Source organism: Ursus maritimus, unplaced genomic scaffold (assembly GCF_017311325.1).
Source record: "Ursus maritimus isolate PB19 unplaced genomic scaffold, ASM1731132v1 scaffold_25, whole genome shotgun sequence".
In the NCBI taxonomy this organism is placed as follows: Eukaryota; Metazoa; Chordata; class Mammalia; order Carnivora; family Ursidae; genus Ursus; species Ursus maritimus.
In genome coordinates, this window is record NW_024425008.1 from 40,226,849 (window position 1) to 40,371,027 (window position 144,179).

General features: G+C 37.6%; 4 protein-coding genes, 2 non-coding genes and 1 pseudogene across 13 annotated transcripts in view; 3 read left to right on the forward strand and 4 right to left on the reverse strand.

Annotated features, from left to right (window-relative positions):
- ERO1A (endoplasmic reticulum oxidoreductase 1 alpha) overlaps positions 1–17,880 on the reverse strand; it is a 48,127-nt gene extending 30,247 nt beyond the window's left edge. The window contains exons 1-4 of one of the 2 annotated variants that reach the window (XM_040641839.1): positions 17,686–17,880; positions 8,455–8,574; positions 7,424–7,507; positions 3,034–3,072 (exon numbers count right to left, since the gene is read on the reverse strand). In XM_040641839.1, the coding sequence (XP_040497773.1) occupies positions 3,034–3,072; positions 7,424–7,507; positions 8,455–8,574; positions 17,686–17,799 (357 nt within the window). In that variant the 5' untranslated portion in view covers positions 17,800–17,880. Of the gene's footprint in view, positions 1–3,033; positions 3,073–7,423; positions 7,508–8,454; positions 8,575–14,148; positions 14,833–17,685 lie in introns of those variants that run through there. The other variant, XM_008701616.2, reaches the window with a different exon arrangement.
- Positions 17,881–27,485: 9,605 nt separating this feature from the next.
- PSMC6 (proteasome 26S subunit, ATPase 6) lies at positions 27,486–47,570 on the forward strand. 2 transcript variants are annotated; one of them, XM_008701627.2, is made up of 14 exons: positions 27,486–27,624; positions 28,629–28,708; positions 28,802–28,841; positions 29,105–29,157; positions 31,582–31,649; positions 32,118–32,232; positions 34,478–34,565; positions 36,133–36,194; positions 36,280–36,403; positions 36,779–36,840; positions 38,670–38,790; positions 38,931–39,011; positions 42,522–42,593; positions 47,065–47,570. In XM_008701627.2, exons 1-14 carry the CDS (start codon positions 27,498–27,500, stop codon positions 47,181–47,183), a joined length of 1,212 nt encoding a protein of 403 aa, XP_008699849.1. In that variant the 5' UTR covers positions 27,486–27,497; the 3' UTR covers positions 47,184–47,570. The 2 variants fall into 2 exon arrangements, with proteins under 2 accessions (XP_008699849.1, XP_040497774.1); XM_040641840.1 differs by lacking the exon at positions 28,629–28,708 and having other exon boundaries at positions 27,520–27,624.
- A 1,878-nt stretch (positions 47,571–49,448) lies between these two features.
- On the forward strand, positions 49,449–93,098 carry STYX (serine/threonine/tyrosine interacting protein). Of its 3 annotated transcripts, XM_008701636.2 has the most exons (11): positions 49,449–49,840; positions 63,874–63,906; positions 65,502–65,555; positions 68,856–68,953; positions 73,351–73,411; positions 73,835–73,871; positions 74,272–74,311; positions 74,403–74,453; positions 76,155–76,227; positions 85,419–85,512; positions 89,460–93,098. In XM_008701636.2, the coding sequence occupies exons 1-11, from the start codon at positions 49,784–49,786 to the stop codon at positions 89,531–89,533; spliced, it is 672 nt and encodes a 223-aa protein (XP_008699858.1). In that variant the 5' UTR covers positions 49,449–49,783; the 3' UTR covers positions 89,534–93,098. The 3 variants fall into 3 exon arrangements, with proteins under 3 accessions (XP_008699858.1, XP_008699868.1, XP_008699874.1); XM_008701646.2 differs by lacking the exon at positions 74,403–74,453; XM_008701652.2 differs by lacking the exons at positions 85,419–85,512; positions 89,460–93,098 and adding an exon at positions 83,235–83,311.
- Positions 93,099–94,860: 1,762 nt separating this feature from the next.
- GNPNAT1 (glucosamine-phosphate N-acetyltransferase 1) lies at positions 94,861–108,136 on the reverse strand. Of its 4 annotated transcripts, none has more exons than XM_040641842.1 (7): positions 107,984–108,132; positions 104,034–104,215; positions 102,408–102,575; positions 100,867–100,929; positions 99,083–99,210; positions 97,853–97,914; positions 94,861–96,096 (listed from the first exon to the last, which is right to left on the reverse strand). In XM_040641842.1, the coding sequence occupies exons 3-7, from the start codon at positions 102,559–102,561 to the stop codon at positions 95,949–95,951; spliced, it is 555 nt and encodes a 184-aa protein (XP_040497776.1). In that variant the 5' UTR covers positions 102,562–102,575; positions 104,034–104,215; positions 107,984–108,132; the 3' UTR covers positions 94,861–95,948. The 4 variants fall into 4 exon arrangements, with proteins under 4 accessions (XP_040497776.1, XP_008699887.1, XP_040497777.1 ...); XM_008701665.2 differs by having other exon boundaries at positions 107,929–108,119; XM_040641843.1 differs by lacking the exon at positions 104,034–104,215 and having other exon boundaries at positions 107,984–108,136.
- A 15,725-nt stretch (positions 108,137–123,861) lies between these two features.
- LOC121105283 lies at positions 123,862–123,930 on the reverse strand. Its single transcript, XR_005837752.1, has one exon. It is a non-coding gene; the product is annotated as a small nucleolar RNA U2-30 (small nucleolar RNA).
- Positions 123,931–124,124: 194 nt separating this feature from the next.
- Positions 124,125–124,203, reverse strand: LOC121105284. The gene has a single exon (XR_005837753.1). It is a non-coding gene; the product is annotated as a small nucleolar RNA U2-19 (small nucleolar RNA).
- A 9,472-nt stretch (positions 124,204–133,675) lies between these two features.
- On the forward strand, positions 133,676–136,075 carry LOC103674486 (annotated as a pseudogene).
- Positions 136,076–144,179: the final 8,104 nt, after the last annotated feature.

The window sequence follows — 144,179 nt, forward strand, 5'->3', positions numbered from 1 at the left end:
TATCTTATCAGCAGGTATTTTATCGCCCAGCATATTTTCCTTGAAAAATCATTTATTTACATCTAGAAAAGGTCAGAAAAAGAAGCACAAGTTATTATTGGTCATCTAGGTGTTAAAGTAAGAACTATTTAGTGTACATATATCTCAAATAGAGGAGACAAGAGAGGAAGCTAGAAATACAAAGCATTTGGTCAATCAAATCTATCTTAGCTTATTTTAATGCAACTACTAATATTTTATTTTAAATATTTAAAACTCAGGACAAATGATAAGCTTATTTTAACCCAATTATTAATATTTTATTTTAAATATTTAAAACTCAGGACAAATGTTAAGTCATTCAGGACGCCAGAACAACAGGCATAAACCACTTCTGCCTCAGGCAAACCTTGGCTTATGGTCTCTTGATATACCGTTACTGTCTAAGTGCTTTGGATTTTACTCCAAGAGAGATGGAGCACATGAGAGGATTTTCAACAGAGGAGAGATACAACTTCATTTCGTTAAAAAAAAAAAAAAATCACTCTCTGGGCACCTAGGTGGCTCACTTGGCTAAGCATCTGCCTTCGGCTCAGGTCATGATCTCAGGATCCTGGGATAAAAAGCCCTGCATCAGGTTCCTTGCTCAGCGTAGAGTCTGCCTCTCCCTCTCCCTTGCCCCTCTCCCAGCTTGTGCTCGTGCTCTCTCTTTCTCTCGATCTATCTCAAATAAATAAATAAAATCTTTTTAAAAAAATCACTCTCAGGGTGCCTGGGTGGCACAGCAGTTAGGCGTCTGCCTTCAGCTCAGGGCGTGATCCTGGCGTTATGGGATCGAGCCCCACATCAGGCTCCTCCGCTATGAGCCTGCTTCTTCCTCTCCCACTCCCCTTGCTTGTGTTCCCTCTCTCGCTGGCTGTCTCTATCTCTGTCGAATAAATAAATAAAATCTTTAAAACAAAAAATCACTCTGGCTGCTGTTTTTTTTTTTTTTTAGATTTTATTTATTTATTTGACACAGAGAGAGAGTGCACAAGCAGGGGGAGGGGCAGAGGAAGAAGGAGAAGCAGGCTCCCTGATGTGGGGCTTGATCCCAGGACCCCAGGATCATGACCTGAGCTGAATGCAGCTGCTTAACCAACTGAGCCACTCAGGTGTCCCTGCTGTCTTTAGAAGAGACAACAGATAAGCAAGGGCAGAAGTAGGCATGCCATTGAAGAGGCTACTATAACAATCCAGGCAAAAAGTGATTATGGCTCCAAATATGGCACTAGCAATAAATATTGTAAGATTCTGGGTATATTTTAAAAGTCTGTAATTGCAAAGTGAATTTGGCCTAGAAAAAGGCCTTGAAACAATAACAACCCAGGAACAACTAGCACCCCGTAGGGCCCAGATTATAATCTCTAAACACCATTTCCCACTAAAAGAACTAGGACTCCTTAGGGGGAAAAAAAGCCTGGAACAAGAAAGGTACAAAATTAACCTAGAAGATCTTTTCATAATAGAAAGCAAAAAGTCTACTAAGACTACTGGGATCATCTTAAAAGGCCATAGTCACTAACCTGAAGGAGTTCCTAGTAGCCAAAGACAGAACAACTCAACCATCAAAAGGAATCATAAAAAATGACTACAATAGAGTCCAATACATAAAATATGTCAAAACTCGTTAAGTTCAAAATAACACTTAAAAATAAAAACCTTATTAGGCATCGTTGGCGGTGCTGGGTACCAAACTCATAATTATCCTGAAAAACTGGTAAACAAAGGAAAAGAATGAAGCATTTATCCTGTCTGTCCTGTATAAACTGTATTTCAGGGCAACCAAATAGTTGACAAGAAAAGATCTTTATAGAATAATAACAGATAATAAGTATAGAAAGAATGATATAATTAGAATATCAGCATTTCCAAAACCCTAATGAAAGAATGCAACTAGGTAATAATTATCAAAGTTGCTAAAACTTTCAAGGAAAAACCTAGTAGGGAACTTTATATTGGATGTATAATGAACCTAATGATCGATCTTAACATCGTAAGACAAAAAGAAAACCAGACATTATGTGTCTTCTGATATGCTGTAACAGTAAATACACAGCAACGCTAATCAATACATATCAGAAAATGAATCTGAAAAGCTGTAATACATAACTGCCAGTTGACAGAAAATAATGTGTTGAATGATGGGATTGGTTCATGAATTGTGACACATGGATCACACTAACGTAAGATACTAATTATAGAGAAAAATAGTGTGCCGTTTATGGGAACTCTGTATTAGCATCACAATTTTTCTGTAAATCTAAAAGGATTATAAAATCAAAACTGATCCAAAAAGAGAGAAAGAGACATAAGAGACACATGAACCAAATGCAATGTGTGAAATACGCCGGAATCCTGTTTCAAACAAACTATGAAGACACTTAGGAAAAACGAGTGGAGAAATCTGAACCCTGACTGTGGTTATATTTTTTCAAAGTATCTTTTGTCTTAGAAATGTCTATGAAATATTTGTAAACAAAAAGACTTATCTGAGAATGGCTTTAAAATAATTGGGAAAATGGAGCACAAGGTACAGACGAAACGAGACTGATAACAGACTAATAATGGCTGAAGCTGGGTGATGGGTTTTTTCCTTTTTTATTTATCCCTCATGCTTTCCATAATAGAAGGTTGAACAAAAGGAAAAAATAAAGAATTGGAGCCACTGAGTACAAATGACCCTCCAGGGGTATCACTGGGAAGGAGAGCAAGACGCGGAGACACATCTGGCCGGGGAAATGAGTTTTACGAGTTTTTTGTTAAGATACTAGACACATTTGGGGGCGCCTGGGTGGCTCAGTCATTAAGCGTCTGCCTTCAGCTCAGGGCGTGATCCCGGCGTTATGGGATCAAGCCCCACATCAGGCTCCTCCGCTATGAGCCTGCTTCTTCCTCTCCCACTCCCCTGCTTGTGTTCCCTCTCTTGCTGGCTGTCTCTCTGTCACATAAATAAATAAAAGCTTAAAAAAAAAAAAAAAGATACTAGACACATTAGTAGGTATGTGCACATACCTTGTAGCTTGCAGATTTAATTCCATCAGGAACTTCATCCTGAAAAAGAAAAAAAAATGCTTTTATCAGACATTTAGTCTATCTTCTGAAAAAAAATTAAGTTTCTCTAATTTATGGGATTATTTTTATTTTTTTAAGTTTATTTTATTTATTTAAGTAATCTCTACACTCGTCGTGGTGCTCGAACTCATGGCCCAAGATCAAGAGTCACATCTCTTCCAACTGAGCCAGCCAGGCGCCCTATGAGATTATTTTTAAATTGAGAATAGTTAGGCAGTTTTTATATTACTTCTTAAAAGCAAATAAAACCCCAACAACAGGGGCGCCTGGGTGGCAGAGCGGTTAAGCGTCTGCCTTCGGCTCAGGGCATGATCCCAGCGTTATGGGATCAAGCCCCACATCAGGCTCCTCCGCTGGAAGCCTGCTTCTTCCTCTCCCACTCCCCCTGCTTGTGTTCCCTCTCTTGCTGGCTGTCTCTATCTCTGTTGAATAAATAAATAAAATCTTTAAAAAAAAAAAAACCCAACAACAAATTATTGTATAGGTTGCCAATCACATATTTTATTACTTACATAATAGCATGGAAATGTAAAAATAGTCACTGCTTTTGATGCTCAAACTGTCCCACACTGGCCACCAGGGGGTCCACAAAGTGATCTCTACACCCAATGTGGGGCTTGAACTCACAACCTGGAACCTCTCTATAAACTGAAAGCCGATTATTTATTACCTTTACAATGGGTCAGAACAACATTCTTTCCCCTCCGTTACTAATTGGCCAATGTGAAAATGAGTAACAACATCTAGTGTTAGTCCGTGAATAAGAAATGAGCACTCTGGTGGTTAAATCATTTTGGAGATCAGTTCAGCAAATGTATCAACAAAATTAAAAAGGTACACATCTTTTGGGCTAGCAATTCCACCAGGATTTTCACTTACTAAAATAACTGGACAGATGTTCAAAGACCATAAAGCAGTAATAAATATTGTAAAGGTGTCAATTCTGCCGAAATTAGTTTATGAATTTGGCATGATACAAAAAAAATTAGAAACCATCTAAATATCTGGTCTTAGAAAAAGAATTATACACTGAGCTAGTTCAAAGTCTGGAAAGTTACACAATACAAGGATTGTCTCTGTGTCGGTCCTTCCCTTTCAGCAGGTATAATCTATTTCAGAAATATACTTAGCACTGTAATGGGGCCCAGCAGTTTAAAGAGTACTTACATGCTTATGTCTATTCACAGCATCACTTTGAGGACAGACAGGTCCTATAGTTCATAAGTGGCCAACACACGACTAAAAAACAGTGTCATTTTCCTCTGAAAAGAACTAGGGCTCCTTAAAAAATAGTTGATTCCAAGACTGGAACAAGAAATATACAAGGTGGGGCACCTGGGTGGCTCAGTTGGTTAAGCGGCTGCCTTTGGCTCAGGTCATGATCCCAGGGTCCTGGGATCAAGCCCCGCATTGGGCTCCCTGCTCAACAGAGTCGGCTTCTCCTTCTCCTTTTGCCCCTACTCCTTGCTTGTGTGCTCTCTCTCTCTCTCAAATAAATAAAATCTTAAAAAAGAAGGAAAGAAAAGAAAAAAAATTTTTTTTTAAAGATTTTATTTATTTATTCGACAGAGATAGAGACAGCCAGCGAGAGAGGGAACACAAGCAGGGGGAGTGGGAGAGGAAGAAGCAGGCTCATAGCGGAGGAGCCTGATGTGGGGCTCGATCCCATAACGCCGGGATCACGCCCTGAGCCGAAGGCGGACGCTTAACGACTGCGCCACCCAGGCGCCCCAGAAAAGAAAAATTTTTTAAAAAAAGATGAGATTCAAATTTTCAATAATTGTAAAACCACTTGCCTATTCTGACCAATGTTAATAATGGCCCATTTAACGTATAAGTGTAATTAAATGCCTTTATTAAGTATCTGCCATACTTTTAGCATGTTTAATAAGTCATACATAAGGACGCTGTTGAAGCGTCTGCCTTCAGCTCAGGTCATGATCCCAGGGTCCTGGGACTGAGCCCGTGTCAGGCTCCCTGCTCAGTGAGAAGCCTGCTTCTCCCTCTCCCACTCCCCCTGCTTGTGTTCCTTCTCTTGCTGTGTCTCTTTCTCAAATAAATAAATAAAATCTTTTAATTTTTTAATTTTTTTTAATGATTTTATTTATTTATTCGACAGAGATAGAGACAGCCAGCGAGAGAGGGAACACAAGCAGGGGGAGTGGGAGAGGAAGAAGCAGGCTCCGAGGAGAGGAGCCTGATGTGGGGCTCGATCCCATAACGCCGGGATCACGCCCTGAGCCGAAGGCAGACGCTTAACCGCTGTGCCACCCAGGCGCCCCTAAATAAAATCTTTAAAAAAAATAAAATAAAATAAGTCATACATAAGTTATTGGTAAACTCAAATTTCCACAACTAATGTTTCCTATTACTAAATATAAATGCTAGAACTTAGGAAATAAAATGAAACGGTTTAACCGATGATATCACTTTAATGATATTTTCATAACAGAGGTGGTTTCACAAGTTAATGCTTGAATTTTCAAAAAGTTTTATCTGTGAGGATGAGTATAATTAAAGACCTGATTCTCATGTATCTAATGATAAAATACCCATAAATAATATTTTTCTATTTGCTTTAATTTCATATGCTGGATAGGTCTATATAGCAATATTTACACATATAAAAATAAACCACTCAAAATTATAGCACCACTTCATACCCATTAGGATGGCTATTATCCAGAAAACAGAAAAGAACAAGTGTTAGTGAGGATACAGAGACATTGGAAGCTTTGGGCATTGCTGGTGGGAATGTAAAATGGTACAGCCACTGTGAAGACAGCATAATGTTTCCCCAACACTAAACAGAGAACCACCATATGATCCAGTAATTCTAATTCCGGGTGGGTATACACCCAGAACTGAAGAACTGAATGAGGCATGCAAGCCGACACTTGTGCTCCATATCCAGAGCAGCATTCTGCACAACGGCCAAAAGACGGGAATAACCCAAAAGCTAATCAACGGGAGACTGGATAAATGAAACGCAGACTCACATACGATGCAATATTATTCAGCCTTAAAAGGGAATGAAACTCAAATACGTGCTACTATGGATAAACTCTGAAAACATGTTAAGTGAAACAAGCCAGACACGAAAGGACAAATCTTGTAAGAATCCCCCTTACACGAGGTACCTAGAATAATCAAATTCATAGAGAAAGAAAGCAGAATAGCAGTCACCGGGGGCGAGAGGGAGGGTGGAACGGGGAGTTTCTGTTTAATGAACGTGCAGCTTCCGTCTGTGATCAGGAAAAAGTTCTACAACTGGATGGTTTGATGGTTGCACAACAAAGTGTACTTGATGCCAATAAACTGTACACTGAAAAATCGTTAAAATGGCAAATTTTATGTTATGCGTATTTTACCACAATAAAAAAGTAAAATAGAAATATATGCTTTTAAAGGGGAAAAAAAGGCTTTGTTGAAAGTGTAAAATTCTGTTTTCAGAGTAAAATTCTTCAAATTTTAATGTTCTGAGAATTTTTTTTTTTTAAGATTGATTTATTTGTCAGAGAGAGAGAGAGCACGCACAAGCAGGGGGAGCGGGAGGCAGAGAGAGAAGCAGACTCTGTTTAGCAGGGAGCCTGATGCGGGGCTCGATCCCGGGATCCCAGGATCATGACCTGAGCCGAAGGCAGCCGCTTAACCAGCTAAGCCATCCAGGAGTCCTGTTCTGAAAATTCTTAATTAAAACCAGGTGTTTTGTCCAAACCCTCCCCACGGAAGGAAAACACTACACCCATGAGAAAAGGAGGGATTTTGTTTCCACTTTGATTTCATGGCATTATACTATAAACACAACTTTGGGTAAGACATAAGAAGAAAAACAAACATCAAGCCAAAGAACAATTAATCTCACTAGCAAATCAAAGGATTATATTTATCACAAAATTTAAATTCTATTATTATAAAAGCAGGATAATTCAAAATAGGTTTTATATTAGTAAGCTTAGGTTTTGTTTTAAAGATTTATTTATTTATTTATTTATTTATTTATTTATTTATTTATTTGAGGGAGAGAGAAAGTGTGGTGGGGGAGAAGGAGAGAGAGAATCTCCAGTAGACTCCCTGATGAGCACAGAGCCTGATGCAGGACTCGATCCCAGGATCCTGAGATCCCGACCTAAGCAGAAACCAAGAGTTGGATGCTTAGCCGACTGAGCCACCCAGGCACCCAAGTTTACATTTTTAATCTGTAAATATCAAACAATGTTATATTTAACCTAAGGATTGAAATGTTATTTTAGTTGCATTGCCCCTTTTTAAAAATTGCAATTATTTGAAAAAAGATGTAACAGGTCTTAAATGTATACATGGTTCTTACCGACTGACAAGGCTTGACAGCACAGTCTCTTCTCCCACACTGGCTGATGTCATTCCAGAAAGGACATGGCCTCTTCAGGTTTACCTATAGAATAACAGAAAAGGTTATAAAAGTAAGAATCTTGAGATTATTACTGACAGGCGTTGAATTAGGATGCTATAACCTGGTCATGCTATTAGCTGCAATTCTTCTTTTTCTTCCACTTCCCAGCTGCCAAGTTCCAGTGATTGTATCAATGTGTTAGCTTGTGTACGTAAATTGGTGGACTTGGGTCAGAAAGACACAGACAGCTACTAAAGTGTCCCTGAACAGAAGGTGACTAGGGGCCAAAGTAGCCCATATCACCACCACTCACATGATAGTCTTTCTAAGCAGTAACAGGCATTTGTGAACTCAGATGAGAACTACACACTCCAATGATCAGATTTTCTAAACTTTTTCTGCAGATCTCTCAAGTGACTAGTTAAAATAATATAGGTCAGAATAAAGTCATGCTGGGGCGCCTGGGTGGCACAGCGGTTAAGCGTCTGCCTTCAGCTCAGGGCGTGATCCCGGCGTTATGGGATCGAGCCCCACATCAGGCTCCTCCACTATGAGCCTGCTTCTTCCTCTCCCACTCCCCCTGCTTGTGTTCCCTCTCTCGCTGGCTGTCTCTATCTCTGTCAAATAAATAAATAAAATCTTAAAAAAAAAAAAAAAGAATAAAGTCATGCTGCTCAAAAAATTTAATTATTTTAATTAAGTGGAGTCATACAGTATTTTAGAAAAGTATGAATCAGCAATTTTGATAACAATATAATAGTTTCTGTTCTGACTTCAATTTAACCAACAAGTTTCTAACTCCAGAGTGCAAAACTGAGTTGTTGAAATTAAAAGTATCCAAAGGATAGTTTCAGAACCACATTGTTCACTCTTGCGAACTGAATTGTAAATAATGGCCACAATATTGATGCTCAACAATTCCTAAGAAAATGTAGTTATCCATTTAAACTGTAAGTATTCTTGTACAAAAAAATTAAAAATAAAAATACCTTGTAATATCTAAAGTAGTCGCTTTCAAGAAGCTTTTGTAGTCTTGGGAAGAGCCTGTAGTTATTAAATCTATCGATGGTTTCAACGTCACAGGTACAATCATCCAAGTAACCACTAACCTGTTAAAAAGAAAAGGAAATAATACATAAAATACCGTAGGCACACCAGGGTTCTTCTTCCTCAAGAGGTTATGATTCAACCAACTCTCATCATCCCTCCTCCTCCAATTTTCAGAGATGGGGTATGACAGTAATCTAATAATGCTATTGCTCTTACTGTATACCTAGCGGAATGCAGTGGCTGCTGTTTGTAGGGGGTACTGAGCTCATCATCACACGTATGTGGGCATATACACATGCAAAGAGTTGGTCCCCTGCAGCCACTCTCTAACCCCACCCCAGGCCTGACCAGGAGTAGGCATCTAACCCAAACCAGGCCATGGTCCCTGCTCCAGGAATCTGGAATTGAGAATAAGAAGAGATGTCTCTCCCTGCATGTAGACCACCAAACAAGTAAACTTGGACTATATTCCACCATGTGAGCCGAGGAGCACATAAGCCAGTCCGAAAATTTTTAAAAGATACACAGTGAAGCAGAGACAGGAGATAGAGAACACATGCTACATGGATTCCCTGGGGGTTTCCAGCACCTACTTCTCCCCATCTTTCTTGAAGCCCCACTTGCATTCCCATTCTTGGCTTTCCTGAGACTCATATTCCTAAGATTCAATTGTCTTTGTCTTTCCTTTTGTTTTTTTTTTTTAAAGGTTTTATTTATTTATCTGACAGAGAGAGAGACAGCCAGCCAGAGAGGGAACACAAGCATGGGGAGTGGGAGAGGAAGAAGCAGGCTCATAGCAGAGGAGCCTGATGTGGGGCTCGATCCCAGAACGCCGGGATCACGCCCTGAGCCGAAGGCAGATGCTTAACGACTGAGCCACCCAAGCGCCCCTGTCTTTCCTTTTAGTTTCCAACAGGATGTATAGTCTGGAGACAAGCTTAGTGAAAGTATAAAAACAAGTGATACTACTGTATTTATAAGAGAAACAATAATTCATTATAAGGATCTAACAACTCTCAAATATTAGGCCATGCTAATTTGTCTAGGTTAGAAACAGTGCCTATACAAATCACTTGTATCGGCAGCAGAGAGATAGCAAATTGACCATAAAGCCAATTCTGACCTTCAAATGCTTAAAACTAACGTCTTAACTGTAATTACAATCATACAATGTTATCAGAAGTGAAACTAAAAGTCTTAGATGTTTATTTGGGGCCAGGAAAATACCTCGCAGAACTACTTACACATTGCTAACATTGTAACATCATAAGTAACAAATACATCATGATTTAATAAGAGTAACTAGATTTTTTTTTTTTTTTTTAAATACAGGGCATGCTGCAGAAAAGAGATCCTTATCATAATTTGGTCTGAATATCTGCATTACAAACTACTTTGAATTACATTTTAGGGAGACTTATTATCGAAAAAAAAATTTTTAATCTACTGATAAGTAAGCAAATAATGCTTTATTGAAATACCAAATGTAGGTGCCTTCCCTTTGGAATACATAAAATCCTGCACTATCTTTTAATTTTAAAACATCACAAAACAGGGGCGCCTGGGTGGCACAGTGGTTGGGCGTCTGCCTTCGGCTCAAGGAGTGATCCCGGCGTTATGGGATCGAGCCCACACCAGGCTCCTCCGCTATGAGCCTGCTTCTTCCTCTCCCACTCCCCCTGCTTGTGTTCCCTCTCTCGCTGGCTGTCTCTATCTCTGTCAAATAAATAAATAAAATCTTTAAAAAAAAAAAATCACAAAACAGTAATGCAAAGTTTTCACCTAAGAGTGAACATGTTTGCACGATAACAGATAACACTTTGGATGATGACAGCAATATTTAAGAGCTAAGATTTTACATAATTTACCTAGTCTTCTTTTTTTGGACTAACTCGGGTACTAGAAATCTCATCTACATATTTTGTTACTGTAATAACTACTTTCATTTCATATGCAAATTTGTCCTTGTTTCCTGCTAAAAATTCTCTGAGCATACAATAACCTTCGGCTTCTAATTTGGGGTAATAACAAAACAAAAAGTGCTTCTAACCTAGATGATTTGATTTTTCGCACCTCTTTCTTTCAAGCATTAAAAACAGAACTTCTAAGGACGTAAAATAGCTACTGTTTTTTCCCCTTGGATACAAATTATTATACAAAGGAATAACAGGCACAAAGACTGCAAAGGCCAAAGGGACACATGCCAAATAGAAACATTAGGTCACAAAAAGAAACAAGCACACACACACACACACACACAAAATAAGAGAAAGGGTCTGAAGCTTACTTTCCCCCTTAAGTAATTCATTTTTAAAAAATGTGTCCACCTTTTCCTTTTCAAAGATTTTATTTATTTATTTGAGAGAGAGAGAGAGCACAGAGGGAGAGGGAGAAGCAGACTCCCCGCTTAGCAGAGAGCCCGAAGCAGGACTCCATCCCAGGACCCTGAGATCATGACCTGAGCTGAAGGCAGATGCTTAGCCGACTGAGCCACCCAGGTGCCCCTTAAGTAATTCATTTTTAAGGTAAAAATCTGTTTTTGAAATTCCAGCTCAGGCATCACCTCCTTTGGAAAGCTACCCCTGGGGTACCACTCAACCCCTGCTGCCTTAACTGTCCCTATGTGCTCCCATGACACCCCACATACTCCTACATACAAATTACCTCACGTATTGGATTTATCTATTTCACTTCCTCCCTCTAGAGTTTAAAATTCTTGAGAGCAAAATCATGTTTGTTCATTTTGTATTCCTAGTCCTTAGCATTGTACTTCTAGAAAGCACACAGTAGGTGCTCGATATTTATTTGTGGAGTGGATGTATGAATGAATGTTTCCACGAAGGCTGTCCTCGCTCACTGGCACTCACTGGAGCCCAGCACCAGTCTCACGATGACTATGGACTACCATGTCACATACGGTGGTGCTCGGTGCTCTAGACCACACGAGCCCAAGCGGCAGGAATGCACTCAGAGCACTGAAGGCGAGCAGCAAAGGTAAACAACCCACTGTGCGCAACATTTTACCGATCTATACCTTAACCACAAAGGAAGCTAGAAGAAGCCCCAAACCATAAAGGAATACAAGACGCACAGAGCAGAAATGGCTTATTGCCCAAAGACCTCAAAGAGAGAAGATAGGACAATGGCAGATTTAAAAATCCTCTGACCTTTACCTTAGAAATTGAGTAGGAGGTATTTCCAACTACTACAAAAGGTAGCAGGGCCGTAAGGAGGTGGAGCAGGGGTGGAGGAGTTTTCAGTAGATGGAGAGGGCCCAGCAAAGGAGAGACAGGAAGATACTCAGAAATGCAAGCCACGTGACCGTTCAGCTAAGCCTGCCAATAGGCAAAAACCCAATCCCTGGAAAGAGTCTGGCAGGTATGATGCCACACCCAGTTCTAGAAACTAGAGAACCATCCATGTTACCAGAATAGAGTCTCTGGGAAAGACAAAGGAAGAAATCCAGTGAACAGACCCAGAGAAGAATCTTGGAAACAAAGCAACGTCCTAGTACCTAAACTAAGACCAAAAGATGAGTGCTGATCTGGAACAAGGATGACTCGACACTAATGCAGCTTTGGGATGTGCTAAGGCTGCTGAAATAATTGCCACACGATCTCCTAAACTGCAACGGAATTCTGACCCGACCATAGGAATCTGAATGTTTTGTTTACTGCACCTCCCCCACTCCCTGCCACACACATACACAAAGCCACTGATGCATGCTGAACTTGGAAGCCTCGGTGCTCTAGGCCTCAGGTGGCAATCAGCCTTGAATAGGGGGCCAAACTAATAGGGGGCAAGTAGAAGGCCCTTGCTGAGGGACAGTAGATATAAGGACCAGGGTAGGCCTCACATAACATCACCCAGTTTAAAATCCTAGTCTCTAAAGATCTGAAAAGCCTTTGAAGGCCTTCTGCGGCAACCTCCCAAGCACACAGCAGTGCCCTCCCACACACTCTCAAGGAGGCAGTGCGTAACAATAGTCAGCACCAAGGCCCTGGGGTCAGGCCTTCTCGGGGTTGAATCCCATATCTGCTACTTATTAGTGATTGATCTTACCCAAGTTTTTTTTAACCTCTTTAAGCCTCAGTTTCCTATGTCAACACAAAACGGCAATACTAATAGCTCCCATCTCTAAGAGCTGATATCAAAATGAAATGACAGAATAAATGGCCAGTAAATGTTAGTCAGTATTCTTACCCTACCGCTATTTAAATGCTTCTAGTGAGAGGGATCTTACTATTCCCCAACCCACAACATTTTTTTTTTTGAGAGAGAGAGTGAGTGTGTGCGCACGCGCGCACGGTGAGTCAGGGGTGGGAGCCTGGGCGGAGAGGCAGAGGGAAAGAGAATCTTAAGCAGGCTCTATGTACGCCTAGTGCAGAGCCTGATGTGGGGCTTGATCCCACGACCCTGAGATCATGACAGGAGCCAAAATCAAGAGTCAGATGCTTAACCGACTGAGCCTCCCAGGCACCCTTACATTTTTTTAGTAAGAAAAAAAAAACCCATCCAGTTTGCAGCTAAAATTTTCCAAAAATTTGACATCTCTGGCCCCAATGGAACACAGTACTTGGTACCCAACAGTGAGCTGCAGAGGTAGTCTCAAATACTTTCTCCGCAGACTCTGACTGGTTTGGACCAAATACCAAAATATAAAAATGCAAGAGAAAAGAAAATAACACAGGCCTGCTTGTTCACTGTTTTCTGGTTAAAGGTATCCTTTAGTTTATAATGAAAGACAAAACAAAACAAAAACACTTTCTAGTTTCCTTATGTGCCAACGACTTCTAGTCCTAACATAGACTATCGTTTTTTTCCTGAAGCACTGTGAGAATATATTCTTCATACTTGTATGAAATATGAAATACCTTTTAGAAGTGTTCAAAGTGTGCTTTTTTTTTTTTTACAAGACCTTTAGTTGTATTTACTTTTATAGTAGTTTGTGACCATCAAAAAGAACATGAAAACTATTCATTGAAAGAGTTGAGTGAGACACCTCTGTTAATGAAAGCATGGAAACTCCAAAGATTCTATACTGGGTAGCTGGCACCATTCTGAGGACATGGAAAGCTACAAGCTACTTCTGCCTTAAAGCCTTAGTCTTTAGAACTTTAAATTGTTGTTGTGACCGTAAGTGTAGCAAACAATGTGAAACGTGCTTTGTTCCACATTCTTTGTTCAAAAAGGCCTGGAATGTAGGAAGTACTCAGAGTCAATGGATATCTCTCCAGTATAACCTGTTTCAAAGATTCCTCTGACTAAGTTTTAATCCTGGCTTATTTCCACCTACCACGCAACGTACTACCGAGTGTCTCTTCCATGGTTCAGCGACTCTGACTAACAAATAAAAACTACTTTCTAAGTTGACCCAAACAAGACATTAGACAGGTAAATCTGCTAAAATACACGTATGCAGAGTGCATCTATAAAATGAAAATAATCAATTCTGAAATAGCCATTTTGGATTATCTGAGCTACTAGCGTTTCATTAGCCTGATATTTACTGCGCTCAAGTAAGCGGGTCTGAGTGTTATCAGCACTAGCATGTTAACGATAAAACATTCTGACTACATGGGAGTTTACAGACTTGTTTCTAATTAATTTAAATGGAAAAAATGTGTCCATACCGACTCCATATCTGGGCTTCAATATTTCTCCTGGGGTTAAAATGCATCCTGGGAGTCCATGAATTGGGATTAAAGTTCTGTTACATTCATTCTCTCTAATGGTACATAATGGGGAGAAGGAAATTTGAAACTCTGTCAAAAGCAAAAACAAACAAACAAAAAACTAAACAAAAAAAGGAAAATAAGAAAGTCTGAAGAGTCTCCATTTACTTCAAGCCCATACCTATTATTACAACAAATAATACAACTATTATTTTGGTTTAAAGAAAGGGCAGGTCATGACATGGGGTTCTTTACACAGACTATATAGACTTGCACACCAAAAGGGAAAAAAGGCCAATTTTCTGCATAAAAAAATTTTTTTAAATTTTAAACAAAATGATAAAAAGAAATGGGGAGCTGTATATAAGGAAGATTGATAAGTCCCTAGAAATTTATCATTTATTTGCAGCAACTAACACTGAAGCACTGTTATTTATTGGAAATAACTTACAACATACAGTGAAAACAGTTTTAGTAGGATTTGATGTCAACAGGCATATGCAGTAATTGACTAACTTGAAAGATTCATTTGGAGCCATCAACCCATCTGAAAGATCAATTCCAAAAAAACATGCAAATAGCTCGCTAAGCAGAGTAACTGAAAGAATATACTCCTGCTAGCACAGTGCTCACATCCTGTACTGTAACTTACCTAAATACTTGCAGAGCACCAATTACGTACTAGGCTCAGTACTCTGGAGTATCAAGAAATGGAACTAAATTTTTATATTTTTAGTTTATTTCTTGATCTCTCAAAATGTATTCACCATAGGCCTCAGTAAATGCTTATTGAATTTAATCTGATTATTTATAGAGCTTTGTACAGTTTACTTCAACAACTTTCTAAGGCCAAATAACCACATGCTGCTTTAGCTTAATTTAGAGTTGGTATTCTGTTAACAGAACCCCTACTACCAGGCACCCATGCAAGAGTGTGAGGGGGGCTGATGACGTGGTAATTCAAGGCAGAAGTGCTAAGGGAGATTGCAACACGGAGAGAAAGACTATTAACAAAGCAGACTTCACAGAACTTTGCTGCTAATTCGGTACTGCAAAGAGAATGAGATTTTAACTTGTATTTCTAAACTTTAGGTCGAAAGTTAGTATTGCTAGACACTAAATCAAAAACTTTTTTTTTTAAGGTTTTATTTTTTAAGTAACCTCTCTACCCAACATGGGGCTCGAATTTACAATCCCGAGATCAAGAGTGGCATGCTCTACTGCCCAAGCCAGCCAGATGTCCTACTAACTTGTTTTTTAAAATGCTTAGGATTGGGGCGTCTGGGTGGCTCAGTAGGTTAAGCATAGGGTCATCATCCTGGAATCCTGGGCTCGAGCCCCCCACATCGCCAGGAGCCTGCTTCTCCCCCTCCCTCTGCCACTTCCCCTGCTTGTGATCTCTCGCTCTGTCAAAGAAAAAATAATAAAATCTTAAAAAAAAAAAAATGCTTAGGATCTCTGCATCTCCCCAGGCTCCAACGAACCTTATTCACTAAATTGAAAGTTCTTAAAGGCAGCAGTCACACCATAATTATTTCTGTATTCCAAACATTCAGGTCAATGCACACAGTGTTTATAAATGTTTATTGAATGAATAATTTCAACAATTAATCTCCCTTAATCTTTTCTTCCACCATTTTCTCCCTTTATTTCTGTCTCTCTCATCTCTGTACATGTCTATGTCAATATGCTTGTCTCCAATTTTCATGTCTATTCATCACTTGTCCCTTCTCCTCCTTACCCCCATCTCTTCCGTTAGGGACCATAACAGAACGAAAATGTATTTTTGTTTCAATCTATTGAATTGAAACTGATGGTCTCTGTTCTTAAATTGATTTAAATAGACCATTTAAAATTTTTCTTTAAAGTGTTTTTTACCTTGTGACCCTCAATTTATTATTTATTATTTTTTAAAGTTGATTCTGAAAAGAAAAACAGCCACTCTTGTTCTAAAAGGGAAAGAAAGGGACCTAACAGATTTTTGTGTTGGGGGAATATTCAAATCTTGAAAATATTATAAGGGTGGGGGAGCTTAAATACTAATCAGAAGAAAAAAATATAAAAAATTAAAACTCCCCAATTTTAATCAGATAGCTAAAAAGGTTGGGGGGGCAGTGAAAGTTGAAAAGCTCAATATGTACTACTATTTCATTAGCTAAAAATTTAAAATGTAGTTGAAAATGTTATATTGGACATCTTCTTTCAACACTTATTTTAAAATCTTTCACCTCGACTTACTTGTAAATGTTTACACTTTGTGTTATGTTGTATTTGTAAACTGAAGAAAAATGACCCTTCTTCCTTTTAAGTACTTGATTGTGTGCAGTTTGCAATCCCTGAAGGTAAAGGAGCTTTTCAATCTTAGTTGTAAAGCATCAATTTCCTTTCAACCTCTCCTACTAGTGCCCAGATAACACCTCAACTCACAAATCACTCAGCAAATCAACAAAATGCAAGAATATAAAAGCAGTGAAAGAGACAGTTTTCCCCCATAATATTGATTTACTTATTTTTTCCTCCCATAATATTTAAAGGTGTTTCTTTACTCTGTGAAACAGTAGCATTGCCCCTACACATATAAAATGTTATTTATGATAATAGTACAATCCACTTAAAAGGAAAAGTTTGGATGCCTATCCTCAATTTTGTATAAAATGTAATTTTTATCAACAGAAGCCAACTAAAACGTGACTTTAAGAGTAATGATACTAAAATACAGAATACTGTAGATCCAAAAACCTCTAAATTTCTTTGAATTTTTTTTCTCAAGGAACCCACATCTCATACTAAAAAGAGAAAATGATCACAATAAGCTCGTAAATAAACTTGTGCACTAAGGAGTAAGGTTCATCCTCCCAATTCGGCCCAGCCAAATGGGCGTCACGTTACGAGAACCTCATCACATTTAGGAAAAAGAAAGGACACACAAGGCGAAGAGCCACAGGGCAAGCCGCGGCCCCAAAGACACAAGGCAGTGGGGCTTAGACACAGAAAAACCACATGATGCCCTTCTCGTGCCTGACAACGAGATCCGAGAGGCCCCCCTACAAAAGCATGTCCTGCCCAGGAAGGAGAGCGAAGGCACCCACCATTGGCACAACGTACACAGTTCCAGGTCAAGTTAGAAGTTAGGAAGACCCAAGTTCTGCTAAAATAACACATATTGAGTGTGCGTGCACACTGTGCACGCCCTTCCCGGGCAGGGAAGACCAACAAAGATGCATAAACCAACTCGGTAAAAACATAACAGCGTGCACCCACTCCTCTCACCGCACACGGGATCCGAAGAGCGGCTGTGTTGGGACCGGTCCACACCACGCCAGGCGAGCTGCAGAGGACTCAGCCCGGCAAGAGAGCAGAAGCTCTGGGGGCTCGTCTGGGAGGGCGGAGACTCAGAGGTACTCCTAGCCCCTCACCTGCGGGGCGCGCGAGACGGAGCGCAGGGGGGACGCGGGAAGCACCGGGAGCGGCAGCACCGCCGCGCACAGCACTCACCTGGCAGAAGCACCTCTGCGCCGCCGTCTCAGGGGGCTGCTGCCCACCGTGACCCGAGCCGAGCAGCCACACGGCCCCCACGAGGCCGATCAGGAAGCCCCAGCGGCGGTCCATAGCCGCTCTGGCCGCTCGTCGGGCGGCGCCTCGCGGTCCCAGCACTCGGGCGCAGGCCGCGCGTCCGCAGATGAAGCCCGCGCGGGCCGGCCCCCGGCGGCGCCCCACCTCCGGGCCGCCTCCCAGGCCCGCCCTCGGCTCTCCCGCCTCTCAGCGGCCGCCACCTCCCGGCGGAGCCTGCGGACGTGCCTAGGCGCCCGCAGCGGCCGCCCGGGGCCTCGGGTCGGCTTCCTTCCCCGAGCGTGAGGCTGACGCACGAACCCGCTTCCCGGTTGGGCCCCGCCCGGCGCGCCGCGTCCGTCCCCAGCCCCCCTACGCCGGGCGCCTCGTGCCGCGCTCGGGTGCGGCCGCCCCAGCCCCCGCGCGGGAGTCGGGGGTCCTTCCCGCTGCGAGAGCGAGCGAAACCGGAGGGGTTTGGGTCTCCCGGCAGGGCCCGGCCCCACCCCGCGCACTCCCCGCCAATCCTCCGGTATCTCGCGGCGAGGAAGGCGAACCGTACGAATTAACGCGTCCACAGTGTCCCTGGCAGTCTTAAAGCTGAAAGGGACGTGAGTGACCATCTGGACCAGGGCTGCATAGGTAATTTAGAGTTTCTAGTAGTTAGTCGAAAGAGCAAAAAGAAACAGGTGAAGTTGATTTTAATAGTATGTTTTATTTAACCCAATATGTGCAAAACATTTCAAAATATACTCAGTATTAAATTATTCATAAAATATTTTACATGTTGTTTTTAAATGAAATCTGGTGTGCATTTTATGCAAACTAGCCACATTTCATAGGCAAATGTAGCGAGTGGCTACTGTATCCGTCAGCGCAGGTGGAAACTACCCTCTCATTTCCTCTCCCCAGAGCGGGGAGATGACATGAGCAAGGGGGCGAGCTGGTGCTTTCATTCCCAGCCATGGGTCTAGTCTAAAAGCTTTTTTTTTTTCAAGGAGAAATTTTCACGGTGAAACTGGAAAGCTTCCCAACATCTTACACATTAATATTTCAAATTATCTTTTTTTTTGGGGGGGGGGTAATGTCATTTTTAAAAAAACCATCGTTTAACGAAGTAGCTTAGGATATGGTAGGCCCCAAATCGGTATTACTTCTGTTTTCCAGCTGAGAAAAATGAGCATAGAAAGTTTACCTGTGTTATTCACAGCCACATGATGCGCCAGAGGTGAGACTCAAACTCAGGTATTTCTTACTTCGATGCCCATAACCTATTCTCCGCCCAATCACTTGCCTAGTGGACTGCCGCATCGTAAAATGTCATCAACCATCTGAGATCCTGGTGGGCCTGAGAAGCTCAGATTCTAATATCTACAACATGCCACATTTACATATTAATCCAATCTCCCTCTTCGCCTAGGAAGTTTTTTCATCATACCTGTGTACTCATCCTACTTCTCTCTCCAGGGCCAGACCCAGCTCATGAATTCCCTCTTCTACATGGTCTTTCTGGTTTCGTCTTCACCCATTTCCAGTCTCTAAATGAATTTCAATTCAATAAACTTACTCTATGCCAGACTGAGCTTGACATTAGAGATATAAAGACGTAGAAGGCCAGTCCCTGCATGTACAGGGACACCCCACAGAACTCAACAGGTGATCCTTTATGACATTTCTACTTCATGTTTCTACCATTAAATTGTAATCCCTTTCAACTCTTTAAGCGGGAATTATGCCTCAAACATACCTGTGACTCTCCGTATCTTAACAAGGCTTCTCCTTTGCTTGTGTTTGTAAAATGAATGAATATTTTTTCATATACAGTATTAATATCTGAAGATTACACTATCAGATATAAGAGGTATGAAAATGGAGAAACTAAATGAATAAAGCCTAAAATTGCAGAAGGAAGCAATCTGAACATGAATCAGCTCTGATTTCACCCTGATGCAATAAACCTGTAATTTGGGAGAGCTTAAAAGTATGAATGTTCCCAGGATGAAAGCTCCATTCCTAAGATTTGAACTCTTGCCCGCAACAAATTTCTAGCAAACTTGTAATCAGAAACCATCACCATATGAGACAATTTAGTTTTTACTTTATTGCTTTCTCAGCTTTATTGAAGTTTAATTGACTAATAAAATTGTAAGATATTCAAAGTGCATGTCATGATGATTTAATATACAGATGCGTTTTCAAAGGACCCCCCACTGAGTTCATTAACACATCTGTCTTCTCATGTATTTACCCTTTCTTCCTCCTTGGTGAGAATATTTAAGTTCAACTCTCTTAGCAAATTTCAATTATACAAATAGTTACCAACTATAGTGATGATATTACACATTAGATCCTCAAAGCTCATTCATCTTATGTTTGAAGGTTTGTACCCTTTTACCAATTTCTCCCTACTCCTACCCCCACCCCAGCCCCTGCCAACCACTTTTCTACTCTTGTTTCTATGAGTTTGACCTTTTTTTTTTTTTTTTTGAAATATCACATGTAAGTGATACCATGCAGTATTTGTCTTCCTCTCTCTGGCTTATTTCACTAGGCATGATGCCCTTAAGGCTTATCCATGTTGTAGCAAACATCAGATCTCCTTCTTTCTGATAGCTGAATAATAGTTCATTGTATATGTATACCACACCCCCTTTATCCATTATCCGCTGATGCACACTTAGGTTGTTTCCATACTTTGGCAATTGGGAATATGCTGCAATGAACATGGGAGTGAAGGTATCTCCTTGAGATAATGGTTTCATATGTACCCAGAAGTGGGATTGCTGGATCTTACCTTATTGTCTTGATAATTATAATTTTTCCTTTCAGCTTTGTAAGGGACTTTAGAATGTGTAAAACACAGCTTTATACACATGGCATAACTACCACTGACATTTATTTCCCTGAGAATCCTTTGAGTCGGTCCCTTTTGTGTTGAGTTTGCTTTTTCCACCGTGCCTGCTCTGGCGATCATCTCACCTGTGTTAGGGCCTGTGAAATAACTGGTTAGTCATTCAGTAACTATTACGGAGCACCCACAGGGCACATAGTTCAACCTTGCTCTCCAAAAGTCCAGCCTTCCTTCTATGATACCTTAGCTAAACAACATTAAATTTTTTAGAGATGAACAAGGTCACAACCTTGTTATTCTAATACTAGTGATTATAACAATAACATAACTTAGATTTAGTGTACACAGCATTTCTTGATGGAATTCTGATTACCTGTTCAAACAAACAGCTATTATTATTATTATTTTTTTTAATGACCAAAGCAGGAAATGGCTTGAGCCCAATTTCTCAAAATGAGACATGGAGATTTCTGTAGGAAGCGTCTCAGTACTGAAACATTTTCAGGCACTGAATAGGCTGGAAGGAAATAATTTAAAGGGAAAAATTTGCTCAAGGAAAAGGAATTACTACGACACTAAAGAGGAAGAAAGGCTGAGTAAAAATCAAAGGTTTGGTGTTGATAGTTGATTAGATCTATTTATCTAATTAGTATTTATTGAATATAAATATGCACATAATACATTGCTAGAATTTTCTCTCAAGACGCTTGAGATGATTTGAGATGGAGAAATGTCACCTAAGCTCTATCTTCACCTCCTTTCCCTCATATTCCTGGAAAAGCAAGCTTCATATAGTAGTAACTGATGTATTAACTTCCCATTTACACCTTAACCCCTTGTGCAGTCAGGTGTCCAACCCTACCCTCCGACTCCTCCATACCTGGCCATCTTATGGTCAATCTAAATACCATTTTCATGAGATCGTGAAATCTCTGCTGCATTTTGACAATGCTGCTTCCATCCTCCTTCAATTCAATTTCCTATGCACCAAACACTCCACAGATTCTCCTTACACTTCTCTAATATTATTTAACTGTCTCTTTCATGGGCTTTCCCCCACCCTACCTCTACAACGTGAGTGGTGAATGTTCCTCAGGGTTCTTCTATTCTCTGTCCAGTGCTCTTCTTCTATACTTGCCCTTGAGGAAAGTTGCCCAGTCTCATGATTTTAAATACCTCCTCCTTGCCGATGACTCCCAAATCTATTTTTCTATTTCAGATCTCTCCCTCGACCTTCAAAATCCAACTGCCTATTGAACACAACCATCTGCTTTCCTCAGAACTGTTTGGTCACACCACCGTCCATATCTAGGCACCTAGAAAGCAGGAACCCGTCCCAGTTTCTCCCTCTTTTTCACCAATCTGTAGATTGGTTGATCTATTAGTCAACCAAGTCCTGCCAGTTCTTTCTGCAATTTATTCCCTCCTCTTCATCTTTATGACCAAGGACTTAGTTTCAGCCCTTATTGTCACTCACCTGATTTATTGTCACATTTTCTTAAACGATCACCCAGCCTCTAGGCTTGTACCCATCAAAAAATAGCCTCCATGCTAGCCTCCTTTCTCAAAAATTTAAATCTGACCACATCATGCCTCTGTTTAAAATCTCCAGTGCTCCCCACTATCTGAGGAATCAAATTCAAGATTCTCAGCATGACATTCAAGGTCCCCATGATCTGGCCTCACCTATTTTTCCAGCCATATCTTCAATACCTCTCTGCCTTAGAGTCACTGAACTATTAACGATTCCCCATATAGACCTTGTTTCCACTCTCCATGTCTTTACTCACTCTGTTTCCGCTTCTGAAATGTTTTCTGCCCTGCTCCACACTGACCATCCTCACTTCATCTGGCTAATTCCTTTAAGAGTAAGCTCAGGCAACTGCTACCTCCGTGAAGTCTTCCCTAACTCCTCTGTGGTGGGATTAGGTTTCTCCTTTTTGGTTCCATAAGCTCATATAATTGTGCTTAGTACATGGAATCAAATATGTATTTATGTAGTTCTCCCCATTCAACAGAGGTAGTCTTGGTAGTCTCAGCTTCCTCAGCACTTAGTGTGTGAGTTTCACAAGATGACTTCTGAGTGAATTAATGAATGTACACATAAATTAAATAAGGAACATGAAAAGATCACAGCATGAGATGTCACAGGGCAACACGTGATTATGTTTCAAACAAACATAAGCTTAGAGGCAAAGCAATCATTTTGGGCAGAAGTAAATTGGATAGGGCAGAGGACACAAGAAAATTGGAATTGACAAGAGAAAATTCACAAAAGGTGTGGTTGTGGGAAAACTGATGACAGAGTAGGAGCTCAACTACCAGTTGATGGACTAGAAAAAAAATAAAAGAAACTTACCTAAATGATTTAGAACACATTGCAAGATCAAGATTGTCCAGTCAAGAAACAAGAGTGGCTACAAACTCAGGGACTCTAGACTCAGCACATTTACAGAGAGAGAGGAGAGAGTTCCAAAATGAAAAAAAAAAAAAAAAGTGGATTAAGTGAAGCCCCTCCCTGCTGAATGTTAAAACACCACCCTTACCTCCAGCAGATCAATTGTAACACTCAGCTCCAAAACTGCAGACCTTATGCATACCTGCTTTCCAGTCACTGCCGCATGCCTGATCTCCTCCTCTCCCATCCTACAAGGAGAGTGGAGAATTCTTCAGGAATAAACAACAGCATCAAGTTAGTGCCCCCAACACTCACACACTCAAAATTCTTCTGCCTTTTATTTAATGACTCAGTCTATGATCAGAATACCCAGGCTAAGATGATCGTCAAGGAAAACCTCCAACATGAAATAGACCAAAACAAATAAGAAAATAGTAACTTTGAGGAAACAAAGAGGGAAGAAAGGAAGACAAACAAAAAGCTATAATCAATATCATTAAACACATAAGAACAGGAGTCTATAAAAAGGAACAACCAGAGAACAAGAAAGAGATCTTGGAAACTAAAAATATGATTGCCAAAATAGAAAGTTTTGACTGAAATATTGGAAACATTGAGGAAATCTCCCAGGTAGTGATATAAAAAGACAAAGAGGTAGAAGTAAATGAGAAGAGATGGAAAAAAATAGAGGGGTAATTCAAGGAGAACAGAGTCTGACTAATAACAGTACCAGTAAGAGAGAACATGAAAACGGAGAGGAAATCATCTTAGAGGTTATTCAAGAAAATAGCCAAAATTGAAGCATAGCTATCTAAATTGATAGGGTACCCAGGTTTGAGTTTTGATTGAGTGCCCAGGCTCCTGGATGGAAAATGCCCCTAACAGAAGTAAAATTTTCAGAAAGAAAAACAAAACACCCAGTCCCCTACAAAGAATTAAGAATCAAAAGGGCACTACAGAAGCACTGGAAGTTCCAGGACAATAGAGGAAGGCCCTTAAACTTCTGAGACTTCTTTAGCCAGCTAAGCTATTAATCAAGTCTGAGAATAGAGTTAAGGTATTGTTATATATGAAGAATAATGTACACCTTTAAATCCTTTCTCAGACAACTTATGGGAGGATATGATCCAACCAAAGGAGTAAACCAGAAATGAGGAGACATGGGTATCCAGAAAGAAAAGGTGGCAGCCAAGAGAGGAGTTAGAGATGCTCTGAGAAGACAGACAGGCAACAGCCCTAAGACCCACGTTACACAGCCAGGGAGGCCTCAGGACGAGTCTCACGAGGTGAACTGGAGAGATACCTGCTGTGACTGACTTTATGGAAAACACTCTTCTGGGGAAATTAACAATTATATTGTAAAGTTGGGGAGAAGTCATTAAAAAAACACAATAACATTTTAAAAATGAGGCAGCTTTTAATTCTAGGAAGTTCAAACCGTTTCAAAATAAAATGTACCTATTATTATTGGTTTGATTTACATAGCTTCACAATAAGACAAATACTGGATGGCGATTTCACCAAACTTGTATATATTGTATGTATGGAGGGTGGAGGTAGGAAAAGTGGGGGTGTGGAGTGATATAAGGGTGCCACATCTTTATCTTCCTTGTTAGCCAGTCGAAAGATAAATCCTAAAATTGGTCCATCAAGAAATAGCAGCATAAGCATGTTATTTAGAAAGAAAATGTAGAAGAAACATGTTAAAGAGTTGAGGAATGGGACCCACAGGTGGGGCAGTGAACTCCTCTTTTTCAATCTAAGTGTTGTGGTACTTAAAAAAAAAAAAGTCTTTCTGTATTACTTTATTAAAGAAGAGTATTTCCCAGAAGTATAGGAATTCTAACTTTTTTTTTTTAAGATTTTATTTATTTATTTGACAGAGATAGACAGCCAGCAAGAAAGGCAACACAAGCAGGGGAGTGGGAGAGGAAGAAGCAGGCTCCCAGCGGAGGAGCCCGATGTGGGGCTCGATCCCAGAACGCCCAGAATGCCAGGATCACGCCCCGAGCCCAAGGCAGACGCCCAACGACTGAGCCACCCAGGTGCCCAGGAATTCTAACTTCTATTCCTACCTCAACATCTTACTGCTTAGCCATGGATACATTCAATTATGTGCATTCTGGTAGGCATTTGGGGTAGATATTTGGGATGACAAATTTCCAAAATCTCGAGTGTTGCAGCTGATGTGGGAGCAAAAATAGTTGCTACTTGCCTATCTGGTAGTTTCCCAATTTCTCTCTAGAAAAATATCAGTTCCTGTCCTATTATCTATCTATCTGTTACTGTGTAACAGATTACCACAAAACTTAATGACTTAACACAGCGAACGCTGATCACTTCACAGTTTTTGTGGACCAGCAATCCGGGAGCAGTTGAACTGGGTGTGTGACTCAGTCTCCCACTGTGTTGCAATCAAGACTAGGGCTTCCGTCATCTGAAGGCTTCCCTAGGGCTGGAGGCTCTCCTTCTAAGATGGCTCACTCACACCGCCGCTGGCAGGAGGAAGCCTCAGTTTCTGATGGAGAGGAGTACAGTCTTATGGGTGCATATAAAAAGGAAATAGGGGGCGCCTGGGTGTGGGTGGCTCAGTTGGTTAAGTGTCGGTCTCTTGGTGTTCAGCTCAGGTCATGATCTCATGGGTCATAGGATCCAGCCCAGAGTTGGGCTCTGCACTCAGCAGGGAGTTGGCTTGAAAGCTCTCTCCCTGTGCCCCTTCCCCGACTTGTCTATGCATGCTCGCTCTCAAATATATAAATACATAAATAAATCTTAAAAAAACAAAACAAGAAGAAGAAGAAGAAGAAGAAGAAGAAGAAGAAGAAGAAGAAGAAAAAGAAGAAATAGAAGAAGGAGAAGAAAAAAAGGAAACAGGCCTGTTCTGGAGCAGCCATGTGGACAATAGGAGGTTCATCTGAAGTTGGACTTTTGCCAGATGGGTGACAGAAAAAGAACAAGGGTCAAGGGAGTTTAAAATATTGGTGTGTTATGATGAAATAACACACCAGTATGTACTCATAAATATTTATTGAATTGAACCAAACTGAGCTGTCTTTTTTCTCTGTCTCTTCCTCTCTTTACTTAATATCAGAGGTGATGTATTTTGGTATTGTTGGACTAGTTTGACCAGAATAGTTGCAGCTGAGAAGAAGGGACTATCCCTGCTCAATCCATCTTCCTTGTTTATTAGCTACTGCAATTTTTAATTATATTTAGAAAAACAGAATTTTTTTTAGAAAAACAGAATATGATAGTCATGCAATACCCATAAGATTTTTTCCTAAGAAATTTGAAGACCTCTTTTATGTGACTTTTGTTATTTAATTCACATAAATTTGCACTTTATATGTATATGTAGAAATACCTATTTAAACTCAAATATCCAGGGCCACTGTATAAGATCAGATCAAATGGAGTTTATTGGGGACTTTGACTTAGTCTATTGGAACAACAATAAATTATCTCCAGGAGCAATGCTGGTAAGAGGTACAGCAATGGGAATCTGTTCTGCAAAAATCGAGGTTATTACTACCCTTAAAATAAATAATTTAAAATCACTATTTAAAACACTATTGAGTGCTTATTATGTGCCGGACGTTGTGTTAATAGTTATAGGCACATATTTTATTTAATACTATGTTATCCCTATGAGATAGGTACAATTGTTAAGCTCATTTACAGAGATTTTGAGAGATTAAATAATTTGTCCAAAGCTCAGAAATCTGAAAGTTCCGTCGGACTTCAAGTTCCTGACTCAACCTACCTCATCGCCTTTATCTTGTGCCCCATATCTCTGTAACCCATTCTCTTCCGGTCTCATTGGCCTCCTTCCTGTTCCTAGAAATGAGCCAAGCTCAAGATCTTTGCACTTGCTGTTTTCTCTGTCTGGAAGGTTCTTCTCTACTTTGTTGCTTGGCTGGCTCCTATGTCAGATGCCCTTCTAAGTTAGTTCTCCTTACATTACTCTATAACATCACCATGTTTTATTTCCATTATAGTACTAATTACACTCTGAAATTATTTTTTAATCTCCCCACCAGATCGTATCCTTAGTACCTCATTCACTGAATGAAGTAAGTGAATAAAAAGCCTACTCGGGTTCCTGAAGTTCCTTGGTAATACTGTGTTATACCAATAGGCTATCTGTGTTATCCCGATAGTCCACTGGAACTATTTAGAGAGACTGCACATTGCCTACTTCACTGTCATCTCAGTTTATCACAAAGTCTTTCGTGGTTTCGTGGTTTCCAGGACAGCAGCGGTTTAACGTAACGCGACCGCTCAGGGGACGACCAGAACAGCTCTCTGCTCTACCTAGCACGACCTGCAGGGGACGGTGTGGGTGGAGGCCTCCTTCGGTGCGCGACGGCGCCATAGGTGAAACGAGACGCAGAAGGGAGAGGAGTGCAACAGAAAGGCGGAGCCAACCGGAAGGGGCGGGGTCGTCCACGAATCCGCGCCCCCCGGGAGGCTGTCCTCCCTCGCCCCGCCCCTTCCCCCGCCCGGGCGGCCATGGCCATTCCCGGCATCCCCTATGAGCGACGGCTTCTCATCATGGCGGACCCTAGAGATAAGGCGCTTCAGGACTACCGCAAGAAGCTGCTGGAGCATAAGGAGATTGACGGCCGTCTCAAGGAGTGTGAGTGCGCCTTTCTTTCCACACAATCCTATGCCTGGACGTGCTTCTGTTTCTAACAAAGCAGAGGCCGTTGGCCGAGCCCGGCAAGCGAGCCCCAGGGATAGGAAGGCCTCGGTCCAGGGACAAGGCGCTTTGTCATCCGGCCCTGAGCTTGGGAAGCACAGTCTCTTCGGGCGTAGAAATGGCCCAGTCTGGTCCAGGTGACAGAGAACATCCCCAGTTCTGAGATGGAAGTGGAAGAGGACTAGACGAGGAGTGAGGAAGAAGTGGGCCAGGGATGTTTGCCAGTTTGGGGTGCAAGGAGGGCGGCGTAGGTGAGTGCCGGGACCCAGAGAGGAGAGGAGACTTGAGTCAAGGAAGCTCAAGCAAGAGATGAGACTCGAGGTGCTGGCTTGTTATTGGTGTGGAAAACCAGATCGGAGCTTGAGAGGCGAGTCAATCGGTGGGTCATAATAACTGTCCTCCTCTTTCCGCGTATTTTGAGTTGTACTCCATCAAGCACACAAGTTTCTCTTACCTCCTGAACTAAAGGGCGCTTACATTTTTTCGTAGTGCACCTTCACTGGAAAGCCTGAGTGGTTTGATTAAATGGAGATAGACCGTAACCGTATAATTCTGTAGATCTCTGCACCTGTTGACCTTATTTAGGGTCGAAAGCCATAGAGTAATAATCCATGCGGGTAGCTGAAGAGGTGAGGAAGGGTCTCTTATCATTCGGGTTTGTAGTCTCGAGGAGTGTCAATATCTTCAAGAATGTAACAATGTTATGAATGTGCTTGAACAAGTATTGCTGATGAAGAAAATAAAAATATGGTGCTTTTTCTGTAACATTTCATTTTTAAACATGTCTCCTACAAACGGCATTATTTCTTTTGTGGTTTCATACAGTGGATATGAAATATATGTAAAGTGAAATAGACTCAAATAAACTAAAGTGATACTTAGTGACTTAAACTCACTAAGATTATTGTTTAATTAAAAATGTCCAAATTATATTATTTCAGTAAGGGAACAATTAAAAGAACTTACCAAGCAGTATGAAAAGTCTGAAAATGATCTGAAGGCCCTACAAAGTGTTGGGCAGGTAGGTAATGAAGTTTGGGGTATAGGGAGTGATGGCAATTTGTTTTTTAGTTATTGGCAAAAAGTAATGCTTTTTTTTTTTTTAATTTCCCAGATTGTAGGTGAAGTACTTAAGCAACTAACTGAAGAAAAATGTAAGTGGATTGGACTGTTAATTAGTAAAGAAAAAAAGAGTGGACTCCCCTTTCTCCCGCGGTGAACTTTTGAAATGCTTATTAGCTTGATGATGATAATGAGGGTAGATGATACTTTTGCATAGACTGAGTTTTCTTTCAATTACTGTCTCCTTGGAGGACAGAAATAAAACTCAACTTGCCATCAATGTGGATATATGTATTTATATGTATTTATTTTTCACTTTCTGTTTTTCAATTTGTCCTTCATTTTCTTCCTCTAGTCATTGTGAAAGCTACAAATGGACCAAGATATGTTGTGGGCTGTCGTCGACAGGTAACACTTTACATCTGTACAGTGCTTTATAATTGGTAAAAGTGCTTTCATATACATTATTTAATTCTTGAAGTAAGCAGTCAGCCATTATGCCCGTAACTCCTAAAGGTGATTTGTTCAGTTATAACTAACAAAACTTGAGCTCCAACTATGGGCATTGACTGGTATTCTTTATTTTCTACTCTGATCACAGTGTCTCAGTAAGCTCTACATATTTAGAAATCTAAGAATTTTAGAATTGGAAAATATCTCAGATCATTTTAATGTCTTTTTTGAAGAGACTTAGACCTTGTCAATTCCTTATGTTTTATATTTAAACACTCAGAAATGTTACTCAAAAGACTTTTCTGTAGCCTAAGTTGATTTGGTGTGAACTCATTTGGATTAGAATAGGCAAATTGAAATAACTACAAATTTCATTTTGCTCTAATAAAAAATGCCAACAAATGGCTTTAAATAATTTAGTAGCCTTGGAAGCCAGTTTATGTACTATCCTATTCTTTAGGAAGTATCCTTAGAACTTTCTTTTTTTTTTTTTTTTTTTTTTTTTTAAAGATTTTATTTATTTATACGACAGAGATAGAGACAGCCAGCGAGAGAGGGAACACAAGCAGGGGGAGTGGGAGAGGAAGAAGCAGGCTCATAGCAGAGGAGCCTGATGTGGGGCTCGATCCCAGAACGCCGGGATCACGCCCTGAGCTGAAGGCAGACGCTTAACCGCTGTGCCACCCAGGCGCCCCTCCTTAGAACTTTCTTATAAATTCATTGGAAGAGCTTTTGCTGAGTGTGTATTGTATCAAGTTCACGTTTGAGAGAGAACATTAATAGGACATGGCCGTAGAGTGGAATTTAAGCCAGGGACTAAATCTTATCCTAGCATTTGCCTAGTGTATAAGTGGGAAGACATTTTCTAAGTCAAAATGTTAAATGTCTAGCCTGACAGGAGTTCTATGTCCCTTACAGGGCCGTCTGGATTCCAAGAGTTGGTATTTCTAAGACATTTCATGGTTGTATGAGGGCAAGAGAGTATTTGAAAACTGGAAAATATTAGAAAAGCCAGAGTATATATTCTCTATACATGTAAATGTTGAAATAGCTTTACATTGATTTTTGTGTAGCTCTTTTCAAGTACCTCATTTATTAGCAACTTTGAAAGTTTAATCCATTACATTAAACCTAGTATTTTTGCCTATCTCCACTTCATTTTCATTGGCACTAAATCCTAAATTTAGAGTTCTTTGCAAAATCCTGTGAAAAGTAGTAATTTTTATAATTCTGAAATTATATTGGCAAGTAGTTTTTTAAACTATCAAAAAGTAACTTAATTTTGGAAAAGTAATATCCTGAGATTGAGGTGAATCTGTTGGATAAATTCTAATTCTAGCCAAATAAGGTACCCTACCTAAATATGCCAATAAGTTGTTCAGTATGATTCAACTTAATATATAATGTATTTAGAATAATATCTGACATGTAGCAGAAAGCATGAATGATGATTGCTGGGGTTTTTTTTGGCTTTGGTTTAGCATTTTAATAAAAACCTTGAAGGGGATACAGAATGAGTGCATTTCTCCCTTATTTCCTATAATCAAATAACATGTTCTTCCCCAAAGCTATAGTTTTAAAAATAAATCTAAAGGGCATATTATCAAAGTACCACTGTACACCTTAAACTTAAATGATGCTATGTGCCAAATTAATAACAAATAAATAAAAATAGACTTTAAAAGAAAAAATAAAAATAAAGGGCATACCCTTAAAGTGCTTCCCTTTTCTTCTCCCAAAATGTTCATTTAGAGATTTCTGTATAAATACTTTGGTACAGATTCATTATATTATAATGATTTTGCTACCAAAGTCATTATATTATAGTGCGTGAATCAAAATAATGAGCAAAACTGTATGAAATAGTGAGCCTTTGAAAGTAAAATACTAATACCCATTTCTTTCTTTAAAAATAAGGCCTTTCCTACCACAAACTTTGTGTATTAGTGATTTCACATTTTACACTGAGATTGCATAAAGGGCACTCTTTTAAGGGAAATAACTTTGAATTATTACTTTTATAAGCCCATCTGTTGGTATGGTGTTTATAATCTGACAGTGTTCTCTCTGAAGGGTGAAAGTGGTTATTTGGCTTCTTTTTTTTTTTAAATATTTTATTTATTTGACAGAGAGAGACAGCCAGTGAGAGAGGGAACACAAGCAGGGGGAGTGGGAGAGGAGGAAGCAGGCTCCCAGCGGAGGAGCCTGATGTGGGGCTCGATCCCAGAACGCCAGGACCACGCCCTGAGCCTAAGGCAGATGCTTAACGACTGAGCCACCCAGGCACCCTGATTATTTGGCTTCTGAATATTGTGTTCTTGTTAGAGTATTATTTCCCCTTTTAAGTGTTATATAACACTTTTTGTTTTATAAAATTAGCTTGATAAAAGTAAGCTGAAGCCAGGAACAAGAGTTGCTTTGGATATGACTACACTAACTATCATGAGGTAGGTGTCTTATTCTGTTTATTTTACTTTTATTTTCACAGAGGGAAGATTTTAGCCAAAATACATGCTTTTTTTTTTTTTTTTTTTAATTTTATTTATTTGAGAGAGAGAGATTGAGGGAGAGCACGAGGAAGATAAGGGGTTGGGGAGGGTCCAGGGAGAGGGAGAAGCAGACTCCCTGCTGAGCAGGGAGCCCGACTCGGGACTTGATCCCAGGACCCTGAGATCATGACCTGAGCCAAAGGTAGATGCTTAACTGACTGAGCCACCCAGGTGCCCCCAAAATACATGCTTCTTGAGATCAATGAATATCTAGCTACTTTTTCCCTTTTATTAGTTTCTAATTAATGTTAATGCATTTTTATGAGATCATCTACAGGTGCTTGCATAAGCAAGTCATTGGTACTCTGTAGGCTGAGAGAAAATACATCTTGTAAAAAAAAAAAAATACATGCATTATCATTATAGATATTTGCCAAGGGAAGTGGATCCATTGGTCTACAACATGTCTCATGAGGACCCTGGGAATGTTTCTTATTCTGAGATTGGAGGACTATCAGAACAGATTCGGGAATTAAGAGAGGTTGGTAGTGTATGCTTTGTTCTCTGAACTTACTAATAAATGGTATTGGTTTTAAGACATCCAGAGGGAGAAAGAGAATGAAAGATTACTTTGTCCAAATAGTGGTTACTAAATATTATACATTTAATATTCTTGCTGAGAGAAAAATAGCACCAAATTTCTAGCTATGAAAATTATAGCTACTGTTAATTTGGAGATAATTTGGTGTTAGAAAAACCCTGCTCTTTTTGTGACAAAAAAGAAAAAACTAATAATTGATATAAATTTAATGCCCATGCCATTAGTGGTTTTGGTTATGATAGGTTACTGGGGTCAGAGCACATTTGGATCATGTGTAACACAGTTTTTCCCATAACCTTATTGATGCTAGCTTCCCATCCTTAAAGTAAGTTACCTGTACCTTTTTTTTTTTTTTTTTAAGATTTAAACAAATTTTTTTGAGTAATCTCCACATTAAATGTTGGGCTCAAATTCACAACCCCAAAACTAAGAGTCGCATGCTCCACTGAGTGAGCCAGCCAGGTGCCCCGAACCTTACATATTTTATTTTGATAAAGCTGTTTGCTGCCATTTAAGAAAAATATTGGCTTTAGGGTAGCTTAAACCTTTTAAGCCCTTAGGTAAGAATCAAATCAGGATTTCCTTGCTTCATATAGCACAGATGGCTTAACAATGCTCCTTTTTTTTTAAAGATTTTTTTTTATTAATTTGAGAGAAGAGAGCACGAGCAGAGGGGAGAGACAGAGGGAGGGGGAGAAGCAGACTCTCTGCTGAACAGGGATCCTGAAGCGGGGCTGGATTCCAGGATCTGGAGACATGACCTGAGCCGAAGGCAGACACTTAACCATCTTAGCCACCCAGGCATCCCAACAGTTCTCTTTAAAGCAAATTACATTGTCCTATTGGTTTCATTCTAATATAGGATGGAGATGTTTAGGAATGAATGAGGATAGTTAGTATGGCTTACATCATCTGATTTAAGCACTAAGCCAGTAGTTTTCAGACATTAGCATATTAAGTTTTCTGGAACTTTTATTAAAGATACAGATTCCTAGGCCCGTTGCGTGATTTTGATGCAGTAGATTGGGGGTGGGACACAGGAGTTAGCATTTAAACAAGCATTCCAGGTGATTATGAAACCAAATTGTTTTTTACCATCCTTGAGGAAGCACTAGTGTCATTACAAATAAAAGTCTATTCTTACTTTATAGTTAAAAGACAAGAGACGAAGAACGAGCTCTTCATGTAACTATGAAATCTTGTCTTTTACAGTGATTTGCTACATCAGCCATGGGATTAGAAAGTCTCTCTCTTTCTCTCACACACAACCCACAAAATATGTACATGCAATACTCTTTTCCATCTGCAGATACTGAGAATATTGATTTCTTATACTTTTTATTTTAATCACACCTGGTGGACACAACTATTCAATAGAAGCTTATTTCTAAAGTTTCTGGTACTATAAAGAGTTTAATTTGGGCAAACTCTCAATTTATCTATTCTCCAGCTTTCTTTGCTTAAATCAGTCTTAGTAGGAGATTGAGAGCAGAATATATGGTTCTTTTTTTTTTTTTTTTTTTTTTTAAGTTTACTTTCTTTTCATCATCTCTACATCCTTTGTGGGGCTTGAACTCACAACCCCAAGATTAAGAGTCACATGCTGTCCCAGCTGAGCCAGCCAGGTGCCCTGAAATATGGTTCTTTGAAGGCTGCTATGACAAAATGCTGCTATGACAATATGAACATTTTATATGCGTTTTCTCCTAATGGCAGTTCTAACTTACTAAATTTCCCCATTTTATAATTATTTTGTGTTGTAGTCCCAAATGCAAAATAATACAAATCTTTTTTGTTTTGTTTCTCTTTTTTGCTTACCTGATTTTTTTGTAGTGTGATGTTTCATTGAGGTATAATTTACATTCAGTAAAATGCACAGATTTTAAGTGTACAATTCAAATATGTCTTGACAGATTACATCCCTGTTAACCATCACTTTAGTCAGGTGCATAGTTTGTTAAAATAACTACAGCCTTTTTAATTAATTTTTACATAATTAAAAAAATATCTTAAGTCCGTCTGAAGAATAACCTCTTAATATAAATGGCTTTGCGTAACATGGAATTCTAGATCTATTATGAATTACAGTGTGTTTACCTAACTATGCTGATATTTCACTTAAAGTATTTTAAAGTTCATCAGAATCTTTACTGACTTATTAAGAAACAATCAACTTCTTTTCTAGGTGATAGAATTACCTCTTACAAACCCAGAATTATTCCAGCGTGTAGGAATAATACCTCCAAAAGGCTGTTTGTTATATGGACCACCAGGTTAGTGTTGAATTATGTCTGACCTACTAATAAGGAATGAATTAAGGAATAAAAAAGTAAGGTGAAAATTTAATGTGGGGTATTCCAGCCTCCACTCTGTTCAGAGTAAGGAAGAAACAGGAGATGTGTGTCTACTGTTCTCTCAGGTATGCTTCGTCCTCTTGTGCCTCATAAGATGTGCCTCTTAGCATGCTGTATGATTCTGGTGCATTGGTCCTGTGTCGTTCACAGACCTCTGGCTGTTGCTGAGACATTTTCAGGGAGTCTGCAAGGTCAAACCTTACTTTGATAATACTTAAAATGTTAGTTGCCGTTTTCACTGTGTTGACTTTTGTGCTGATGGTGCAAAAGCAGTGTGGATAAAACTGCTCATGCCATAGCATGAGTCAGTTAAGTCAGTGGCATGAAATGGTATGAGTAGTCATTGTGTTATTGACTGCTCATACTTAAAGTATTAAAAAAAAAATGTGAGTTTCACATTTAGATGTTCTTGTTGAAGCCGCAAAAATTATTTTTATTAAATCCTGATCTTTGAATAATGTTTTATATTCTATGTGATGAAATGGGAAATACATGTAAAGTACCTCTGTTGCATCCTGAATAGGATAGTTATCTCTAGGAAAAGCACTTGTGCCTTGAGTTGTCAGCTGAATTAGCTGCTTTTCATGGAATATTGTTTTTACCTGAAGACATAATTTACAGACATTCTATCATCGTCAGACTGGTTTTTGATTATTCAGACTGGTTTTTGCTTATCTGGCAAACATTTTTTCAAAAATGAATGAAGTTAGCCTGGTGTGTTAAAACAACTGACACCATCTGTAGCCAGTGATAAAATTTGAGCTTTCAAGTGAAAATTAGGTTTTCAAAACTTATATCTGACTGCTTTTTTTTTAGAGAGCGAGTGTACATGTGTAGGGAGTGGGAGGAGGGGCTGAGGGCAAGGGAAAGAGAATTTTAAGCAGGCTCCACACTCAGCATGGAACCTGATGCTGGGCTCTAGCTCACAACCCTAAGATCATGGCCTGAGCTGAAATCGAGAGTTGGGCCTTAACCAGCTGAGCCACCCAGGCACCCCCATCTGAGAACTTTCTGATATTAATACTTAAAAGATGAGATGAGATTGATGATATTAACAGACGTGGCTTTTAAATATTGTATAATGAAAAATGACAAGATTTGGAAGATTTTCATAACTCACTGAAGCAGTAGTTTCCAGATAACCAGTAGTTGATGTTACAATATCATGCATAGGTAAAAGATCCATTCATTATGCAGGATAGACCAGTGGATTATAATGTAACAGACTTCTACTATAGTGTCTGTAAATCAGGGTTGATATATTTTTGAAGATATGTATTCATCATGTTTAGAATTATAAGGGATATTTTGAATAAAATTTAAAATTTTAATATTACAAGTTGAAGTGCTTTAGAATTTTAAATGGAAATTCTCTTTAGGATTTAGCTTTCATTTTGCAAAATTTACTGTCCGGAGGATAACATAAAAGGCTTTTGAGAATTTGTTTTGCTTTCCATCTAATTAGGACTTCTTTCTGCCATTTTAGGCACAGGAAAAACACTGTTGGCACGAGCTGTTGCTAGCCAGCTGGACTGCAATTTCTTAAAGGTAAAGGGAAGATTCTTTCTGTAGCTGTTGAAATTAAATTTTATTTGAATTGTCTTATGTTTACCTTAATGTTTTTCCTTATCAGGTTGTATCTAGTTCTATTGTAGACAAGTACATTGGTGAAAGTGCTCGTTTGATCAGAGAAATGTTTAATTATGCCAGGGATCATCAACCATGCATTATTTTTATGGATGAAATAGATGCTATTGGTAAGAATAACGCCTTTTAAAGTTTATTTTGAACTTCTTTTTTTTTTTTTTTTTTCTAACTTTTAGAAGTGTTAGGAAATGTTTTAAAAATCTAAAGGAATCCCCCCTTCACCTCTAATTGCAATTTGTGTGAAGTAGTAAAATGAATTGAATGTTACTTTAAAAAAAAATTCTTAAGAAAATTTAACCAATTTTAATTTGACATTGACAAAATGAAAAACGCTATACCAAAATCATTTCTAACTTTGTCAGTATAATTCTTACTATTTTATTTTTATCTTAATGTTTTTAACTCCAGACACTATTATTCTGTCTCCTTAAATGATGGTTGTAGAGGAAAAGAGTAACACATGAGTTTCCATATCATTATTTTAGGTGGTCGTCGGTTTTCTGAGGGTACTTCAGCTGATAGAGAGATTCAGAGAACTTTGATGGAGGTAATATTTGGTAAAGGAGGTTCAAAGAGAAGCCAGTATGTATTAAATGAAAACATTGGATATTTGAAGGTCAAAATATGTACAATGGTTTAAATAAAGAACACACTTAAGGGGCACTGGGTGGCTCAGTTGAGCATCCGACTCTTGATTTCATCTCAAGGCCATGATCTCAGGGTTATGGCATCAAGCCCCAGGTTGGCTCCAGGCTCAGCGGGGAGCCTGCTTGAGATTCTTTCCCTCTGCCCTTCCCCCTGCTCTGCTCGCACACGCTCTCTCTCTCAAATAAATGAATAAGTCTTAAAAAAAAAAAAAAGAGCACACTTAAATATAAAATTTGAAAATATTGTTGGGAATAAACACATTTCTTTACAACAATCTCTAGTAAGAAAATGTCTATTGGAAAGTAATAGGGGTATTTACAAAATTCTATATGATGTATAGCTATACTACTCAGTGTGTTTACAGCACACCGGCCATTCAGTTACTTAAATTGTATATTGTTCTTCTGATACTCACATTGTGTGAACGTGGCCTTGCACTAGTTTCATTAATACATTTTACGAGTAATGGATATATTAAAACTGATGGTAATAAATGAGTTATAATTATGAATGAGGCTGCTCTAAAAATCACTAACATTTTCCTCTGTTGCTGAGAATAAGAAGAAACTAAAATAGTTTTGATAATTGAAGAAGATGGGTGATGGAATATTAGAATGTACATAAACCTTTCCCCACTCCAAGTTCTGTGAAAGTGATGGCAAGATCCCAAACATTTTTCAGCTTCTACAAAGAAAAGCTAGGTTTTTTAAAGCTAGGCATAAGTAATAGTGTCAAATTCTATCTCAGTAGGGGTATTTGAAAAGGACTTTCATAAATTAATAATGATCCCCTCAGAATATATACAGCATTTTCAGATGAGTTCTATAGTCCTGGAAACCTTAAATTGAGGTATTTTGAAACAACACAGATACTACTCTTTTTTTAAAGATTTTATTTATTTATTTGTCAGAGAGAGCGCATACAAGCAGGGGGAACGGCAGGCAGATGGAGAAGCAGGCTCCCCACTGACCCAGGAGCCCGATGTGGGACTCTTGATCCATCCAGGATCATGACCTGGGATCATGACCTGAGCTGAAGGCAGATGCTTAAGAGCCACCCAGGTGTCCCACACAGATGCTAGTCTTATTCACATAACTGATATGTTGTCAGCTATCAGATATTTTGGAAAAGATTTTTCAGCTAGTTATATTTTAAAGAGTTTGTTGAATGTAGTTAGGTTTTTCAATATTTATTCAAGGAAACTTAGTAATTGAAGGAAATATGCTTAGTGTCTCAGTATTTCTATGTATAGTGAAATTATTTGAAAAGATAATAGACATTATCAAATTTGTAGAAATGTCATTATATCTGATTATCTGTAAATTTTATGTTTGGCGTACCATAATACTGTATACATTAGATTTTATTAATAATGTTTTTAAAAGTAACAATGAAAAAAAAATTGAATGTTGGAAATCAGATCCAAATGGTTTAATTTTATAATACTTGACTAGATGGAAACCTTCAGATTTATTAAAACTTTTTGATAGCTATAAGAAGGTACATAGTTAAATAATCTATCTCAGAATTTCAAGGCTGGAAAAATCTATTCCTTTGTATAAGAGAAAGAAGAGATAGTCCATCAGGTGGTCATTCTGGAGGTGGCATACTATCTGTAGACAATGTATTTCATAGTATTAGACATATAGAAGTTGTGTACTGTAAATTTTTTAATCGTTCGGATGTTTTGTAAAAATCTGTCAATGATTTTTTTTATAAATATATTAGTTACTAAATCAAATGGATGGATTTGATACTCTACATAGAGTTAAAATGATCATGGCTACAAACAGACCAGATACACTGGATCCTGCTTTGCTTCGTCCAGGAAGATTAGATAGAAAAATACGTGAGTTAAAGTTTTTTTCCTGCTGTGTTCTCTTTGTCTATGTCCATTTCTCTTTCCATATCTCTTCCTCACACCCTAATTTGTTTAAAAAACAAAAAAACCTGACTGCAAAAGAATTTCTTATAATTTTTTATTTTCAGATATTGATTTACCAAACGAACAAGCAAGATTAGATATATTGAAAATCCATGCAGGTCCCATTACAAAGCACGGTGAAATAGGTAAGGAAATAACCTTTTTAATGTATATTTACATTTGGTAAATGAAGCAAAATGCTATTAGATATCACTGACAGTCTACCAAATCTGGTTTTAAATTTACCAAACATGGAAATCTCTTATATTCAGCTAATATTTATTGAGCATCTTGTGTATGTTAGGAATTGTTCTAAATGCTGGGGATATACCAATGAACAAAACAAATTCCTGCCATATAGAACTTACCTTCTTGTCAGAAAAGACAGACAAGGTCAGTAAAATGTTTAGTAAATTTGATGGTGATATGTGCTATGGAGAAAAATAAAGCAAGAAAAGGGAAATAGGTAATGCCAGGAGCCAGAATGAATAGATACATTCTTAAATGGAGGTGAGGTGGGGGAGGCAGAGGGAAGCCTTACCAAGAAGATGATTTTTAAGCAATGACCTGAAAAGGTGAAGGAACTAGATATTGATATTTGGGGCAAAATGGTACAGAGGAAACAACAAGAGAAAACCTTGAAGCAGGTGTATGGCTGGAACTATTCCAGGAGTAGCAAAGATGTCAAGGTGTCTATGGCAGAGTAAATGGACAGTGGTAGCAAGTGAGATCATAGAAGTGATGGGAATCAGATTGTGTACAACTTTATTGAGGTCATTGTGTAGGAACTTTGGCTTTTATTTTACTATTTTTGTCATTGGAGGATTGTGAGCAGAGGAATGATACACTCTTACCTTTTGTTATTTTTAACTTTGTAGTGTAGAAAATTAGAAATATATACAAGTGGAAATAAGAGTATAATGAACTTCTAACCCTAGGTTACTCATCCCCTACCTAACTTTAATAATTATTAACTCTTGGCCAATTTTGTTTGATCTGTAATCTCTTCCACCTCTTACCTTCCTTCTGGATTTTTAAAAAGCAAATCCCAGGCATTGTATTGTTTCATCTGTGAATATTTTGAAATTGACTTGTATTAAATAAGATCATTCTGGTTGCATGTAGAGGGGCAAGAATAGAAACAAGAGGATCAGTTAGGATATCTCCATAATCCAGGCAAAAGATGGTGCTGTGGTCCAAGGTGGTACCAGAGTCTTAAAATGATGAGATTCTGCACATACTTTGCAAATAGAGGTGACAGGGCTTGCTGATGAATCAGATGTGGGATGTGAGCTAACAAGAAGAACCAGGGAAGACTTAGATTTTTGACTCACAACTGGAAAGATGGAGTTATCATCAATTAAAATGGGGGAAGACTGGAAAGATTAAGTTTTAAAGGGAGAATAAGGAGTTTGATTCTGACTATATTAAAGCTGAGGTGCCAGTTAAATACCAAATAAAGATGTTGATTGGTAATTCTGTATGCAGTTAGTTTATTGGGGTGGTCTTTGCTGGTGATATAATTGTGGATAATAACAGCATAACATTATTTTTAAAGTCTTGAGATTAAATGAGATTTCTGAGGAAGTAAATGTGGATAGAGAAGAGGTTCAACAACTGAGCTAATTCCAATATTAAGTTGAGATGAAGAACCATCAAGGGAGACTGAGAAGGTATAGTCACAGAGGGGAATTAAACTGGGAGCGGTGATGTCCTGGAAGATAAATGAAGAAATTGTTACAAGGAGGGAGTAATTTCCTGTTAAATGCTGACAGTGGGTCAGATAAAAAGACTTCTGACAATGGACCTTTGGATTTACTATGTGGAGATTATTGGTGACCTTATTAAAGCAATTTCTTTGGAGTGGTGAGAGTAGAGCCTACCTCCAGTGGGTTTCAAGGAGATTGTAGGGAGAGGCTTTGAGTTCAGACATTTCTTTCAAGGAGTTCTGCAGCAAAGGGAGAAGAGAAGAAATGTAGCTGCAGTGAAAATGGAGATGAAGATTTGGAGGAGCTTTCTTTAAGATGGAAGAATTTACAACACTTTTAATGCTAATGCAAGCGATCTAGGAGAGAGAAATTGATGATGCGCTTTCCTTGAAGAGAAGGTTGGCCCTGTCTATGAGCATAGACTTCATTTATGAGACTAGGAGGAAAGGCAAATAAATAGATGCTGATGATGACAGTATCTCAAATATGGCAAAAACTTGTAGAATTGTTCTTCTGAATGTGTTTATTTTCTCAGTGAAATAGGAAGCAAGTTCGGAGTGAGGTTGGGGGATTATTGTTAGACATTTGAGGACATGGGAGAAATTATAAAATTGTTATCTCCAGAAGTGAGAGAGTGCACTCTAGGATGAGGTCAGCAAACCATTGCTGTGGGCCAAATTCTGTCTTCTCTTTTTGTAAATAAAGTTTTATTGTAATAACCACTCCAGTTTGTTTATATATTGTCTGTGACTGGTTTCCCACTACAATAGCAGAAATGAATAGTTTTGACAGAGACCACATGACCTGCAAAGCCTAAAATATTTGCCGTCCAGCCCATTATAGAAAATTTGCTGACTCCTTGACTAGGGAGCATTATACTATTCTAGTATAATTGCCAGGCAGCTTTACAAACCCTTAGAAGTTAATGGTCCAAAAATGATTACAAATAGTTGATTATTGCCTCTCACTAACTTTCTCATTGCTTATGTGAAAATAGTTTTGAGCTGGAAAGACTGAGCTAAACTAGGGATGCCAATTTATAGGTTTTTTTCAATACTGAGCTCTTGCTAGGTGCCAAATACTGTGCCAACCTTGGGAATCCCTGCTCTCAGGATGCTTACATGAACTTGAACCTGAATGAAAATTAATTAATGAGTATTTGTCTGATTTCAGATAGACGTCAGCATACTGTAGATGGCCTGACAAAGGGTGTCTCAACAGAATTACACCGTAGTAGCCCATGCTGTCTCTTATTTCTCTCCTTATTCTCTATCAAGTCCGTAACCGCTATTTCAAACTAATAGCTCTTTAATTCGAGTCTGTCTTGTGGATAAAAAGGTCACATAACCATCACTGTTATCATAGATCTGATACTTCTCTACTTGGAGCCTGCACAGGAACTAGGAAAGCTAGCCATTTTAAATGGTTATTTAAAAATACATGATTAAAATATGATGAAAATTTTTTCTGATGACCATTTTTGGTATATCTTATATTAATGTCACTAAATTCCATTGTGGTTAACAGTTGGTTCTGAATGTTCTAGGTTTATTCAAATTGAAGATTTGTTTACAGTTTTTATAAGAGTCATGGCTTCACAGATAACTCAAGTTCACGTGTATATAACTGTTTCAAGTCTGCATTGAAACAGGTTAAGAGGCTTTCAGATCTTGATGCTGTTTCTTGGGGTTAAAGTTTCAGAAGTATAGTATTTCTGTTTAGTGCTGGCTTACTTAACAAAAGTATAATTTTTGGTGGTTAATATTGTGGAGGACTTGCTAAATATTGTGGAGGTATGTTAACAGATGATACCTAGCTGATCAAATTCAAAGCAAGCTCTGTGTGCAGTTAAGTTTTCCATATGGGCATAAATCAAGAGAAGAGTTTATTTATGTATCTATGTATCTATCTATTTATTTCTAATTTCCAGTATTTTTTCCTATACAGATTATGAAGCAATTGTGAAGCTTTCAGATGGCTTTAATGGAGCAGACCTGAGAAATGTTTGTACTGAAGCAGGTATGAGTTTAAAGTGCAGTTCTTACTACTGATTTTGATTTGTTTAATTTACTAAAAATGTGTTTAAGTTTATTCAAAAGCAGAGCCTGGGCTTTGCCAGGATTTGGGTGCTTGGTGTTTTTGAGAATTGATTCCAGGAAGCAGGAGAGAACAGGCAAGTGAGTTGGAAAGAAGCAAATCTATAATAAGGGTGAACCATTGAGGTAGATCCTATAGACAGGGGGGTTTGATTTGATGAAACCTCAGAGAAACATACAGAATGCCTTCCAGGATTACCTGGCTGAAATATGGAGACTGGAGCATTTATTTACCAGCTCTCATCCCCCATGAGAATTTGCCCTTGGGGTTGTTAACTCCTTTATACTTATGTATGCCTTAGGGCAGAATGTGGAAAGACATGCATGTGATAGCTTACTGGCCCCTTGAAGTAAGTCTGAGACCCTGCAGAACTGTCTGCCACACCTCTGGCTGAAATCAGACTGGGCCAGCCCTGGAAGTAATCTGCAAAATGGATAACATGTTTTCTGATACTAGTCTGTTAACAATAAGCTTTGCAAGATTGATTTATGAATTTTGTGATCATGCAACTTATGTAAAATGTAATCTTTTTTTTTTTTAAGATTTTTTTTATTTGTTTATGTGAGAGAGAGGGAGAGAGAGAGAGAGAGAACAAGCAGGGGAAGGGCAGAGGGAGAAGGCAGGCTGAGCAGGGAGCCTGACCTGACGCTTGATCCCAGGACTCTGGGATCATGACCTGATCTGAAGGCAGACGCTTAACCTACTGAGCCACCACCCAGGCACCTCAAATGTAATTGTTTTTTATTAAAATTTTCTCTGTGGATTATGTGATCCTATTTTTTTTTAGTTCTGGTACCAGGTGGCTTTAAAACTACAGACAGACTGATTTAGTCTTTGTCTTCCACATAGAATCTTAAAATTAAAAAATTTAAGGGTGGCTCGGTGGCTCAATTGGTTAAGCGTCTGACTCTTGATCTCAGCTCAGGTTCTGATCTCACGGTTGTGTATTTATTATAATAATGATGAAAAAATAAAAAATTTTTGCAGTAGTTTTTATATTACTGACTTTCATAGGTTGTGAGTGAATAGTTTTTAAGTATACAATATGTGATTTCCTCGTTTTTTTTTTTTTTTTTTTTAAAGATTTTATTTTATTTATTTGACAGAGATAGCCAGTGAGAGAGGGAACACAAGCAGGGGGAGTGGGAGAGGAGGAATCAGGCTCACAGCGGAGGAGCCTGATGTGGGGCTCGATCCCAGAACGCTGGAATCACGCCCTGAGCCGAAGGCAAACGCCCAACCGCTGTGCCACCCAGGCGCCCCGATTTCCTCGTTTTTATATCACCTATAGCCTTATTTTAACATTTCCTATAAATTAAATAGTGTTTAAAGATGTTGCTCAGACATGGCTTCTCCATAAGAGTATCTTCATGGGTATATTGTGACTCAGTATCTGGATCAAAAATCTACAGGTCTAGGGATGCCTGGATGGCTCAGTCGGTTAAGCGTCTGCCTTCGGCTTGGATCAAGATCCCAGGTTCCTGGGATCAAGTCCTGCATTAGGACTTGCTCAGCTGGGAGCCTGCTTCTCCCTCTGCCTGCCACTCCCCCTGCTTGTGCTCTTTCTCTTGCTTTCTCTCTGGCAAATAAGTAAAATCTTTTTTAAAAATCTGCAGGTCTAGAAACTCTCTAAGTACAGATCTGAGTAAATCATGCTCACAAAGACTTACTAATATAAAAAAAAATATTATGTGGTAAACTTGAATGTGGCTTAAACTACTTGGAATAACTTACGACATTCTCTTTCCAAAATCTACACTGGACCAAATTATTATTAGACTACTGCTTTGGTAAAATTGGAATCCAAACAAAAGCAATGTTATAATCCTAAAGGTTGATACCATCAAATTATGATATTTGCTTTTTTTTTTTTACTTTTTTTCAGTTTTATTTATTATGTTTTAAAGATTTTATTTATTAATTTGAGAGAGAGACAGAGCACAGGCAAGGGGAGAGGCAGAGGCAGAGGGAGAAGCAGACTCCCTGCTGAGCTGGGAGCCTGACATGGGGCTCGATCCCAGGACCTGGAGATCATGACCTGAGCCGAAGGCAGATGCTTAACCATCCAAGCCACCCAGGCGCCCCTTTTTTCAGTTGTATTGAGAAATAATTGACATATAGCACCACATAAGTCTATGTCGTACCGCATAATGGTTTGGTTTACATATATTGTGTAATGATTACCACAATAGTTCAGCTAACATTTATCTTCTCATTGAGATAGAATTAGAAAAAAGGAAAAATAGTTTCTCCTTATAATAAGAACTCTTAGGATTTAGTCTCTTTCCAATATATCATATAGCAATATTAGCAATAGCCATCATGTTGTATTACATCCCTCATACTTATTTATTTCATAACTAGAATTTTGTACCTTGCACATTTTTGAAAAGTTATTTTTCGCTGGGACATCTGGCTGGCTCAGTAGGTAAAGCATGCAACTCTTGGTCTTTGAGTCATGAGTTCAAGTTTCATGTTGGGTGTGGAGCTTACTTAAAATATAAGTATATATATATATGTATGTATGTGTGTGTGTGTGTGTGTGTGTGTGTGTGTGTGTGTGTGTGTGTAAGCTATTTCCAGTAAAGAGCTATAACTTCTGTGTGGATTACGATTTTAGCTTTTTAAATGGCCTGGGATATTCATATTTGGAGACACTGAAATTCTTTGGTTTTCTTTTTATTAGACTTCAAGCCTTTTTTGCTAACATATCTTTCTGTAATTTAAAATAAACTTAAATTCAGTTATAGTTGTTTTTTCCATGCAAATCCTGAGATTATCATCCTTTTCGGATTAGGATGTATCTCAGATTCAGTCATTCACTAAACAATGATTTGGAAATAGTCATATGCACAAAGTTTGGAAAAATAACTTACCTACTTTAGTTGTAACCTTCAAAACAGGTTTTAAAACTTCACTTTTAAAGGACTAGAAATTTCCATTCACGAGATTTCTGAGTACAACAGAGTGTTTCTAAGACTGTACAGAAATCTTTAAAGAGAGAAACTAACCCTTGAAATCTTCTATTCCATTGAATGTATGTAAGTGAAGGTCAATATAAGCAGATCTTTAATGAAAATATTAGTAGGATTCATTTAATTAGCAGATAGTGATAACCTCCTAGCTTTAGCTTGTCATGAAATTACGATTGTCTCAAAATCTTGGACCCATATCCATGATATACCTAATGCTTCAAAACACACACACACACACACACGTTTTACCCCTTTATCAAGTAGTTGACAAGTAACTTGTCGATAACTTGAAAGAAAAAGTTTTCAAGTTTGTAATACTTGAGTATCAAAGTCATATAAAAATATCAATTTGTACATAAGTAAGGTAAATTTTAATATGTGAATAATGGCACTGGTTTTTGATATAAAGGCAGTGTTGACTTTCTTTAATTGTATTATCTAAGCTTTTGATTATTAACGAGGGGAAAGACTATCAAAATTACTAGAGGTGTTTTGTGTTTTTCCAAACCATACATGCGTTCCCTTCCTCCAGGCAATTGTTGCCTGTAAAGAAGCTACTGCTTAAAATGTCTTTGGTTGATTATTGAGTTTTGTTTGTTTTGCTTTTTCAGAATGTCATCGGATACAGGGACTGTGTGAGCTAGATTTTAAATATCCAGATTGTTGTCTCATTGTTGTCTAGCTTCGTTGTCTAGCTTTTGGTTTGGAAAATAATGCTCACTGTAGTTAAGTTCAATTAATTGAACAATGATGGTTGTTTTTAACAAATTAGAGCTACTGGCTCAGAAGTAGTAAATCTCGGCTCCTTCACATTTACTTCATAGAATTACTTAGTTTTCGTAAAAGACTTTTTTTTGAGATATAATTGACAAATAACATGTTAATTTCAGGTGTACAGCATAATTATTTGATATTTGTTCTTATTGTGAAATGACCACTACAATAAATCTAGTTAACATCCATCACCACATGTTGTTAACAAGATACTTTTTCTTGTGATGAGAACTTTTAAGATCTGCTCTCAGCAATTTTCAAATACACAATACAGTTTTTTTTTTTTTTTTAAGGATTTTTTTAATTTGTCAGAGAGAGAGAGCGTAGCAGGGGTAGCAGCAGGTAGAGGGAGAAGCAGGCTCTCGCTGAGCAAGGAGCTTAATGTGGGACTGAGTCCCAGAACTCTGGGATCATGACCTGAGCTGAAGGCAGACACTTAACTGACTGAGCCACCCAGGCATCCCTACAATACAGTATTATTAAGTCTAGTCACCACGCTGTATACTGCATCCCCAGGACTTATTTTATGATTGGAAGTTTGTGCTTTTTGACGACCTTCACCCATTTTGCCCCCCCTTTAGTTTTCTTATAATTAACAAATTAGTCACATATTACATACAGTCATGTTGTTTTATTCTCCACAGGTATGTTTGCAATTCGTGCTGATCATGATTTTGTAGTACAGGAAGACTTCATGAAAGCAGTCAGAAAAGTGGCTGATTCTAAGAAGCTAGAGTCTAAATTGGACTACAAACCTGTGTAATTTACTGGAAGGTTTTTGATGGCTGCATGACAGATACCGGCTTAATGTAAAAATAAAGTTAAGGAAAATTATGTATTGGCAATGATCTCATTAAAAACATATGAATAAAAATAAGTATGAATAACATTGTAAAAATTAGTAATTCAAGTAATTCTACTTTTAAGATTGGTACAGAAGAAATTTGTATGTTCGTTAATGTTGCATTTATTGCAGCAAAAGTTATAAGACTATGTTAAAGCTTTTCGTATTTGCTGTGTGAGCATTTTGTAAAACATTGAAAGTAGTTTGAAATAGTACAAGAGAGCATTTCTAATGACTTATTTTATATCATTTGTTTTCCTCATCCTAAAAAGTTGAATAAAATCTGTTTGATTCAGTTCTCCTACACATATTTTTGTCTTTTTTAAAAATACATTTATTATGGTCATTTATATTCTTTAGTAAATCAACTATTTAATAACCAAAATGAGTTGTATTTAGATGACAGACTTTTAATTTTAAAACTGTACCCACACTCATTGTTCCTAAGAGCGTCTTGTTATACAAAGCATAGACATGTATGTCTATATCGATAATGGAAGGTCTTTATTTACTCTTCACCTACTATGGTTATTCTGTGTGATAGTTAATTGAAAAGTACACGCATATCCATAACCTTTTTTTAGATTATGATTAAAAGTAGTATTTGCTAACAAATGTGACTTTTTCTTGATTTGTGTGAGATGAGCATTCCCTTTTTAGAATGTTAAGGTCTGGACCCTCTTCCCAGAAAGTTACACATATATACACACAATTTTGCATATACTAAAATTAAAGGAGATCTATCATTTCCAGGCCCACCACCTATTGACTCTGTAGGTATCTATGGATACCAAGCTAAGAGTGTCTGATGTAGAGGATGTTGATGTCAGAAATGTTCAAAGCAAAAGTTCTGTTACCTACACACAATTCTTTCTATATCACGTGGAATTAAAGCCTTAACGAATTAAAATAGGAAATCATCATTGGGCATCAACTGAGATCTTATCAAAGGTGCTGTTTAAAAAAAAAAAAGACGACTTCAGTTTCATAAACACTAAAGAATGTATGATACATGATGTCCGTAATTATACAATCATTCTTCAAATTAAAAGCTTACTAGAGTATTTTGTGTCTTTTTATAACTTTAAAAGGTAGAGAACAGTTTACATAGTGGTAGAGAAAATGGAGCACTCAGGCTAACCATCTAATACTCAAATTATTGAACAGTTCTATATATGTTGGCAGTGTGTTTCATAAAAATGACTATAAAAATAATAGGATGTCTGTCAAGGGGGTCTTGGTCAAATTTCCACGTGATTCTTTTAACTTTATTCATTGTAATTAGCAATTTAGTTAATGACTTTCTCGCCTTTCTACTTTTTTTTTTTTTTTAAAGAATCAGTTTGGTTTACAAATCTTGAAAGTTTTAAGATGGATTCTTCTTGCTTCTATGTTTGGTTTTCCTCATCTGTTTAAAAATAAAAAGGATAACAGTATCTCCCTAGGCCCAGAGAAAGTATCCTGTACCTCACCTCTATTGACAATATACTATTAACAGACTCAAACTCCTTTTTAAAAGATTCTGAAAGCCATGTAGTTTATTAATACAATTATATATAATAGGAATATTTCAACATAAACTTTGAAAGGGAGAGACCTTCCTTCAGTATGATGTATAATTTACTGAGTGAACTATCAGTTTCTATTTCTTAGGATTTTCTATTTGCCATTGTTTCTTGAGATTTTCTAGTCATGTTCCCAAGTATTCTTAAAAGTCCACCGTTAGTTTGCTTAAAAGTGATGGGTGTTTCATTTTTTGTGTAGCATTAACGTAGTTTTAAGAGGAACTCTTCATTTATTACTGTTTTGGTTATAACCTCACCACAGACCGCGCAGGATTCTGAGGGAAGAAACTACAGTTTTCTTTTCGGATGCCAGTTTCTGTTGGCTAGATGTTTTGCCCGTTCTTGTACTACAGAAGGGATCTGCGTCCAGTCTGGAAGGGGCAGAGCTGGTCTGGTTTGTCCCACTGCCTTTCCCAGGACTTTCACTCGTTCCCTGCCTTCTGCCGCAGCCCCACCTCCTCCACACCGGGTGAGCTTCGTCCGTTGCCCCTTCGAGGCCCCGCCCCCCTCGCGTCTGCGCTCTGGCGAGGGGGCGGGGCAGCGGCGCGCTGACACCTGGCGGCAGCGGGGGGCGGGCGGAAGGCAAGCGTGGGCTGGGATTGGCTGGGGCAGTGCGGGGAGGGCGGGGGGAAGGAGGGGAGACGGTTGTAGGGCTCTCGCTTGTGCCCGAGCCTGTGCGGCCTGAGGGGCGCGGAGACTCAGGGGGAGGGAGACGGCAGCAGCATGGCGGCCGGGTGTGAGCCGCCCAACCCTCCTCTTCCCCACTGTCGCCGCCGTCGCCGCCGGAGTCGCTGGGACTCTTTAGTCTGCGTGTGTTAGTTGTAAGCCCGCTGCCCGCCCGTCAGTCCTCCGGTCCACCCGCCCTCCTTCCTTTCTCTGCCACTGGCAGCCCGAGGGTCGGGCGGGCCGGATAACTCCCACTCCCACCCCACCCACAAGCCCGGGGCCGGGACCATGGAGGACGTGAAGCTGGAGTTCCCCTCGCTCCCGCAGTGCAAAGAAGACGCTGAGGTGAGTTTGTCCGGTGACTGCCACGCACAGGCCTCCCCGTGTGGCTCCTCGGCCGCGGGGCGACCCCAGGCCCCAACCGTCGAAGTCTCCAGCTCCGTCGGAGCCCTGTTGCCTTCTGAGACCGTCCTGGGACCTCGGGGAGCAGCCTCCCTCTCACGGGCGGTGTGCTTTGACCCTCACTCACTCAGTACCTTTTCCCCTCCTGAGACTGGTGGAGGGGCTGCTGGGTCTGGGCTCCTTCATTCAGTGGGAAGGGCAGCAGCAGTCCGTTCTTCCCCAGGCTCGGCGTCGAGGACTTACTTTGAGTAAGGTTCCCCTTTTTATTGCCAAGGCAATACGAGGTAATGTTTTACATCTCAAGTTGAGGGATATTTTGGTGTCATCGATTCGCTTGTGGGACACATGGCCCTACATGTGAAATAGATCTGGGACCTGAACTTTCGAAGTGCGCCTTCAAAAAGTTTTCCAAAGTAGTTGTTTGTTTGGTTTTTTGTTTTTTTTGAGGCAAAGCCTTGACCCGCAGAATAAAATGTCACAAAGCTAGTTCATTTGAATCTAAAAACTGCGGTCATGAAACTTGCCCTTTGGAGGGGAGTTGATATTGAGAATGAAATTCTTTATAATCTGTTCTCCTGATTTCTAATTCGGGATTTTTTGTACTCCACCTTACTTCTTCCTTGCCTAAAATTTGTATTGAGTTTTTTCTCCCATCTCTTGCTAGTTTAAAATAAAATGATGTTACACCCTACTAAATTAGAATTTTCTGATGACTAAATTAGTAACAAGACAAGGATACTCAGGAAAAGAAAAAGACAAGGATACTCAGTTATGCTGTAATTGGATCAAGGAAGGTTAAAATTTCTAGTTCTAAATATCTTAAAAATAATTGGAAAATAAGGCTGTATTTTTAAGAAACCTCAGTTTATACCAAATATTCTTTTGAATATCTTCTTTTGGGGTTCTCATTTTTTATTTGGAGGGATCCTTTGCTTGTGGTAGTAGTCTTTCAGAATTTCATATTTTAAGAGTCTTAATTAGGAAAAAGTTGAATTTAGATTATTTTAAAAAATAAATTTACATTTTTTTCTTTGTTTAATATGGAATAATGTGAATGGGGAATATGCTTTTTGTCCTTAAAGTGATTCAGTGATTTTAGTCTGGAAGCAACCTGAAGAAATAAGTGTAGAGCATTCTCTCTTTTAAGGTGAAGAAATTATAGCTTACTGAGAATAAGTGATATGCCAAGGTAATAGTAATAAGACACAGTTGAGGACCTTGGTCTCTTGATTCCTAATTCATTGTTTTTAATACACCTCAATTCTTCTCTTCTCTGATCTTAAAAATTCTAGTTTAAAATGTTTACAAACTTGCATTTAATCTTTATTATGTATATGTCTTACTCCTGTAAAATTATAAAATCTTACTGGGAATATAGCTTTCCTCTGCAAGGACAGAAGTAATGCTTAAAGCGTAGTAGATAATGATGCAAATATTATTTACTGAAAGCCAATTCGTTCTTTTTTTTCAGAGCATGGGATGTTTGTTTTCTTTTGGTTGCAAGTGACAAAACCAACTCAGACTAGCTTAAGCAAAAGGAGAATTAAATCCAGAAAGGTAGGGGTGCAGCTGGTCTCAGGGACTTGACTAGACAGTATTATAAGGCATCAGAACTACCTCTGCCTCTTGTCAGAGCTTGTCTCTACTTTTTCTCAGGGTTTCTGCTTTTACTCTGGCGTCTCTGCAGATACGGAGTTTAACTGTCAGCTGCTTCAAGGTCACACTCTTACAGAGCTTACACATTAAGGAATAACATCTCTCTAAGCTTCATTATTTAAAATCTAGAGGATTGGCTTAACCTAGGTGATGAGCCCTCCTTTGGATCAGTCCCTATAGCCATAAAGGGGAGAATACAATGAGGAGCCCAATCTAGGTCATATACTCGCTTCTATGGCCAGGGGAGTGAAGTTCAATCATTGGTATCCCTCCAACCAAAACCACAGGAGCATTTTCACAGAAGATGGAGGGTCCTTTCTGGGCAGACAAAACTATAAATAACCATTAAATAGGGCATATAGTTACTCATGATAAACTAATAAAACAATGTTAATTTTCTAGTATCCCATGAGATAAGTAAAGTGTCAAATGGTCTTACATAGTTATGGTGACCAGCCAGTAATAGTGTTTTTCCATCTATTTAGGAAACATGTCAGGAAACCTAAATTACAATCCAAATCTTGTTTTAGTAAAAATGGAATTCAAGTAGAGAAATTTTAATGCATGCTCTTGATGATCGATGTGATCAGTCTATGACAGCTTGATGATCCTGTTATCTCTATAAGAATATTACTTCCACATTTCTTTAAGTACTAGTCCGAGTATTCCTTTAGGACAGTCCTAGCAAAAATTTAGCTGTGTTCAGATGGGTTTCCAAAAAGATTGTCACTCCTTTGTTTAAAACTTTGCTGTGATTTCCCGTTGTTTTAAGAATGAAGTTCAGACCCTTAACATTATCTGCAGGTTGTGTGCAATCTAGCATCTGCCTGCCTTTCTGACCTCATTATGAGCTACTGTTCCCCTTGCTCCCCTCTCTGTTTGCCCTAGCCATATTCATCTTCTCTCAGTTCCTGGAATGTTTTAGTTGCCTCCACCCTCTCACCCCCAACCAGGACCTTTGCCATTTTCCCCTGCTGTGGCTGCCAGCACTACCCTTGCCTCACCTAATTAACTATTTGCTCTTGGGTTAGATCTCACTTTAGGTATCATTTCTTTTTTTTTTTTTTTTAAGATTTTATTTATTTATTTGACAGAGATAGAGACAGCCAGCAAGAGAGGGAACACAAGCAGGGGGAGTGGGAGAGGAAGAAGCAGGCTCATAGCAGAAGAGCCTGATGTGGGGCTCGATCCTAGATCGCCGGGATCACGCCCTGAGTCGAAGGCAGACGCTTAACCGCTGTGCCACCCAGGCGCCCCTAGGTATCATTTCTTGAGAAAGGTGTTTCCTGATTTTGCCAACTCCACCTTTTTCCCCTCTCCCACCCTCTCACCTCCCAGAATAGTTTAATCCTCCAGGTTTATAAGTCTCTGTAGCACATGGTAGGTACTTTTATACCTACCTTGTAACAGGTATCATACTGGTAGTTTTGGTCAATGTCTATATTCCATGATAGACTGAAATTTTCATAAGGGAGTTTATTCACTAATATGTTCCTGTCTTATTCCCCACTGTTTCTTGCACTTAACACACTGTCTGGTATATACCATAAACTTAACAAATGTTTGTTGAATTAATGAAATAATCTTGATTGGTTTTGGTAGTAGAGTCTTGTGACAAGATTACAGAGTTTGTTTTTAGATGTGAAGAAAAGAGCAGCTTACACTTTCTGTTTTTACAATAAATTAGTTGCATAGTTAGGGCTATTGGTTTTATAATTCAGAAATTAATGTTTTCAGATAGAAAGTGTAATATAATTTATTTCAGTTGCAGTTTGGCAACTTTAATGTTACTCTTTCTATTTTCCTTTCTCTTTTGATTCCCATAGTACAGAATAAAAAATAGGAATTGCTTAATATTTCTGATTGAGGATCCTTTAAATTTAGAATGGTGCTTTTTAAACCTGACTGTAGAGTAGAATCACCCAGGGGGCTTTTTAAAAAATAACCATTCCTGGACCCTACCATCACTTATTCCGACTTGACTGCTGTGAGATGGAGTCAGATAATTCTAATGGCAGCCAGGTTTACGAGTAACTGACTTGAAAGTATCTTACTTGAATGCCCTTCTGTCTCTTGTTTTTGGGTGGAAAACTCCTTTGTCCTTTGGTTGAAGCAAAACTTGAAATAGGGATGAGAATTAAAGGAAGGGGCTTATTATGAAGAGGGCTAAATTTTTTGGAGAAGAGAAACTCTAATACTAATTTTTCTGTTTTGTGAAGTGTCCCAGCTCTGGTATAGAATTCTGATGATTTTCTTTTCTCTGAACTGCTCCTCCCATCAACTAAAATTCATAATCTATTTTGGTATTTCTAAAGGTTGTTATGTTTCATTTAGCCTGATCCATTTGATAATAAGAATTAAGTTTTTATCTGATGGTTACAGCCTATATTCTTTGCTGTGTTTATTTATTTACTGATCTTTGAATATTTTTCTATACCCTAAGTGCAATTTTAGAGCTCTTGTAACTGCATTTGTATGAGAAGGAAGGAGAAAACGTGAAAGATGTTTTTGTATTTTTCTTTTTTTAAAAGATTTTATTTATTTATTTGACAGAGAGCCAGCCAGTGAGAGAGGGAACACAAGCAGGGGGAGTGGGAGAGGAAGAAGCAGGCTCCCAGCAGAGCAGGGAGCCCGATACCGGACTTGATTCCAGTGCCCTGGGATCATGCCCTGGGCTGAAGGCAGACGCTTAACGACTGAGCCACCCAGGTGCCCCTGAAATATGTTTTAATATGCCATACCTTCTAGCTCATATTGATGATTGAAGGATTTTCACTTGTGAATTAATTTTCATCAGAAGCATAGTGTGTTTCACAATTAGGAGTATTTTTGTTTAGCTGGCTTGCTTTGGTTTGAAAAATATAGTTGGACTGCTTGGCTAATCGTCTAAATTTGGGAAACTGATTCTACTAATTAAGTACAGTAGTAATTCACAATAGATCATTGGGAATCTGATTTTAGCAGCATTGTGAGCAGGCTGAGATTAAGATTGAGTGTGATTCAGGCAAGACTTGGTTGTTAGAGACATGTTCAGACAGATGGACGTCTGGTAGAGCAAGGCTGTGAGCATGAATGACTTAAAATCTTGATCGAGTATGCTAAAAGCATTAGCAGAATTGATAGACAAGACAGGATTAAGATTTGTTTTGTAGGGTAGGTATTGGGACTAGGTAGACAAAGAGGGTAGATGCTTGAGATCAAAATCTAGTTCTAGCACTAGGAATAGTTTAATGAAATCTGTGAGAGAAAGCCTTTTAGATTTCAGAGGATCCATGTCTATTTCAGCAAGTCTGATGCTCACAAAAGTAGGCTGTGTGCTTTTTTGTTTGGTGAGTAGGAATAATTTTTTGTTCTCTCCTGCAGCACAACGTGCTTTTTACTCCTATAGTATCTTCCATATATAAATCATACACGTCCTACTGTATACAATCTTTCCAAAGCTCAAAATTTCTTTGAAGCCTCTTATTTCACTTAAAACTTCAAGTAAGTTTTGCATTCTATCCCATATGGTCATGTTTGTTTTAAAATAAATAAAAATAAAAATTAGTGGCCGGTCAGTGAAAACACTTTTTCTCCAAAAAAAAAAAAAAAAAAAAAAAATCTTTTGGTAAAATTGATATTCCAGAAGGAAGCACATTTATCCTGTGTCATTGAGTGCCTTCTAGCATATATAGTGCTAGATATTCCCTGGAATATATATACACCATTTCACTATATACGTCCTCCTGGTTTTTTTTTTTTTTTTTTTTTCCATGCACAGTTAAGGCATTTTAATTTAGGTAAACTCAAAAGTACACATTTCTTTAATCGCTTTTCTTCTTTCTTGTAACTCTGATAAGTTTCTTCAGGAAGATAAGGCTGTCTATTAGGCTAATCAAGAATATTTTTTTTAAAAAGGGAAAAAAAGATCTAGCACCATATATTTCCGTAATGTACAACTATCTTGTGCTTGTTCTGTGGCAGGCACTATGCTCAATGTTAGGGGTACCATGATGAAAATGACAGTCTTTGGCTTAAGTTCTTTAAAAACTTTTTAGTATAAAAAGGTTATAACATATTGGTAAATTAAACATACAAACATTCATTTTGTACAAATTGGTTACATTTCCTCCTCCATTGGCTTGGGAATTATATACTTTATTTCTATTAATCCCTATAGGTTAATCATCATCATTTTATGCAGCCAGTATTTGTTTAACTACAGCTGTGTCTGCCATATAGTTCCTTCTTACATTGAGAGACTGTAGAGTGTCAGTGTTTCTGAAGTCAACTACTTAGACTCAAAGTTAAGTTAGTTAGGCTCTCTGTGCCTAAAGTAGAAATGTAAGAGAAAACAATACCTTTTCTTTTGTGGAGGGCAGAGACAGAGGGAGAATATTAAGCAGGCTCCAAATAGGCAATGAATATTATGATTTCTGTAGCCATAGTTTAGTTTTCTCTGTTCTTGAACTTCATTTAAATGGAATCATGTAAAATGGACTCTTTTGTTTATGACTTTTTAAAAACATTTATTAGAGCGTGCGTGTGAGTGGGGGAGAGGCAGAGGGAGGGAATCTCTAAGCCAAATCTCTGCTGAGTGTGGAGCCCAACACAGGGCTTGATCTCACCACCCGTGAGACCACAGCCTCAGCTGAAACCAAGAGTCAGATGCTCTGAGCTGAAACCAAGGGTCAGTTAACGTCATGACTGAGCCACCCAGGCGCCCCTGTTTATGTCTCTTTTCATTGAACATAATATCTGTGAAATTCACCTATATTGTGTTTATGAGTAATAGATTCTTTTTATTGCTCAGTACTATTTCATTGTATCATAATTGTCATGATCTCGTGGTCCTGAGATGGAGCTCCATGTGGGGTTCCTTGTTCAGCAGGAAGTCTGCTTGGGGATTCTCTCTCCCCTTCCCTCTACTCTTCCCCCTGCTCATGCGCTTGCATGCTCTCTTGCTCTCTCTCCCTTAAATAAAATTTTTTTTAAGATTTTATTTATTTGAGGGGGGGGGAGAGAGAGAGAGAGCGAGAGCGAGCGTGAGAGCACAAGAACAGGGGGAAGGAGAAGCAGATTCCCTGCTGAACAGGGAGCCTGATGCAGGGCTCAATCCCAGGATGCTGGGATCATGACCTGAGCCAAAGGCAGATGCTTAACCGACTGAGCCACCCAGGCACCCCTTAAATAAATTTAAAAAAAAAATTTTTTTTTAAATCTTTTGTGCCCTTTTTAAGATATCTTTTCTTTTTCCAAGGTTGTAAAGATGTTCTATGTTTTCTTCTAGAAGTTTTGTAATTTTTGCATTTTGTGTTTATACATACATAACTTTTTTTTCCTTTTATTCATCAAGTATGTATTGTGTGTCAGGCACTGTCATCAGGTGTTGGAAATAGATGCAACAGTGAAGACAGGCAAGATGTTTGTGTGGAGGGAGGGTTTGGGGTGGGGGTGGTGAGGAGAGGTCAGGATCAGAATTCATTTTATTTTCTAGACATTTATCTAATTGTTCCAGCACCAGTTGTTGAAAGACTTTTTTCTCCCTCCATTGAATTGCCTGTTGTCTTTCAGAAAAGTAATTGGTTGCATATGTGAAGGTCTTTTGGATTCTTCTTTTCCATTCCTCTGTTTGCTTTTAGTCTGGAAAAAGAAATTTGCCTCTTTGTGTTTGGTATACTGCTATTTACCTGTGTATTTCTTTACCCTTATCTTGTTTGGGATTTAGTGGGTTGCTTATTTCTGAGGTGTGGTGTCTTTAAACAGTTTTGGAAAATTTTCAGTAATATCTTATGTGATATTATCTCTCCTTTATTTTCTTTATCCTCCTTCTGTAACTTAGATTTTATGGATGTTAGACTTTTAAATTCTGTCTTATGTGTCTGTTAACTGATCATATTTTCCAACTCTGATTTTAGGTCATTTCTTCAGATCTATTTTCCAGTTCACAAATTCTCTCTTTAACTACGGCCTTTCTTCTGTTTAGCCTGTCCACTGATTTCTAATTTCATTTATATTTTTTCATTTCTACATATTCCTTTTGGTTCTTTTAAAAAATAAGTTTCTTAATCCTTGGTCATACTTTTGATGCTCTCATACTTTTGATGCTCTAAATGTGTTATATTTTTCATTGTCCTAATATCCACAGCCTTTGTGAATGTGATTCAGTTGTATCTGTTTTTTATGGTGGTTCATGTCCTCCTCTTTTTTTTTTTTTTTTTTAATTGTGAGCTCATTGAAACTTATCTCTGGGAATTATTTCTGATCTAGGTTTAGGGTATGCTTCATCAGAGAAAGTGCATTTGCTTCTCCCAAGAACCAAAGGACACTATCTACCCAGAACCACTTGACATTGAATTTTCACTTGGCCTCACAAAAATAATTGAATTTTCATGCCAAAGTTGAGTGAAGGCCAGATTGTGGTTAGGAAGACTCCATCCCACCACTACTACCACATTCGACTCAGACCCAAAGCTAAGAAAGGCAAGAGTACTCATTTCTATGGGAATGAGATGAGTTCCCCTCCTCCTCAATCTCCCCAGTTTATCATTCGCTGAGAGTGTTGCCTTTTGGCTTCTCAGCTTTTTGGTGTTGATCTGACTTCCCTCTTTGATCAGGTCCTACTCTTTGTCTTAAGTCTCACATGTACAGTATCATTTTAAATAAGGCCATGGTGAGGATGTGGAACAGCTAGAGCTCCCATACATTGTTGGTGGGAGTGTAATTTGGTTTTGGAAAACTTTTGGCAGTGTCTAATAAAGTCATATGTAGGCCTACCCTGTGACTTAGTAATTCCATTGCTATTTTTTAAAATTAATATATAACGTATTATGTGGGCACCTGGGTGGCTCAGTTGAGCATCTGCTTTCGGCTCAGGTCATGATCTTAGGGTCATGGGATCGAGCCCCACATCGGGCTCCCTGCCCAGCAGAGAGTCTGCTTCTCTCTCTCTCTCTGACCCTCCCTGCTTGTGCACTCACACACTCTCTCTCTAAAATAAATTAAAAAAAAACCACATAAAATGTATTACTTGTTTTAAGGGTACAGTTCTGTGATTCCTCAGTCTTATATAATACCCAGTGCTTATTACAACACACACCTTTCCCGGTGTCCATCACCCTGTTGTCCCATTCCCCTACACCCTACTTTTTTTTTTAAGATTTTATTTTTTTAAGCAATCTGTATACCCAATGTGGAGTTTGAACTCACAACCTCAAGATCAAGAGTCACATGCTCTTCCAACTGAGCCAGCTATACATCCCTCCATTGCTACTTTCATATCCAAGAGAAATAAATGCATGAGTGCATCAAAAGATGTATAAGATAATTTTCACAGTACCTTTATTCATATTTGCCCAAACCTGGAAGCTACTTAAATCTTCACCAACAGGACAGTGGAAAATTGTGGAATATTCATACAATCATATATTGCACAGCAATAAAAAGGACCAAATTACTGACATACATGACAACATGGATGAATCTCACACACATTAGGTTGAGTGAAAGAAGCCAGACATAAAATAGTACTTGTGATTCCATTTATATTAAGTTCAGTGACAGGCAAAACTAATCTATAGTGATAGAATTCAGTCGTCATCTCTGAAGAGAGGATATTGACTGAGAAGAGAAGGAGAGAACTTTCTGGGATGATGAAAATCTTGATCTGGGTAGTGATTACATGGGTGTATTGCCTGTGGAAGTTCATAGAGCTCTATATTCAGATTTGGGCATTTTAACACTTCATTGTGTGTTCTTTTATACCCCCATTTAAAAAGAACAGAAAGAAGTATAAGGCCATGAAAGATCAGATCCTCTTCGGGTATGGCTTCTTAGGGTTTATAGCCTACTAATACCACATTGCTAAGATCCATTTTCAACATGAAAGAGCAAAAATTCTTTCTCTTCTTTATTAAAAAGAAAAACTGCTGACTGTATTGCAGGAGTGCTATTCTGTCTTTTCTGTAGCCAAACTCAAGAGGTTTGCTGCCTGGGGTGCATTAAATTGAACACAACCCAAAGAAGTATTGAAAGCAAAGAGTTTGGGGGCACCTGGGTGGCACAGTCAAGTGTCTGACTCTCGCTTTTGGCTTAGGGTCTTACATCAGCGTTGTGGAGACTGCTTAAGATTTTTTCTCTCTCCCTCTCTTCTCTCTCAAAAAACGGGGAAAAAGGGGCGCCTGGGTGGCGCAGTCGTTAAGCGTCTGCCTTCGGCTCAGGGCGTGATCCCAGCGTTCTGGGATCGAGCCCCACATCAGGCTCTTCCGCTATGAGCCTGCTTCTTCCTCTCCCACTCCCCCTGCTTGTGTTCCTCTCTCGCTGGCTGTCTCTATCTCTGTCAAATAAATAAATAAAATCTTTAAAAAAAAAAAAAAAAACGGGGAAAAAAAACAAAGAAAGGAAGAGTTATTACTTATCACAAGGAGACAGGGAAATGGCTCTCAAAGTACCATCTGTCTCCTCTTGGGGTTCATGCATAAATTTTTATTCTGTGTGCTAGGCAACAGGGCCAGGGAGCTTGATACATTAAGGAACTTACACATTTTGTTACCTAGACACTTGGTTTCAACTGCTCATGCTTAGTATGTCAACATGCTAGTACATACATTGTATGTTCGAAAAATATTTGGAAAACCTCGCCCTTGGGAGGAGATCTTAGTATGATAATGAGCTGGAGGTAACTTTAGGGCACCTGGGGAGGGGGGTACTGCTATGCAGGGCCTCAGCTCCAAACTGGCTCAAACTGGCTCACGGAAGAGGGTATCTGGTAGAACACCTAGCCATAGCTTGTTCTGCAAAACAGACACATTCTTTCCTGCTTTCCCTGCTTTCCCCCCTTCCCCCTCCTCCCTTCTGCTGATAGCCTGCAGCTCTCTGATATGAATAATTCCCCATTGCATCCTAGCTAAGATTTCTGTTACAGATGTATAACATTTCTATCTTACGTGTTAAAAATACTTTTTTGACTTGGAAAATCTAGGTGAAGGGTAAAGGGAATTCCTTGCACTATTTTTAACTTTTCTGTAGTCCTAAAATTATTTAAAAATGAAAAAGGGTTTGGTTGGTTGGTTGTTTTTTTCTTTGATAGGGGGAAGGGGCATAGAGAGAGGGAGAGGAGCAGACTCCACTGAGCGCAGAGCTAGATATGGGGCTCGATCTTATGACCCTGAGATCATGACCTGAGCCGAACAAGAGTCTGACACTTAACTGAGCCACCCTGTTTGTTTTTTAATTTTTTTAATTTAAATTCAGTTTAGATTGGAAGAACAAATACACAGATGTACTTTTTTTTTTTTTTTAAGATTTTATTTAGTTGAGAGGGAGTGAGGCAGTGAGTGAGAGAGCGAGCATGCACGAGGAGGGGGAGGGAGAGGCAGCCTCTCTGCTGAGAAGGGATTCCGATGTTGGCCTCGATCCTGGGACCCTGGGATCATGACCTGAGCTGAAGGCAGACACTTAACCAACTGAGCCAACCAGGTGCCCCCACAAATGTACTTCTAAGCATGTTACTATGTATGGTTGTAGAAATTGTCTGCATGTAACATTCACTGGATATTGGCTTAACAAGGCACATTATTTTCTACAAATTATTTCAATCACAAAGCATTTAAAATAACATTTTGGGTTAAAAAAATAAATTCAATTTAGTTAACATATAGTGTATTATTAGTTTCAGGGGTAGAATTTAGTTGATTCATCAGTTGCATATAACACCCAGTGCACATTACATCAAGTGCCCTCCTTAATGCCCATCACCCAATTACCCCATTCCCCCACCCAGCAACCTGCAGTTTGTTCCCTGTAGTTAAGAGACTCTTATGGTTTGCCTCCCTCTGTTTTTATCTTATTTTTCCTTCCTTTCCCCTATGTTCATGTGTTTTGTTTTTTAAATTCCACATATGAGTGAAATCATTTGATAGTTGTCTTTCTCTGACTGATTTTGCTTAGCAGAATACTCTCTAGTTTCATCCACAGCATTGCAAATAGCAAGATTTCATTCTTTTTGATGGCTGAGTAATATTCCATTGTGTATACATATCACTTCTTTATCCATTCATCTGTCGATGGACATCTGGGCTCTTTCCATATTTTGGGTGTTGTGGACATTTCTGCTGTAAACATTGGAGTGCATGTGCCCTTTCAAATCTCTGTTTTTGTATCCTTTGGATAAATACATAGTGTAATTGCTGGGTTGTAGGGTAGTTCTAATTGATGTATAATATTTTACTAGTTGCAGGTATATTACATAGTAATTGGGCAGATCTATATAATGCCCACGCTCACCATAAGTGTAGTTAACTTCTGTCACCTTACAAAGCTGTTCCAAATTATTGACTATTCCCAATGCTGTGCTTTTCATCCCCGTGACTTACTTTATAACTGGAAGTTTGTACCCCTTAATTCCTTTCACCTGAAAATAAAGGATTTTTTTAAAAAGTTTTTTCAGTTTTAACTTAGAAACCTCATTTTTGTTTATAATTCTGAGTTTTAAGCAACCACGTTAGAAACTTTTGGAGTGCAGTCCATTTACAAATGAGGACTATGCACTATATTTGATTCTTTGTATTAATTCATTGTAACTGCTTTTTTCTTTTCCCAGTTTTTCTTTATTTTTTAAAAAAGATTTATTTATTTATTTTGGTGAGGGAGGGGCGGGCAAAGGGAGAGGGAGAGAATCTCCAGCAGACTCCCTGCCTCTCAAGGAGCCCAGTGCAGGTCTTGATCCCAGGGCCCTGAGGCCACTACCTGAGCCGAAATTAGGAGTCAGGTGCTCAACTGACTGAGCCACCCAGGTGCTCCTCTTTTCCCAACTTTTTTTTTTCTTTTAACATCTATCTATCTATCTATCTATCTATCTATTTATTTATTTATTTATTTATTTTAGAGAGCTCCTATGCATGCACAAGTGGGAGGGGCAGAGAAAGAGGGAGAGAAAATTTCAGGCAGATTTCCTGCGGAGTTTGGAGGCACTGGCGGGCTGATGTCATGACCATGAGATCATATGAGCCTAAACCAAGAATTGGGCGCTTAACCCAGGCGCCCCTTTTACCAACTTTTTTTTTTTTTGAGATTTTATTTATTTATTTGATAGAGAGAGAGAGAGAGAGAGCACAAGCAGGGGGAGTGGGAGAGGAAGAAACAGGCTCCCCGCTGAGCAGGGAGCCCAACTTAGAGTTCGATTGCAGGACCCTGAGATCATGACCTGAGCTGAAGGCAGATGCTTAACTGACCGAGTCCCCCAGGTGCCCCCCAACTTTTAAAATGTTTTCTGTATTTTGCCATTGGCATTTTGCATTATTTTCCAACTTGTTTATTTTGGTCTGCATTCCAAAGACAGAATGAACTCCATACTTTTGTGAAGTGTATCTTTAGAGGGAATCAAACTAAAAGAATTTCAAGCCCAAGTAATATATGAAAAAGGCTGTTTGATAAGCATTTAGAGGTTTAGATCAGGGATGGCAAATACTTATCACTTAACATTCTTTCATCCATTACATATACTGCTCGTTGATCACAGTGCTCTTCTTTTTTTTTTTTTTAATTTTATTTATTTATTTGACAGAGAGAAAGAGACACAGCGAGAGAGGGAAAACAAGCAGGGGGAGTGGGAGAGGGAGAAGCAGGCTCCCAGCGGAGCAGGAAGCCCGATGCGGGGCTCTATCCCAGGACCCTGGGATTACGCCCTGGGCCGAAGGCAGACACTTAAGGACTGAGCCACCCAGGCGCCCCTTTTTTAAAGATTTTATTTATTTATTTGACAGAGAGAGAGACAGCCAGAGAGAGAGGGAACACAAGCAGGGGGAGTGGGAGAGGAAAAAGCAGGCTCCCCGGAAGAGCAGGAAGCCCAATGCGGGGCTTGATTCCAGGACTCTTGGATCACGCCCTGAGCTGAAGGCAGACGCTTAACAACTGAGCCACCCAGGCACCCCACAATACTCTTCTTCTTAAGTCTTTCCTCACACAGTGTTTTAGCTATCTCCTGCCAGTTGGTTAGAGTTGACATGAATCACAAAAAGGCTATTTGACATTTCTGATTTGGAGGATCAGTTTTGGGGAGAAATTTCTGTCATATCTGTTCTTTTAATTAATGAACTCTTCCATCCACTGTATGAAGTAACATAATTGTAATTTTGGAAGGGCGGTTACCTAAAGAATACCTTAATCATTGTTTCTTGTCACTTAAAATTTCAGGAGAAGCCAGTTGAATTTATAGAATATTAAAGTACAGTGGATTTTTTTAAAAATCCATACACTTGCATGTCACATCTTTAACTTTTAATTGGATAACATTTTTTATATGTGATTTACTTTTATTCTTGTGTTTTCCTTCCATCTTTAAGGAATGGACCTACCCTATGAGACGAGAGATGCAGGTAAGATAACCTTTTTGTTTATTCAAATCAACCCATAGTATTATTATCATTATTAAATAACCTAATTTCGCAAACGATTTGAGACCTGTTGACTCATAATCTGTAGGTTCATCATCAATCAGCATATCTAAGGTTAATCGTGGATCTTAAAAAGATGGGAAGTGAATTGTTTCCTTTCCTCCTTAGATTAGAATCATGGACATAGTAATATATGTGTGTGCTTAATAAATCACTTTGTTTTTCCTTATCGGAAAAATTGGGTACAATACTTTAATTCCTTTTGAACCGGTTTGTTTTCTGTGTCTGCCTAGTTTAGATAAGTCTGAAAGAGTTGACTATAAGGCAAATCACTCTTGAATAATTGTTCTTTTTTGTGTCTGATTTCCAGTCAACTTCCATAATGAAGTCCTCCGGAAGACTAAGTTGAAAACTCCCAATATGGAATGATAAAATGATAGTTAACCCTCATAGCAGTTTGTTTTTCTTTCACATTTCTTACCATTTACAGTCACTCTGCTAGCCCCAGAATCAAGCAATGTCTCCTGTTCCTGGGAACACCTTGACTTATAAAAATCTGTTTCTTTTCTCTATTAGTGAAAATTCTCTCTTTTAAAGTATCTGAGTACCTATGAAGCATTTTACTTGATGCTATGGGGAATGTAAAGAGGAGTAAAATGTAATTTCTGCCCACAAGAAGCTAGTAGGAGAAATCAGACTTATGAGCAAATAATTACAATTTTTCATAGAACTGAACTGTAAAATTATACTATATTAGTATCTAGCATATGATATAGCCCGATTAAAATCTTTCTGTATTGAATTTACATAGAATAAATTTTAATCTAGCATTTGGAAGGTGTTTATTTAAAATTGTTGAAACTCTTGTCAGTAGGCAAACATTTGATGTTGGTCTTTTTTAAACTTTGCAATAATACTTTTATTAACTATAGGTAACAAAAATTCTAATCTTGTGTTTTGTGCTTTTGATTTGGCTGAATAAGGTTTTGTGTAATTCCAAAGGGGTAATTTTCTTTATGCCTATTTTATTTTTAGACTATATTATTAGACTATTTTAGAGCAGAGAATATAAGTAAAATTAGAGCTGTTTTATTAATCTAAAAGACAGTCATATAGGAGCATCTGTATGGCTCAGTTGGTTAAGTGTTGGACTCTTGATTTTGGCTCAGGTCATGATCTTAGGGTCATGACACTGAGCCTCTCCGTGGGCATGCAGCCTGCTTAAGATTCTCCCTCTCCCTCTGCCTCTATACCCCTCTCTTTTTTTAAAAAAAAAGATAGTCATATAATACGCTAATTTTACCCAAACTGCTTCTAAAAAGCACTGTGGATGTTCAGATATCTGACTTTTCAGAACTATATTTAAACTTTAAATGTCTCATTTGATATATAAAGCACATCTGCATTTCTCTTCCCAGTCATTGCTTAGTGTGCTGGGAAATGTTCCCTAAATTACAAGCTTTTTAGCAAATTATTATAACTATGAAAATACTCCACAAATCCACTTATATATAAGTACATAATTTGTATAGCTTTAAATTGTTAATGGTAAATATCTCAATTTTTTTTTTTCCTAGGAAATTTTACCTGGATTGTTTTTAGGTCCATATTCTTCTGCTATGAAAAGCAAGGTATGAACTTTAGGTTAGGTTAATCAAGAGACTATTAACCAACTTTTTTGGAATAAATTTTTTTAGTAGTAAGAGTTTTATTTGAGGGAAGGTCCACAAATATTGCATGTTATTCTGGAGTGCCTATCACTTTTTAAATTTTACTGGACCATGATTGTCAAGTGTTTCACCACAAATCACAAATAAGTATATTTGACATTTTAGTTAATCTTTCCTTTCCGAGGGTAAATGTGTGTGTGTGTGTGTGTATGCACGTGTGTTTTAATTGATAAAATCTTATTTCTGTTTTTCCAAACCTCAGAGACCTGGATGCTCCAGGCTGTAAAGTGTTCTATTATCTGTCTCCTATATAGTCAAAGTGAAATGGATTTCTTTAGTTAACACTGTTAACAGGGTAAATTTCATTTTAATATATGAAGCAATTTTGTTGCCACTTCCTAGAAGATTCAGTCCTGTGAATTAGGACAGTGCTACTAGTTCCCTTTGAATTATAATGTGAAACATACCACATGCTTTCCCCAGTACCCTATTTAGAAGTCAGTATTCTTGTATATGATATCTACCTACAGTAAGTTTTGTAATAATAATAAAAAAAAAACAAAAAAAGCAAAACTAGAATTTTTAACTTTAATGTTTAATGTATTTATGAGTTTCAGATGAACAGGGAGTTTTTTAAAACTAGAGTCATTTCTTTGAAACTGGAAGGTTTTTTGACTATTGAGGCATATGTAAGAGTAAACCTATCTTTGATGGCCTACAGCTAGGTTGGAAAGAGTGGGGTGTTGGTAAAAAAAGAAAGAAAATACTAAGGAAAAGATAGATAACTGTAGACTTAACTGTGACTTACAATAAACAAACAGAAGTCAAATAAAAATTCACAAAATACTGGCCTTCAAGATGGTTTTAGATTTTGGATTTAGATTGATTTTTGTATTCCTACAGCGTTTTATAATATACCTATTATAGTATTTGTCGCATTAAATTACAAGTATTCGTTTACAGATCTCCTCAAAACCTCTTCCCCCTCAATTTCACCATGGTCTAATTATTAGGAAAAGTTTCTGTGGCAAAATTAGATTATTTTCCATTCTGAATCACCATAGTACAGCTCATACTCCTTTTCATGGCATCATCCAAAAAATATATAACAACAACAAATAATAATAAAGATAAACCTTAGGGAATAAATTCCTTTTCTAATATTTAGTTAAGCCTGTCGTTTATTGCATTCAAATACATTTGAACTGTTTGTGTACAATTTTTTTGTGGTTTGTAGGTATGAGATTAGGTCAGAATTTGCTTTATATAAATGAAAATCTATTGAAAAGTAAAAAATATTCTGTGTGCTATTACATTTGGGTCCTATTTTTTTAAGGTTTGTTTTTTACTCAGTAATAGTCTAATATGCCTTCAAAGCTTGTTAGAGCAGGTTTTTATCCATAGTTATGTATATCTTCTACGGTTTCTCACACAAATAAAGTAGATAGGAAAACTTATTGTATATCACAGATCAAGTATAAACAAAAGAATAGAAGTTGAGTACATTTTGGAGGTTTAATAAATAGGAATATGGAATATTGATTAAATATTAATCCTACCAAATGCTTACCTCCCTTCTAACTCAGGGTGCACTCAGGAAATACAAAGATAATTAAACTCTATCTAATCTATGCCAGACATAGGAAACTTTGCTATGAATACATTTAAAACTTGAAAACGTTTTCTTAGCTCAGGCTGCTATAGTAAAACACCATAGACCGATGGCTTCAACAACAGACATTTATTTCTCACAGTTGCAGAGGTTGGGAAATCTGAGATCAGGGTGCCAGCATGGTTATATTTTGGTGAGGGCCCTCTTCCTGGCTTGGAGATGGCTGTGTTCTTGCTGCTATATCTTTCCATGGCAGAAAGACGAAGCTCTGCTGTCTCTTCCTCTTATCAGGGCACTCATTTCATGGGGCTGCACCCTCATGACCTCATTTTAGTCGGTATTAACTCCTAAAGGCCCCATTTCCTAATACCATCATCACATTGGGGATTAGGGCTTCAACATACGAATTTTAGAGAGGCACAAATATTCGGTCCATAACAAATATAAATTATTCTTTGATTTCTCTTATGGATTATTAATATTACTGTTATGAACTATTTAATGCAGAAAGTGGGAATTAAATATATAGGAGTATAAGCTGAATGTATAGAAAACTCAAGATTATGAATTCTGATTTCTCTTGCCAGGATGATTTTGTTCCTTCATTTATTGAACAGATAATTATTGAACAGTTAACATGTTCAAGGGACTGTTACACATACTTAGTATGAATCAGTGAACAAAATCCTTGTTCTCATGGAATTTACATTCTAACTATTAAAATAGCATGTCATGTTACATATCTATCATGTCATATATATTATATATTACTTGTATATAATATGTACATATCAAACACATTATATTTGAAACCTATAGTCACTTGCAAATAAAAACTTACTTGATAATTAATATCTAGGATTGCCATATTAAATCGCTTTAAATGTAGAGCCAAAAAAACACCACAGAATATAATATCATTTGGAGTTGCCAGTTTTAACTTTAGAAGAACTGAAATGTTATTAGTCTATAAACTGTATAAATTAATTAAACTGTATAGTTTGTGGTAGAAAAAGTATACTGGGAGAGGCATGGTGTAGTCCAGAGATTTGGGCCCTGGTACTGCTATTAACTATGTCAGTGATGTTCAATAACTGTTTATGCCTTAGTAGTCCTTCTAAAGAATAAAGATTGTGGTCAATATATGTAACTACTGTTTACTGAACACTTGCCATGTGCTCCAGGCATTGTGCCAAACACCTGACATATATAATTTGTTTAACCACTCAATGAAAAGGTTAGTATTTTCCCCATTTTCACTGGGAAAACGGAGCCACAGAGCTCACGTCATTAGCAGAGCTGGAATATAGAGCCTGGGCTCTCATGACTCCAAAGCCCATGCCTTTAAACCACTATCTAGTATTGTTTCCAAAATAAATTATCTTTAAGGTCTCAACAAGCTCTAAAATTATGTAAGATAATGCTATTAGCCTTCTGAGGATATGTAGTATTTATTAATCTTGAATCACTGATCTTGCTGATCACTTCAGCTATATTATAAAATTAGCTTTAATTCCCTGTACTTAAAGTTCAGATGTGGCTATATTAATTTTAATGTTCAGTCCTATGTATTTTCAAACATCTGTGTTACAATAAGATGATGTTTTGTATTTTAAACTATTTCTCTACCCGTCCCTCTTTTTTTATAGCTACCTATACTACAGAAATATGGAATAACCCATATAATATGCATAAGACAAAATATTGAAGCAAACTTTGTTAAACCAAACTTTCAACAATTATTTAGGTAAGAATTATTGCTGTGATTAATTAAAATGTTATGGGCAGCAAACATGTAATGTAGTTTTTATGTCAAGTTGATTTTATTATAGCAGACTTCTGTACATATCTGTTCTTGTGTGTGGGTGGGTGTGGTTTTTTTGTTTGTTTGTTTGTTTTTTTGTGGTGGGCAGTGAAACAAAGTTTATTGAGCAATAGTAAAGTTGATAGTATAAAGCTCCTGAAGAGGGAGGGGACCCAAGAGGGTTGCCTTGTACATTATCTGTTTTGTAAGGATGGTCATATAGTATATTATCTAAGAAATACGTTTCCTTTAAATTTTATTTTATTTTATTTTTATTTTTATTTTTTTAAAGATTTTATTTATTTATTCGACAGAGATAGAGACAGCCAGCGAGAACACAAGCAGGGGGAGTGGGAGAGGAAGAAGCAGGCTCATAGCGGAGGAGCCTGATGTGGGGCTCGATCCCATAACGCCGGGATCACGCCCTGAGCTGAAGGCAGACGCTTAACCGCTATGCCACCCAGGCGCCCCATCCTTTAAATTTTAAATAAGCAATGCATTTAATGCAGAATTTTAAAGATCCAAAAGCATGTACAGTATACTGAAGAGTTTCCCTATTTCTGTGCCTTAGATACTCAGTTCCCCTCTCTAGAGGCATCCACTCTTACTTCTTGAGTATCCTCCTGGGATTATGTTATATATATAAGCATATTCCTGTAGATAAACTTTTTTTTTTTACACTGGCTTTAAAAATGTTAATGTATTTTAGAGATTGCTTCATATCATTACTTAGCTGCAGTGGCTTTTTAAACTTGCATCGTAATCCGTTGTATGGCTATACTAAAATTTATCCAACTTGTCACCTATTGGGCATATAGATTGTTTCCAGTTTTTTGCTAATGTAGTGGGTATTCCTATCTGTGTCATTTAATTCATGTGTGAATATATCAGTTGGATAAATTTGTAGAAGTTGGAATTGCTCGATCAAAGACTGTGAGCATTTAAAATTTTAATGGATGTTGCAGATTGCCTTCCAGTGAATTGTATCAGTTTATGTTCCCACTCTGAAGTGAATGAGAGAGACTCTTTCCTTGGTATCTCACCAAGACAGAATTATAAAACATTTTTAATTTTTCCCAATTTCCTAGAGTAAAAATGATCTCTTGTGTAGTTCTTATTTGCCTTTCTCATTATAATGAGTGTGGTTGAGCATTTAATGGTTTTTAATGTTATTTTAACTTTATTTTAAAAATAAAGAACATGTATTACACATGATACAAGAAAAGGGTGGAAAAAGGGTATATAAATAAAGTAAGTCTCTTTCCTCCTCTAAACCCAGCCATCCAGCTTCTCTCCTGGGAGGCAGCTGGTATTAACCCTTAAGTATCATTCTAGAGATATTTTCTTTGTATATAAAAGCACATATGTTAAAAATATTTTAATGTGCTGCTTTACTGTTTGTAAAAATGAAAGCAACCTGAGGTCCATCAGTATAAGATACTCTAAAGTATATTGTGGAAATATATAATAGAATACTGTAACCATGAAAATGAATGAAATATTTCTAAGTGTGTTGATTTGGAATAATCACTTAAGATTTATTAAATTAAAAAAGCAAGGTGTACAACCAAGTGTATACTCTCAATGTGTTTAAAAATATAATATAGGGGTGCCTGAGTGGCTCAGTCAGTTAAGCATCTGCCTTTGGCTCAGGTCATGATCTTAGGGTCCTGGGATCAAGCCCCGCATCGGGTTCTCCGCTCACTGTGGAGCCTGCTTCTCCCTCTCCCTCTGCTCCTCACCACCCACCCCCCACCACTCATGTTCTGTCTCTCAAATAAAAAATAACCTTTAAAAAATATATATATAATAGGCATATATTCTTGTACATGCATAGAAAATTTCTAGGCTAAAAGACCAGAAATCTGACAGTGGTTGCTTCTGTGACAGGAAGTTCAGGGTCTGGGATGCTAGAGGGGCCCATTTTTTATTGCAAATTTTTTTTTTTTTTTAAGATTTTATTTGACAGAGAGACAGCCAGCCAGATAGGGAACACAAGCAGGGGGAGTGGGAGCGGAAGAAGCAGGCTTCCAGCAGAGGAGCCTGATGTGGGGCTTGATCCCATAACGCCGGGATCACGCCCTGAGCCGAAGGCAGACGCTTAACGACTGCACTACCCAGGCGCCCCTGCAAATATTTTTATACTGTTAGAATTTTTTTACCATGTGTACACATTTTTCAGTTAATAAAAATTTATTTTAAAAAAAGGAATGTCTATATTCTAAATTAAAATAGATTGAATTTTTTTCTAATTGTAAAAGAAATTGTTGGTCTTGGGGTACCTGGGTGGCTCAGTTAAGTGTCTGCCTTTGGCTCATGTCATGATCCCAGGGTCCTAGGATCGAGCCCCACATTGGGCTCCCTGCTCAGTGGGGAGTCTGCTTCTCTCTTTCCCTCTGCCCTTCCCCACTACTCCTTCTCTCTTTCTCTCAGATAAATAAATAAAATTAAAAAAAAAAATCCGTGTTCTTTATAGACACTTTGGAAAATACAGAATGGTGCCAAGAAGACTATAAAATCATCCATAATTCTACAACCCAGAGGAAACACTTTATTTTTTAAATTTTATTTATTTATTTATTTATTTATTTATTTATTTATTTATTTTTAAGATTTTATTTGTTTTTTGAGAGAGAGACAGCCAGCGGGAGAGGGAACACAAGCAGGGGGAGTGGGAGAGGAAGAAGCAGGCTCCCAGCAGAGGAGCCTGATGTGGGGCTCGATCCCAGAACGCCGGGATCACTCCCTGAGCCGAAGGCAGATTAACGACTGAGCCACCCAGGCGCCCCAGAGGAAACACTTTAGTTAGCATTTTGGCATATTCCTTCTAAATCTTAACTCTGTTATATATATATGTATTATGTCTACATACATATAGAATTACATATATTAATAAGAAAATGCCAGGATATTTTAAAAAGCCATACTATACATTTCTAATTTGTCTAGAGTTTTTGTTTTTAGTACCAAAGTATTCTGGGTACAGCTTCTTTATCCTAATGGAAGAACCCTTTCTCCTTGCATTTGAAATACTGGTTTATAGATTGATAGTTCTGCTCATAGTTTTGTTTTTGTTTTTTAAATATTTTATTTTTAAGTAATCTCTCCATGCAATGTGGGGCTCAAACTCACAACCCTGAGATCCATAGCTGTATCTCTATGGATTGAGCCACCCAGACGCCCGTCTGCTAATAGTTTGTTTTGGGGGGTTTTGTTTTTTTGTTTTTAAAAGTAGTTTTACTTTTTTACTTTACTTTTACTTTAAAAGTAGTTCAAGCGGGGCTTGAACTCATAACCTGAGATCGAGATCTGAGCTGAGATCAAGAGTCATAGGCTTAACCAACTGAGCCTCTCAGGCACCCCGACTGCTAATAGTTTTTAACATTCAAAATGACAAGCAGTAAAATATTTTAGATTGACTCTGAATTAACTTTTTTTTTCTGAAGCAGTGTTTTATGTAGTTAAGTCTACACAATCACTTCAGGATACAGTCATTGTCTGAATCCTTTTGGATTTTACATTGGTTTATTCTTAGATACTGAGTTTCAGCTTTTATGTGATAAATTCTGAATTTATTGAAGTTGTTACCACCTAAATGATTGTTTTACTACTAAAATGATCACTAAAGAACTGTCATTTTTAAGGCAATATTGACTTTAAAAATTAATTTTGTAACTCAATTACTATAGTTGTATCAATAAACAGATGGTCTAGGATAGGTTAGAAAGGGAAGGTTTTCATGAAATATAGAGTAAGCCTAGCATATTAATAATGTCTTATTATCATAGTGTTTTCCAAAGTGTAAAATTATAGGACAGATGGTCTCTTGGTTGATTTTTGCTCTACTGAAGGTCAGTTCAAGCAATGAATGTTTGACTCATTGCTCCGTTGGTCTTCTATTTTGATTACCTTTTTCTCTTTCAGACTTTGGGCTTCCTCTGAATTGTCCTCTGTAGCATTGTGAGGAGGGGTCAGAGGGCCACTCAAAGAAGAATCTTCTAATTCATGGGGAAGTTAGTAGAAATAGAAGAATAACAATAAAAAATACAGACACTTTTTGTCTTTATATTCTACGTCTAGGAAAGTTTTCTTCCTTCTTGTGATTTTTCAGTTTTAACCAGATAGATTTTTTTAATACAAAAATACCAGAAATGTTAACTTATTATTTAAGGCTCTAAATGCTGTGCAGTTGAACAATATAAAATCTATGACCCAGTTCTTGGGAGTATGATACTTTGAAAGTTGTATTGCATTATTTTCATGGTTGTCAAGAAATTTTGGTTTTTTATACATAGAGTTTTATCTGAAAGTGTGCTTATCACAGAATATTCTATTTTCAGATATTTAGTCTTGGATATTGCAGATAATCCAGTTGAAAATATAATACGTTATTTTCCCATGGTAAGTATCAGATGCTTTAATATCATTTAAATTTTATGATTTGACTTCTTAATTATGGTTCTAAAACTTAATAATAATGAAACTAATTCCTTTCTATGCTACTTTTACTTTGTTATGACTGAAAATTGTGGGATTATATTTTGAAGAATATTTATTCCTTTAAAAACCTTTTTATGATCTCCAAATATCTGAGAAATCACACTTCGAATTTATTAAATTCAAATTAAATTCTAGCTCCTGTATAATTTTTAAAATTTGTAATAGGTACATTTGTAGCATTTTGGAAGTTCTTGAATTAAGGCAATTGTTATTAATATAAATCAGGTAATTTTTTAAATGTATTTTGTTTTACTGTATGTATACGTATTTTATGCTTGTATTAATCCACATGTTTTATTAAAATACACTGTCTTTCGCCTTCAGACTAAAGAATTTATTGATGGAAGCTTACAAACTGGAGGTAAATAATATTTTCTTTACTTAATATTTATTTTTAGGGGATTATGTGTTACAGTTAATGTTTTAGTTAACATTTGTCTTAAATGCAGGATATGGAAGTTGCAATTGTATGTAATAGACTATTCCCAAGTTCGTATTTTCCCAGTTCCTTGTTTCATTTGGATATGCTTTTTTAAATATCCCTGTATAACTATTTTCAAATTTTGGGCCAGCTTTAAATCCCTTTAATTTCAAAGTATTAATTGTAAAGAATGAAATTTAATAAATATCCAAGTGGTATGTATAAAATATAAGATGTTTAAGAAAAGATTTATCTTCCTATGGTATAGTATGTGGTATCAATATATTTTAGTTGCTGAATAGATGTTTTTTTGTCAGAATAACTATTTCTTGTTTTTCAGGAAAAGTTCTTGTCCATGGAAATGCAGGAATCTCCAGGAGGTATGAAGTTAGAGATTATCTTTCTTTCTGTAGCATTTAATTAATGAGCTGTGTTTTCTATTTTTTTCTAAAATTTTTTCCCCCTCTTCAGTGCTGCCTTTGTTATTGCATACATTATGGAAACATTTGGAATGAAATACAGGTAAGAAAGTACTCTGAAACCTAGCCACAATTTAAATTTTCAGTAAAATGAAGCTTAATGGAAACAGTTTGGGAGTTTGAAGTTGATATCCTGATTTTGTCATCTATTCAGGTTGATTAGGCAGGCTCTTGTATCTCATGGCTAGTCTCTTATCCTTTAAAGCTTGTCTACCTTGTATAGATCTACTTAGGCTAATATTTTGTGGTTTTAGGGAGCTAATGCTAAATGTTGTTAAGAAGCCAAGGTAGTTATAGTTGGGAATAATTATGGAAAACTAATTATATGCTGCTAGAGAATTGTTTAGCCCGAGTTTAAAAACTCTTAAACACAGATGTTATTGCTTCCCTTGCTTAAAAGGCTAATTTATTACGTTTTCCTTTAATAGTAGTTGGATGAAAAATTACTAGAAATTGTTTCAGCTTCTTTTCACAATTCAGTGTAGTCTTTCTTAACCAGAATCAACTTTTCCAAGCATACTGCCTAAATAAAAAAGAGCCCCAAAACAAAATCCTGGCCAAAGAACAGTTTTTCCTTTTTTAGTGTGTCTTGTACAAGTTAGAAGTCTTGTAATCATTGACAACTCCTTGTCTTTCACTCCCTGTCTCCCCAACTTACCCATTACCAAATCCTGTCTCTTTTATGTCCTAAAATGTACCTTGAATCTCTCTCTTTATCTTTCTCTTCTTCATCATTTAATCCCCTAATCCAAGCTCCAGTCATCTCTCTCTTGGACTCTAACAATGGTAGTGTTCTTAGTGGTTTCATGTATTCTTTCTTTTTCCAGTTTGTTTTTTTCCCCCACGCTACAGTTGAAATGGTCTTTTCAAAAGAGAAATCTGATCAAATAATCACCTTACCCCAAAAAGCTCTCAGAAGTTTCTGATCCTTAATAATTCTTATCGTGGCCAGTGAAACTTTGCATGGTATGCCTGTGTCAGCCTGTCCATCATTATACCATGTTCCCTGTTAAACTCTCTTTCTTTGAGCTGTGTTCAGCATTGGAACCACAGTCCTGACACACAGGAGACATTCAAATGCTTGTTTAGTTGGTTTGATATACTTTAAGTTTAAATTTTGATGGAAAGTTTACTTAAAAGTATCAGTTGTTAATATTACTTGAATACAAATGCTTTATTTAATGCTTGTTAGACTGTTTTATATATTCTCTTTCTTATTTGGTGTCTTGACAGTAGTAATATTAATAGTGGGAATAACTTCTATATATTGGGTCTTTGCTCTGTGCTAAGTGCTATTCTAGGCTCTTTATCTCATTTAAGCCTCACAACATAAGGAAGTAGATATACTTCTCCTTGTTTAAACAACTATAAAATTTTGAGCACGTACTATGTAATAGATGCTATACAAGGTGCTTTACATTTACTATCGCTCATCTTCACAATAGCCCTCAAAAATAGGAGTTATTATAAACCCCAATTTACAGACAAGAAAAATAAAGCTTAGAAAGTGGAGCAGCTTCCCTTAGAACATGAGCTGATAAACAGAGGGATGGTGATCTTTCATCTGCCCATGCTGTTAATTTTTCCACTACAGCTTGCTACCTCTGTAGCACAAGTTTTATGATTATGATTTCCTGTTTAGGTAAATTTTTGGATAAGTTCCTATTTTAGGTAGATACTGAAAGAATTGAGATTAATTTATGAAATAAGACCATCACCTTAGTTCTCTTTTTTTTGTTTTCAGAGATGCATTTGCTTATGTTCAAGAAAGAAGATTTTGTATTAATCCTAATGCTGGATTTGTCCATCAACTTCAGGTAATTTCTGTCTTCTTCCTTTTCAAAATAGAAAGTAGGATAATTAAAATCTTATATCTATGTAATTTAAATTTTATTTATTTATTTATTTATTTTTATTTTTTATTTTTTTAAAGATTTTATTTATTTATTTATTCGACAGAGATAGAGACAGCCAGCGAGAGAGGGAACACAGCAGGGGGAGTGGGAGAGGAAGAAGCAGGCTCATAGCGGAGGAGCCTGACGCGGGGCTCGATCCCATAACGCCGGGATCACGCCCTGAGCCGAAGGCAGACGCTTAACCGCTGTGCCACCCAGGCGCCCCTATTTATTTTTTTAAAGATTTTATGTATTTGAGAAAGAGTAAGAGAGAGCATGAGTGGGGGTTGGAGAGGAGGGATGGAGATTCCTTGCTCTGGAATCAGGGCCTCGATTCCAGGGCCCTGAGATTATGACCTGAGCTGTAGGCAGATGCTTAACAGACTGAGCCACTCAGGCACCCCTAGAAGTTACTTTAAATACTGAAAAATTTCCATAATCTAATTTGATTGATTTCATTATTATTTTTTTAAGTTTATTTTAAGTAATCTCTACACCTAACATGGGCCTCAGATTCACGACCCTGAGATCAAGAGTCGCACGCTCCTCCAACTGAGCCAGCCAAGTACCTCCTAATTTGTATTTTTATTCGAGTTTACATTTCTAGTTAAACATATTTTCTGTTTTGTTTTTTAAGTATTTTCTTAAAAACTGCCATTACTGTGAAAAAAGTGTTAAAGGCACATTGCTAAATGTAAGATAAAATAATTGATGTTAGAGGAGTCCGGGATGGCAGAGGAGTAGGGGACCCTAGTTTCATCTGGTCCCAGGAATTCAGCTAGATAGCTATCAAATCATTCTGAACACCTGCGAACTCAACAGCAGATCTAAGAAGAATAGCTGCAACTCTACAAATAGAAAAACAACCACTTTCTGCAAGGTAGGAGGTGCAGAGAAGTGAATCCGAGGCCATATATGGGAAGATAAACTGAGGGGGGGGAGGGATCCTCTCTAAGCCAGCTTTGGAAAAGTGATATAGCAGCAGAGTGCAAAATCAGAACTTTTAAGAAGTCTGCTCAGTGGAGGTAGGGGACATCCCATCCTGAAAGGCACTCAAGGTGGCTAAGTGGGGATGGAACCCTAGGTGGGACAGTGTGGTCTCAGTCACAGGAAGACTGGGGGTGCCTGAGTGTGGCAGAGTTCCCAGGCATTTGAGCGGGGAAGCTGGCTGCAAACAGTGAGCTCAGGAGTGGGCTCTCAGCCGGGGGTTGCCATAAACCACAAACGGCAGCACAGTTGGGTGACTGCTTTCTGAGCAAGGGCCCAACAAGTGGCAGAACTGGCGAGACACCCCTTCCTTTCCCGAGAGGAGTGGCACAATAGCGTGCCACAGGAGTCTGTAGGGTTTGGATGCTAGAAACAGGTCTTGGTCTGAGACAGAAATGCTCAGTCACAGGCTGGGTGAACATGGAGTGCAGACAGAGACCAGGGAGACAGAAATGATTGATGCTTTTCTCTGAGAGCTCATTGAGGAGTAGGGCCCTGAGCTTTCAGCTCTGGGGCCAGAGGTTGGGAGAAACCCAAAAAACTCCACCCCAAAATTGCTAGAACTCACGCAGGAATTCAGCAAAGTGGCAGGATGTAAAATCAATGCACAGAAATCAGTTAACATTTCTATACACTAACAATGAGACAGAAGAAGAAATTAAGGAGTCGATCCCATTTACAATTGTACCCAAAACTATGAGATACCTAGGAATAAACCTAACCAAAGAGGCAAAGAATCTGTACTCAGAAAACTTACAGAACACTCGTGAAAGAAATTGAGGAAGACACAAAGAAATGGAAAAACGTTCCATGCTCATGGATTGGGAGAACAAATTGTTAAAGTGTCTGTGCTACCTAGAGCAATCTACACATTCAGTGCAATCCCATTTTTTATAACATCAACTTTTTTCACAGAGCTGGAACAAATAATCCTAAAATTTGTATGGAACCAGAAAAGACCCCAAATAGCCAAAAGAATGTTGAAAAAGAAAACCAAAGCTGGTGGCATCACAATTCCAGACTTCAAGCTCTATTACAAAGTTGTAGTCATCAAGACGGTATGGTATTGGCACCAAAGCAGACACACAGATCAATGGAAAAGACCAGAGAACCTGGAAATGGCCCCTCAACTCTATGGTCAACTAATCTTCAACAAAGCAGGAAAGAATATCCAATGGAAAAAGTCTGTTCAACAAATAGTTTTGGGAAAATTGGACGGCCACATGCAGAATGAAATTGGACCATTTCCTTACACCATACACAAAAATAGACAAAATGGATGAAAGACCTAAATGTGAGACAAGAGTCCATCAAAATCCTAGAGCAACCTCTTCAACCTCGGCCACAGCAACTTCTTGCTAGATACATCTTGAAAGGCAAGGGAAACAAAAGCAAAAATGAGCTATTGGGACTTCATCAAGATAAAAAGATTTTGCACAGCGAAGGAAAGAGTTGACAAAACCAAAGACAACAGACAGAATGGGAGAAGATATTTGCAAATGACATACCAGATAAAGGACTAGTGTCCAAAATCTATAAAGAACTTATCAAACTCAACATGCAAAGAACAAATAATCCAATCAAGAAATGGGAAGAAGACATGAACAGGTGTCTCTTGTCTCCTAGAAGACATCCAAATGGCCAACAGACCCATGAAAAAATGCTCAATATCACTCAGCATCAGGGAAATACAAATCAGAACCACAATGAGATACTGCCTCACGCCAGTCAGAATGTTTAAAATTTACAAGTCAGGAAACAACAGATGTTGGTGAGGATGTGGAGAAAGGGGAACCCTCCTACACTGTTCGTGGGAATGCAAGCTGGTGCAGCCTCTCTGGAAAGCAGTATGGAGGTTCCTCAAAAAGTTGAAAATAGAGCTACCCTACAACCTAGCAATGCACTACTGGGTATTTGCCCCAAAGATACAAATGTAGTGATCCGAAGGGGCACCTGCACCCCAGTGTTTTTAACAGCAGTGTCCACAGTAGCCAAACTATGGAAAAAGCCAGATGTCCCCTCCCCCCCACAGGAATATTACACAGCCATCAAGAAATTGAAATCTTGCCAGTTGCGACAATGTGGATGGAACTAGAAGGTATTATGCTAAGTGAAATAAATCAGGGAAAGACAATTATCATATGATCTCACTGATATGTGGAATTTAAACAACAAAACAGAGGATCATAGGGAAAGAGAGGGAAAAATAAAGCAAGATGAAATAAGAGAGGGAGACAAACCATAAGAGATCTTAATCATAGAAACAAACTGAGGTTTGCTGGGGTGGGGTGGAAGGGATGAAGTAACTGGGTGATGGACATTAAGGAGGGCATGTGATGTAATGAGCGCTGGGTATTATATAAGACTTAGGAATCACTAACCTCTACCTCTTAAACCAACAATACATTATATGTTAATTAATTTAATTTAAATTAAATTTTAAAAATTAAAAATGAAAATGAATAAAATAACATAGACATTTCTTCAAATTTTTTCTTTTTTGATTACAGATAATTATATGCTATTTCTATGCTTTATCTTTACCATGTTTCAGATTCTAAAGATTTTTATTTATTTGAGAGACTGAGAGTGAGAGCAAGAGAGAGCACAAGCAGGGGGGAGGGGTAGAGGGAGAGAGAGGTAGACTCCCCACTGAGCAGGGAGCCTGATATGGGGCTCAATCCCAGGACCCCAAGATCATGCCTCCCAGGCACCCCATCCATGTTTCAAATTTTGTTGGTGCCTGGAAGATGCACTCAAAAGACAGTAAGATAAACCTGTGAAGTATCTGATTAAACTAGTTTATTTAATTTTTCCCAAGAAGGAAAATCAGAGATTGAAGAATGTCCTCTGGCTAACTAATTCTGTCCAGTTATGCAGGAATAAATCTCACATTGAGACATTAGGAGCATTACAAAATGGATTTTCTGAGGGGCATCTGGGTGATTGAGTTGGTTAAGTGTCTGCCTTTGGCTCAGGTCATGATCTTGGGGTCCTGTGATTGAGCCCTGCCTCAGCGAGGAGTCTGCTTCTTCCTCTCCCTCTGCGCACCCCCATCTCCCCTGCCACCCGCTGCTCGTGCTCTCTCTCTCTCTCAAATAAATAAAATATTGAAAAAAAAAAATTAAAGTAGACTGTCTCAGTTACCAAACTTAAATTTTACTTTTTTTTCCATTCATTTAAAACAAACAGTGGTATTTCTTACTTTAGCATGTTTATGTAAAATGTTTACTTTTATCTTTTTTAATTGCATTATAAAATACAAAACTAAGTTTCTTTGCCTTTTAATCCTGTTGCGTAAAAGCATTGTCTTTTCAAATTTACTTTTGTATTTGAAAAAGTAGTATACACTCATGTTAAAAAAATTCAGCAATATATATGCAAGTCTAACTGCATAATGTTTTTATATGCATATGTACATATGTATATATGCATCACAACTTCATATGATTCCTTATACATAAATCTTTTAGATTGTTTCTAGCCTTTCGTGATTATAAACAATATTGGGAGAAGTATACGGGTAGGTACGTCTTTGTTTACATCTGCAAATATACCTGTGCAATATATATATAATGTGGAATTGCCAGGTCAGAGGCATTTGAAATTTGATGTTACCAAATAGTCTTTAAAAAGGCTGAAATAATGTAAACCACCAGGAAACAAGGAGTACCTGTTTCCTAGTAGTTCCCGTTCAATACCAGTAGCCAAAAGTATTAGATTTTCGGATCATTGCCATCATGGTGGTAAAAGTGGCAACTCCTGTGGTTTGCCCATTCTTCTATCAGATTGTTGGTCTTTTTACTCTTTGTAAGAGCTCTTTGTATATTAAGTAATCTGTCTTTAGCCAACTGATTTAAAATGCCATTTTTATTATATACCAAATTTGATCTATACTTAGGTCTGTTTCTGGCAAGTTCTTAAAATTTACTTTTTGGTGTGAACTTTGCTGGAAAGAGCCCTATATTTTTTAAGTTACTACTATGTTCAGGGGCGCCTCGGTGGCTCAGTCATTAAGCGTCTGCCTTCGGCTCAGGGTGTGATCTCAGCATTCTGGGATCAAGCCCCACATCAGGCTCTTCCTCTAGGAGCCTGCTTCTTCCTCTCCCACTCCCCCTGCTTGTGTTCTCTCTCTCACTGGCTGCCTGTCTTTGTCAAATAAATAAATAAAATCTTTAAAAAAAAAAAGTTACTATTATGTTCACAGTTCAAAAAGAATTGACACCTTTACATTTTTAGTTTTCCTAAGAATATATTCCATTTATTCAAATCAATTTTTATTTCCTTTAGTGTTTTAAAGTTTTCTTTGTGTAAAACATATGTATTTCTTTTGAAATTTACAGTGTCCTGTATTCAACACAGTATACTCAGCACTGTAGGGAGACTCTTATTACAAGAAGTTATTTCTCCTCCACTTAAAAGCCAGAGGCCTTACGTATAATGGCTTATAAATCCCTACATATGTAGTCCCTTACTAATCTCCTACTATCCCATTTGCTTACTATGTATGTTCTAGTCACACCGACCTTCTCATAATTACTTGAAAATACTATGCATGTTCTCATCTCAAGGGACTTGCTCATCTCTTCACGCCCAGAATGCTTTCCCCCAAATATCTGCATGGCTTGTTTCCTTAATTTTCTTTTGAGTACATTATTACAGTTGCTTTCTAACAGGTATACTTGCTTCTACCCTTACCCCCAAATCCCTGCAAGTCAAAAGAAAATGTTAGTTTGGACCAAAATGGTAGTAGGGGCAGAGGTGAGAAGAGATCACATTTTGTATTTATATGACTGTTAGATGACAGGATTTGCTGATGGATTGAATGTGAAGAGAGATTAGGATGGATCTAAGCCTTAATGGAAGATATGGAAGAAATTGCATGAGAAGGTTTGAAGGGAGTAAAATCGAGTTCAGTTTTGGTCACGTCATGGTTGAGAGGGCTGTTGGACAATAGGCAGTTATATAAGTCCAGAGTTCCTGGGAAAGAACCCTGAATCTGAGGAGTATCAGCATATAGATGCTATTGAAAGCCCTGAGGCTAGATGAGATTACTAGGGGAGTGCAGATAGAGAAGAATTTCCAAACAGATCGTAATGCACTCCAACAAGTAGAGGGTGGGGAGGGAGGAATTAGAAGAAGAGATTGAAAAGAATGGCCAATGAGATAGGAAAAAAAAATCAGGGTGGCTTGTTGTTTGGGAGGTCAAGTGAAGAAAGTGTTTGAAGAAGTAGGGAATGGGGCCGCCTGGTTGGCTCATCTGGTTAAGCATCTGGCTCTTGATTTTGGCTCAAGTCATGATCTCATGTATTATGAGATCGAGCCCTACGTCAGGCTCTGCACTCCGTGGAGGATCTGCTTGAGATTCTCTCCCTCTCCCCCACCCAAAATAAATACATAAATCTTAAAAAAAAAAGTGGAGAATGATTCACTGTATCAAAAGCTGATAATAGGTTAAATAATGTAAGGGCTGAGAATTGACATTAGGTTAGGAACATGAGGTCATTGGTGTCCGTGATAAACAGGTTTTGTGGAAGGGGGAGGATAAACATAATTGGCTCAGAGTTCAAGAGAAATTGGGAAGAGAGGAATGTAAACAGCAAGTATAGATAATTCTAGGAATTATACTTTGAAGGGGAAAACAAATGTCAGTAGCTAGAGGGGAAACTAGGGTTATTAAGGAGGATTTTGTTTGTTTTCTAAAATGATAGGAAATTTAGCATATTTGCAGTTTGGAACAATTGAGGAGCAAAGAGAAAATTGATATTATGCCAGAATTGGATAGTATGGTCTATTCTCTTTGTTGATTCTGTTATATTCATTCATTATTTCTTTGGTTTTATTTTTTTCTCCCATTGAGCTCTGATTGTTGGTATGTCATCTCTTTCATTGTTAACGTTTCTTTCATGAGTCCTTCTATTTCTTCTTTGAACTCATTTCAGAAATGCCATTCTTATTGGGCGCCTGGATGGCTCAGCCAGTTAAGCGTCTGCCTTTGGCTCAGGTCATGATCCCAGGGTCCTGGGAACGAGTCCCGCATCAGGCTCTCTCAAATAAAATCTTTAAAAAAAAAAAAGTGCCATACTCATTGATTTCATGGAGAATTAATCATTTTCATGCGTTTTATGGTGTGATTTTGACCCTGTGTTCTTATGTGGCTTTTGGTTATAAAGTTTTCCCCTTGACATCATACGCTAAAACCTACAGTGGTTCCTTTTTTGATTATTGGTCATCTTTGAACTGGAAGTATTCTTAGAACAGCTATTTGCCCAACAATAAAATTGTGGGAGAGGAACCTGGGTAGTGCTTGGGGAGGGCAGAAAGCTTAAATTTTCCCACTTGTTTTGGAAGTCTTCTCACTAACACTTTTCTCTGGTGGTTTAACTCAATGAGTAAGAAGCAGAGCCTCTTATATGTCACAGGGTTTTCTCGTTTGTATTGATAAACACAGCATGCACATTAAAAGAACCCAGGGGAACCGCACCTAAACCAATTAAATGACAATCACTGGGGGTGGGACTTGAGCATATGTGTATTTTTTAAAAAATTTAAAAAATTTTTTAATTATTTTTTGATGTAAAGTTCGATGATTCATTAGTTGCGTATAACACACAGTGCACCATGCAATATGTGCCCTCCTTACTACCCATCACCAGCCTACCCCATTCCCCCACCCCACTCCCCTCTGAAGCCCTCAGTTTGTTTCCCAGAGTCCACAGTCTCTCATGCTTCATTCCCTCTTCTGATTACCCCCCTCAGGTGATCCTCAGGTATAGCCAGGCTTGAGAATTACTGGTTTAGTTTTTATTTTTAGCTAAGATCAGATACTTGGCTACATACAACCCTGTTTCTCTTCCACCTTACTATACATGTACCCTGCTTCTTGCAAAAATGGCATGTGTGCGCATTCACATTTTCCGTAATATGCCCTACCTCTACCCACAGCCCACTCATATTTCCCATAATACTGTGCAAGCGCTTGTTGGTTTTATCTTAGATCCACCACCTTTTTTTGGAGCACTTTGAAGTGTACCCTAATTTCTGCAATCAGGCATCTTGGGTGCCTAGCTTGGTCTGGTTCCATTTGAAAATAAATTTTTTATTGTGAAATATAATACACATACATAAAATGCATAAAATGTAAATAAACATCCATGTAACCACCATCAGGTCAAGAAATTGAACATATGCCAGGATCCCAAAAGCACTTGTATTACCCTTCCTAATCAAACACTCTCCTTTTGTAAAGGTAACCACTGTTCTGACCAATTTGTAATCATTTCTTTTCATTCTCATATTCAGGGTTTTGGATGTTTCCTACTTTCATCAAATAAAGATGAAAGTTTGCTTTCAGAAAGGGGAGAGGGACAGAAATGCCTTTTATTCTTCCATCTTTGGAAATAGAGGACTATTAAGTTTAAGGAATTAGAAAACCAAATATATATTTGAATCCATTAAATGCTTTATTACTCTAATTTTAAAAATATTTTACAGCTGTGTAACATTTTATCTTTACTGAACTTTATTTCATTTTATTCTTACAATTATTTTATGAGATTGCCTGTTGGGATTTTTGGGGTGTGTGTGTGTGTTTTAACAGAGGAAATTAAATATCATATAGCTAACATCCCAGTGGCAGAGAACAGATACTGCCTGACTGGCAGTTCATTTATGATACCCTAGTGCAAGCTGTTAACCTGACTTGATTTATAGTTTCTTCAGTAAATGTGAAAGTATGAGATAGAAATTTAATTTGATTTTTTTAAGAGATAGGAGTTTTAAACTTGCATTTCTCATTTTTAAAAATATTTATTTATTTATTTATTTGAGAGAAAGAGGAGTGAGTGGGGAGAGTGGCAGAGGGGAAGGAGAAGTACAAGCAGACTCTGTACTGACAAAAGCAGGGCTCCATCCCACAACCCTGAGATCATGACTTGAGCTGAAACCAAGAGTCAGGCCGCTTAATGGAATGAGCCACCCAGGCGCTCCTAAACTTGCATTTCTCTTACAACAGTATGGTACCAGATATTTCAGTATAAAGTGAGAATACCAATAATGTACACATTAATCACTCTTTTGGGTACCCAAGAATTTAAATGTATATTCAAGTTAATTATCTTTTTTAGGAATATGAAGCCATCTACCTAGCAAAATTAACAATACAAATGATGTCACCACTCCAGATAGAAAGGTCATTATCTGTTCATTCTGGACCCACAGGTAAGGATTTTTGTCATTTTGAAGAAGGTTGGGGAGAAAGATGATAGTATGAAAGCATCTTTTGCTCTTTACAAGTTATGTTTAGAAAACTTTGGGTAGACTATTAAGATAACTGCAAATTAATTTTATAACAAATACATGTTTATTATATTAAGCTTCTGCTATGTGTACACTACTGTACCTGGTTAATAGAACTAGTTAGCTGGAAGATCAAACTTCTCCTTGGTTTAGTTTAAGTCTTTAAGTAGTATAACTGCTGTAAAGATTAAAATAATAAGAGGGATCTGGAGAAGGGGCTCTAAGTACACTCAGGTGATCTTAATAAAAATAAAAGGTGGTTCATAAATAAAAGCATGTTTCAAGTTAGTAGGGTGACTAATGTGAGCTACCCGTTTTTCTCTTGTCATCAGTATTTCAATCCCTTCTCCGTTTCTTCCTTATTTCAGAGTACCCCCTCCCCTGTTTTCAAAGTTAATGATCCAGGCGTGATCTCAAAATCTTTTAACGTCTATTTTCCTTTTCGAAGACCTTGCTACCCTTGTTTATCTCTTTTCTTTTCTTTTCTTTTTTTTTTTTTTTAATGATTTTTTATTATATTATGTTAGTCACCATACAGTACATCCCCGGTTTCCAATGTAAGGCTCAATGATTCATTAGTTCTGTATAACACCCAGCACACCATGCAATACGTGCCCTCTGATAGTTGTCTTTCTCTGCTTGACTTATTTCACTTAGCATTATCTCCTCCAGTGCTGTCCATGTTGTAGCAAATGTTGAGAACTCGTTCTTTCTGATAGCTGAGTAATATTCCATTGTATATATGGACCACAACTTCTTAATCCAGTCATCTGTTGAAGGGCATCTCGGCTCCTTCCACGATTTAGCTATTGTGGACATTGCTGCTATGAACATTGGGGTGCATATGGCCCTTCTCTTCACTACGTCTGTATCTTTGGGGTAAATACCCAGTAGTGCAATGGCTGGATCATAGGGTAGCTCAATTTTTAACTTTTTAAGGGACCTCCACACTGTTTTCCAGAGTAGCTGTACCAACTTGCATTCCCACCAACAATGTAGGAGGGATCCCCTTTCTCCACATCCTCTCCAACAATTGTTGTTTCTTGCCTTGTCTATTTTTGCCATTCTAACTGGCGTAAGGTGGTATCTCAGTGTGGTTTTGATTTGAATTTCCTTGATGGCTAATGATTTTGAACATTTTTTCATGTGTCTGTTAGCCATTTGTATGTCTTCATTGGAAAAGTGTCTGTTCATATCTTCTGCCCATTTTTTGATTTGTTTATTTGTTTCTCGTGTATTGAGTTTGAGAAGTTCTTTGTAGATCTTGGATACCAGTCCTTTATCTGTAGTGTCATTTGCAAATATCTTCTCCCATTCCGTGGGCTGCCTCTTAGTTTTTCTGACTGTTTCCTTGGATGTGCAGAAACTTTTAATCTTGATGAAGTCCCATAAATTCATTTTATCTTTTGTTTCTCTTGCCTTTGGGGATGTGTCATGAAAAAGGTTGCTTTGGCCGATGTCGTAGAGGTTGCTGCCTATGTTCTCCTCTAGAATTTTGATGGATTCCTGTCTCACATCGAGGTCTTTCATCCATTTGGAGTTTATTTTTGTGTATGGTGTGAGATAGTGGTCAAGTTTCATTCTTTTGCATGTAGCTGTCCAATTTTCCCAGCACCATTTATTGAAGAGACTGTCTTTTTCCCACCGGATGTTTTTTCCTGCTTTATCAAATATTAGTTGCCCAAAGAGCCGAGGGTCCATTTCTGGGCTCTCTATTCTGTTCCATTGGTCTATGTGTCTGTTTTTGTGCCAGTACCATGCTGTCTTTGTGATCACAGCTTTGTAGTACAGCTCGAAATCCGGCATTGTGATGCCCCCAGCTTTGTTTTTCCTTTTCAACAGTTCCTTGGAGATTCGGGGCCTTTTCTGTTTCCATACAAATTTAAGGACTGTTTGTTCCAGTTCTTTGAAAAATGTCCTTGGTATTTTGATCGGGATAGCATTGAAAGTGTAGATTGCTCTGGGTAGCATGGACATTTTAACTATGTTAATTCTTCCAATCCATGAGCATGGAATATCTTTCCATCTTTTTATGTCTTCCTCAATGTCTTTCAAGAGTGATTTATAGTTTCTAGAATATAGGTCCTTTACGTCTCTGGTTAAGTTAATTCCAAGGTAACGTATGGTTTTTGGTGCTATTGTAAATGGGATGGATTCCCTAATTTCTCTTTCTTCAGTCTCGTTATTCGTGTATAGAAATGCAACTGATTTCTGAGCATTTATTTTGTATCCTGCCACGTTACTGAATTGCTCTATAACTTCTAATAATTTGGGAGTGGCTTCTTTTGGGTTTTCCATATAGAGTATCATGTCATCTGCGAAGAGAGACATTTTGACTTCTTCTTTGCCAATTTGAATACCTTTGATCCCTTTTTGTCGTCTGATTGCTGTTGCAAGGACTTCTAGTACTATGTTGAATAATAGTGGCGAGAGTGGGCATCCTTGTCGTGTTCCTGATCTTAAGGGAAAGGCTTCCAGCTTTTCCCCATTGTATCTCTTTTCTTTTTTACTCTTATTCTATTTAAGGTCTATATTGGCCTCCTATCCAAACTCTTACTTGGTCTGTTCTATACATTGTGGCCAGATTTATTTTCATAAAAGATAGTTCTGATGTATTTTTCCTGTACAAAATCCTTCATTGGTTTAATTCCTACAGAAGAAAACAGAGTGTCATAGTATAAGTAAGGTGCTTCTGATCTTGGTATCTCTCCATGTTCCTCTTCATATAGACACTCCAGAACTACTAATGGTTTCATTTGTGTCTTTTCTCCACCAAGAATGCATAACATTCAGTGTCTCTACCCTTAAAAACTTAGTTTACATATTATGTCTTCAAGAGAATGACGATTGACTTAATCTTCCTCCAATCCCTAGTTACTTGAAACTCCTGTGGAGCTTTATTTGTACCCCCTCACTTTCTGCTTTGCATTATTTAGGTCTCCTACCTCTTTTAAAATGCAAGTACAGTACTTCATCTGAAATTCAGCCGTAGCATCTGTATTTAGCTTTATGGCTAGCATATTTTCTGCTTTATTCCATTGTCTTGATACTATATTTATATCCTTATTTTATTAATCTTACAGTGAGAAGTTAGTTTCATGTTAGAATCCACTCTTCAAACATTATTACCATGATTTAGCACAACCTTTTGGGCATAACTTTAAGCCTGTGCCATTATTAGGCAGATAACACAGCAGATCCTTTACCAGTTTAATTGTTCCCCTAAAGTTTTCCTCCACTGAGACTAAAATTTCTTGATTATAACTATTGGTCATATAGTGATAGCTTTGATTCTATGTGAGAAATTACTGTACTAGCAGACTCTGATGTAAAGAGTAGATAAAATCTCTTCTTTATCTGCTGCATGCCATCTTTTCTTCCAGATCTAGACTTCTTGATAATAAAAACACAGCTTCAGTGGAAAAATATTTTCAGCAGTGTCTATGAAAGCAAAAAGATAATTATATCTACAAAATAAAATTGTACAAATATAAAATTACTCTCTTCAATTTCATGTTCCACATCATAGGTTTATGGTAGCTAAAGAACAGACTTGGTAACCAAACATTTAGGTACCATTATCTCTTTAACAGTTCTGTTTTCAAACTGTTTTAAAAATGATTGTTATTTGTAATACCTAAGACATAGTTAATTCTCAAGAGGGGAAATGTATCCTGTCATGAAGATAAAAGTTGTTTGGTAATTTATAACAAAAGAATTTACTAACATTTTACTAAAAATTCAGTCATGGAATTCTCATAGTGCATATACATAGTAATGGTTTATGAAAATAAAGTTTTACTAGCTCTAACATTCTGACAAATGAGTTTAAGTTCCCATTATATGTTATATTTGTGCAATAATTTTAGGCAGTTTGAAGAGAACACATGAAGAAGAAGATGATTTTGGAAACATGCAAGTGGCGACTGCACAGAATGGCTGACTCGAGCAACATTAGAGAGGATGTGAATTTCTATTTGGGAAGGAGAAAATACTAGAGACAATAATAATGTAAAATGGTAAAAACACAAGCTGTTTTTTTTTTTTTTTAAATTATATGTTGCTTCCAGGCGTGTTTCTCTGCAACTTGTTAAGCAACATTTTAAGAAGATGTTGGACTTCTGCAATAGATGGCACTGATGGTTTTACTCCTTTCTTCTTTTTCTTTTCTTTCTTTTTTTTTTTTTTTTACACGTTACAGTTTTATTATAAACCAAGAATTTTGGACTTGCAAAGAGGTATTATTGCAATAATGCACTTTTCATACTTGAAATTTATTTGTATGATATAAAGTTATTACTTTAAACAAAATGCAAGTTAGGGGGGATTTGTTTATAAAATCTGGGTAATTTATAACAAGAGAATTTCCTAAAGTTTGCTAAAAATTCATTTTGTGTTCTATATATTACATTTTAAAAATAATTTTACAGTTCACTTTTATGATGGAACCTCTTATGGAAACATTAACAAATGCAGGAATCTGCCACATTTCTGTTTTAGTGTAATTCAGTAGCTTCATTACCCTTTTATTTTTTAAAACTTAATACCTTATTAATAACCTTTGAATCATGACATTAGCTAACTCTTCTTTAACATGATCCAAGTATTGCTTCCATTTCTATTATCTTCCTAATTTGTTTATTCCGTAGAAAAAAAAGTTTCATGAACAAAGGAAGATGTTTTGCTTGGTAATACCAGTTACTAAAAAACAAGGAGTTTTAGACTTTCGAGTCACTTTCCTTTTTTCCTTAAAAGCCAAATGTTGTGTTTGTTCTTTTTAAGAATTGTTCAGCCCATTTTTTCTTTGTCCAAAATAGCTAAGTAGAATAACCAATGTAGCACTATTTTTTTTTCTAAGTGAAGCCCAAAAAAGAAAAGTGCCTTGCATCAATAAAAAAATTTAAAAAATAAATCTTCACGACCTTTAAATTAGTATGTAGAGCAGTACAAAGTTTTTAACATTTTTCTGTAATTTCTTTTTAACTATAAATTAGTTAAAATAGTCTGAGGTTTAAAGAAACCTCAGTAAATTATTTGGAATATGGAACATTTACTCCTTCATTTTATGTTGTCTTAATGATTCTGTGAAGTTCTTCTGGCTCAGCAGCTTTTCTTTGAAGATGCATTTATTGGGGAAAGTGGTTTGTGGGAAACTTCACTGTATTTAAAATTAGTGTTTTAATTCTAAAGTTGAGTTAATCCAAATTTCCCCCATAATTTGCATTAGCAAAGTCACTTTATGGATCCTTAATTCTCCATATTTTTATTTATACATCTAAAGATTGTTCTAAGAAAAACATTTTTGCTATTTTAAGTATGCCATGAGGAAGGAGAGGAGTGTTTTTAACTTTTTATAGTTAATTTAGGGTAGCACAAACAAAACTCCTTTATATCTCACTTTTCTCAGTCCTCTCTTGAGGTGCTTTACTGATGGGAATGATTTCCATACGTTCCCTTGGTACCAATAGGTACTATGCAAGGTTACCCATTACACCAAGTTACTTCTTTGCTTTCCTCCCTGCAATGTAATATAATACAGTAAGAGCTTTTTTTATCCAGCATAACAGGAATGGAAATTAAAACTGCTTTATTAAGAGTTAATTCCTGTTGACCCAGATGGTATTGCTCTTCTGATTCCCTTCCCCTATTTTACTACCCCGAAAACAGCCTATTATTAATCCCGTTGTGGTCTTGTATTCTGTTGTGTGATGAGGTCATTTGGTGTGGTAGTCTAGTGGAGTCAAGATTTGCATTGTATTCAGAAATTCCACTTGGCAAAGTGCCAGATAACACAGCTTTCCTGTATATAGATCACTATACTGGTCCGCAAAGATCTCTCTTGCAGTCTGATAATCTATGATGCTTCTTCATTTGGCAGAAACTCTGCTTAAAAGAATCTTCATTATAGTACATTTAGGTTTTAAAATGAGGCAGTTAAGATTTTTAAAATTAGTTTCTTAAACATATATATCCTCTCTAGTAATTGGGCCCAAAATACAGATTTAGTCATTTATTAATTTAAAGCTGGTAATTTTTCACTTTTTCTAACCACTGTAATTTTTATGTTGTCACTAAAGTGCCTGCCCAGCACTGTATATTGAAGACTGTCTCTTGGACACTAGGAATAGGGACTATCATCTTCTTGAGTACAGTACTAATAGGGACAAAACATGAAGTTTATTCTTTCTTTCATGTAAGAACACCCCAAGTCACCCCAAGGTTGTTTTACCTTGGATCCATTCTTCCATCTAACGTTCAACCAGTTCTGGTAGCTCTTCTAGTCTTTCTTCTATTTGGTTCCATTTCTGGAATTCCTTTATTTCTACAGATGTTTTGTGATAGTTACCTATAGTAACATTTAACCAATCATGATTTATTTTCTAAAATGTTTGAATAATGTATGAGTGATATAGCACCCAATTTTAAATATGTAATCTGGGCAAGGATTTAAACTGAAATTGCAGCAAAACAGGAAAACTGCTTTACTGTCCCACTTTTAAAGTATGAAACAAATATTGAAAATATTCAAACTGGAATGGCAGTATTCTTACCTTCTAATTTTCGTTAATTAGTTCATGTTAATTTCTTACCCATTAGGTGTTTAAACGGCAGTTACCTTTATTTGTCTCTACTCTGTGGTGGAAATGTTAAACCGGGATAGCTTCTGCTACCAACTCTCAACTGTTTAACTTTTAAAGCAGAATATTTGTTTTGGAGGGGAGTTTGTGCTTCATCTGAGTTTAGAAGTAATGTCAGAAAATGTTAAGCATGTCCTTTTTAAGAAAATATAAGGTTTCTAATTGTCTTATTACCATGGTAATTCAAGTGAATTAGAAGTATTTAACTGCAATCTTGAATTATAAAGTTGGGATGCATATATATATGTGTATGTATGTGTGTATATATATATATATACATACACATACATACATATATCAGGATCTCAACTTGATGTAAAGTAAATGAGCAGTTACCTGGCGGATTTTTTTAATAACTGGTTTAATCCATAATTCCGTAACAAACTTAGCTTCACTTCAGTATTTACTTTATCTTTGTCCATTCAACAATGCTCCAATATGGAAACGATAGGAAATAGCTGAGAATTACTAAAAGATTTTATTTTATTTTTATTGATTAGAAAGTTTCTAGGATCTTTGAATGCTGGATTTTTTTGTCTTACCCATCCATGGCAGCTAAAAAAAAAATCAAAATATTCAGGTTTACATGTTAGCTCTCTCATAGGGAGTTGCCATACCTCACAGTTCAAAGTGTATTCTATAGATCAGTAACATTATACTGACATGTAATTGCAATTTACTATGCAGCAAAAATGATTCAAGAAAAATAACCTACAGTGTCTATTTACCTTTGTATAGGCAATTGCTTAAGTCACTCTGCTTTTAACATTTGTACTTGGATAAAATGCTTATGTATGTATAGGAATGTCACAGTGCAAGATGCTGCTAGCCCTAGCCCAGGCACAAAGTATTAAAATTATTTTGTGAAGACTGGTGGTTGTATTAAAACTGTTGTGCCATTATACCTCAAAAAGATTGAAATGCTCGTTTATACTGCTTATGCCTCAGAACTTCTTTAGATTGTTGTCTTTTAGGTATTAAGTTTACTACCTCAGATTAAGAAGGATGAATGAACACTGAATGTTGAGAAGCACTTAAGAGTATCTTCGAAAACTTTGTGGACGCACACGCACACACACAAATTATGGTCAATAGTCCAGGCAAGGCCTGAATTTTAGCTCAAGAATATTTCTAAGGATTCGTTGAACAGATTTGGAGTTGGAAGTGAGGGAATTGTGTCTGAAGGAAAAGGTATATAGGTCATCCACATTTTTTCTACCCATTAAAAAAAAAAAAGAAAACTTCTTTTCACAGTACCATCTTCTCTGTCAGCCTACCTACATACTATTTTTCATCAAATCCAAGATGCTATCACTACACTGTTATTTTACATACCACTAAAAGGCAAAATATTGAATAAACTGTGGCAAGTCATTGATCATAAAATGCATCCTGATTTCCAAAATATTAGTGCATCTTAGCGTCAGGGAAATATAAATATACAAAACATGTGAGGCATGATAAAAATCACAGCTGTCACTTCATTTCAAAAGCAAATAGTGAAATGTTTTATGCAGCTTTTTCTGTACTCAAGTCTATTCAATAGGGTTTAGAAAATTTTAAACAGGGGCACCTGAGTGGCTCAGTCGTTAAGCACCTGCCTTTGGCTCAGGGCATGGTCCCGGAGTCCTGGGATTGAGTCCCGCATGGGGCTCCCTGCCCTCCTGGGAGGCTGCTTCTTCCTCTTCCCCTCCCCCTGCTTGTGTTCCCTCTCTCGCTGTCTCTCTCTGTCAAATAAATAAATAAAATCTTAAAAAAAAAAGAAAATTTTAAACAGACTCTGGCTAACTAAAGCTAAATATAGATCACCATTTTGCTCAATGACACAATTTTCATTACTATACTTTGTAACTCTGTTTCCTGTAGGAAGGATTTAAGAGGCGACCTTAAGGACACTAAAGGGATTTATTTAAATACCAACCTTGTAGACAATTTTACTTCAAGTTGTTTAGAAGTAAGAAAGATAAAGCATTTAATTTTGCTTTCTATTAGGCTTATTTTCTTAACATGGGTTTTAATTACCAGAATGTACCTAATAAAGCTACTGTCATGCTAAGGCTGTAGGACTCCTGAAAAAGGAAAACTAGCTGAAAAGGCAAAAGCAGGTTTGTTGCTTTCAATAGAGACAGATCATTTCATATGCATAAGTCGTTAGCGGGTAAGTAGTGCACCCTCTACTAATGAAGGGTTTTTGTTGTTTTAGAGAACCAACTTTAGGGGCACCTGGGTGGCACAGCGGTTAAGCGTCTGCCTTCGGCTCAGGGCGTGATCCCGGCGTTATGGGATCGAGCCCCACGTCAGGCTCTTCCACTATGAGCCTGCTTCTTCCTCTCCCACTCCCCCTGCTTGTGTTGCCTCTCTCGCTGGCTGTCTCTATCTCTGTCGAATAAATAAATAAAATCTTTAAAAAAAAAAAAAAGAAAACCAACTTTAGCTTACTGCAAGGAGAGAAATCCTAAATCGAGTTGAGGTACGTGTGAATCAGAGGGATAAAAAGTGGTTGGTCTTTACCTTCCCAGTTAATTTTACAAAGAGTACACAAAAAACTGAACTTTTATGAACTTAGGATGTGACCTAATAGTTCAATACAAGACTCAAGAAAAACAAAGACATTAGAATTCTAACAAAAGACTTCATCGTATGAACAGGTTTAATGTAACATGGAATGCAAAAGATTAGAACCATTAATAAAATATCAAATTCTTGAACTTAAAAAAATAATTAAAATAAATAAAATCAAAACAAGATAGTGACCAGAATAATAGTACCATGACAATCACAGTAAATAGAAAAGCTTCCATCAGCATTTTAAGGATGTAACAAATGCAGTATGATACGTATTTAAATATTCCACTCAATTGTCATTTATTTATCATAAAAATGTTAGAAGAAAGGCTTCAGACATCAATGAAAAGATGAGAAATCAGGTTAGAAATATGTAATATACCAAGATTTGTTAATTCACTGTTAAAAAGTACCTTACATCTGCTCTTAGGTATTTTAAACAAATGCATAATTATATTTCACATATAAGACAGGTGGTACCTTATCTGCATAAGAATTATGTAAACTTTTAGATGTACGCTTAAATTGCTTTACTTTGAATCTTGTCGCATGTTATAATTTTCATTTGTACTTTAAAAGGCTGACCAGGTTGTTTACCAGTAGAGTATTAGGATCAACAAATGTTGGACTGCACTACATTTACTTATATCTTATCCAATTTCACATGATAATATGGTGTATCCACATGATAATATGGTGTATCCACATGATAATATGGTTTTGGTGTTTCTTTGAAACAAAAATATTGATTTTATGAATGGGGTAACAGCCTTATTCATGGTATGCTTTTTTTTTTTTTTAATGAGCCGTACAGATAGCAGACGCATAACTCCTTACTACTTATACTCTAACTACAAAGAAATGAAGCCAAACTTTAGAAAAATACAATGCAAGAAAAGATTCAAGTTAAAAATATATTCCTTTGGTTAAAAATCATCCCCTTTATAATACTCATTTGTAATCTAAACTCACAGCATGTCCCACCAGCCCAAAGTAATCTTCTAAATATCATTATATTTGTTGTATTACAATGTTTTTTTTTCAATCCAGTATTTATGGAGGTCACTGGGTTGCAGCAACAAAGTATTTTAACTCTAGGAAGAGTATCGCCTTGTTGCATTAGCTCCGTTGACAAATGTCTTTCTTAAAATATTTTTACTTTAGAAACCTCCGACACATGTAGTTTTCTTCAGATACTGTATATCCGAACTTTTTATAGAAACCAACATTTTGTGGTAGACATTCAAGGGTTATCTTATAACAGTTCAGTTTCTTGCTTAGCAAAGTAAGGGTTGATAATAACCTGAAATTCAGAAGGGGGGGAGCACAGAGCATTTGTTAATAAAAATGCATGTGAATAACTTAATATAAATGAATAAAAATTATATAAATAAAACATCAAGTTTATATTAGAAACAGGTTTAGAACATGACCTTTCTCACCCATTCATTTAACTATTCAGATTGTGAATGGAAAAGCATTTAATTCACCCGAAGCATTTTACTGTTTCAAATATACTTTATCTCATAATCTCTAGCCCATTAATAAACAGGACAATACTAAATTCACCTAAACCCTCCTTAGAAATAGGTTTAAAAAAATGTTAACACTAAAGACTGTCAATCTTTTAAAAAATATGGCCAAAATTGTAAATTTTTTCCCTAAATCTGTTCAAACTACTTAGGAACAGTCAACATTCCCACACGAAATGAGTAAATAATAGCTTTGTTCTTTATCATTTTAAAGCTAATATTTGTGAAAGCATATATCAGATTAACTCTGGATTGTTCCAATTAGTATGAAATAGAAACAAAGCAAAACAGGATACATTTTTAAAATCCTTAAAGAATCCAAAGCCAGTATAAGAACGTGATTCTAGGGGCACCTGGGTGGCTCAGTGTGGTAAGTGTCTGCCTTCAGCACAGGTCATGATCTCAGGGTCCTGAGATGGAGCCCCGCTTTGGGTTCCCTGCTCAGCACGGAGTCTGCTCCTCCCTCTGCCCCTCGCCCTCTTGCGCTCTCTCAAATAAAAAAAAAAAATCTTAAAAAAAAAAAAGATTCTAACTGCCTTAGGGAGGAAAAAACTAGAAAAGATCTACAAAAATTTGCCCAGAGGGTTTTCTCACGTTTGCATAGACTAAAAAGTATCATTTTGAAGACAGAACATCTTGGCTGAAGTTATGAAATTATAAACGATATGACAAAATTAAGTGGACTAGAACACCAGAAGCTGGTCTGCTTTGTTCACTGATATATCCCAAATACCCTGAATGATATCTGGAACATAGCAGGTACTTAATATTTATTGAGTGAATTCCTTAAAACTCAGAAGAGATGGTATTAAAAAGCAAGTTCTAGCTTATAAAATAGGCAATAAACCTATGAAACTTTATTTTAAAAGATTTAGATAAACGCATAGAGGATTGTACAGGAAAAGCTATTTTAGTATATGTTTCTAAAACTTATAAGACTGAGAACATCTCTTTTGTTTTTATATATGACTGGGAAACTGGGGTAAATCACTTGACTGAACCAAAAGTTCGTTTCCGCGGCGCCTGGGTGGCTCAGTCCTTAAGTGTCTGCCTTTAGCTCGGGGCGTGATCCCGGAGTCCTGGGATCGAGCCCCACATCAGGCTCCTCCGCTGGGAGCCTGCTTCTCCCTCTCCCGCTCCCCCTGCCTGTGTTCCCTCTCGCTGGCTGTCTCTCTCCCTCTCTCAAATAAATAAATAAAATCTTTAAAAATTAAAATAAATAAATAAAAATTTAAAAAAATAACAAAAGTTTGTTTCCTACTAGTAGGAGAATACTATTATTAAAAGATAATAAAAATGTTACAGGCTATAAAACAGTATAATTCCAATTTCTAAACTTCATGATTAAACATAAAAATACTTTGTTTCTTTATTAAATTTAGTTTAAGTTATAGAGTGAGCCTAATTAAGGACACCTAAAAAGAACTTCAAACAGGGAAACATTTTTTAACAAATATCTCAGCAAGAAACTATTAATGGAAAAAGAGAAAGTATCTACCCAGGGATACCTTGTTTCTGCCTACTTACAGTTTGCCAAGCTGCTTTCCTCTGCATTCATCACTAACAACAACATCTTCTACTCTTCCTCTCTGAAAATATTTACAATGTTTAAAGGACTAGGCATATAGTTTTGTTTTTAGCTAAATCAACAAGTGACGTAATTCATTGATAAATGTTTTATAAATGAACTTCAAAAACCAAAATGCAAGCTTCTTTTACTTATTATAGAGAAAATAATATAATGAGTCAGCTTATGGCCTAATCTTGTTTTGTCTGTATCTTAAATCCTCCCACCCCACTGTTTTAAAGATTTCAGAATCCACATCACCAAAATGTAATCTTGTCGTGTTCATACTACATCATCTTAGTCCTTGCTTAATAGCAATTTCTTTCAAACATCCAAATACAATTTATTTCTAATAAACCCCACCAAAATTCATACTTCACAGAATACATTCCAAGTGTTCCTATCTTATTTTCACCGGATTACCTATGTTCTCATGTGAGTCCTGAGGAGTGAATGGGCATTAGGAATGTCACAATTAGAGAACACAGTTGACCTTCAAACAACATGGATTTGAACTGCACAGGTCCACTTATGTGCAGATTTTTTGGATAAATAAAATACCCTAAATGTATTTTGCTTATGTAACATTTTCTTTTCTGTAGCTTATTTTATTATAAAAATGCCATATATAATATACATAACATACAAAGTACATGTTAATCAACTGTTTATGTTGTTGGTAATGCTTCCAGTCAATAGTAGGCTACTAGTAGTTTTGGGAGTCAAGTTACACACAGATTTTTGACTGTAGGAAGTGGGGGGGGGGTGTCAGTGTCCTTAACTCCCATGTTGTTCAAGGGTCAATTATATAATATTCTGAATCCTTTAACTGGAAACTGATGAGAACTTCTATTAACCTATATACAAAGTATTGTTTTTTTTAATTGCATCATATATTCTAATCATTACTGCCAAATTTTATGATGCTGACTTGGTTTCTCTAGGACTGTACCAAATCTGACACCTTACAGAACAATTTTCAGCAAACAATTCAGATTATTAATACATTTTCTTCCTCCTAACTTCCATAACACAGTGGGAAAATGTTACAAATGTTACAAAACAAAATTTGCTCTCATTTTACAATAAAATGCAGTGAGCAAATAGATCTGCCTAATGGAAACTCAAAAGTCAGTTTTCCTAGAAAACACCTGTTTATTTTATTCATAAGCATTAATATGAACACATACCTTAGCACAGGAATGGATGAACTTATGCTCTATTATCAGAGTTGCTGTAGCAACAATTTGTCCTAAAGTCACATCTTCCACAACTGTAACATAATAGTCTCCAGATTTCTTCATGTGCTCAAAAGATTCTGTGGAAATTGAAAAAAGTGTTATGTGGTAGACATTAAACTTTAGTAGGTGCCATAAAAATACTAGGATTAGCTTATTTCATTATTGAATATTTAAAACTATTTCATCACGGTAATTTACACTTTGTTTTTAAAGAAAATATTATTAGAAATGACCAAGTGCTTGAAACACCAGCAATCATTATCAATGGAAATATGGTCTACACATTTTTTTTTTTTAAAGATTTTATTTATTTATTTGACAGAAATAGAGACAGCCAGCGAGAGAGGGAACACAAGCAGGGGGAGTGGGAGAGGAAGAAGCAGGCTCATAGCGGAAGAGCCTGATGTGGGGCTCGATCCCATAACGCCGGGATCACGCCCTGAGCCGAAGGCAGACGCTTAACCGCTGTGCCACCCAGGCGCCCCATGGTCTACACATTTTAAAAATCTGCTAGCAAAGTACAACTATTAACAGCTACTTCCAGATGAACAGCGCTTATAGTAAATTGTAGATGTTGCCACTTCTGTGACTAATGAAGACTGTTTTCGTATCTTCATTACTTTAAGTCAATTTCTTTAACCTTTACACTTGATATTTGAATAGAACAAAACTGCAAATTTTAGTAAGAATGTTTACATGGCTCCATTCTGTAATTTTTAGTCATCCGGCTTCAAAATATTTTGACAAAGTAGTTTTCAGTTTTCCCTTTGTGATCTGAAGTGTTTAATGACTACATGACTTGCTGTTTTAGAAACAGAGCCCTTGGTTTTGCTTGTTTTGAAAACACCTTGTGAACTAGGTGAAAAATGTCTCTATTTCTAAGTAATCATCCCAAAGTCACATGGCAAATAGGAGCGAAGATGGAATACTTTCCCTCTCAAATTGATTTTTAGTACTTACATTGCCAAAATAATGGGTTTCTCATCTAATTCGATATGCATGCAAAGAGGAATTCAGGAATAAAAACTGAGCCTAATATTCTCACATATTGTTTATTTCCATGGTTTTGTTCTAGATAGGGTTCTGGAGGGGAAAGAAAGAAATTCAATGAAGGAAAACAATGAGGATCAGAAAATGGTGATCTTCATCTTGGGAGGGTTAGAGTACAAAACAAAATTACCTAGTGAAGGAAATGAAGAAATTATAGAAAACAGGAGGACAGTGTTAGAGCACTGGATGGAATCAGGAAGGTTCTAGTCTTTTCCTTACCAATAACTACCTGTGCTCTTAAGTCATTAGACCTCTCTGGATTTCCATTCTCTCATATGTATAAAAAAGGGGGGCTGAACCATAAATTTGAAGATACCTGTTAACCTTAAAATTCAACATAATCAAATTTAAAACATAATATCTTACCCTTTTTTATTTGGTGATGAAATTTCCATGAATAACCTAACCACATGAAAAACACTACAATATAAAACAATGTCTAGAGCTGCCACCTCGCTACAGTAATTATCTAAAAGTCAGGTATTTTGTAAAACATGGTAATTACTACACTTGGATTCTACAACAGGTTAGCCACATTAAACATTTAAATAATAGCTAATTGTTATATGAATAATTTCCAGTTACTTGAACAAAAAAACACAAGTAGACACTGAATATAGCTTCAAATAAAAAATCTTGTTTCCCTTTATTTTTCATTCAGGAAAAGAGGCTGTAGTACTTACTCATAAATTGTTCAGGGTTGACAACTCCAGTCTCTGTCAGTTGACCTAGTACCTTAAAAAAACCTAGTTTGGAAAAACAGATTTCAAATCATGAGAAGACCAAATAAAAGATCAAAGAAGCAATGTGTGGAGCTCGTGGGATTATGGGTACTTGTGTTTCCAAAATTTTCTGTAATCATTTTAAAATTAATTTTATTATTTAAAAGGATTAAACTGAAACCTATTATTCTTTCTATAATCGCTACACAAAACAAAAGTAATAGGTTCTACCAATGTTTTTGCCTGCGTGAGATTTTTGGAATACTGCAGACCTTCATGACTCAATATTTATAAAACCAGCAGGTTTGTTTTTCAATGTAATTTTCACTAAATTTGATGCAGGGAATGCCAAATTTTCCCAGATACATGCTTTGGTGCAAGATTATATTATGGCCAAATATGATACTATTTTTAAAATAAAATATAAATCATATTGTTAAGACTACTTTTTAAAGATTCCTGATTAATTTCATTAGTGTTAAATTAATGTGAAGATTTTAGAACTTTGAGAATCTTAATTTCTACATACTCAGTAGTTTGACCAAAATTAGTTTTAGATTTCTTAGCAAAAAGAAAACGAAAAAGTTGATTTTTTATTAAATTTAAAGAAATCACTTGGAGAATTTAGACATTAAAAAAACAAATATACGTAAACAAAACCTTTACAACTTATCCAAGGCATATTATCTCCACCCTCATTCCCCATCCGGCTTCTTAGAGAAGATTTTTCCTTATGTGTCATTAGAGATGATAATTTTAGTTTTATGAAAAGTCTTTTTGGATTCTTAATTAGGAAGGAATGTTGTTATTCTTAAGTCATATGAAATATTTCACAATATACATGGTCTTAGCCATGATACATACATATTACAATTGTCTCGGTCACTCTAAAAATTAAGTACAAAAGGGCTGCCTGGCTAGCTCAGTTGGTAGAGCGTGCAACCTGATTTTGGGGTTATGAGTTCGAGCCCCATATTGGGTGTAATGCTTACTTCAAAATAAATAAAATCTTAAAAAAAAAATTAAGTGCACAAAATAATTCAAAATCAAACATTATTTTTTAAAATTATCAGCACTATCATGTTTCTGGAGAAAACAGAATGTCAATTACAGCTGACCCCTGAATAACAGGTTTGAACTGTATAGTTCAAACTTACATCTGTAAACATCTGTAACATCTGTTACAATCTGTGAACTTAGTACACATTTTTTTTCAATAAATACATCACTGTAAATAAATTTTCTCTTATGATTTTAGTAACATTCTCTTTTCTCTAGCTTACTTTAAGAATACAGTATATAACACATATATCATATAGGTTAATCAGCTATTTCTGTTATTGGCAAGGCTTCCAGTCAACAGAAAGCTATTAGTTAAGTGTTGGGTGACTCAAAATCTATACACAGATTTTCAAATGCACAGGGGTCAGTGCTCCTAACCCCCATGTTGTCAGGGACCCAACTGTGTAATTCTAACCAGGATTTGTAAACTGAATCCCTACCTCTATTTAAGTCAGCAGTACAGAGGGGCCTCAAAACCAAACCTTCTCCAGGATGTGTTGGGGAAATGGCTGGAGAAAATGTAGCTGTATTCTGGCTCCAGTCCACTTCTTTGAGTAGACTTGGGTCAAACATAGGAGTTTCATCAGGTTTCATCTTCGCAGTAAGCTCTAAAACACAATTTTAAATGGTAAGGCATTTTAATATGGAATTAGGATCAGTGAGAAATTCTACTTCTTAATAAAAATTAACACACATGCAAGATACTTTATTCTATCCTGAATCTAACATAAATGCCACAACCACAGATAAATAGAAAACTCGCAGTGAACATCAGATAGTAAACAAGTGACTAACTTTATAAGTTTTAAACTTTAAAACCACATTTTCTAGCAAGTATTTTCAAACATTTTTCCTGGGGCACCTGGGTGGCTCAGTGGTTGAGTGACCGACTCTTGGTTTCTGCTTGGGTCATGATCTCAAGGGTCATGAGACCGAGCTAGTGTTGGGCTCTGCGCCAGGCGGAGTCTGCTGGAGATTCTCCCCCTCTCTGACCCTCCCCACGCTGACATGTGTGCTCTAAAATAAATAAACGAATAAAATCTTAAAAATAAAACATTTTTCCTATGGGTTGGTGCTAGCATAGCACTGTGAATAGCTGACTTTCCATGAGCTTTTACTTTTTTTTTCATTATTGGATTTTATTATTGGGCTAAGAAATTATTTGTGGGTGGTCTTACCACTAAGACTTATTGGGCATGGTACTTGTTTTTTTTATATGAACCATGAACAGAAGATAATTGATGAACTGGCTTAAATTACTCTCTACATTCATTGTAATATTTGGTCTCAGCTATGACAGATTCATATTAAAGGTATCTGCTGGATTTTGTTTTCACACCAGATTTTCTAAAAATCTATAATGTAAGTTTCTCAGCTACATTTAGGCAGCTTAAGAATAGCCAGTGTTTTTCATGCTATTATAAAAGGATCAATTATGGTACTGTCCTCTTTTTTGAACACTCAGAAATGGACAGATTCTTACTAGGTATAGTAAAACAGACTAAATAATAGAAAGATAGAATAAAGCATAAAAATGGGGACAGCGGCATGTCTGTGGAACACAGAGTTGCTAGAACACGGTTTTCCTAACAACTGTTATGAGACTGTAAAGCAACCCCTACCTCATTTCTATCCCTTTACCCAGTTAAAGAAACTATTCTATTTGAGACTTGCTTCTAGCTCTTCTTTGAAACAAAGAATTTAAAGATATACATCTATAACATTACCATAAAACAAGGAAACAAACAGGAAAAATTAAAGTCCATTTAATGATTTTCCCAAAAACACCACCCCCATAATGTTCCCTATTTCCTAAGTCACAATATGCTTAAGGGCAATTATTGTTGACTTTTCCTCAAAGGTTGATTAAACTCCTGCCTGTGGAACCCGACACAACCATATAGGTAATCTGCACTGTAGTAGAGGTTTTGAGAAGGTAGCGCGATATGATAACAGAAGTTCACATTTGTTCAGCACTTACGACTTGATCAGGCATTGTTCAAAGAACTTTACACATTACTAGTACATTCACTTCAATAATCTTATAGGATAGGGATGATTATTACCTCCATTTTAACAGATGAGGAAATGTAGGCAACACGTTAAGTAACCTGCCCAAGATCACAAAATTAGTGGAGCCAGGATTTAAACCTAAGATGAAAAAGAGCATGAGCTCTGGAGTCAAGCTGGTGTTCGGATGTCAAATGCGATTATGGCTAATGTCAACTCTGACGATCTGTTTCCTCATCTGTAAAATGGAGATGGAATTATTAGAAGGATGAAATGAATTATTATATACAGCACTTAACAGTGCCTGGCACACTGTAAGTGCTCAATGAGATGTATTTTAGTTAGCAGCTAATTAAAAATTCATGTTTATACATTTTTGTTAATATTTTTTATCTTTAATTCATGAGTCAGGCACTGTGCTGGGTACAAGGGATGCAAAAAGGATGACAGGTTACATGTTTATGTTAAACTGAAACATTCTTGGATAGGAAAGAAAGAATAAAAAAGCAATCATAGTTTATTATGTAGAATACCAAGGGGCCTTTTTTTCCCCCTCAAAAAGGACTCAAATATGTTATGCCATAAACACTATACCTGGTTCTAAGACTAATAAGGAAAGGAAATAAATTGTGATGATTAACAATCATTCATATGAAATTTCACAAGCTTTCAGTCTACTTGAAACAGATTTTTTATAGGTTAACTTTAATGCATGCATTTTACTGTTTGTCCCTGATAATTGGATCCCTGAGGCTTTTGGGTTTACTCTCATCTCAAGATGAGATGAGTAACATCATTGTAACAACATTGTTTTTTGGGTATGCAGATAAACAAGCTAAATATTTATTAACAAAGTAAAATGTATATATTAAATACAGAAGCTGGAGAGTGTTAAAAATTTAGTTCCTCGGGGCAACACACTCTTTAAACAGTTCAATGATCATTTTATTTAACATACAATTGTAACCATGAAGTTTAAAGAAAGCTCAAAGGGAATTTAGATGAACATTAGAACAATTTAAAGTTAACGATTACTTTTTCCTATAAAGCTGCCCAAGTTTTCGATAAAATATAGCCTAGAAAACACACAAAATACAGTTGTTAATTTCCAAGAGAGAAAGGGGAGAAGAGGTACACAGGAGAATTAGGATTACAACACCTTTAATTAATGAATTTTAAATAGTAAATACTAATATTTTCCTGTGCTTTTCTTTAACCAGATGGTCCTATTGCATGAATGATCATAAAAATAAATAATACTGGCTAAAATTTATGGAGTGCTTTGTATTTGTTAACTCATAAAAATACAATGAAAGGTCTATCATTATTATCCCCATTTTACAGACCAGGAAGCAGGCACAGTAATTTGCTCAAGGTAACAGAGCCAATAAGGAACAGGATTCAAAACCAAGCAACAGAGCCAGCTTCAAGGGCACTGGACCTGCGCAGTTGCCCAGGGCCTCACACTTGGTTCTACTCTCCACTGCCACTGTCTTGAAATTCTTAATTTCTCAACAAAGAGCCCTCCATCTGCATTTTGCATGGGTTACCAGAGATGATGCAGCCATTCCTGCATGACTCCAGACTCCGCACTCTTGGTACTGAAGACGCACTAGCGAAGACGGATTCCCTACTGCATTATACCAGTTAACAATTGAGCCAAAAGCAACACTTATAAACTGTATTTGGAAAATAAGAGTATCAGATATGTCAAAGTACAATAAACAAGGCATTCTGAATTAGAAATAAGAATCCATTAACCAGGCAATCAGAGATTAAAATCAAAATGTTTTTACGATCTATTTTACAAAACAAAGCCATATTTAAAGTTACTTTCCTTTATCTTACTCCATCCCCATTTAGTAAAATTCTGCTAGTGCCCAATTAATATGCTGGAAAAGTTAAAGCAGGATGTGATTTGATACCAAATTTCAAAAGATTTTAGAAAGGAATGAAAAAGATAAATTTGGTTTACAAAAGAAGTGATATTTTAGCATCTTAAGGTGCCCACAGTACTGCAAAATAGTAAATTTCAGTAACCAGAACTGTTGTTTGAGGCTGAATCTCATCATGATCACTGGGGGTGACTGATTTTAAAAAAGTAAGCCCTAGGGGTGTCTGGGTGGCTCAACTGGTTAAGCATCTGCCTTCGGCTCAGGGTCCTGGGATGGAGCCCAGCACGGAGCACCAGGCTCCCTGCTGGGGGGGGGGGAGTCTGCTTCTCCCACTCCCATTCCCCCTGCTTGTGCTCTGTCAAGTAAATAAAATCTTTAAAAAATAAAAATAAAAAATAAACCCTAACCCTCCCTAAATATTTCTCCAGAACTTTTCCAATTTAACTGCCAAGTCAGCATGCATTTACAAGGCCCATATGTGCCTAACAGCCCAATAAATGCCTAGTGAATGAATAACAAATGGTATAAGACTTACTTGAAGGTCACATTTCAGAAAATCCAAAAGAGGAAAGATTCCCAAATTGCCACAAGCGATATCACAAAAACCATACACCAAACTCATTTTTGCTAGGATCATCAGGTTTTCATTCAGTTGACTATACTTTGGACACAATTTCAACCATTTGGTTTCCCAGCTTTAGAGCACACTAAAATACAAATAGGGAGGAGGTGCTGCTAGAAGCAAGCAACCGAGAGCAACAAGTAACAGACACTGGGAATGAAGATTTTTAAAGTTGATATAAAAATTTTAAAAGCATAATCCAAGGCCAAGTCTAAGCTGCTTAACATACCTTGAGAGCCACGAGGCCATCACTACATTACTTCCGTACATGACGAACCGGGGAAAGTTTGCTGTTTGAGACTCTAGGGTTTGTCTACCTACATTTCGTAACAATTTCAGTGATAATTTGACTAAATTTTTAATCTAAAAAACACTTTATTCGCTGATGATTTTAACAGGCCTGGCCATATTCACTAAACTATGAAACTGTACTTCACTTGAGAATTTTAAAAAGTATTTTCTGATCGTTTATTTGATCCCTATAATCTGGCATTATTCCCAGACTACCGATCAGGGAACTGGAGCATATGGAGCCCCAAGGTAACACAGCAAATGAGTGAACTGGGACTAGAATCCTATCTTGTTTTCCCATTTTGAGCTCTAAAATACCATACTCAATAGACACCAATCTTTACATCATCGTACCAGGCAGGTAGCTCTAATTCTAAAAAATGTCCGCGAATTCTGCCTAAGTAGAACTGATGTAAATGATTCCTTGAGATCCATTCTAAGATTCGTTCATGAGTGTACAGCCTAACAAAACTAACTCCATAACCGCCCGTTCCAATTTTGTATGAAATTTTAAGAGTTCGGTTTACATAAACATCGGCTCCTCTTATAAGGGGAATCATAGCGCTCAGTGTGTCTAGGGGCGCAAACCCCGGGAAAAGAGACAAAGAATGTCCCTCCTTCCCGCAGTGAAAGCCCCAATTAGTCAGTGCGGGATGAGATCTTCGGAGCAGGAGCATGTCCTCAAGCGGCTCCCGACCGCCGCGGGGTGCACCTCGGAAAGGAAGGGGTGAAAGGGGGGTCGGGGCATTTGTGCCCGTTCAAAACCGATGGCGGCAGAGACTGAGCAACGGTCTCGATCCTCCACGCTGAAGCCTGCTGAGCGAAGAGTTAGTTTCCACCGCAGTCCCTGCTCCCGCACCCCTACGGCTGGACCACGGACCCTCATTCCTAAGCTCTCTCTGCTCCAGGCGCGTGTCCGCTCAACTTGCTCGGAACCGCGCTCTACAAGCACACGTGCACCCACCTGGCCAAGCCAAACGCGCGGCTCCCGGAACAGACACCTCCCACCCAGGCCTAGCCCGCCTCGCCCGGGGCAGCAGTCACCGTCACACCTGTTTGACAAATGTGAAGGCAGGCCCACGACGGCCCCCAGGACACCCGGCGCGGCCCCGCTCTCGCTCCCCGGCCCCCAGCCTCCCTCACCCGTGGAGGCCTCGCGGTCGGCGCTCCTCTCCAGGCCCGTCGGGCTCTCACCCACCCGGGTACACGGTACCGGATCCGGATCCGGCTTCACCGCCAGCCCCACCTCCTCCGCCACCTCCTGAGCCACGGTGGCCGTCGCGGCGGCCGCTGCGCGAGCCGCGACCAGGACGTGGCAGCGCCAACGCCTCCGCCCCACCCCGGGCCGCTGACGCAGGGCCGCGCGCAGGGGGCGGAGGCGCTCGGGGGCGAGGGGCGGGCCGGGGCGGGGCCTGCTGCGGGCTCTGGCACGTGGGGAGCGGCGAGGACGGCCCCCGCGGGGACTCCGCCTCCCGGCGGCGCGGGCACGCACCCGGCTGGCTCCCTGCGGCCCCGCCGCGGCGTCAGGCTCTCCGCGTACCTGGGAATCACGGAGCCCAGAGTCCGCGAAGCAGTGTAAGTGCCCAGAGTGTGGGCCTCTTTCATATTCGGAAGCCGCAGGTCCGGCCTCTTGCTCCCTTCGGTTGCCCTTGTGGCCCCTTCTTTTAATAGTCCATTTAATTAGGACTTGCTGGCAGCTGGAAGCTCCTCATCCCCGGTTTTCTGAGTCACCTCCAGGAAGCGGGGCCACTACACTTCTTTCAGATCTTTTTTGGATGAACCATAGGGTTGAGACACTGGTTCTCAGCTGTGGCGGCTTTGCCTCCCAGGGGACAACTGGCAATGTCTGGAGCTTTTTCAGCCTCCTATCTGTGGGAGAGGTGTCACTGGCGTCTCTCCAGATGACAGAGGGTAGAGGTGGGGAGACACCAGGTACGCTGTGAAACATCTTGAAATATACAGGGCAGAGCCCCACAACAGCGTTTCAACCTGGTCTGACATGTCAGTACTGCTGAGCGGGAGAAACCCTGGTTTAGGACAAGAAAAATGAGTTTTCTGTCAGCTCGCACTTCCAAAACACCTGTCCTCATTTTACAGATTAGGAAACCGAGGTTCAGAGATGGCAAGTAATTTACCAAAGCCACATAGCTCGTAGCTCCCATTCCTTATAAATTTCAGCTTACTGAAATTGCAAAGTATTTTATTCTTAATACTGTTCAATGAACACCGTATAGTCTGCCAGGGATTATATTTTCTGCTTATTTGTGAGATTTAAATTCCAGTTAACACTTTTACTGGTTCATGCATTCTCACACCTTCAAACATCAGTGAGGCTGATGGCATTCACATTTCTGTATGCTTCCTTCCGTTTATCCTTTTGTATAGGAAAGAATGTATAAGACATGAGAAGAGATAAACACCACAGATATTAAGAAACATATAGCCTTGTTTCCTTATCATAGTCTGGCCTTAGGTTTTCAGTGAGTTTCTTCTGAGCAAGAGAATCCTGTGAATGCATAATTTAGCAAAAAGTGAAGCAATCAGTAATAAAATTTATCACAGAGCACAGTTCTAAGAGGTACACCATAAGATCCCCTGCATTTCAGACATATTCCTCCTTTTCCCTTTTGTACCAAAGGAACACAATTTCTCCTTAATAGCCACCGTAGCCAGTACAGTGCCCTGCTTCTTTGCCTGTTGGTTTACATGCAGTGAGGAACCCAAGGTAGCCAGGTGACAATCTCAACATCTAGTTTAATGGAATCATTGATGTATTGTCATTTTTATTTATTTATTTTTAATTGAGATATAATTCACATATAATGTATTAGTTTTAGATGTATAATACAATGATTTGATATATTTATGTATTGCAAAATGATTACTTCAGTGTCTTTAGTTAACATCCCTCACCACACAGTTACAAATTTGTTTTTTCTTGTGATGAGAACTTTTAACATTTACTCTCTTTGCAACTTTCAAGTATACTATAAGGTATTGTTACCTGTAGTCACCATGCATACATTACATCCCCAGGACTAATTTAACTTATAACTGGAAGTTTGTGCCTTTTGACCCCTTCACTGATTTTGCTCCCCACCCCCCAACTCTGGCAACCACTAATTTGTTGTCTGTATGTATGAATTTGTTTGTTTTTTTAGATTCAACATATAGTGAGATCATAGAGTATTTTTTTTCTCTGACTTATTTCACCTACTGTAATGTATTAAAGCTCCATCCAATTTGTTGTAAATGACAGGATTTCCTTTTTAATGGCTAAATAATATTCCACTGTGTGTGTGTGTGTGTGTGTGTGTGTGTGTGTACACAAACTTCTTTATCCACTCATCTAACAATGGACACTTAAGTTGTTTCCATGTCTTAGCTATTGTTAGTAATGCTGCTATGAACATGTGGGTATGTATATCTTTTCTGGGTAGTGGTTTAATTTTTTTTTTTGGATAAATACATAGACATGGAATTGCTAGACCATACGATAGTTTCTATTTTAAAATTTTTGAGGAACATGTTTTTGTTTCTCTTTTGTGTTGTTTAGGACAGTTTTTTTTAAGTTTTAAATTTAATTCCACTTAGTTAACATACAGTGTTATATTAGTGTAAAGCGTACAATATACTGATTCATAATTCTATATATTGCTCAGTGCTTATCATAATAAATGTACTCTTAATCCCCATCATCTATTTCACCCATTCCCCCACCCACCTCCCCTCTGGTAACTATCAGTTTGTTCTCTATAGTTGAGTCTTTTTTTCGGTTTGTTTCTTTTTTTCCCCTTTGTTTGTTTCTTAAATTCCATATATAAGGGAAATCATACGGTATTTGTCTTTCTGTGACTGACTTTGCTTAGCATTATACTCTCCAGCTCCATTCGTGTTGTTTCAAACGGCACGATTTCATTCTTTTTTGTGGCTGAATAATATTCCATTGCATATATACACCACATCTTTATCCATTCATCTGTGGATAGACACTTGGGCTGCTTCCATATCTTAACTATTTTAAACAGTGTTACAGTGAACACGGGGTGCATATATCTTTTCGAATTAGTGTTTTTATATTCTTTGGGTAAACACCCAGTAGTGTGATTGCTGAATCATAGGGTAGTTGTATTTTTAATTCTTTGAGGAACCTCCATACTGTTTTCCCCTGTGGCTGCACCATTTTGCATTCCTACCAACAGTACAAAAGGGTTCCTTTTTCTCCACATCCTTCCCAACACCTGTTGTTTCGTGTTGTTGATTTTAGTTATTCTGACATGTCAGGTGATATCTCTTGCAGTTCTGATTTGCATTGCCCTGATGGTTAAGTGATGATGAGCATCTTTTCATGTGAAGGTTGGTCATCTGTATGTCTTCTTTGGAAACCTGTCTGTGTCTTCTAACCATTTTCTAATTGGATTGTTTGTTTCTTGGGTGTTGAATTTTATAAGTTCTTTATATATTTTGGATACTAGCCCTTTATCAGATATGTCATTTGCAGATATCTTCTCCCATTCCATAGGTTATATTTTAGTTTTGTTGATTGTTTTCCTTCATGTGCAGAAGCTTTTTATTTTAATGTACTCCCAATGGTTTATTTTTGTTTTTGTTTCCCTTGCCTCAGGGAACCTATCTAGAAAAAAGTTGGTATGGCCAGTGTCAAAGATGTTACTGCCTGTGTTCTCTTCTAGAATTTTTATGGGTTCAGGTCTCACATTGAGGTCTTTAATCCATGTGGAATTTATTTTTGTGTATGGTGTAAGAAAGTGGTCCAGTTTCTTTTATTGCATATTGCTGTCCAGTTTTCCCAACATCGTTTGTTGAAGAGACTTCTTTTTCCCATTGGATATTCTTTCTTGCTTTGTCAGAGACCATATAATTGTGGTTTTATTGGGGATGTCTGGGTGGCTCAGTCAGTTAAGTGTCTGCCTTCAGCTCAGGTCATGATCCTGGGGGCCTGGGATTGAGCCCCTTCTCCCTCTACCTCTGACTCTCCCCCTGCTTGTGCTTGCTCTCTCTCTCTCTCTCTCTCTCAAATAAATAAATAATTAAAATCTTAAAAAAAAAAAAAAGCACAGAATTAAAAAAATTGTGGGTTTTTTTCTGGGTTTTCTATTCTGTTTCATTGACATCTATATGTCTATTTTTGTACCAGTACCATACTGTTTTGATTACTACATCTTTGTAATATAACTCGAAGTCTGTAATTGTGATGCCTCCAGCTTTGTTTTTCTTTTTCAAGATTGCTTTGGCTATTCAGGGTCTTTTGTAGTTCCGTACACATTTTAGGATTGTTATAGTTCTGTGAAAAATGCTGTTAGTATTTTGATAGAGATTGCATCAAATGTAGATTGCTTTGGGTATGATGGGCATTTTAACAATATTCTTCAGATCCATAAGCTTGGAATGTCTTTCCATTGCTTTGTGTTGTCTTCCATTTCTTTCCTCAGTGTTTTATAGTTTTCAGAGTACAGGTCTTTCACCTCTTTGGTTAAGCTTATTCCTAGATATCTTACTATTTTTGGTGCAATTATGAATGGGATTCCTTTCATAATTTCATGTTCTGCTGGTTCATTATTGGTATATAAGAAAACAATAGAGTTCTGTACATTGATTTCGTATCCTGCCTCTTTACTGAATTCATTTATCAGTTCTAGCAGTTTTTTGGTGGAGTATTTTTGGTTTTCTATGTATAGTATTATGGCATCTGCAAATAGTGAAAGTTTTACTTCTTCTTACCATTTTAGATGCCTCTTATTTCTTTTTGTTGTCTGATTGCCGTGGCTAGGATTTCCAGTACTATACTGAATAGAAGTGGTGAGAGTGGACATCCCTGTCTTGCTCCTGATCTTAGGGGAGAAACTCTCAGTTTTTCCCCATTGAGGATGATGTTAGTTGTGGGTTTTTCATAAATGGCCTTTATTATATTGGAAAGATGTTCTCTCTACACTTCCTTTTTTGAGGGTTTTTGTCATGAATGGATATTGTACTTTGTCAGAAGCTTTTTCAACATCTACTGAAATGATTGTATGGTTTTTATCCTTTCTCTTGTTGATGTAATAATATACCACATTATTGATGTGCAAATATTGAACTATCCTTGCATCCCAGGAATAAATCTCACTTGATTGTGGTGAAAGATTTTTTAAATATATTTTTCAGTTTGGTTTGGTAGTATTTTCTTGAGCATTTTTTGCACCTATGTTCATCAGAGATATTGTCCTGTAGTTCCCTTTTTTTTTTTTTTGGTGGTATCTTTTTCTGGTTTTGGAATCAGGGTAATGCTGGCCTCAGGGAATGAATTTGGAACTTTTCCTTCCTTTTCTATCTTTTGGAATAGTTTGAGAAGAATAGGTATTAACTCTTCTTTAAATGTTTGATAGAATTCACCTGGAAGCCATCTGTTCTTGGACTTTTGTTTGTTCAGAGTTTTTTGGTTACTGATTCAATTTCTTTGCTGGTAATTGGTCTGTTCAAATTTTCCATTTCTTCCTGATTCTGTTTTGTTTCTAGGTTATATGTTATATGTTTCTAGGAATTTATTCGTTTCTTCTAGGTTGTTCAGTTGTTGACATATTGTTTTTCATAATATTTTCTTATAATTGTTTTTATTTCTGTGGTGTTTTATTTCTCCTCTCTCATTTGTGATTTTATTTATTACAGTCCTTTCTCTTTTTTTCTTGACAGGTCTGGGTAGAGATTTATCCATTTTATTGATTTTTTAAAAAGATTTATTTATTTATTTTAAAGAAAGAGAAAGCATGAGCTGGAGGGGCAGAGGGACAGGGAGAGGGAAGCTCAAGCATACTCTGTGCTGAACGTGGAGCCTGACACAGGGCTTGATCCCACAACCCCAAGATCACTACCTGAGCTGAAACCAGGAGTCAGACAGATGCCTGACCAACTGCACCACACAGGTGCCCCTTTATTGATTTTTTTTTAAAGAACCAGCTTCTGGTTTCATTGATCTGTCCTATTGTTGTTGTTTTTTAAGTTTCTATATCATTTATTTCTGCTCTAATCCTTATTGTTTCCTTCCTTCTGCTGGCTTTAGGTTTTGTTTGTTGTTCTTTGTAGCTCCTTTATGTGTAAAGTTAGTTGTTTATTTGAGATTTTTCCTGCTTCTTGAGGTCGGATTGTATTGCTATAAACTTTCCTCTTAGAACTGCTTTTCCTGCACCCCAAGGTTTTTGACGCATTGTACTTCTATTTTTATTTGTTTTCATTTACTTTTTAATTTCTTCTTTTATTTCTGGTTGACCCATTCATTGTTTAGTAGCATGTTATTTAACCTCCATGTATTTGTAGTCTTCCAGATATTTTCTCATGGTTGACTTCTAGCCATTGTGGTCAGAAAAGATGCATGAAATGACTTCAGTCTTTAATTGGTTGAGGCTTGTTTTGTGACCGAATGTGTGATCTCTTCTGGAGAATGTTGTATGTGGACTTGAAAAGAATGTGTATTCTTCTGGTTTAGGATGGAATGCTCTGAATACATCTGTTAAGTCTGTCTGGTCCAGTGTGTCATTCAAAGCCCTTGTTTCCTTGTTGTTTTTTTCTGTTTAGATGATCTGTGAGTGGGGTGTTAAAATCCTCTGCTATTATTGTATTATTATTGATTGGTTCCTTTATGTTTGTTATTAACTGTTTTATGTATTTGGGTATTCCTATGTTGGGTGTATAAATATTTATAATTGTTATATCCTCCTGTTGGATTGTCATCTTTATTATTATGTAGTGTCCTCCTTTGTCTGTTGTTACAGTCTTTGTTTTAAAGTCTAGTTTGTTCAATGTAAGTATGGCTTTCTTTTGATATACATTTGCATGATAGATGTTTCTCCATTCTGTCACTTTCAATCTGCATGTGTCTTTAGGTCTAAAATAAATCTTTGTAGGCAGCATATAGATGGGTCTTGTTTTAGCCATTTTTACCCTATGTCTTTTGATTGCAGCCTTTAGTCCATTTATAGTCAAAGTAATTATTTATAGATATGTGTTCATTGCCATTTTTTTACTTGTGTTGTGGTTGTTTCTGAAGATTTTCTCTGATCCTTTCTTGTCTTTCTCTCATTCATGGTTTGCTGGTTTTCTTTAGTGATATATTTGGATTTCGTTTTCTTTATTCTTTGCATATTTATTAGTGGTTTTTGATTTATGGTTACCGTTAGGTTTGTATATAGCTTCTTCTCCATATAGCAGTCTATATTAAATTGAAGGTCATTTAAGTTTGAATCCATTCTTTACTCCTTCCCACATTTTAGGTATATGGTGTCATATTTTACATCCTTTTATTTTGTGAGTTCCTTGATTGATATTTTTCAAAAATATTCTTTTTTACTGCTTTTGTGTTACCTTCATACTATTGTTTTTGGTCTTTCCTTTCCACTCGAAGAGTCCCCTCAATACTTCTTGAAGGGCTGGTTTGGTGGTCATGAACACCTTTAGTTTTTGTTTGTCTAGGGAACTCTTTTTTTTTTTTTCTTTTAAGATTTTATTTATTTATTTGACAGGGAGAGAGCAGGAGAGCACCAGCAGGGGGAGTGGCAGAAGGAGAAGGAGAATTCTGCAGGCTCCCCCCTGGGCAGGGAGCCCGATGCAGGGCTTGATCCCAGGAACCAGGTGCCATTGTCTAGGGAACTCTTTATCTCTCCTTCTATTCTGAATGATAGCCTTCCTGGATATAGTATTCTTGGCTGCAGATTTTTTTTTTTCAGCCCTTCGAGTATATCATGCCACTTTCTTATGGCTTGGAAAGTGTGCTGAAAAAACTCCTGATAATCTTATGGGGCTTCCCTTGTATGTAACTGTCTCCTTTTGTCTTTCTGCTTTAAGATTTTTTTCTTTATCACTATATTTTCCATTTTAATTATATTATGTCTTGGGGTGGATCTGCTTTTGTTGATTTTGTTAAGGGTTCTATGTGCCTCTAAGATCTGGATATTTATTTCCTTCCCTGGATTAGGGCAATTTTCAGCTATTATTTATTCAAATAAATTTTCTGCCCCCTTTTCTCTCTCTCCTTCTTCTGGGACTCCTATAATGTGAATGTTATTACATTTGATAGAGTCACTGAGTTCCCTAAGTCTATTCTCGTTTTGCATAATTCTTTTTTCTTTCTTTTGTTCAGCTTGACTACTTTCCATTACTCTGTTTTCTAGGTCATTAATTTGTTCTGCTTCTTTCATTCTGTTGTTCATCCTATCAAGCATGTTTTTCATTTCATTTATTGAGCCCTTGTCTCTGCTTTGTTATTCCTATGTTAAGGGTCTCAGTCATGTCTTCCGTCCCTTTCTCAAGTCCAGTGACGATGTTATGATCATTGCTTTAAATTCTCCATCAGGCATGTCTTCTCATTTTGTCTGTCTCTGTGCCTGCTTCTCTGTGTTAGGAAAGTCAGGTACTTCTCCTATTCCTTTTTTTTTTTTAAGATTTTATTTATCGAGAGAGAGAATGCATGCACACGAGTTGGGGGAGGGACAGAGGAAGAGGGAGAAGCAAACTCCCTGCTGAGCAGGGAGCCTGACACTGCGCTTGATCCCAGAACCCTGAGTTCATGACCTGAACTGAAGGCAGATGCCCAACTAACTGAGCCACCCAGGCACCCCGATACTTCTCCTACTCTTAAGGGTAATAGCCTTGTGAAAAATTGGTCCTATAGTGCCCTGCCATGTGATGTCCTCTGTTCCCCAGGGCCTGGTGCTTCTGAGAGTGTCTCCAGTGTGTGCTGTTTGGGCTCTGCTATTGTGTCCTGGCCATTTTTTCCTTAAGGCTAGTCATCAGCAGAGGCTGTCTGCCTACTGTGGGCAGTATTTGGTCCCTGGCCTGAATGTGGCAAGTTTTAACTGGGTGTGCTCTTATCTGCTTGTGAACTGAGACCAGCTGTCAGAACTGAGGCCCTGGAAAACCAGGGTTGGAAGATGGGGTGTGGGCAAGGGTTTGGGCCCGTTTTCTGGGCAAGGGGGCCCGCCTTGCTGTGACGGAGGTAAGCATGAGTGGGACAGGCAGTTCCACCAGAGCTTGGGGGGGACTAGGCTTGGTGTAGCAAGTTAGGTAACGAGTGTTGGTGCTCTGCTGGTTCCCACGGATGGCCTCATGCTTATGCTGAGGGGTGAGGGAGGGAAATGGTGCCTACCCGGTCCTTTGTTCCAGGAGGGGTCTCTCCATGACTGCTTCCTCTCTGGCACACACCCCAAGAAGAGCCAATAACCTCCCCATTATGTGCCGTAGGCACTCTTCAGATTGCTGTTTCCATGCTGTGTGTCACAGGCTGTTTTCCCTGCCTTCTGTCCAAGAGCGGCCCCAATGCTTTGGGGCTCTCGCAGAGCCAAGCACACTGACCTTTAAAACTCTAGGCTTTAACCACCACTGGTTGTACGAAATTCAGCCCCGCTCACTTTCCAAACCAATTGCTATGGGGAACCATCTCCTCCGTGCACTCCCCTGTGTGCTAGTCTGTCTCTCGCCCTTCTCAACTGTGGCTCCCTTCCCATCACAGCAGTCATGATCCATTTCTCTCCCAAACTGTGTCTCTGCACTTCCTACCTTCTTCAGTGTGGCCTTTTCTCTACCTTTAGTTGTGGAATTTGTTCTTCCAGTCTTCAGGTTGAAGACTGGGGGTGTTTAGGATGATTTGATAATTATCGAGTTGTATTTGTGGAGCAAGGTGAGCCTAGGGTCTTCCTACTCTACTGCCATCTTTCCTCACCCCTCTGTTTTTGTTTTTTTGAGGAATGCTGTTTTCCATTGTAGTTGCACCAATTTATGTACTCACCAATAGAGCACAAGTGTTCCCATTTCTCCACATCCTCACCAACACTTGTTATCTCTTGTCTTATTGATAATAGCCATTCTAACAGGTGTAAAGGAATAGCTCATTGTGGTTTTGATTTGTATTTCCCTGATGATGAGTGATGTTGAACACCGTTTCATGTGTCTGTTGGCCAGCTGTATGTCTTTTTAGCAAAATGTCTATTCCTCTGATCATTTTTTAATCAGATTGGGTTTTTTTTTTTTGCTATCAAGTTGTATGAATTCTTTTTTTTAAGAAAAGATTTTATTTATTTGAGAGAGATTGAGAGAGAGAGATCACAAGCAGGGGGAAAGGGTATAGGGAGAAGCAGATTCCCTGCTGAACAGGGAGCCCAATGCAGGACTTGATCCCAGGACACTGGGATCAATGACAACATAAGGGAAGATAAAAATAAATACCAGTGGAAATTTCTAGTTGAGATCCAGCTCCTCTCTCAGCTCTATCCCCTGTGGTGACCATTTGCTCCTCATTACAAATGTTCTCTTGTTCCTCGGACATTCCACATACCGAATTCTAATGTGCTGTTTGTTTATTTAGACTTTAATGTGCCTTACTTTGTAGCTGGCTTTCAAGTAGCCTTCCCGTTTATTCCAAGAATTCTTAAAATACAAATTGGAGGATCTAGGATTAGACACTAGGGATTTATTCCTGATTTACTAGGGTGATCCTGGAAACACTAGGTAAATTCCCTGTGAGTGATCTCCCTTGTAAATGGAATTGATGTTTACTAAATAAAGGCACCGCCAGTACAATAAAGTAACAAAGTATCAAAGGTAAGTATAGTAAAAGTAGATTCAAAAATTATGAATAACTTCTAGAACATCAGTGTTGACAGCTAATAGAGCCACAAAAGAGGAGTAAGTATTTTTTGATAAGGATTGCATTGAATCTGTAGATTACTTTGGGTAGAATAGACATTTTAACAATGTTAATTCTTCCAGTCCATGAGCATGGAGTACCTTTCCATTTATTTGTGACTTCTTCAGTTTATTTCATTAATATCTTATAGTTTCCAGTGTATAGGTCTTTTACCTCCTTAGTTAAATATATTTCTAGGCATTTTATTCTTTTGAAGCAATTGCAAGAAGAACTGTATTTTTAATTTCTTTTTCAGGTAGTTTGTTATTAGTGTATAGAAACACAATTGAGGATACCTGGGTGGCTCAGTCATTAAGTGTCTGCCTTCAGGTTAGGTCATGATCCCAGGGTCCTGGGATTGAGGCCCACATCAGGCTCCCTGCTCAGAGGGGAGTCTGCTTCTCCCTTTCCCTCTGCCTGTTGCTCCCCCTGCTTGTGCGCGCTCTCTCTCTCTCTCAAATAAATAAATAAATAAATAAGAAAAAGAAACACAATTGATTTTTGTATGTTGATTTTGTATCCTGCAACTTTACTGAATTTGTTTATTCCAACAGTTTTTTGGTGAAGTTTGTTAGGGTTTTCTATATATAGTATCATGTCATCTGCATATAGAGACAGTTTACTTCTTCCTTTCTGATTTGGATGCCCTTTATTGCTTTGTCTTGCATAATTCCTCTAGCTAGGACTCCCAGTACCATTTTTTAAAGATTTTATTTATTTTTTATTTTTTTTTAAAAGATTTTATTTATTTATTTGGAGAGAGAGAGAGAGCACAAGGAGGGGGAACAGCAGGCAGAGGGAGAAGCAGGCTCCCCACTGAGCAAGGAGCCTGATGCGGGACTTGATCCCAGGATGCTAGGATCATGACCCGAGCCAAAGACAGACGCTTAACTGAATGAGCCACCCAGGCGTCCTTATTTATTTATTTTAGAGAGAGGGAGGGAGAGAGAGGAGAGCAAGAACAGGGGAGGAGCAGAGGGAGGAGTCATGGCTGAGCCCAACGCAGGTCTTGATTCCATGACCTGGGGATCAGTGACCCAAGTCAAAACCAAGAGTTGGATGCTCAACCAACTGAGCCACCCAGTTGCCCCCTCCCAGTACTATTTTATTATTTATTTATTTATTTATTTTTAAAGACTTTATTTGAGAGAAAGAGCATGAGTGGGAGGGGAAGGGTTATAGGGAGAAGCAGACTCCCGGCTGAGCGGGAAGCCTGATGTGGGGCTTATCCCAGGACGTGGGATCATGACCTGAGCTGAAAGCAGACACTTAACCAACTGAGCCACCCAGGTGCCCCTCTCGGTACTATTTTAAATGAAAATGATGACAGTAGACATCCTTGTCTTGTTCCTGATCTTAGAGGAAAAGCTTTCAGTTTTTCACCATTGAGTATGATGTTAGTCATGGGTTCATTATATATTGCCTTTACTGTGTTGAGGTATGTTCCCTCTATACCCACTCTGTTGAGGGTTTTTATCATGAATGGATGTTGTATTTTGTCAAATGCTTATTCTGCATCTATTAAGATGATTACATGATTTTTATCCCTAATTTTGTGTATGTTCTGTATCATCTTGATTGATTTATGGATGGTGAACCATCCTTGCATCCCAGGAATAAATCCCACTTTATAGTGTATGAACCTTTTAATGTATTGTTGAATTCAGTTTGCTAATATTTTGTTGAGGAGCTTTGTGTCTATTCATAAGGATATTGGCCTGTGGTTTCCTTTTCTTGTAATGCCTTTATCTGGTTTAGATATTTAATCCTGGCCTCATAAAATAAGTTCAGAATTGTTCCCTCCTCTTCACTTTTTCGGAAGTGTTTGAGAAGGATTGGTATTAATTCTTTAAACATTTGGTAGAATTCACTAGGGAAGCCATCTGGACTTTTGTTTGTTGGAGGTTTACTGATTCAGTCTCCTTACTAGTAATTAGTCTGTTCAGATTTTCTATTACTTCATGATTCAGTCTTTGTGCAATTGTATGTTTGTAGGAATGTATCCATTTTTTCTACATTATCCAGTTTGTTGGCATATAATCATAGTAGCCTCTTATGATTCTTTGTATTTTGTTGTATCAGTTGTAATGTCTCTTTTTTTTCCTTGGTGATTCTAGCTAAATATTTATCTTTTCAAAAACCAGCTCTTGGTTTCATTGATCTTTTCTATTATCCTTTTAGTCTCTACTTCATTTATTTCTGCTCTGATATTTGTTGTTTCCCTCCTTCTCCTAACTTTGGTCTTAGTTTGTTCTTCTTCTAGCTCCTTTAGGTATAAAGTTAGGTTGTCTATTTGAGGTTTTTCTTATCTCCTTTGTTGTTGTTTCTTTGTTTTTGTTTTGTTTTTGATTGGTTGCACAAAGAAAACTTTATTTGCAGCAAATAAGGAGATCGTGGCAAATGGCTTCCAAAGCCAAGACTCGAGGTCTTTCTTATTTCTTAATGTAGGTGTTTATCACTATGAACTTCCCTCTTCGAACTATTTTTGCTGCATCCCATAAATTCTGGTATGTTATTTTCCCATTTTCGTTTGTCTCAAAATTTGCGTTCTATTTTTATTTCTTCTTTTACCTGTTCGTTGTTTGGTAACATGTTGTTTAATCTCCACATATTTGTCAATTTTCCAGTTTTCTTCTTGTAATTGTTTTTTAGTTTCATACCCTTGTGGTTGGAAAAAAAATGCTTGATATGATTTCAAACCTCTTACAATTTTTTTCGAGAGAGAGGGAGAGAGTGCACGCATGAGTTGGGGCAGGGAGGGCCAGAGGGAGAGAATCTTTAGGAGTGCTAAGCATGGAGCCCAACACAGGGCTCAGTCTCACAACCCTGAGATCATTACCTGAGCCAAAATCAAGAGTCAGACACTTAACCGACTGAATCACCCAGGTGCCCTTCAGTTTTCTTAAATTTATTAAGGCTTATTTTGTGGCCTTACATATGATCTATCCTGGAGATTGTTCCATGTGTGCTTGAGAAAAATGTGTATTCTGCTGCTTTTGGTTGGAATGTTCTGTAAATGTCTGTTAAGTCCACCTGGTTTAACATATGAAGTCCAGTGTTTCTTTATTGATTTTCTGTCTGGATGATCTATCCAATGATGACAATGAGGTATTGAAGCCCCCTACTATTATTGTATTGCTGTCTATTTCTCTCTTAGGTTTATTACTATTTGCTTTGTATGTTTAGGTGCTTCTAGGTTGGGTACCTGTAAATTTACAAATGTTATATCATCTTATTGGATTGACCCCTTTATCATTATATAATGAACTTCTTTTTCTCTTGTTACAGGTTTGTCTTAAAGTCTCTTTTTTCTAATATAAGTATAGCTACTTCAGCTTTCATTTGCTTTCCATTTGCATGAACTATCTTTTCCCATTCCTTCCCTTTAGTCTGTGTGTGTCCTTAAAGCTGAAGTGAGTCCCTTATAGGCAGCATACAGTTGGGTCATACGTTAAAAAAGAAAAAAGTCATTTCAGCTACTCTTTGTCTTTTGATTGGAGAATTTAGTCCATTTACATTTTTTAAAGATTTATTTATTTATTTTAGAGCCCAGGGGGAGGAAGGACAGAGGGGAAGGGAGAGACAGAATATCAAGCAGGCTCCCCGCAGAGCGCAGAGCCCAACACGGGGTTCAGTCTCATGACCCTGAGATAATTAAACTGAGCCAAAACCAAGAGTCGGACACTTAACCGACTGAGCCACCCAGGCACCCCTAGTCCCTTTACATTTAAAGTAATTATCGATAAGTATGGGCTTACTGCCATTTTGTTCATTGTTTTCTAATTACTTTGTTCCTTCCTTTATCTTCTGCTCTCTTCCTTTTTGACTGGATAATTTTCTGTAGAGGTGTACTTAGATTCCTTTATCTTTATCTTTTGTGTATCTAGTATAGGTCTTGCTTTGTGGTTACAATAAGGCTTACATAAAACATCTTATATTTGTAACAGTCTATTTTACGTTTTAACAACTTAAGTCCAGACTCATTCTAAAGCTCTGCAATTTTACTGCCCCCATTTTATGTTTTTGATTAAACAGTTTACATCTTTTTAATCTGTGTATCCATTGACAAATTATTTTTACTACTTTTGTCTTTCAAACTTCATACTAGATTTATAAGTGATTAACCTACCACCAGTGCAACATTAGATTATTCTGAATTTAACTATATATTTACCTTTACCTGTGAAATTTATACTGTCACATGTTTTCCCATTACTAATTAGCCTCCTTTCATTTCAGCTTAAACAATTCCTTTAACATTTCTTGTAAGTCCAGTGTAGTGGTGCTAAGCTCCAGTTTTTGCTTGTCTGGAAAACCCGCCGCCCCCTTTTCTTTTTTTTAAGATTATTTATTTATTTATTAGAGAGAGAGAGAGAATATATTATGATACTCCTTTCTGACCCATAAGGTTTTTGTTGAAAAAATTTGGTACTCTTCTTTTAAGATTGATTTATTTATTTGAGAAAGAGAGCATGAGGGAGAGGGGTAGAGAGAGAGGGAGAGAGCATCTCAAGCAGAGTTCACACTGAGTGCAGAGCCTGACACAGGGCTTGATTTCACAACCCTGAGATTGTGACCTGAACTGAAACCAAGAGTCAGACACTTAACTGACTGTACCACCCAGGCGCCCCTTGTTGATAGTTTTATAGGGATTTCCTTACACATGACAAGTTGTCTTTCTCTTGCTGTTTGTATTTTCTCCTTGTCTTTAACTTTTGATAACTTAATTATAGTTTGTCTTAAGCTATCTTTATTCTTTTTCATTTTTTTTTCTTTTTGCTCCTCTTATTGGCTGAGTTCTAATGCCCTGCCTTAGAGTTTGCTGATTTTTCTTCCACTTCATCTGCCGTTAAAAACTTCTATTGAGTTTTTCAGTTCGATTATTGAATTCTTCAGCTCTGTGATTTCTGTTTGGTATTTTCCTTTATTTTCTGTCTCTTTGATGAAATTCTCATTTTGTTCATGCATTGTTTTCCTGACCTTAGCAAGCATCTTTATGACCATTTTTTTGAACTTTTTGTCAGGAAAATCACTTATCTCTATTTCATTAAGGTCTTTCTCTGAGGTTTTATCTTATTGTTTTGTTTGGAACATGTTACTCCGCTCAGTTTTCTTGACTCTGTTGATTTGCTTTAGATAAAACAACCACCTTTCTCATTCTTGACGGAGTGGTCTCATTTAGGTGATGAACCTTATTCAATATTGAGCTCCTCATGGTTTTCTCTCAAAGCTGTGTGATTGTCCAAGTGACCTTTTATGTTCTTAGTAGTTAAGGGTGTGCCAATATCATATCTGTCAGTGTCCCAAAGGGGAGGATTCCGGTCGGCAGTAAATGCAGACTAATTAGAAGCCAGACCCTCAAGGAACATCTTTTTTTTTTTTCCTTTCCTTTTAAAAAATTTGCATTCTGATATCAGATCAAGTGTAGAGATCTTATAGTTATTAAAGTCTGTAGTAAAACCTTTTAATCACTGATCAGAACTGATTAGTCTTTCATACACAGACATCACCCCCTGCCATATTTCATTCATCCGTCAAGAAGTTCTCAGTTATCCATGGTCACCTTTATAAACATACACACACACGCGTGCTCATGTGCACGCCCCCCCCTGCCCACACACACATTCCTAACTCTAGACATAAACCCTTATTGTTTTAAATTAATTTTTCTTCTCAGAACTACAAAGATCATGCATCAGGTAGACTGGAAGGCCTCTGATGCTCAGATTTGGGTGTTTTTATCATTGATCCACTCCCTTGAAAGCATGTAAATATACTTCCTCCAGGGGCAGACTGGGAGATGTGTTTTTCTGTCGGCTGCCTCTGCACATCAAGCCCTGGGGAGATAGGCAGTTAAGGACTGTTCATTTGTTACCATCCCATTGAACCCATGAACACAAGCCCCACTGGCCACCAGTGCCAGGTTATCAAGAGACGTGTCCTCTGCATGGTAGCCACAAAAACCAGCGTGGCAGACATGTACATAAGCTCCTTTCTCAAAGACACTGGCAATCTGGAGTGGGGCAAAGGGCAAGCACAAAAATGGTGCCTGCTGGCCCTCCTGGTTTCTGGAGAGGATGGCAATTTGCCCCTAGAGGGGTGTTAAAGTAGAAGCCTGTCCCTCAGGCCACAGCTAGTAAGATAAGCTAATAGGACTCTTTCACAAAGAGTCTACATGTTTTATCTGCTGTCTCTGTGCTGTGCCGTGCAGGGATACCTGGTTAAGAACGGTTTCTCTGTTTGTTACAGTCCTTTGGTACCCGCAAATGTAAGCCCCATTAGAGGCTTCCTCTGGGCAGCATCTACAAAAACTGGGGCATCAGACATGTGGATGAGCTCCTTTCTGGGAGATACTGATGACCTGGAGTGAGGCAGAGGGAGAACAGGAAGATACACCTACCAGCCTCCAGTTTCCGGACTGTATTAAACTGGCCTGCCCCTCAAGCCAAAGCTTTTAAGGTAAGCAAACAGCTTCTTTCCTGGAAAGATTGGGCTTGTTGGAGTCTGCTGCCTCTGAGCTGGGCCCTGGAGGTAAGCCATGGTGAGTCCACAGGTATCTTTTAAGAGCTATTAGGTCACTATAGACTGTGATCTTGTAGGTGCAAGCAAGTCCCGTTGGCTTTCAAAGGTAGATGGTTTGGGAGTCCATTTCTCAGGTGGAAGTCTTAAGAGTTGTGGTACCAACCGTGGGGTTCAAACCCTTCACTCGTCAGAAGCTGTGAGTTGTGAGTTCCCTCCCAATTGTGTGTCGCTGTGCCAGGGTTGAGGTTTATGGTGAGATTGTGTATGAGGCTTTCCTACTCATTTCAGTGTAGGTTTTTTCTCGTTTTCCTGATGTATAAGCACCAATCAGCTAGTTTCTGGATTTATTTCAGAGGGAATTATTCTGTACATAGCTGAACATTCAGTGTGTCTGTGAAAGGAGGTGAGTTCAGGATTGTCTTATGTTGCGATCTTAAACCAGAAAAACATTTTGTGGATTCTTATAAGAAATTCTGCATCAACAGTGTTTTTGATGGCACAGATAATGCTATTATGTGGGAAAACATGGCTATCAATGATTGAGTTGAGAAATGATTCGGCAATGTTGGACTCAAGAGTTTTAAGAATACCTTAATCAATTTTTTTCATTCATATTTTCCTTGTAATATTTGCACTAGAATTTTATGTAATAGTCTATGTCTAATTAAGTATAAATGGCTGTTTTGCTAGGTATGAAATTGAGTTTCCAAGTGATTAGAAAGTGTATGTTATAGTCTTTAATTGACCATCTCATTTCTTTTTTTGTGGTACCTAAACTAATGGTGTGCCTGACAGTGGATGTATCTTAGGATTTGATTAAATACGGTACATACCTTAAACATGTTCATAAACTATTTCATTTGATCCTTATATTAATACTGGGAGATAAGATGGGCATTATTATTTCCATAAGGCAAGTGAAACTCAGGTAATTTCATTTTCTTATTGGTGAAGCTATGTTATGTTTTATAGACTTTCGAACTTAACCTAATAAAATGGTTTGGTAATTTGTTTTTTATAATGTTACACCACAAATTAATAGCATTTTTACTATTGCATAGATCATGTAACATAATGACCCTTTTTTGAAAGTGTGATGTTGTAAATGAAAGATGACTGGTGGTTAAGCAAAGTGAGATTTATGTGTAGAGTTAGGGAATTCTCAGATATGACAGAAATTCCTGGAAAGGAAGCAAAGGATCAAACCTATGAGAGATGCGGTGGTATGGAAAATATCTCTATCTAATTGCATTGCATTTGTGGCATTTACTACCGTGTTATGGATAACAACATAGGTCTTGTTGTTCAGACCTTCAAAGATGGCTCATTTTCACTTAGATACCATGTGTTCACATTATATACTTGCCTGTAGCTACTGCTTGGTAGTCAGGTTCTTGCTTCCAAGTAAAAGAAACCAACTGTGAAAGGATCGATCATTAGTTTACAAAATCAATGAGAAGGCTGGAGAACCAGTCAGGCTTATAAAATGAGAGAGGCCAAGAGGGTCTAGGCAGTCCAGAACAGCTAGCTGCCCAGAGTCTGGGGCAACCAGTATTTTGGTCTTTTAGTTTCCTCCTGTCAAGAGTCCATACATTGTTGAATTTCCACATTCAGATCCCGGGCAGCCAGAAAAAGTATATGTACACTTGATTAGTAAGTATTATGCCATATATATATATGATTGAATAGAACATTTAAGATGTACATTTAATAAGGCCATTTTTAGCTATAAGGAATTGTTTATTATTACTTTTCTTTTAGAGTGCTATTAAGTACTGGAAAACCTGAAAAACATTCCCAGAGCTACAATGTTCATCCTTCTGTGGGCATGTCCATTTTATTAATTCCTTCCATGCTGAAAGTTAAAATGTACAAAGGTATTTCCCCCCACCCCGACCCCCACCCCAAATCTAAACCACTTTTATTGTGAAATATATGATTTGCCTTATTTGCTGGAATTCACCTATAAAACCAGGTATGGCTATGGGTGGCAGAGGCATTTTTAGGCATTCCTTGGTTTTTCCATTCTCCAGTGTCACTTGACTTCCATCTCTGAATTCAGTCTTTAAGTATCTAACGTATAGTTTATCTATGTATTTATTTATGTGTTGCTTACTACAAAGGTAATGAATGATTATTTTAAAATCTGTAACATTATGGAAACAAAGAGCAAAGAGTGATCAGTCCCCATAATTTTGCCTTCAGGAATAATTACTACTAACACTTTGGTAGATATTAATCCAGACTGCCTGGTTTCCATTTCCAGCTTCTCCATTTATCTGGCCACACTGGATGAGTTACTGGTCCTCACATTGCCTCAGTTTCCTCATTTCAGAGTAATAGTACTGGTTCATAAGGTTTCACAAGGACTTAATAGGAAGCGGTCAGCAGGGTTACTAGTGTAGAGTAAGTGCTTGATAAATGCCATAAATCTGTGTACATGTGTTAGTCAAGATAGACTAGATTATATCGCAGTAACAAACAACCCACCCAAATCTCAGTGGCTGAACATAACAAAAATGTATTTCTTGCTAATGCTGAATATCTTACACAGATTGACAGGGCATTTTCTCCATGCAGTCACTCATGGGCCCATGGTAATAGAGGTTCTGCCATGTTGCGGTCACACTGCAATACTTGGCGCTTTTAGTCAGCACAGCAATGAAAAGAGACTATCAGATCACACGTGGATTTGGTTTTACTGCCTCAGCCCATAATTGACATATTCCATTTCCACTTACAATTCACTAGTCAGAACTAGTAATCATAGCCCCGTCCTACTACTAGCGAGCTGTGGACATGTGGGATGTGGAGTGCAGAATATTTGGTGGGTGCTCCTACCTCTGTCAAGTCCACCTTTCCCCCCCTAGTATGGTAGATTATCCAAACTGTGTTGCAGTTTTTATGGTTTTTTTTTTAAGCTTAATGTATCATGGACATTTCCCCATATCAATACATAGTAATTCATTCATTGACTGTTTTCTTTAAAGAGTTTATTTATTTGAGAAAGAGAGAGAGAGAGCAAGTGAGCATGACTTGGGGAAAGAGGCAGAGGGAGAAGCATACTCCTTGCTGAGCAGGAAGCCCAGTGTGGGGCTCGATCCCAGGACCCTAAAATCATGACCTGAGCCCAAGGCAGACACTTAACCGACTGAGTCACCCAGATGCCCCTCACTGACCATTAATTAAGCCCTTCTATGCACTAGGCCTTGTTCTGGATGCTGGGATATACCAATGAAGAAAACATTTGATAACCCTTGCCTTAATGTAATTTATTGGATCGCAAACAGTAAGAAAGCATAATATGTTAGAAGGTGATAAATATTATGGTGACAAAAAGGAAAGGGAAGAGGCAGAGGGAGTTTCGGGAGTACGGATTTAAATAGAATGGTCATGGAAGGCCTTTGTAAGGTGCTTGGAGTTAAATTCTGAGAGGTATGAGAAATATCTTGTGATTATCTTTACAGGGAGAGCATCCCAAGAAAATAAAACTATTAGTGTGGCTTGGTGATCTGAACATGAAGACACGTTTTCCTCTTTTTGTGTATGTTTAAAAGTTTCCATGAAAAGAATTAAAAATGAAAATTAAAACTGGTATAAAACTGACATCCAGATTTTATATTACCATTTTAGAAAAGAAAAATCAGATAAAGAATTTAATAAGTATTCTCAATTAAAAAAAAAGGTTTTACCAATTTACCTCCTCAGAAACACTGTTTTAACTTGTTTCTCTACATCCCCACTGACTAGCTCTTACACGGTCCAGCACCTGATTACAGATTGTTTTGTTTATCACTGCATGTGTCGTGTATGTTAGTCTTACCTTTCCAATTATTTGTTAAACTTTTAATCGTATCTTTTTATCCCTCTTATCTTTCCCTTTAAAGTGATTGGACATATAAATTCCCTATAAAAATTACTGATTGAGAAGTAAAACTTAGTGATGACTTTAATTTAAATATAACTTCAATTGCTAATAATTCTCATAGCATTTTGCTATGTTGAGAATGAAAAAAATTAATAAATAAGCTGCACATAATATATCCACAAGCAATTTAAAAGTTTTGAGTATTAGAGAACTGTTTTAAAAATACTTGGAGTATTTTTTCAAGTAATTGGCTGGATGTGAAGTACAATTTGAATAGAGACCTTTCTTAGTCACATACTTATGATTCTTCCACTAAAAAATTTGTTTTTTCAGTGATTTACTTTCTGTTGCCATACAACTAGGCTATATTGCACAAATATTTTGAGTAAATTCTGTCAGTTTTTCCTTAAGATGACAGAGAGTCTTAACAATTAGATGACTGTGATTGAAGCAAAAAATGAAATCAGCCTTGTTCAGCCTAAAGAGTTTACTGAACTCTAATAGTTATTTGGCTAGATTGCGGGGTAACGCCCAGACAGCAATGAGGAGTGCCTCTGTAAGATCACCACTTAGAACCACCCTGCATTTAGGGGAAGTGGTGACAGGCTGGTCAAGGAAGACTCTTGTTACAGACAAATTTGTCAGTGTTAGTCACACAACTAGAACATGATGTTTAGAAGAAAATCTATGACACTGTTGGGAAGCTATGTTGGAAGAGCTGTGGCCAAAGAAAAGAGAATTACAAATCGCACTTCCATGACACAGATAACTTGGAAATACGGTGCATAAGAAAGTTTTGTTTTCATAATTTAGCTCACCCTAGTTATGATCTATTTTATATGAGGCACAATCTCTATTTTGAGAATATCATTACCTCAGGAAGGAAGAATTACTGCATGATGCTGACATTAAGTTAGAAATATTTTTAGGATTCGGAATGATTAGTTTTTCGGTACCAGACTATCTAATCATAGGCCTTATCTAATCATAAAAACAATTTTGGAATAGTGGCCAAAGCTCAGTGTCAAACAGAAAACATGGCATTGTAATTCACAGGTCACCAAACTACTTTGAGACCGTAATTTTGATCTCTGAACCTCAATTTCCTCATCTCAAAAAAATGGAGACACAGATTATCTTCCTTCTCCATTTTACTGGTATGTTTTGGGTATACCAAATTCGTGAGCTCAGTTCTTCCAGGCAAAAGCTTGAGCAAAAGGAAAAATAAAGAATAGTAATAGAACCATTCATGGTGCCTCAAAAATAATGTTCCCTGTTTTAATTGCGAATCCTCCTCTGAAGGGAGAATTTATCCTTAGATTTCGACCTGAGGACTGAGGGTACTTTACACTGCTCTGTCCCATCACAAATTCTTTGCTCTATCATCGTTTATTCATTCATTCAACCTTTTAGTGAGTTGGTCATTCGCTAGCTAGGGTCATTCCAGCTAAGGACTGGAGCTACAAAGAGGGAGAAGACAGTTCCAGTCGTCATGGAACTGATAATAAAGCAAGGGAGAACATTATACAAGTATTTACGAATGCACTGAGTTTATGCAAAAGTAGTAGAGGATGCTATGGGCACTTTCAGCAGGGCACTAGGTAATGTATTTTGGGGATCAGAATGGATTTTAGAGATATCGAAGCTAACACAAGAAAAATGAGATGGAGTTGGCTAAGCAAAGAGTATAAGGGAAAGTGATTTAGGCAGAGGGAATAGCGCTGATTGATTTTGAGGTACTGAAAGGAAAGTCAGCATGGCTATAGTGTAGAGAGAGAAAATCCAGATCTCAGAGGCCTAATTAAGGGCTTTGTCTGTATTCTGAGAGTAATGGAAAGCCATCGAAATTCTTTGTTTGTTTCTTATTTTAGGTGTTTAAGCAGGGAAGTGACATAATCACTTGCATTTTTAGAAGATCATTCTAGGCACTATGTGCAGAATGGAAGAGAGGATGGCGCACAAGTAATATATGTGGGGAAACAGGAGACAATTGGAGGAAGTGAATTATGGGGTTGGCAAAGAAGGGGAGGAAAAAGTGAACTGATTCAAGAGATATTTAAGAGACAGAATCAAATAGAATTTGATTGTGAGGGAAAGATGAATCAAGGATGACTTCCAGATTTCTGGCTTAAGGAAATGGGTGGATGCCATTTATTTAAATAAGGAACACTGGAGGAAGAGAGAGTTTGGGAAGGAGAATCCTGAATCACAGTTGGCCAGCACATAGCATACACACTAAGTCATTTAGAATGCAAAACTCTCAGGGTATGGATTACACATAGGTATGCAGATACAGGTCCTCATCGAAATCTTGCTTCTAACTTGATTCCTAAGTCTTGCTTTTTAAATTTTGGATGATATTTATACCATTTTGGTGGTCTTTTACTTCTCTATTCTTGGGCATTTCAGACTCTTTTAGGCAAGGTCTGGAGTGTTATCCTGGTTCCAGCTTTAAATTGCAGTTTGAAGCCTCCTCTTTCTTTTTTTTTTTTTCTTTTTCTCCTCTTCTTGTAGATTGTAAAACCATAACTTCTTTTCTTTTATCCTTTTATCTCTCACGTAAGATCTGATTTCATCTGAAGATCATTCCCATAGCTTGAATTTTCTTCATTTCTTTTATTTTTCTTCATTGAGTTCTAATAACTCAATAACTTCCTTTCCTCTGGCTACTAATCTTCCTTGTGTTGTATCAATTTCCAAAATGGAACAAAAAAGGAGAAAACTATTATGAAGGAAGAAGCATATTTTATTACAAGCTATTATTGCCAAATGTTGCTGGGGAACACCTGTTTCACAGTGATGAAACAGGTTTGAACTGAATGTCTACAAATGTTTTCAATCTTCACAAAAGCTGTAGCTAAAAATAAGAATATAGAAAAATTGAAAATAAAGGAGTGGAAATATATATCAGGTAAATACTAAGCAAAATAAAGCTAGTGTAATTCTATTAATACCAGAAAATGTAAGATTTTAAAGCACAAGGAATTACTAAAGAGGGTCACTAGATATGATAAAAGGATCAAATCACCAGGAACAACAAGGAGTTAGAGACAAATCCCACAGTCACAATGAGAGATTTCAACACCTATTTCTCAGTGATACATCAAGCATACAAGAAAGCAAAATTGACAAGATTATAGAAAATTTGAACAAAATAATATGTTTGTTTCAATGGACACATATAGAACATTCCACCCAAAAACTGCAGAATATATATTCTTTCAAGTGGAATACTTTTGATAATATTTGTGACCATATAGGGGCGCCTGGGTGGCTCAGTTGGTTAAGTGGCTGCCTTCAGCTTGGGTCATAATCCCAGGGTCCTGGGATCAAGCCCTGCATTGGGGGGTCTCTGCTCAGTAGGGAGTCTGTTTCCTCTCCCTCTCCCCCTGCCCCTATCCCCTCCTCTGCGTACACTCGCTCTCTCTATCTCAGATAAATAAATAAAATCTTAAAAAAAAAAAAAACCAATGTTCTCTAGTTTAAAAAATATATATTTGTGACTATATATTGGGCTATAAGGAAGTCTGAACAAATTTCAAAGGAATAGTATCATACATATTGCATTCTTTGATCACAATGGGATAAAATAAAAAATCAGTACTGGAAAAGTAATATAAAAAATTCATATGTTTGGAGACTAGGAAACATACTCATGAATCAGAAAATAATGGAAATTTGAAGATCTTTAAACTGAAAGATAAAAGTATTGCATATTAAAAAATGATGCAGATTGCTGCTTCTAGACAGGATGGAGGAACTGATACGGGCTTGGCCTCATGCCATCAACAACCATAAAAGTAGCAAAGTATATGAAACAGCTGTTTTCAGGCAGTGGATGATAGTATGGGGAAATGATCTTAAGACAAAGGAAATGTGTAAGGCGACCTTTATGTTTGCCTCGCTCTTCTGAACGGGGCACTTTCTGGTGTGTGGTGTGGGGAGGTGAGCCCACGTGCAGAGCAGCAGTATTGCTGGGTGAAAGAGGCAGAGAGCAGAGGTTGAGCTGCTGAGATGGCTGCAGTTTGTGGATCAGTATACCCCAGATGGTTGAGCTGTGAAGAAGGGAGTCTCAAAGGTCTGGGGGAAGGTTATCTTCAAGAGTATGGCTAAGTGTTTGGCTGCACATACACCAAGCAAGACCATGTGAGGCCCACCTACCAGTAGTGACTGAAAACTTAACACAAATGCTGGTGCTGGAAGATTGTGGAATTTCAATCCATTCACACTAGAGAGATCTTACCGAGTGCCTTGGGCGATGGCCCTGGACTATAGACAAAACCAGAATAGGATCAAGGTGAATCACTGTAATCCACAGCCTGCCAGAACAAAACTCAACACTCTTTAAATAAAGACAGTATAATACAGTTCCCCACATTGTAGCAACCAAAATTGTTCTACATAAGTTGGAAATTACTAGACAAGCAACTCAAGAAGTGGGGAAATGTGACCATTTGACCAAGAGACAAATTAGTAGAAACAAAGATGATCGTGGATGTTGGAATAAATAGAAGTGGACTTTAAAACAGTTATTATAGGGGCGCCTGGGTGGCTCAGTCTTTAAGCGTCTATCTTCGGCTCAGGGCGTGATCCCAGAGTCCTGGGATCGAGCCCCACATCAGGCTCCTCCTCTGGGAGCCTGCTTCCTCCTCTCCCACTCCCCCTGCCTGTGTTCCCTCTCGCTGGCTGACTCTCTCTCTGTCAAATAAATAAATAAAATCTTTAAAAAAAATAAATAAAACAGTTATTATAAACATGTTCAAGGATTTAAAGAAAAAGATGGAGTTTTCCTTTAAAAGTGTGAGTGAACAGATGGGAATCTCAGTGGAAAAATGGAAACTAGAAACACAGAACTAAATGGAAATTCTATAACTGAAAAACTGCAAACAGAGCTTAGAGGGGAACTTACTGTCTTAAATGCTTCTACTAGAAATGAAGAAAGGCTTGAAATTAGTGCTGAAAGCATGAAACTTAAGAAGTTAGAAAAGAAACAGCAGAATGAACAAACAGTAGGAAGGAAACAGAATAAGAGAAGAAAATGCCATAGTAAACAAAATTATACAAGGCTAATGTAAAAGAATACTAGAAGCACAAACTTTTTCTAGCAAGGTTGGTCAAGAAAAAGAGAGAATGAACACATAAACAATAATAGAAATGAAAAGGGGGCTTAGAAAAGCTTCCAAAATTAAAAAGATAGATTTATGCTAAAATTTTTGAAAATTAGATTAAAATTCATAGTTTTAGAAAATATGACTGCCTGCAGAAGTTCTTCCTATCTCAAGAAGAAATTGAATCTCTGAATAGTAGTTCTGTAGCCACAATATTAATTATCAGTAAATTAAAATCTTCGTGTGAACCAAACTTCAGACCCAGAGTTCTTTCAGTCAAGGACCTTACAATTCCAGTAGTATACAAATTATATAAGTGAATCAAAAAAGAAGATGAACTCCCTAACTTTTTAAAAATAAAATGAATATAACCCTGATATCAGTATAACCTAAGATAATAGGGGATTTGTCATGACCTTACTGAAAATCCTAAATAAGTTCAGTTAGAAAATGGAATCTGACAGTATGCAAAGGAGATGCTACACCATTACCAGGATGGATATATCCCAAATCCAGCATTAGTTTAACATTAAAAACAAAATATGTTTGATTAAATTCAACACACTTATAATTTTTTGAAAAAGCTTCTTTTTTTTTTTTTTAATAATGATTTTTTATTATATTATGTTAGTCACCATACAGTACATCCCCGGTTTCCGATGTAAGGCTCGATGATTCATTAGTTGTGTATAACACCCAGTGCACCATGCAATATGTGCCCTCCTTACTACCCATCACCGGTCTATCCCATTCCCCCACCCCCCTCCCCTCTGTAGTCCTCAGTTTGTTTCTCATAGTCCATAGTCTCTCATGTCTCATAGTCCATAGTCTCTCATGTGAAAAAGCTTCTTAATAAACGAATAAAAAGGACCATTCTAACCAGATAAAGGTTACCGGCCAAATATAGCAGCTAACATTATTCTTAATTTGATACACTGAAAGCATTCTCATTAAGCTCAGGAACAAGACAGGTAGCATAAAGGAGAAAAGATCTAAGTGGATCTTGGGGTGAGAAAGATAACCCTGGAACCCTGCAATACTGTGGCCCAATCTAAGTAAATGATCATGTTTATTGATTGTAAGATTCAATATTGGTTTTTTAAATAATTTCTTCCCAAAGCAATCTATAAATTCAGTGCAATTCCAGTCAAACTCCAAATGAAACTAGTGTGTGTTTGTGTATGTGTAACTTTTTAAACTATATCTATAATTTATATGTAAGAGCCATACATATACTTATGAAGAAGAACAAGGTGGGGAGATTTGCCTTACAGGTTACCTTATTAAAAAGCAATTATAATTAAGCCTTTTGGCTCTCTGAGCAGCTTCGTGGCAGTTGGCAAGAACACATGCCTTACAAAAGGTGGCAAAAAAGGGAGTCAAGAAGAAAGTGGTTGATCCATTTTCTAAAAAAGATTGGTATGAGGTGAAAGCACCATTTATGTTCAGTATAAGAAATATTAGAAAAACACTAGTCACAAGAACTCAAGGAACCAAAATCACATCTAATGGCCTGGAGGGTTGTGTTTTTTGAAGTGAGCCTTGCTGATCCTGCAGAATGATGAAGTTGCATTTCGAAAATTCAAGCTAATTACTGAGGATGTTCAGGGCAAAAACTGCCGACTAATTCCATGGCATGGGCCTTACCCGTGACAAAATGTGCTCCACGGTCAAAAAGTGGCAGACCCTGCTGAAGTTCATGTTGATGTCAAGAATACTGATGGTTATTTGCTTTATCTATTTTGTGTTGCTTTTACTAAGAATACAGCAGTTAGATTTAGAAGACCTCTTATGTTCAGCACCAACAGGTCCACCAAATTTGGAAAAAGATGATGGAAATCATGACCCAAGAGGTACAGACAAAGGACTTGAAAGAAGTGGTCAATAAATTGATTTCAGACAGCATTAGAAAAAGACATAGGAAAGGCTTGCCAATCTATTTATCGTTTCCATGATGTCCTTGTTAGAAAAGTAAAAATGCTGAAGAAGCCCAGGTTTGAATTGGGAAAGCTCATGGGGCTTCATGGTGAAGGTAGTAGCTTTGGAAAAGTTACTGGAGATGAGACTGGTGCGAAAGTTGAATAAGCTGATGGATAGGAGCCACCAGTCCAAGAATATGTTTAAAATTCAGACATTTAATGGTGACAAATAAAAAATCTTACTTTGGTATCTTAAAAAAAAAAGTTATAATTAAGCCAGTGTGGCACTGGTTCAGGGTTAGAAAAAATGACCAAAAGAATAGAACAGAATACCTAAACAGAACTACACCTATATGGAAACTTGATTTGTGACAGGCTTTTTTGTGGATCAGTGAAAGAAAAAATGGACTTAAAAAAAAAGTGTTAATACAACTTAAAAGCATGATATTAAATCCCTACATTCTACCAGGCACTAGAATAAATTCCAAATAGATCAGTAATTGGAATGAGAAGGGCACATGATAAAACTTCTCGAAAACCAAATAGAAAAATATTTTCTGGCTTTGGAGTCCAAAAGGATTTCTTTTTCTTTCTTTCTTTTTTCTTTGTCTTGTTCTTTTCTTTTCTTTTCTTTCTTTTCTCTTTCTTTCTTTCTTTCTTTCTTTCTTTCTTTCTTTCTTTCTTTCTTTCTTTCTTTCACAGAGAGAGAGAGCACACAAGCAGGGACAGCGGGAGGCAGAGAGAGAAGCAGACTCCCCACTGAGCAGGGAGCCCAATGCGTGGCCCGATCCCTAGACTCCAAGATCATGACCTGAGCTGAAGGCAGACACTTAACCGACTGAGCCACCCAGGTGTCCCCCAAAAGGATTTCTTAAAGAAGATCCAAAATGTATAAATCAGAAAGCAAAATGACAGCCAAAACAATCTTGAAAATGAAGTCCCAAGTTGGAGGATTCACACTTCCCAGTTTCAAACCCTACTACAAAGCTGTAATAATCAAGACACTGTGGTGATGGCGTGAGGGTAGACTAATAGATCAATGGAGTAAAATAGAGAATCCTGATAGAAACCCTTCCATTTACAGTCAATTGTTTTTCCACAAGGGTGCCACGCTAATTCAATGGGGAAAAAAATAATGTTTTCAACAAATGGTGCTGGGACAACTGAATATCCATGTGAAAGAATGAAATTAGACACCTACCTCAACCCTACACAAAAATTAACTAAAAAGGAATCATGAACTTAAATGTAAAAAAACAATAAGACCACTAGAAGACACAGAGTAGTAAATCTTAGTGAACTTGGGTTAGGCAATGATCTCTGAGATACAACCCCAAAAGGACAAGTGAAAAAAAAATTTGAAAAATTGGACTTCATCAAAATTAAAAACTTCTGTGGGGAAAAAAATACCATCAAGAAAGTAAAAGACATCTCATACAATGGGAGAAAATATTGACTGAGGATGGTAAAGAAAGCCCTCCAACAGAGCAAGAGATGCCGATGCTGGCCATCAAGAAAGCAAGCCCTGTTAATAGTAAGGTGTGAAGGCATATGGGTAGGGCACTACAGTATCTGCTACATGGTCCCAGACTCTCTTCAGTAGAATTAGGCCGGCCCCAGTCTTAGCTTGAGTTTCCCCCAAAAGACTCAGCTATTACTGAGGCAAAAGACTCGTGCTATTACTTTATTACGGCAAGCAGTTCCAAGAAACAGGGGTAGGAAAGGAGAAGTGAAGTAGAGAAGGAGAGAGAACCCATATAAAATTGCATTGTGGACGTGGGGCCATTATTAAATGCCAATGATTGCTTGATATCTTGGGATAGTCCTTAGGAAGCCTTAAAAGCACCTGAAGACCCAAAAAGCACCTGAATACAATTTTTAAAATACTGATTGGTTTTCTCCCCACAGGTAGTTAGTTGATATCTGTAAATTAAGACTCTCTTAGACCTCATTCATACCTCAGGTTCCCTTCAATCAACATCCAACACAGAATTGGTGGTAATGGATAGCAGGGATAATTGAAATCACAGAATAATAGCTACCATTTAGTAAGTACAAGGCAGTTTTATATAATGTCTAATCCTCACAAAGTAGCGTTTGTTGTACTGATTTTATTAATGCCCAAGCTAAGATTCAGCTAACTTAAGGAACTCGGCCAATGTCACAAAGCTATCAGGTTTTGGAACCGTGTTGTCCTTCTTTTTTTTTTTTTTTTTTTTCAACTCCCAAAACAATGCTCTTTCTGTTATACCAAGATGCCTCTTAGATGAAAGGATTGAGATTCCTAAATCTCCTTTAAGCCAATAATTTTTAAACCTGTTACTTATTTTTTAAGTAGGTCATACAAACCCATGGTTTAAAATTCAAGAAATACAAAAGGATATTCAGTGAAAAGTCTCTTTTTTGCCCTGTCCATGAGTCACCAGGTTGTTCTTTTCAGGGGCAACTAATGTTACCAGTTTCTTGTGTACCTTATAAATATAATTTTTTACACTTTTAACAGAAATGGGTTATTCTACCAATGTAAGCTGTTGTTAGACATCTTAGAGTATAAAAAAATAAATGGCTGTAAGAGTTTAGGCTTTGTGTGTATAAGAATATGTAAAAAGCACTTTTCCAAGATGGAAGTTTCTGATGAATTCTATTCAAACTTTAATTTATTATTATTTGGCAAGTCTGTTACCTCTGCTCAATATAGCTTTTGTTTACCATATCTTTTTCAATAAAGAGCCAGATAGTAAATATTTTTAGGCTCTGTGTCATGACTGTTCAACTATACTGTTATAGCATAAAATTAGCCATTGACGATATGTAAACAAAAGGACAAATGGATGTGTTCTAATAAAACTTTATTCACAAAAACATGTGGCAGGCCAGATTTGACCTGAAGGTCATAGTTTTCTGACATCTAGGGGATACTTTTTAAACTAGAAAACACACAGTAGTGTGTAACACACCGGCATTATTTGGGCACACCAGCATGATGAAATAAACCCGATTTGTACTGTTTGTCAATTTCTGTAGCATAAATACTCCCAATAAGATGGCTGAGTTCAGTCTACCAACAGTTTAAGAGTAAGATTGAAAATTCCTAAATATTTGAGAATTGGTTCTCATGATCTGATGAGAGATAGTTACAGCACACCACTGCATGCAAAACCTTGAGATACAGGATAATGAATATTCTAAGAATAGCTAAAGCCAAAGAAAATACAGGGAGAAAAAAGTTTCAATTTTTTTTTTTTTTTTACTCTTAGAGGGTTTGATACATGTGAATAAACAAAGTTGGTAGAATGTACCTTTCCATACTCACTAGTATTTATGTTGTTTTTGTTTAATTAGAAAACATGGAGAGAAGAAAATTTTATGTAGACAAAGAGATCACTTTTTGTATTATCAGGAAGTCTGGTGACATTGGCACTGAAGTTCAATGTAAAGTGAAAAGAGCTGGAACTAAAAGACGTGTGCATGTATAAAACGTGTGTATATGTTATGTATGTGTATATATTATGTATATATAAATATATAATTTATATATTTGAAATACACATTTTATATTACATACCATTTTAACTTCTTATGGTTTACAACTGGTTGCTGTTTTCTGTGTCTAGTGATTTTTTTATTTGGTATCCGATGTTCCAAACATTATGTTGTGAAATATTTGCGTTTTGTTCTCTTTTTTCAGAGTTTTGAAGTTTGTTTTGGCACACAGGTTATTCGGTTAGTAGTGAAACAACTTGATATTTTCTTTTTTCTAAACTTTTTAAAAAGATTTTATTTATTTGAGAGACCAAACACGAGCAGGGGGAGGCGCCGAGGGAAAGGGACAAGCAGACTCACCGCTGAGCCAGGACCCTGAAATCATAACCTGAGCCAAAATCAAGAGCCGGGCACTCAACTAACTTGAGCCACCCAGGCACCCCTCAACTTGATATTTTCCAGGATTATTTTAAGTTTTATTAGAGTGTGCCTAGACTGGCCTTTACTCAATGGCAAGTTTAGCTTTAATATTAAACCTTTGCCCCTCTGGGATTTCTGTTGGTTGCCCCATTGCTCAGTGACATCTCTCACCTCTGGTTGGGTGGAATTTGAACACCTCCTGGCCGTCTCTGTGCTCTGAGAATTGTGCAGCTTACAGCCTCTGGTAGTTGTCTGAAAACAGTTGTCTCATATCTTTTGTCCAGGTTTCTAGTTGTTTACTGATGAAGAACAAGTTCTGTACCAGTTACTTCTTCATGATCACTTGTGAAGCTCAGCATCTTGGCAATGTCGAATCTTCCAATTCCTGTATATTTAGGTCATCTTCGAAATTTAAAATAAACTATTAAAATTCTCTCCATACAATCTTACATTTAGGGTTAGCATTGTTCCCACGTCTTCATACTTTTATTCCATTGCAAATGGTATCCTTTTAAGATTTTTATTTTCTACCTGGTAGTTGCTAGTATAAAGGGGGAAAATTGTATATTTTTTCTAAGCAGCACCTTTGTATACTGATTTGTCTATCCAGTAATTAAAGTATTAATTATTTTGAATTACATAGAAATCATATTCAAATAAGGAATAATGATAGTTTCTTTTTTTTAATGTTTGCTTTGTTTATTTATTTATTTATTTATTTATTTATGTAATCTCTACATCCAACGTGGGGCTTGAACTCATGATCCTGAGATCAAGAGTTGCATGCTTTTCCAACTGAGCTAGCCAGGCACCCCTAGGTTGTTTCTTTAATTCCGATCCTTGTATATATATTTTTTCTCACCCTACTTCACTTTTTAAGAGGTCTAATTCACTATTGAATAGATATATTCCTTTCTGTTTCTAGTTAGCTAGGATTTTTTAAAAAATTTAATTCCAGTATAGTAAATACACAGTGTTATATTCATTTCAGGTGTACAGTATAGTGATTCAACAATTCCATATATTACTCAGTGCTCATCAAGATAAGTGTACTCTTCAAAAAACACAAGAAATAAACAAGTGTTGGTGAGGATGTGGGGAGAAAAAGGAACTCTTGAGCACTGTTGGTGGGAATGCAGACTAGTACAGCCACTGTGGAGAACAGTATGGAGGTTCCTCAAAAAATTAAAAATAGAACTACCCTATGATCCAGTGATTGCACTACTAGGTATTTACCGAAAGAATGCAAAAACACTAATTCAAAGAGGGTGTTTATTGCAGCACTATTTACAATAGCCAAATTATGAGAATAGTGTCCATCAGTAGGTGAAAGGATAAAGATGTGGTATATGTATAATAGAATATTATTCAGCCATAAAAAGGATAAAATTTTGCCATTTGCAACAGCATGGATGGAGGTAGAGAGTATAACGCTAAGTAAAATAAGTCAGTCAGAGAAAGACAAATACCATATGATTTACTCATGTGGAATTTAAGAAACAAAGCAAATGAGCATAGGGGAAAAAAGAGTGAGAGAGACAAGCCAAGAAACAGGCTCTTAACTATAGAGAACAAACTGATGGTTACCAGAGGGGAGGTGGGTGGGAGGTGGGTGAAATAGGTGAAAGGGATTAAAAAGTACACTTATCATCAAGAGCACCAGTATTGTGTAGAATTGTTGCATCACTCTGTTGTATACCTGAAACTAATATAACACTGTATATTAACTATGTTAGAATTAAAATTAAAAACTTAAAAAAAGATAAGTATACTGTTTGTACACTTCTTTATCCAGTCACATGTTCTTTATCCATTCATCGATCGGTGGACACTTAGGTTGCTACCATAATTTGGCTGTCATAAATAATGCAATAAATATAGGGGTGCATGTATTTTTGTATGCTTTGGGTAAATACCCAAAGTAGTGTGATTACTGGATTGTGAGGTAGTCCTATTTTTAATTTTTTAAGGAATCTTCATATTGTTTTCCAGAGTGGCTGCACCAGTTTATATTCCCACCAACAATGCACAAGGGTTCCTTTATCTCCACATCCTTGCCAACACTTGTTTTTTCCTGTATTTCTGATTTTGCCATTCTGACAGGTGTGAGGTGACATCTGATTTTAGTTTTGATTTGCATTTTTACTGAGGTTGAATGATGTTGAGCGTCTTTTCACGTGCCTGTTGGCCATCTGTATATCTTCTTTGGAAAAACGTCTATTCATATCTTCTACCCATTTTTAATCGGATTTTTGTTTTTTGTTTTGGTGTTGAGCTGTATCAGTTCTTTATATATTTTGAATACTAACCCTTTATAAGATATGTCATTTGCAGATTTCTTCTCCCATTGCAGATATAACCTCCCAAAAAGGTTACCTTTTACTTTTGTTGGTTGTTTGCTGGGCAGAAGCTTTTTATTTTGATGTGGTCCCAATGGTTTATTTTTGTGTTTATGTCCCTTGCTTCAGGAGAAATAGCTAAAGGGGCGCCTGGGTAGCGCAGTCGTTAAAGCGTCTGCCTTCGGCTCAGGGTGTGATCCTGGTGTTCCAGGATCGAGTCCCACATCGGGCTCCTCCGCTGGGAGCCTGCTTCTTCCTCTCCCACTCCCCCTGCTGTGTCCCCTCTCTCGCTGGCTGTCTCTGTCAAATAAATAAATAAAATCTTTAAAAAAAAAAAAAAAAAAAAAAGGAGAAATAGCTAAAAAATAGTTACTACGGCTGATGTCAGAAAAATTACTGCCTGTGCTCTCTTCTAGAATGTTTATGGTTTCAGATCTCACATTTAGGTCCTTAACCCACTTTGAGTTTATTCTTGTGTATGGTATAAGAAAGTAATCCAATTTCATTCTTTTGCATGTTGCTGTCCAGATTTCCCAGCAGCATTTGTTGAAGAGACTGTCTTTTCCCATTGCATATTCTTGCCTCATTCTTGAAGATTAATTGACCTTATAAATGTGGGTTTATGTCTGGGCTCTCTGTTTTTTCTGTTGATTTATGTGTCTGTTTTTGTGCAGTGCCATCCTGTTTTGATTACTACAGCTTTGTAATATAAGTTGAAGTCTAGAATGTAATACTTCCAGTTTTGTTTTTCTTTTTCAAGAGTCCTTTGGCTCTTCAGGGTCTTTTGTGGTTCCATACAAATTTTAGGATTGTTTGCTCTAGTTCTGTGAAAAATGTTGTTAGTATTTTGCCAGGGATTGCATTAAATGTGTAGATTAGGGGCGCCTGGGTGGCACAGCGGTTAAGCGCCTGCCTTCGGCTCAGGGCGTGATCCCGGCGTTATGGGATCGAGCCCCACATCAGGCTCCTCCGCTATGAGCCTGCTTCTTCCTCTCCCACTCCCCCTGCTTGTGTTCCCTCTCTCGCTGGCTGTCTCTCTCTCTGTCGAATAAATAAATAAAATCTTTAAAAAAAAAAATAATAAATGTGTAGATTGCTTTGGGTACAGTGGACATTTTAACAATATTCTTCAGATCCATAAGCATGGTATGTTTTTCCATTTCTTTGTGTCACCTTCAGTTTCTTTCATCAGTGTTTTATAGTTTTTATTTTTTTAAAATATTTTATTTATATGAGAGAGAGAGAGAGACCATGAGCAGGGGGGAGGGCGAGAGGGAGAAGCAGACTTCTCTCTCCTCCTGCTGACAAGGGAGTCCAACGTGGGGCTTGATTCCAAGACCCTGGGATCATGACCTGAACCAAAGGCAGACGCTTAACCCACTGAGCCACCCAGGTGCCCCTATCCTTTCTCTTATTGATGTGATGTATTGTGTTGATTGATTTGCAAATATTGAAGCACCCTTGCATCCCAGGAATTAATCCTACTTGATCGTGGGGAATGATTTTTTAAATGTATTGTTGGATTTGATTTACCAGTATTTTGTTGAGGATTTTTGCATCTATGTTCATTAGTGATATCCGCCTGTAGTTCTCTTTTTTTGTGTGGTGTCTTTATCTGGTTTTGGTATCAGGGTAATGTTGCCTTCATAGAATGAATTTGGAAGTTTAACTTCCTCTTCTGTTTTTTGGAAAAGTTGGAGAAGAATAAGTATTAACCTTTCTTTAAATGTTTGATAGAATTCACCTGTATAGCTTGTTGGGAGTTTTTTTATTACTGATTCAATTTCTTTGGTGGTAATCAGTCTGTTCAAATTTCGTATTTCTTCCTGATTCTGTTTTGGGAGGTTTTATGTCTCTAGGAATGTATTCATTTTTTCTAGGTTGTCCAGTTTGTTGGCATATAATTTTTTTGTAATATTCTCTTATAATTGTTTGTATTTCTACAGGGTTGGTTGTTATTTCTTCTCTTTTGTTTTTGATTTTGTTTGAGTGCTTTCTCTGTTCTTTTTAAAGATTTTATTTATTTACCTGAGAGAGAGAGAGAGAGCCCACGAATGGGGGGAGGGG

Excerpts from the sequence above, each read along its gene's own strand:
- PSMC6 (XM_008701627.2), top strand. The coding sequence starts at position 27,498 with ATGGCCATTCCCGGCATCCCCTATGAGCGACGGCTTCTCATCATGGCG. Across the intron at positions 29,158-31,581 it reads TTGTGGGCTGTCGTCGACAG|CTTGATAAAAGTAAGCTGAA; the intron begins GTAACACTTTAC and ends TTATAAAATTAG. Across the intron at positions 42,594-47,064 it reads AAATGTTTGTACTGAAGCAG|GTATGTTTGCAATTCGTGCT; the intron begins GTATGAGTTTAA and ends TATTCTCCACAG.
- STYX (XM_008701636.2), top strand. The coding sequence starts at position 49,784 with ATGGAGGACGTGAAGCTGGAGTTCCCCTCGCTCCCGCAGTGCAAAGAA. Across the intron at positions 73,412-73,834 it reads TAATACGTTATTTTCCCATG|ACTAAAGAATTTATTGATGG; the intron begins GTAAGTATCAGA and ends TTTCGCCTTCAG. Across the intron at positions 85,513-89,459 it reads TGTTCATTCTGGACCCACAG|GCAGTTTGAAGAGAACACAT; the intron begins GTAAGGATTTTT and ends CAATAATTTTAG.
- GNPNAT1 (XM_040641843.1), bottom strand. The coding sequence starts at position 102,561 with ATGAAACCTGATGAAACTCCTATGTTTGACCCAAGTCTACTCAAAGAA. Across the intron at positions 97,915-99,082 it reads TCATCCATTCCTGTGCTAAG|AGAGGAAGAGTAGAAGATGT; the intron begins GTATGTGTTCAT and ends AAATATTTTCAG. Across the intron at positions 96,097-97,852 it reads GGAAAGCAGCTTGGCAAACT|GTTATTATCAACCCTTACTT; the intron begins GTAAGTAGGCAG and ends TCTGAATTTCAG.